Consider the following 123,087-nt stretch of genomic DNA (forward strand, 5'->3'; position numbering starts at 1 on the left):
TGGGCATGTTACTTTACAAAAGAGAGATTAAAAAAACTTGAATACCTAGAAACATATTAGAGGCTCACGACTTAGCCGTACTAATATGATAAAAATTATATTATCTAAATTAATTTACAGACATAGTGGCACCTATAGATAGGATACTTTATAGAGCCTGACAAAATAATAACCAAATTCCTTTGGAAGACAAACATGTAGAATCCTAAGGGGGACAAAAAATGGGACAACACCAATTATCAAGCTAGGCATTGATTTAATTTGGAGAGTCTTGCCAAGTTCTTCATGAAATATTTCTAATTTTTATAGGCCTCCAAAGCACGAAGGCGACAGTTAACTCGATGGAGATCTGATTGCTTACACCAATTAAAGCACTGCAAGGTGAGATTCACAATTGTCCCACGAAATGACTGTTCTTGTTCCCTTTTCCATGTGAGATGAAACTACCTTCTCCAAATCCAAAGCCAATCCCAAGGAGGCAGAATTGCTTTCCTTCGGGCTTAGCCAACAATTCAGCGTGGCCCACGTAGACACAGTGAGCTTTCACTCATCTGGAATATCTCCACTGAGTATGCTTTTAATGCTGCGCCTAAGTAAACCTCCTTTGGTTAACTGTGGATGCTCTATGAGTCCAATTTTAATTGAAAGCCAGGAAACCGGGAAGACTTTGGTTCAAATCTGGCTTCAGACACACGGCAAAGTGGCACTGGAATAGAATACAGAGCCTGGAGTATGGAAGACTTGAATTTGAATCCAGACTCAGACACTTACAAGTTGTGTGACCCTGGCTAGTTCACTTAACCCTTGTTCTCCTCCTTTTCCTCATCTGTAAAGGGGAGATAATAGCACCTGCCTCCCAGGGTCGTTGTGAGAATGAAATGAAATGAAATGATAATTAAAAAGGGTTTAGCCCAGTGTCTGGCACATAGTAGGTGCTATGTAAATATAAGCTATTATGTTTGTTGTTGTCATTGCAAGTTGTCTGACTGAGGGCAAATCACTTAGCCCCTCAGTGCACTAGACAGATGGTGTCCAACCCAAATAGAAACAAGGACCACTAAACTATACATGAGGACCCCTGCAGGCCACAAATTGGCTTAGGAAATCACATATTAACATTGTCTATGTTCTATTATACTCTTATTTAATTTGCTAAATATTTCCCAATTACATCTTAATCTGGTTGGGGGGTACTTGGGAGTGTTGTGGAGAGCATGGCCGATTCCCTAAGACCACAGGTTGTGGAGAAGATACCTACGTTCACTGGTAGAAGACATTTCCTCACTCATACCAAAGAAATTTCTGGTCTAGTCCCAATTTCTATCCCCATCTGTACCTGAAGCACCCACCAGAGTAGCCGGAATCAAGCCAGATCTACAAGTGGCAATAGGTGGCAGTATTGGACCAAAGTGGCCTCAGTGAAGCCGAGGAAGAGGATACAACAGAGGGTGAGGCCTGGGCAGAAGCTAGGCTCGACACTGCCCATTTCCCCTGGAGAACTAGAGAGTAAACTATGGCATTCAGCACACAGAAATAGCTGTGAGTGCACTCAATGGCTTTAATAAGTGTTCCCTAAAGGATAATAAATGTTATGAACTATTATTTGTTAAGTCTGTGCAATCTCCATGTAGTGTGGGGGGTGGGGGGTGGGAAGGGTGGAGGGGACAGTGAATTAATTGTAACCTACAGGCCTACTAGCTGTGTTAGGCCTAGATCCTCCCCAAAGACTAGATAGATTTGGGAATTGTCAGCAACTGTGAGACTTTTCATATGGCATTTGGATGACCATCAAGAATTATGCCACATAGACTTTGTTGCAAGATGCAGGGGAGGCACTTAAAAAATTCATTTTTAATCATCCCTAGGAGCCCAGAGAGCTTTCTGAAATTAGGGATATAGACAAATGTGCCAAATGTACCCCAGGTGATTTACTGAGAGACAGCTCTCCCTCTCTCATCTATAAACAGAAACTCTCTTTCTCTCTAGAACTTCTAGTGAGCATTGGGTGAAAGGCCCCCAAGGAGTGAGCCCTAACACAAATCCCAGCAGTGTTGATCCGGGCATGGGAAGCCAACACTCAGACCTCCACAGTGGCATCACTTGTTGTAGCGCTTGGACCAGCACTGGGAGACGATGCAAGGCCCTGACATGGGGGGGACACCAGCCCAGAACAGTAAGCAGCACTTCTTCCACCCCCGCTCCTGGAAGTCAGGATCCTTGTAAGACCCACTGGCAGCAGCAGCAGAATGGGCAGCATCACGGTCCTCAGCAGCAGCAGCACCCAGTGAAACAGGCCCCAGCAAAGTGGGCACTGGCACCCACAGCAGCACAAGCAAGCGTATCATAGCCCTTTGCTAGGGAATTTATAAGGCCCCTCCAAATTGTTGGCAATACCATATCTAGTAGTCAATAGGCAAATCACCAGGAGGCAGCACTAGACCTGGATTGATCAGACCCCAATTCAAATCCTACCTGTGACACCTTCTACCTGTGTGACCTTGGGCAAATCACTTAACCTCCCTTGGTCTTAGTTTCCATCTATAAAATGAAGGGGTTGGACGAGATGGCCTTGAGGGCCCTTCCAGCTCTAGGTCTATTTCACTTCTATGAAACAGCCTAGAGAACCTAGAGTGGAATTGTAGGGAGATGAAACTATCTCCCCAGTTCCCTGTGGAGGAAAGGGAGAAGGGGGAAGTCCCCCAGCAGAGGCCTCTAAAAGGAAGGAGGTTTGGTATCCCTCCCATGGGGTTCCCAAGGAGGGGGTCCTGGCTAGTGGGTTAGGGAATGCCCAGTAGGTACACGAACTGACCCTGGTACCTAGATAAGCTGCACGCAAGGAACCCTCCCTCTTGACCAAAAGACCAACATGGCCAATACTGAGGCAGGGATTTGGTGTTCAACTGAATCGATGTTGTATCTAGGCTGAGTATTTTTTCCATGCTATGGCTAAATAAACTTCCTTTTGTTAACTGTCAGATGGTCTACAGGGGCATACAGGTGTTAAGGGAGCCTCTGGTGTGCGGGCTACCAAGCTCTTTTTCAGGGTTTTTCATCCACCTTTAGTGTTCACCTGTCACCCAACTCCCACCCATGGCTCTAAGAAGCTGTAGCATGAGCAGTGGCCACACCCCCAAAACTATTTTGGCAGACAGGTTGAGGGTAGCCTACTGGCCTTCAATCCATTGGCAAGTTAGAGGATGTCTGCCCTAAGTATGTGAAGACTTCCCCAAGCAGAATGAACAGATGAGAGTAATTTGTTCCAACAGCCCCAAAGGTGACTAAAGCAGGTGCTGAAGAGGGCTGAGAGCTTGCTTGGACACGGAAGACACCAACATCATCTACTACACCCTGAGCCATCACCAGCTGTCTTGACTTTTGTCTTGCCACTGAACTTGGATGACTCTGGAAGAGAGAGTGAGGTTGACAACTTTAAGAAATTCTGCCTCACTTAAATCCAATGTATGCAGGAGTCAAAAGACATCACTCATACCATTTTGCCATTTTTAGCTACCTCAGAGTCCTGTGGAAACAGGCAAGTGACAAAGCAGCAGGTGTGGATATACTGAGAACTATGGTCACAACCCTGCACATGCGTAGTCCAGACCATCGGGTTATCTTCTCACAGGACTGAGGCAACAGTGGGATTTGGCAGCCCCCCGGGTGTCTGAGCAGCATTTTTTATAACAATTTGTATTTTTATTGAGCACCTTAACAAACTATGCCTTAACAGCCAATTTCCAAAGGGGGTATGGACGTTCTTTCCTCTACTGTTTTTTGGTCTTCAGGCTTTCCTCGCGCTTATTAAGCCTGCAGCACATGGCATGAGTCTTCTTGGGCTGGAGATACAGTTGGTAACAGTGATGCAGAAAAGGAGTGTGCAGCTTTCAGAGATTTGGTGTACAGCACTACATTTATTCATCTGGTCCAGAACACTGGCAAACTTCAAACGACAAAAATGATGGGGAAATTCAGAAGGTGCTAAATGAAAAACAAGAATGCCACAGGGTTTACCAGTAGGATAGCTCATCCATCTCTAAGAAGGCAGCATTTAACTCCATTAAAAGTAAAGTGCAAGTGAAGCTTAGAGAGATGCCAGATTCTTGTTTCAGGAAGAAGGCAGATAAAATTCAATTTTACACTGATAGTAACAATCCAAAGCAGTTTTATGAAGCCCTGAAGATTATTTCTGGACCATGGTGCATCTCCACTTCTCAGCACTAATGGAACTACATTGATTAGGGAGGACATGATCCTGGACAAATGGGCTGAATAGTTCCATAGCATTCTCAATGGATCATCATCAGCTAATGCCCAAGTCATTGAGGATATATCTCATGTTGAAGTCAATCCCTTTCTAGCCTAACTTCCAACTGAAGAAGAGGTTTTGAATGTCATTAGGCTCATCTCATGTGGCAAAGCACCTGGTGATGATTCTATTCCAGCAAAAGCTGACTAAAATCCTCCATGTTATATAGCAAGAGGAGGTTAACTCCAGGAGTTCAAAGATGCCTCCATTGTACAGCTGTATCACGGAAAGGGAAATAGATTGCCATGTGACAATTACAGGAAAGGTCTCTCTCTTAGTCATTACTGGCAAGATTCTTGCTAGAGTCCTCTTTACTAGGTTGATCCTTCAACTAGAGGATGGTCATCTACCTGAAGGCCAATGTGGCTTCAGAAAGGGCCAAGTAAAAGTCAATATAGCATTTGCTGCCTAAATGAGGGCTTGTGGAAGATCATGGCAAAATTTGGTTGTCACCAATGGAGTGGAGCAGGACTGTATGCTTGCTCTTGTGCTTTTCAGTATGGTGTTTTCAGTGATGTTTTCAGATGCCTTCAATGATGACGAAAATGGCATTAAGTCACCTAGCACACTGAGGGTAAATTGTTTAACTTGAAAAGGCTACAAGCCAAGACTGAAGTAGAGGGAGAATTAGTGGTCAACTTTTTGTTTGCAGATGATTGTGTACTTAATGCAGCTTCTGAGGCTGAGGTGCAACAGAATATGGATTGATCCTCTGCTACCTGGGCTAATTTTGACCTGACAGTTAACACCAAGAAAATAGGTTCTCCACGCATATATGTTATATATGTGTATATAATATAACATGTATTGAATGTGTGAATATAACTATATGCGTTACATATATTGTATAGCATAATTATTAAGCGAATAAACACAAACATATGCAAAGTTGTTCTATATAAGGTAGTTTGGGAGGGAGGGCACTGGGAATTGGGGGAATCAGGAAAGATCATGCAGAAAATGATGCTTGAGCTACATCTTAAAGAGAATCAGTCAATAGACATTTATTATGTTCCCACTGTTCTAAGCACTGTGCTAAGTGCTGGGGACACAAAGAGAGGTAAAAGACAGTCCCTACCCTCAAGGAGATCATAATCTAGTGGGGAAAGACAATATGCAGACAACTATGCACAAACAAGCTACGTGTACAGGATATAATAGAGATATGTCCAACTCTTTCTTCCTTAAGACCTCTGGATCCTTCCGCCAACCTCACTTACAAAAGTGTTTTCCAAGACTTGATAAGCCTCTCAGCATTCATCTCCCCTGAAAAATCCAGACTGGTCTAATATCCTCAGTGTCTCACAAACAATTCTGCTTTGGCAGTAGATTCTATCTGAAGGCACATCCATGTTTCTAGTTAATATCCTCTTGCTCTTTAAATAGCAAACCCAGAACAAATGAACAACTACTGCTGCTCCTCTGATACTTGGCAGCACAACACAATGAAAACCTCCCAACTCAGCAATCATTGACCCCAAAAAGCAACAGAGAAAAGAGGGCATAGTGTATTATACTGGTATTACCAGGATTACCCGCCACATCATATTTGTTCATTAGGCTAATTAAAAACCAATGTTCTACTATTTCGCTGACACAATGGAGGGGATTGAATCAATCCCAAGTGAATAGTCCTACTTTGTTATCCCAAAGTAGAAATGGTCTATGACAGGTGGGTCAACCCCAAACTGTCAGAAGGAGAAAAACACAGGCTAGTCTTCAGATTTCAATGGCTTTGAAAAATCAGGGCAAGACAAAGACAGAAGGAAGGAAGGCAAATAGATAGGCAGACACTTTAATAAGCCATTTTGACAAATGGTCCAGGAGAATCAAGCAATACTGCTGGCATTGAATATAATGATGGGCTGCAAGTCAGTACACTTCTTGGCAACAGGCTGGGTGACGGCTGAACCTTTCATCTGATCTTTGTTATTTACTATGACCCCTGAGAGGTAAAGGTAAGGATCGAGTGCTTTCCAGGAACGGAACATGAGAAAGTTCAATGTTGAACAGCTCGACCAACAGCATAACAGTGTAACGCTACATAAGCTTAAAGCACTGTATAAACAAATCACTATTATTGTTATCTCATTCTTCTGTTTTTCTGTAATGGGGTTTGGATGAACATGGTTCTGGGACAGGAAGCCAATTTGCTATTCTTTTATGTTTATTGTTCCTTGGAATATTACATTAGATGGGCAAAGTTCCTTCTTTTTAAAATTAAAAGTATTGAGATGTGATTGATAAATGGTTAAAGGGTATGAACAGACAGTTCTCAGAGGAAGAAATCTGTGCCATGAATAATGCAGAACATGGAAGAAAAAATGTTCTAAATCATTAATAGAGATACGCAAAATTTTTTTTGGAGGCAATTGGGGTTAAGTGGCTTGTCCAGGGTCACACAGCTAATAAGTGTCTGAGGTCATATTTGAACTCAGATTCTCCTGACTCCAGGTCTGGGGCTCTATCCACTTCAATTTAGGCTCAGAGTAATTAAAAAGGAAAGGGACCACTACTTGCAAAAAAAATTACAATAGCTCTTTTCATGGTGGTAAAGAATTGGAAACTGAGAGTATTCCCATCAATTGGGGAATGGCTGAACAAAATATAGTATATGTATGCATTAGAATGCTATTGTGCTATGAGAAATAATAAAGGGAATAGTTTTAGGAAAACCTGGAAAGACTTATGTGAACTGATGCAAAGTGAAGTGAGCAGAACCAAGAGAACAATTTATACAATAACAATATTATAAAGACAAACAGCTCTGAAAAACTTAGGAACTCTAATCAACACGACAGAACCAACCACAGCTCCAGAGAACTCATGATGGACACATGCTGCCCACCTCCAGTTAGAGAGGTGATAGACTCACAATAAAGATTGAAGCATATTATTTTGGACAGAATTAACGCAGAAATTAGTTTTGACTCTACATATTTATTATGGGTTTTGTTTTTCTTGCTTTCTCAATGGGCCATTCGTTGAACATCTAGTTTTTTGTGGCAGCACTTAGTACCAATGCCTCCATGTGGGGAGGATCAAGGTCTCATAAAGGGTTATCTGTGACAGGAAGGACTTTCAGACAACCTCAGTTACAGTTCTGACATGGCATTTGTCCTGAGAATATTCTCCATCACCCTAAAGGCATGTTTGAGAACCTAGACACAAAATTAAGGAAGACAGAGATATAATGGGGACAATTAGGGGAGTCACTTATCACCTGGAGTTTGCCAGTAAAAGCAATTAAAGTATAAAGCTTATGCCTTTTTGGAGACAAATGAGGGGTTCCTTACCCATAGACTGACAGCATGCTCACTAGCCCTGTATTGATTGGGCTTCAGAGATGGCTCCTGCTGATAGGGGAACCAAATTGATCAGTAGTTCCCCTGATTATAACCCTTACACAAAAAGATATAGCTTGGATTCCGTTGATCCCCCAGTAACAATCCTTCTTGTGATAATACTTTCTAGTCTTAGATAGTCTGGTCTTCAGATGGTAGGCCATTTGTCACCAGGCCCTTAAGTATTTCCAGTTTGGTAGAACCTACCAGAACTTGAGTTCTGTTGTCTTAACATTTGAAAACCCAGATTACTTCTCTGCCTTGATGAAGAAAACACATGACATGCCAAAATAAATGTAATGCAAAGTAAAAATAGGATAAATGCATAAGAGATACAAAGAAAGTGCTTGGAGAGGTCACAGGAGAAATAGAGCTCTTCTAGTTTGGGTTTGGGGTGGGGAAGGGAAGGGAGACTTCATAGAGGAGGTGACATTTGAGCTGGTAATTTGAGGGTGGAATTTCTTTTTTTAATTAAAATTATAAACTTGATGAACAAATGAACTTAGGTAATAGATGGATGATCAGGGAACTCCCTGATAATTTGGATGTGTCACTCGAATCACCTATAGGGCACGGATCTTTGTTGAAAGTGAACCTGTGCTAGGTCCTTGCTCGGAGGGTACAGAGAATTCCTCTGATCCATCCACAGTGACCAGAGATATGTCAAATATGTTTGTTTGACCTAGGATCAAAAGGCTGGCCAGAGGAACCACTCTTGCTGCAATCTATCTATAAGGGAGCTATTAAATAGCACACCACTTTTACTCTTTTCTTCTTGCACAGTTTCTCCTCCTTGGACTTCTACACTGGAGTGAGGCAAGTTGAAGGTTGGAGGGGAAAAGAGAACTCACCATCTCCCTTCACTCCACCAGTTGGAGCAGAAAACGGCAGTTTGCAGGGAGAGGGATTCGCACTGCACAGCTTATAATTGCCTGGGTGAGCCTGAGGCTGGTATTCCTGTACCTCTAGTTTCTGACTTCCTTCTTCTTCCTTTCTATTTCCTTTTCTGAGCACATGTTAAATGCTAGTGAGCCTGAGAATGGACATGTCTAACCTGGTGAGAAATCCTGAGTTCAAGATTTTCTGCATTAGAGAGTCCTGAATCAGGTACTAGCCAGGCAGAGGGTTTCCTTAAAAGCATACTTCTCAGACTAGAAGGATTCCAACAGCAGAGTTCTGCATCCATGCCATGCCATGAGGACCCAAGTCAACTGAACCTTGCCAACTCTCCATAATATTGGAGTGAATTTCTCAGCTGGTACATGGGAAATATTAGTCTAGCAGTCCCACAAAGATTCTTTATCCTGTGGGGGAGGAGACTGAGTCTGAGTTATTCCAGTGTTTATGTCTTCTGTATTTTTTCACAAATGCCTCCAAGTCCTTTGCATCTTAAAAATTTTCTGCGGTGGAGGGAATTATAAAGTTGTCTCATACCTGACACCCATATCGTACAATGAGGGCCTTTGTAGGATATTGTCTGTGACCCATATTTGGGGAGACCTTGAGTATGAACTTAGGTATAAGTCATACCTGAACTTAGGAGCTTTTCCTCTTATTTTAAATATATTTGTACTTATTTCATTAAATATTTCCAAATTACATTTTAATATTATTCAATTTTTTAAAATTTTGTGTTCCAAATTATCTCCCTTCCTCCTACCCATACTACACCTCTTGAGAAGGCCAGTGATAGATCAATATATATGTGAATTCATACAAAACATTTCCATATTAGTCATGTTGCAAAAGAAAACACACATACAAAAATAAGAAAAATAAAGTGAAAAAAGTATGCTTCAATCTGCACTCAGTCATCAGTTATCTCTCTGGGGATGGATAGCATTTTTCACCATGGGTCTTTTGGACCTGTCTTGGACCATTGTCTTTATCAGAGTAGCTAAGTTTTGTTTTAGTACGAGTATGAGTATGAGCCTGGAGTATGAACCTAGAGTCACATATGCAAACCAAAAGGTAAAACACTACCCCAAGTCCTTTATCTTCCAAAATACATAACCAAATGAATTAGAAAATGACAAAAAAAAAAAGCTCAAAGTAAATGTTTTTGTTCTGTATCTCTGAAGGGTAGAAGTGCAAAGTGATGGTGTAAAGAAATGCTTAGTAACGAGGCAGGAAAGTATGGATTGTATTCAGTGAATGATGAATTGTTTGGTTTGGCTGAAGTACAGAGCAAATGGAGGGAAATATTGTGAAATAGGGTGGAAAAGTAGGTTGGAGCCATACTGAATGGCTGGCTAAAGGATTTGGCCTCTATTCAATGGGTCATGAAGAGCTTATTAAACTTTTGTTGAATGTTGACTATTGAATGAGTAAATGAATGGGCTGTGGGTTAGTAAGATTAATTTGTCAGTAGTGTACAGATTGGATTGGAAAATTAAAAAAAAAAAAGATCGGCGGCAGGGAGACCTGTTAGTATACTTTTGCTGAAATTCGGATGAGAATTTATGAACTTCTGAACAAGGCTGATGACAATGGGATGGAAAGCAAGGCATGAATATTTCTGAGGTGGAATCAATATCATTTGGTAGTTGATCAGATGTAGATCAGGAAGAGAGAGGAAGCAGGAAACTAAGGAATCTTGCATTCACAGCAGGAAGATACCTGAGTGATCATTTAGTCCAAGCCTCTGACTTTACAGAAGAGGAAATTGATCCCTAGAAAGGTTAAGTGATTTGTTCAATATCATACAGGTAGTATCAGAGGCAAGATTTGAACCCATAGTGTCTGATTTCAAATACAATGTTCTTTTCACTAATCCAGGCTTAGTTAGAGGCTAAGGTTTCAAGGTGGTGACAGGAATAATAATGATGCCTGATGAGGTAGGTGGAAAGGAGTGCTTGAGGCTGATGGAGTAAGCAGGATGCAGAACATGAGATATGAGATAAGAGGCAGGACATGACCAGCTAGAAAAATGATCAAAGACTATGCATTGAGGTCCCCCACCATGGACTTAACCTGTGTGCTTTCACAAAGCACCCCCAATTACCTGACATTCCAGAACAACTCTTCCCTTCCCCTTTCCTATTCCCTTTGCTCATCTGCATGGAATACTAGACATCCTGGAGCAGTCCTTCCCTTCTCCCTTTCCTGTTCTCCTTGCTTATCTGTATGACAAAGGCAGCTCTGGACTACCTGATATTCCAGGCATTCCAGAGCTGTGCTTGCCCCTCCTCCCATTTTCTTGTTCCCTTTCCCCCTATCCTGTCAAACTATACAGACCAGACACCTAACCCCCAAAATGGCTCTGCCTCCTTTAGGGGAGTAGGGCCCACCACCTATATGCTCTGTCTCTCCCACTTGGAATCAGGGCCCATGTAGCATCAACCACACTGGCACACAGGGTGGGCTGCTAGCACAGGTTCTTGATTTGCTTTCCTAAAGGAAAGACAGCCTCAAAGGGGTTAATAATCTTACTTTAATTAAACAATGCAGAACAAGCAGAGAGACATAGAGAAATTAGCACAGAGGCTGATGAGTGATCCAATACACAAGGCTCCAACTGTCTTAGAGTAATAGACATACATTACCAGACCAGGAGAGCACCAACATCTGAGTAGCTGGTGTGGGCACTCCTTAACAATGGCTACCCAGAGTCATGTCCAGGAAATCAAAGGTCCTTCCCATGAACGAACCGCCAAGGCAAAATACCAATCTCCAAAACATATACGCTTTCAACTTACAGGCTCAGAGCCAGAAGGCACCAAAGCCTACGTGACTCAGCACCTGATTGGCAAGGCAAAATACCTAGGAATGGGAGATTGTTATGACCATGGATCCTGGGAAACTGAACTCCAGGAAATACTAACAAAAATCCACTTTGCTTGCACTTACAGCCCGCTTAGTGTGTCACCCCCCAAAATATCTTTCTTTGACATGGAGAACTGTCTGAGCAAATTTCTTTCAGGACACAAAAACTTGCATGTCTTTATCATTTCTGGGGGTACCCCAACACCAACCAGTGGCACTCAGAGAAATAAGGAAGGTAGGACAAAGAGTTAATTTGGATTGAAAGACTCATGTCCATTTTACAGGTGAAGAAACTGAGATTCAGAGAAGTGAGGGAACTTGCTAAAGGCCACATAGCTATTAAGTGGCAAAGTCAAGACTCAGACCCATGCCTTTAGTCTCCAAGAGAGTGTTTCTCATGAAAGGTTTTTGTTTTTTTCTCCCCACTTCATCCTCTCTATCCCACTGAGCAGGCTCCTGCCCATGTTTCTCTGCGTTGACCTCTACTGATAGCAATACATCTTGGGTATGTCGGTTTAAAGTACAGGTAGAATGTACAAGTGGAGATGCTCAGCAGACAGTTGAAAATTCCAACTGGAGCTTAGGAGTGGGACTAAAGATAGAGATTTTGGAATGTCCACATAGAGTTGATAGTTGAAGCTGTGGTCGTAGGGGACATCAATAAGGCAGATAGTACAAAAAGAAGAGGGCTAGAGATAGAACCTTGGAAAATACCTATGTTTATGGGGTGAGAAGAGGAAGAGAAGACAATGAAGGAAAAAGAGTGATCAGAGAGGTAGGTGGAGAAGAGGAGAGAGCTGTAGGCCGACAATCGTATTCATTTACTTTAGTGTTTTTAAGATTTACAAAGGAACGCAACATCAAGGTCAGTAATACCACATTGTACAGAGAATTTGGGAGGGATGAAAATGGGGCATGGGAAATGTCATTAAATTTGATGATCGATGAATCATCTTTGAGGAAGCAGTTTCAACAGCACAGCAAGGATCTGGTAGCGGTAGTGCCACCATCACTATCTAACATAGTGTTAGAAACAGCTATAGGACAGCAGGCACAATAAATTAATGGACCGATCGTTAGCAAAGAAGCAGGAAAGGAGGGAATAAGCATTTATACAGCAACTGCTATGTGCCAGGCACTGTGCTAAGCATTTACAAATGTTATCTCATTTGGTCTTTGAAAGAATATGGTAAAATGCCTTTACTTGCAGATGATGCAATTGTGCATTTAGAAGATTTAAAAGATTCAGAATACTTGAGAAAATGAGTCCGTTTATCAAGTTATGAAGGCATAAGATGAATTCACAAATTCATCTTTATTTTTATATATAATGCAGGACTGATTATTAAAGGAACTTTTTGTACGTATTCTTCATTCTGAATCCAATCAAAAAACCTTTCCTTACCACAAGGTAAACAGACCAGAACAGTCATTGAAATACCTGTATATAACAGGGAACTGAGCCAAATATGTAGGAATACGAGCCATTCCCCAATTGAGAAATGGTCAAAGGACATGAACAGGCAGTTTTCAGAGGAAGAAATTAAAGCTATCTATAGGCATATGAAAAAATGCTCTGGATCACTACTGATTAGAGAAATGCAAATCAAAACAACTCTTAGATACCACATCTCTTCTGTAAGATTGGCTAAAATAACAAAGCAGGAGGATGACAAATGCTGGAGAGGATGTGGGAAAATTGGAACATTGTTACATTGCTGGTGGAGTTGTGAGATGATGCAGCCATTTTGGAGAGTAATTTGGAACTACGCCCAAAGAGCCATAGGAATGTTCGTACCCTTTGACCCAGTAATACCACTTCCAGGGTTGTATCCCAAAGAAATCACACAAGCGGGAAAAGGACCCATATGTACAAGGATATTTATAGCAGCTCTTTTTATGGTAGCCAAGAATTGGAAATCAAAGGGATGCCCATCAATTGGGGAATGGCTGAACAAGCTGTGCTATATAAAGGTAATGGAATACTATTGTGCCATAAGAAATGGGGATGATACAGACTTCGTAACAACCTGGAAAGACCTACACGACATAATGCTGAGTGAGCGGAGCAGAGCCAGGAGAACATTGTACACAACCACAGATATATGGACTCCATGAGGACCAACCCTGACATACTGCGCCCTCCTCAGCAACCTAAGGTGCAAGGATAACTCCAGGGGACTCATGATGGAGAATGCTATCTTCACCCAGAGAAAGAACTGTGAAGTTTGAATGCAGATTGAGGCAAACTACATGCTCGCCTTTTTTCTTCTCTTTTGTTTTTGTTTTTGGGGTTTTTTTTTTGGTTCTGTTTCTTCTTTCTCATGATGCATTCCATTGGTCATAATTCTTCTCCACAACTTGACTAGTGCATAAATTAATTCAATGCAAAGTTAGACATGGTAGTTATATGAGCTTCCAGGCCGTCTCGGGGAGGGAGGGGGGAGGGAGGGGAGAAAATCTGGAACTCAAAATTATGTAGAACCGTGTGTGGTAAACTAAAAATAAAAAAAATTAAAAAAAAAAAAATACCTGTATATGATCTAAAGGTTATCTAGGGGATTGTATCAGCAGTGCACCCAAAGGGAATGTAAATTTTAATCTCTGAAACTTTTTTTTCTTTTTTTCTCTTAAAGATCAGTCTTAATCCCAAATTACTCATGCTCTCATAGGTTGGCCAACAATAGGTCCTAGGCCAAGCCCTACTTGGTCCTTGCTCTGGGCCTGATTGTCTCAGAATGAATGTAAATAGCAATTGTTTCTGTTTTGGCCAGATACCCTGAGGGTCTTCCTCTCTCAGATCTATTTTTTTTTTAAAGGGGCCATTCTTTGCCTCATTTCTTATTAAGCCTTAATCACTGAATGGGTGCTGCCTCAGTCAAACTGAGACCAGTTAAAGACCTTAGCTTCAAAAAGCCAAGGTTCCCCCACTGCATATCCTGTGTCATCTCTAGTTGTGTGTGTATGTGTATATATATATATATGTGTGGATGTGGATGTGGATGTGGATATGTATGTTATATATATATACATACACGGATATATTATATATATAAAGTAAAATATAATACATAATGACAAAATGTAATAAATATTAGGCATTAACATAAGACTCTATGTAACAATGATCATATAATGATCTTGACAGGCAACAGGAGTGAAAAAGATACACAGGACTTTGTGGACTGAAAGCTTATTAAGACTGGCAGTCACCATGGCTAAAATGACCTCATCACATCTCCCCCATCCTGTCCCTGCACACCTGAATTTTGAAATGTTAATACATCATCTAAAGCATTAAGAGACAGGCTCAGGAGGAAGACTCCATGGAAATGTGATGGAGTGATTGGGGCGATAGGCAATTGTCTCTAAGGTAAGGAGACAGACATGGGGAGGAACCTCAGAATGGTGGAATTATTGGCATGATTACGCCATTGAAGCCTCCATAATAGAACATGACAAGAACAACAAAAGCTTTGAGTAGATTAACAAATTAACCATCCCCTCCCCTGCAGACTAGACATAAATGGATTCAAGGAGGTGGAAGACAGAGATCAATTAATTAAGAGCATTTTCTTACTTAATTCAGCAACAACAAAAACAAAATGAATGGAGAGGGAAGATTGAAAAGACAAATTATTTGACTGTGGCTTTCATAAATATCAAACAAATAAGGCATAGAAGAGGAAAGAGTGAATGATTTTTTAAGGTGTGAATTATTTTAAAGCAACACTTTTCTTAAAGTGTAAAGGAGGGAGGGAAGAACAAATATTCATATGTCCCTCCCAAACTTATATAGATAACTGAGCCAATATAAAAATTGGGGTTAGCACTGTATAGGTCAAGATAAATCCCTTTGTCTTGTGAAAAATGATTTTTTTCTTAGTAATCAGTATCTTGGAGCTCAGAGCTATCCCCACCCGCACCCTAGCCTCCTTCTCCAAAGTTCTTCAGAAAGACATTACTCATAATGGGATTGCATTGGAAGCTGCTTAGGCAGAGATGGATTTTTCTGCCTAGATAGCCCAAGGCTGGGAGTGGTCTGGTATGGTAGAAGAATGACCTGATAGAACAGATATTTTCTCCATCAGGAGGTAAAATGATGGTGGGGCAATATCAGCCCATGTTGAAAAGGTACATGGGGGCGGAGCCAAGATGGCAGCTGGAAAACAGGGACTTGCTTAAGCTCTCCACCAGGTCCCTCCAAACACCTGTAAAAAATGTCTCTGAACAAATTCTAGAGCTGCAGAACCCACAGAGTAGCGGAGGGAAGCAGGGCTCCAATCCAGGACAGCCTGGATGGTCGCTGGGAAGGGTCTATCGCACACGGAGCTAGGAGTGGAGCGGAGCACAGTCCAGAATGGACCACACCAGGACCAACCAAACTGGGAACCAGGCAGAACAGGCCCTACTGCCCTGAATCAGTGAGCTGTGGCGGTTACCAGACTTCTCAACCCACAAACGCCAAAGACAACAGAGAAGGTTAGTGGAAAAACTGCTGGAGTGAAAGGAGTTTGTGGTCGGCCACCACCCCAGGGGCCACGGAGGTGGTGCAGCTCTGAGGCTGCTTCCAGAGCTACAGCTGCAGTTGCTTCCAGCCCCAGGCCCACCTGCTGGGAGGAATTAAGTGGCAGATCAGAGATCAGAGCTGGAATGCAGAACCTGCTTGGATCTGGGTCACAATCCTGGTTGGCAGTTCTTGGGGGAGGAGGAGCGCTGCTGTGGCAGAGCCTGCTGTGTAGAAGTAGCTCTGAAAACAGCAGCGCAGCCCCTTAAGCTTGGGACAAAGTACTCTGTACTCTACAAGCAGTTATACACTGACAAAAAGCTCAAGGGTCAAGTAGTTGGCTGGGAACATGAACAGGCAGTGAAAATGGTCTCGGATTCCGACTCAGACTTTGGAATCTTTTTTTCGGTGACAAAAAGAGTGTTTTATGAGAGTATTTAACTTCTAAACTTTAGCTCAGAGTTTTTCTTTTAAAGCGACAGGATAGGGAGACTAAACTTCTGGCATCTAACTGTGAGAGGGAGACTGAACTCTTGAACTTAAGAGCTTCTTCACTCAGAGACAAATAAAAGGCTTGGGTTTTTATATCAAATACAGAATAAGGTAATAGAAAATACAGGATCAATATGTACTTCTCACAATATATTACAATGCTATAAGAATGGATGATTATAAAAGTATAGAAAAACATTGGAAGATTTATATGAACTGATGCAGAGTGAAGCAGAGTCAGAAAAAACAATATACCCAATCATTACAATGATGTCAAGGAAAGAACAACAATTTATTTTCTAAGGTATTGAAAGCTACTTAGATCATGAACAAGCTCAGACTCAAGAGTTGAAAAAAAATGCACCTCTTTGTATTTATCCTCTTTGCAGGGGATACCCTCTTTGCACAGATGGTGCAAAAGTTAATGTACTTTTGGTTTTGCTGAACTGATTTTTTTTCTGTTTCTTTTAAAATTATTGTTACAACGATGACTACTTGGATAGGGAAATGGGGACATATATATCCAAACATGAAGGGAATATAAAAAACAACATATTAGTAAAAGTAAGATTTTTTTAAAAGGTAATGTCAAAGTTTTACTAGGCTGCTAAATCAGGTGAAATGCCATAGATATAGTTTACATGGATTTTAGCAATGCATTTGAGAAAGTCTAGCATGATATTCTCATGAAAAGGCAGGCTAGTCAACAACAGATTTGAGAAGTTTTGAATCTAGTTGAATGGCACGGACCAAAGACTAGTAACCAATTATTCTACATCAAATTGGAAGGTCACCAGTGAAGTGCCCAAGGAATTTGTGTTTATTAAGATTTTTATCAATAACTTGGATAAAGGCTGAGATGGCATATTTATAAATTTTTCAGATGACAAAGCTAAGGGGAGAGGAGGAAGATATTTTGACAAACTAGAACTTTGAACCAGATCTAGCAAGCTGAAATTTAATAGTAAAGATAGAAGCTTTATGCTTGGGCTAAAAAAAAAAAATTCATTTCACAAGTACAAGAAATGGAAGGTGTTAGTAGATGGCAGTTCATCTGAAAAAGATCTGGATTGTAAGACAAATATGAGCCAACAGTGTAATATGGCAGTCCATAAAGAAGATTTGCATTGAGGGGCAGCATTCAGGAAAGGGTCACAGTCTCATAGTGCTCTCCTTTAGCTTCCAGCTTCATTCAACTGAAACTGGCCTCTCCAAAGTTACTACTGATCTCTTGGTTGCCAAGTCCAATGGTCTTTTCTCAATTTTTATCTTTCTTCACCTCTCAGTAACTTTTTTTTTGGAGGGGGGAAGGCAGGGCAATTGGGATTAAGTGACTTGCCCAAAGTCACACAGCTAGTAAGTGTCAAGCGTCTGAGGCTGGATTTGAACTCAGGTCCTCCTGACTCCAAGACAGGTGCTCTATTCACTGAGTCACCTAGCTTCCCCTACTCTCAGTAAATTCTGACACCATCGCTTCGGCCTAGATTTTCTCTCACTTCTGTGGTTTGTGATACTAATCTCTCTCGGTTCTTTTAGATAACTCTTCTTCAGTCTTCTTTGCTGGGCCCTCATCCACACCACACCCTCTAACGTAGGTGTCTCCAATGCTCTATACTGGATCCATTATTCTTTTTGCTCCATGTTATCTTAATTGATGATCCCTTGAGCTCTCAGGGTTTAATTATTATCTCTATGTAGATGATCTCCAGATTTATATACCAAGCCTCAGTCTCTCTTATGACATCTAGTCATAAAGCTCCATATACCTCTTGGACATCTCAAACTGGATTTCCCATAGGAATCTCAAGTTCAACATATTTAAAACAGAACTCATTGTTTTTTTCCCTAAACCCTTCCCTCTTCCAACTTCTTTATTACTTTCTAGGGCACCACCACCCTCCAAGTTGGTTACCTACCCTCATAGTTTCAGTGCCAAGCTCAACTCTACATTTGCACTTGTCCTATACATCCAAATCTGTTGCTAGCTCCTGTTTCTACCTTCTTCACACATCCCTCTCCACTCCTACAGCCACAATCTTAGTCCAAGCCCTTATCACTTCACTGTGCTACTGCAATAGCCTTCTAACTAGTCTCCCCATCAAGTTTCTCCCCACTCTAAACCATTCTCTACTCAGCTGCCAAAGGTGTTCAAAGTATGGTTTTGACTCTACCATTCCCTTGCCTAATAACCTCCAGGGTCAAATATAAAACCTCTGGAATTTAAACCTCTTCATAACCTGGTCCCTTCCCACCTTTCCACTTCTTACACTCAACTCTCCTCCATGCCTTCTATGATCCAACTATATTTGCCTACTTGCAGTTCCTGGACTCTATGCTCATTGCACTGGTTGTCCCCCATGTCTAGAATGATCTGGCCCTTGTCCTCTACCTCTGATGTCCCTGACTCCTTCAAGACAGCTCAAGCCCCACCTTCTGCACACAGCTTTGTCCATTTCCCCCAACTGCTAGTACCATCTCTCTACTCTGTATACATCTCATGTAGTTGTTTCCATGCTGTATCCCACATTAATTCTAATTAATGCTCCTCTTCTAAGGGCAGGGACTATTTTTGCCTTTATTTGTATCTCCAGTGCTCAGCACAGTGCCTGACATATAATAAAGTGCTTAATAAATGCTTGTTAATTGACTAGTCTGCTCCCATCTGGCTTTTAATATTCAGTTCCAAGATCCACATTTTAGGATTATCTGGAGAACTCAGAAAGTAAAGAACCTCAAGATCACGTCCAAAGAGGACTGATGGAAAAAACTAGTGATTTTAGCATAGAGAAGGAAAAGCTCAGAGGAGAGCATGGCAGCTGTTTTCATTCTACTTGCCTGCAGAGGGCAGAGTTGGGAGCAATGGATGGAGTAGTCAGATTTAGACTAGGACAACCTTCTTAAAAATTATATGTAAGCATAGAAAAGACTGGGAGGATAGATAGGTTGCAGCTGGCTTCTGAGATCACTTTCACTCTTGCAAGCAGATAATTCAGAGGGTGTCAGGACCAACAAAACATTACCAGTTGCAGTGCTAGCACGCCTAATCCATGGAATTCTGTGCCTTTTTGATGTGTATAAGAATATGGTTTTGTACCTTGAAATTTTGTACTCGCAAAACTTTATCTTCCTTCACTCTGAGGAACATCAGTGAATCAATATGGCTTGCTATAGAGTACGTACAAATATTCACATTCATCTTATTTTAACTGGCTCACAGATTTAGAGCTTCTTAGAAGGGGCTTAAGGGAATATTTTTCTCCAATCCCATTTCACAGATGTGAAAACTGAGGTGCACTGAAACAAAGCAACATATGTGGGATTTCAACCTGTTGAGATATTTTTAAAAGTTTATTCCCTCTCCCATATGGAACTGGAGTTAGTATATATAATCCAAATGTGGGAGAAAGAAAAAACTATCACACTAAGGCATTTGATTGGTCTTCAAGGACCACAAGGTCATTCTTCTGGCACTTGCCAGATAATTAGCATGTATCCACTACCTATTGTTCTTTGCCTTTTTTTATGTCCTAAAAACTAGTCAAGAATATTTGTTTTTCATCTGGCTGGATTATCCCCTAGTGCATAGCAAGCATCATAGACAAGACCTTGCAATCTTTCTCGTTAGCTAATTTTGGGCAAACCAGAGAACCTTCCAATATCATCTCATCTCCCTCAACTGATTACTGCCCTTAAATATTTCAAATTAGAGGCTGCAGACTATAGCTTGCTCCCCACCAGTAACCATCCTGGAACCCCCAAAAAGGAAGAAGTTGGTCTAATGTGTGTCAGAAATGTTAGTTTTCCTATAAAAATAGATAAAACTTGGGAGTTTCCCTTGGATCTGTCACACCAGATATAGAGGTCCACAACATCCTATTCCTGGATTCAATGAGTTATAAATCCTATTCAACAATAAATCTCCTTTGGATACACAGTTCTTGTGTGTGCGCTTTTTGTCTTTTCCAAATTTATTTTTAACATTCATTTAAAAAAATTTTGAGTTCTGAATTGCCCCCCCCCCCATTGAAAAGCAAGAAGCGTGATATCAATTACATATGTGAAATCATTCAAAATGTATTTCCAAATTAGTCATTTTGCAAAAAAAAAAAAAAAAATCCAAATAAAGTAATCCGCACTCTGACTCCATCAGGTCTGTCTCTGGAATTGTCTTCGATCACTGTATTGATCAGAAAAGCTGTTATTCACAGCTGACCTTCATACAATATTGCTGTTATTTGTGCAGTAGTCTCCTGGTTCTGCTCATTTCATTTCTGCATCAGTTCACCTAAGTCTACCCAGCTTTTTCTGAAACTCTTGCTGGTCATTTCTTCTAACACAATAGTATTCCATCATGTGTGGGTTTTCTTTTCCCTTTTCTAATGTGTGGACATTTGAGTTACCAGTTATTTGCAGAGGCATCTATTGACAATGAAGAAATGGATAGAAATCAGTCTCACTTTCAAACTTCTTAAACATGAGGAGTCCTTATTCCAACTACTGCTGGGAGTGGTAAGGCCAAGCACATTGTATCATTCTGCTAAGAGTCCACTACCCCTGGGGTGGCTAGGTGGCACAGTGAGTAGAGCACCAGCCCTGGAGTCAGGAGGACCTGAGTTCAAATATGGCCTCAGACACTTGACACACTTACTAGCTGTGTGACCTTGGGCAAGTCATTTAACCCCAACTGCCATGCCCCGCCCCCTGCCAAAAGTTCACTACCCCACTTTTTATACACATTGAATAGAATTTAAATTACTGATTTAAAATCATTGCTAATTGTCAAATCCAAGTCTTTTCTTGTCCATCTTGCTTTAATACTTTATAAATGGCTGAAGATCACAGATGCAAGGGGTTTTTTTTAAATTCAAATACAAGTTAAACTTTGTAGTTTCCCCTTAAAATTTTTAACTTGCATTATCATGTCATCCCCCAAAATTACCTTATTCATTGCAAATGGAAAAAAACCTGCACCAATCCCTTTCTTTGCTTCATCCAGGGAGGCCAGGATACCACATTCCATAGCATCACATTCATTCGGCACTTAATGATGAAATGCTTTGGGGGCCTATTTTTTTTCAACCAGGCAATTATTTACCTTTTGTTGCTAAATTTTTTACACTCAAGAGTGACTGATAATAAATATTTGAGCTCCAGTCTGTTATCAGGAAATGCTATAGGGATAGTTTAGGGGCATCATGCAACAGGGAAGAAAGCCCTGGATTTAAGTCAGAAAAACCTGAGTTTGAGTTCCAGCTCTTCCACTTGCTAACTGTACGATCTTGGGACAATTTTTCAGTTTCAATTTCCTCCTCTGTTACAGGGGGATAACTCTTAGTAAGAATTACCTTAATCAAACGACTTGCTCAGTGACGTTTGGATTCAAAAGGCTATACTTGTGGCCTCCAGGCTCCAGGTTCCCCACCCCTGATTCTTATACTACTCTTCTCAGGGTCTTAGTGGTGAGGATCAAATGAAAAAAAAAAAAAAAACTACATGTGCAAACTTGGCAGCTGTAAGGCACCGTACAAATAGTCATCACCACAGCCTGGACAACTGAATAATACCATAAGCTGGAGAGCAGGAGGTCCACAGGCAAACTTTCTACTAAAGCATGTAACAAAAGAGTCTAAGCAAGACAGTGGACTGCATTTACATAGCACTTTTTATTTATAAGGCACGTTCTTTATGATCAGCCCATCAAGTAGGCAGAATTATTTTCATTTTGTAGATGAGGAAATTGTGGCTTGAAAAGGTTAATGAGCTTAGCAAGGGTCATACAATTATTAAGTAGGAAAAACAGGATTCAAACCCAGGTCTGGCCTGAATCTTAGTGCAGCACTTTCCCCAGCAGACAATGCTTGTGAAATGCAAAATAAGACATTTTTATGAGGTCCAATAAAACTATTCATGTCCAAAAGCAAAAATATTTCCAGCCAAATACAAGGTGTCCCAAAAGTCTTTATGCAACTTTAAGCGATTAAAGCTTGGCAACTGCACAGATTTGGGGACATCCTGTATAAGAGTGCTTGACCTGCCCTTTGTAAAATGATGACATCACAGGTACCACACAAGAACTTCTTCAACAATTAAGGGTTCCTGATGTTGAATGGACCCCTATTTACCACAAGGTTCTGCTAATTCAACAATGGATGTTAAAAAAAGTATTAACAGATGCTTCATAAAACATCGCAGCATTTGGAATTATGCAAAAAAGATGTAATAAATCCTTAATACTTTAAAATCTAGTGGTCCCACTACTAGGTTTATACCCAAGTTGCTTAATGATTGGGGGGAGGGAGAAGTGGGGGAAGAGAACTCATCTGGGTGGAGGGGGGTAAGGGGAGGTACACTGGATCTGACTTCAAAATGCCTCCTACTAATATGCTGGATTTGCAATCATTCGGGTTTGAATCCCAGCACTGCTACTTTGATGACTGGACAAGGGGCTTGACCTTGCAGTTTGTTTCCTTATTTAATTTCTAAGTGAGAGAAAATTTTCCTTTCTATCTCCCCTAAACTGACCTTTCCACTTTCTACCAGTCAGTTGCTTGCTCCTAATCCTGCCCCAGAGATCAAGGGGAACCAATTTTTCTTCCACATAACAATCCTTCCAAAGGAGGGATTCTTTATCATTCCTCACCTCTGAGGTCCTGTTTTCCTGTCATGGTTATGGTGGGTGGCTGAGAGATTTAAGTTGTTACATGATTTGAGGCTAGTTGGGGACTGAGTTAAATGGCATTTGTAACTGGATAACATGTGTCTCTCCTCCTCCCTATGATGACAGCATTTTGGGGGACAATATAGAGAACTTCTCATGGTGTAACTCCCTCCGCTGATTTATCTCTTAAGGGATAACTCAGGAACTGAGAGGATAGTGACTTATGTTAACAGGTGAGAATTATACCCAGGTCTTCCTGTCTCCAAAGCCAATTGACTATTCATTACTCCACAGGGATTCTCAAACATGAGGTAACTTCATACAGACTGCAGAAAAGAGCCAGAGAAAATTATTATATGGGTTGTGCTGAAAAAGAAAGAAAGCTGATTAGGAATACTGGAATATTTGCTACAAAGAGCTAATATTTTACTTATATCATAGTTCCTTTCAAGGGGAAGACTCAGCTGGATGCTTTCACGGTAATTAGGAGGGGACAGGCAAAAGTCTTTACCTGTTGATCAATACAGTGACCCACCAGGGGCAAGTGGTAGAAAAGCCCTAGAAAGCACTGTATTCTAGTTCATATATAGAATATACTTAAATACATTCTGGACTAGAAGAGATGTTTCCGTTTAATGGAGCTCCTATTTATTTAAAAAATGGCAATTTTGCTTTAAAGCCAATTTATTTCCAAAATATATATTCCACATACAGTGTCAGAAGAAAAACAACAAAAATCATGGGGCAAAGTAGAATCTGGTCTTCAAAAAAAGTTTTATTTCTTTAAGTATTTTACTGCTGAAACAATTTTTGATGCCTGGGGCTATTCAAAGGAACAATGAAAAAATAAGAAAAATTTTATTTCAAACAGGTTTTGTTAAACGTACTACAGTGAGGGTGCCTTGACTGTTGTAAACATATCTTAATTTCAAACCTGCACTGATGTATAAATTAGATATGTGGTATGAGAATGATTAATTTCTGCTAAAATGTGGAACAAATCCACCGTTATGCCAATTTTTACATTTATTGCAGACACTGACTAGTATTTTAATACCAGAGGTTAAATTTTCATCACAAGAAATGAGAAAACTATCCAGCGTTCACAAAATGTAACGCGCTGTGAAATTAATTCTCCATTATTGCTCTGAAAATATACCCCTAGATTTAAGTGGAATCTCTTTCCTCAGCCAAAGTTAGACACTCAGTGATAGGTCTTTAGTCATCATCTACCGTTGGCTTGATTGTCACTCCTCTTCTTATCTGACCCCAGCCAATTAAACTGTAAAATGAAAATATAGCATTAAATAACTAATGATGAATCCACTTCTATAACATAATCAACATAAAGAGCAGTCCACCTAAGCATCTGCGCACATCATAACTCCTATCTATAAATGAACAACCTCTGCAAACAGTATTTGACCCCAAAGATAAATCTGGCAGACAGAAATAATCTCCTGAAGAATATCCTATGTCCACAATGAGCTACTAATGGGAAAAGTGGAGCTAGGTTGTCATAATAACAGCTGTAATTTTTACATAGCCCTTGAAAATTGGCAAAGGGCTCGATGTATCAATCAAGTATTTATCATGGACCAGACATCATGATTATCAAAAAGAACAAAGCAAGCAAAAACATAAAAAACCCGAGTTTATGCCCTCAAGAAGCTTACATCTTAACGAGGCAGGCATTTTAGTTAATTTTATAAATAGGTATACACAAGATACAAAATAGACTAAAGACGGTCTTAGGAAAAGGAAGGCTTTAGTGCTGCGGGTACCAGAGAAAGGCCTCCTGCAGAAGGCGTCACATATTAGAAAACACAGAAACCCGATGTACAGATGAACACCACAGATCATGGTCTCTGTAATCTCTGGCTAGGCCTATGTGATGACGAGTGAAAATCACTGGTGCTGGAATCAAAAGACCTTCTATTTAAGCCTCAACTTTTACATCTATAAAATAGGGATAATAATTCTTACATTATCTACCACATAGGGTTGTTGTGATGAAAGCATTTACGTTACATAAATGTAAACTATTACTGATATCAAGAGACGGGATAGCATACAGTGAGAAAAATGTACTGTACTTTTAAATTTTATTTTTTGTTATTAAGAACTTGTTAAGACACAAATAAACAAGATCATTTCTACATACAAAGAGGATCATATGTGGAACCACAAAATTATTAGAGGCATTTAAAAAAAATTTAACTTTGACACATTAGTTTCAAAGTTATCCTGATTGTCTGCAGTTCCCTTTAAATTTCCTTCTGTTCTCTTCTGTGCGTAACTCTTTAAAATGCTGCATTGATTCTCTTGTCTCTCTTGGGAGGGGTGGGGGAGAGGAAGGGAGAATCACTACCATTAATTCCCTCCCCAATTAAAAAAAAAAGGCCATCCCCTGTAACAAATGAGTAAGACAATGACTCCATATATTGGTCATGTCATAAGGTATTATGCAATCTAGCTGGTGGGAAAACACCCATAACAGAGGTACATCAAATTTTACTTTATCATAAAAAGAGAATTATATATTCTCTCATAAGCTAGGTATAATCAAACAAAAGGATAAAATTATAGTGATTTCAGGCCACACCCAAAAAAAGAGGATTATTTTCTTCAATAAAAAATCAAGAATTCTGGCTCACTTTTGAGGTTAAATTCTACTTCACATTTGAGTTCCTACTATACCTGGGAAGGTACTGTAATATAAAATATAGCTCTTGCTTTGGAGAAAATACTTACAACAGAGTCAAAACAAAAGCTGGAAGATGGAGAGACACTGATGGGGACTAGTGACGGAAATCAAAATGTAAATAAAGGGCCTTACTTAGAAGCTTTAATGATCCCTTTCATAAAGATGATTCCCCATTCTGTTTCTCTAGTCCTGCCTGACCTTTCTTCCCAAAGTATAGACTGGAGATCTAAGTGAAGCAGTGGATAGAGAGCACTGGGCCTAGAGTCAGGAAAACTCATCTTCCTGACTTCAAATCTGGCCTCATTTACTAACTTAATACCTGCGTGACCTGGACAAGTCCCCTCACCCTTAGTTCCCTACTTGTCAAATGAGCTAGAGAAAGAAATGTCCAACCACTCCAGTATCTTTGCCAAGAAAACTCCAAATGGAACCATGAAGAGTTGGACACACCTGAACAACTGAACACAACACATACAGTCTGGGGACCTTGAACTACCCACAGGACACCTTGCTTGAGGTTCTGACGTCCAAAACCTAGCTTATCTTTCCCCCAAAACCTACTTTTCCTGATTTTTATTAATTATTTCTGTTGATAAAGGAATTAAAAAACCCCATTTCATGACTACTTCCCACATTTAAAAACTTAGTGTTTGACTTGTTCTTATTGCCCCAGGTTGCCAAGTCTTACTAATTCTGCCTAAAATGTTGCTAGCACTCATCTCTACCTTTCTGTTTTACTGCCACCACTGGACACTTTTATTACCACCTACACTAAACAATGAAATAAGTCTTCTGAGCGGCGTTTCTGCCTCCAAACCATTCTTGACACTGCTCCCAGATTTACCTTTTTTATGCATTGATGTGGTTAGCATTCCCAGGCTCAAAACCTTCAGTGTTTCTTACTGCATAAGGCAAGTTCAAACTCCTGTTTAACATTCAAAGCCATCTGTGATCCAGGGCTGCCCTATCTTCCTAATCCTGCTTCATATTATTCTGTTCCATGTGCTCTGTACTCTGGTCAAAATTGGGCCAGAGTCACTGCCCACATACGTTCCTAGACTAAATGCTCTTTGTTTAGAGGCCTCTTCAAACTCTAAATCTCTATCACTATATGTACGCCCTGTACTTTCTTGACTTTTGTGTTTTCACTCAGGCTGTTCCTATGCCTAAAACACTAGTCCCCAGCTGGTCATTTCCATTTGCTGAACTTCAGCTCATCCTTTATAACAAGTAAAATATTACGTCCTTCTGGAAACTTTCTTTGATCCATTCCTGAACAAATCATTTACTCTCTCTTTGCCTCTGTTAATTTCATCTGTAAAACGAGGGGGTTGGTCTTGAAGGTCCCTTCTGACTCTAAATCTAAATGAGCTTCTCTTTTCATATATTATTTGTTTATATGCAATATCTTCCCAATAGATTATAAAGTATCGTGAGGGTAAGGACTGTGTTAGCTAAGCCTTGTATCTCACCCACAACCTAAAAGTGCTATGCAAACCAAAGACACTTGCTATTGAAATGAATTAGGCTTTAGAAGGATGATCACTTCATATAAGATAGCATGACAAAATGAGTCACAATTCAGGGGAATGTAGAAGACTGGCAATGATGACCTAGGCCAGAGTAGGGACAAGGCTTGGAAACTACTACATAAAGGAAGTGGAAATAAAGATGACTCTAAGGGTAAGGGGTGGGGGGGCAAAGGAAACAGTGGTAGGACCCCCGCTCCACCCCACCCCACACCCCAAGGTCACTGAGACATCTCTCTCTTTTTTTTTAATGGGGAGAAAAGAACAGAAGGAAGGGCAGAGAAACAGGGCAGCTCCAGAAGTTACAGGCTGGTCTTACATGCTTAAAAAGAAAAGCAATCCTCTACATAATAGATATCCGTAAGTTTCATGTACCATCCTTTTTTTCTGACCTACTATATAAGTGCAAATATCCATTCTATTCGTTGTTTGTTAAATTCAGAATAAAAATGAAACCAGAAATTAAAAAAAACAGACAACTTGAGATCTTGAAGATGCACGGCCAAAAAATTATGGTGGTCTAGACAAAAAGTTAGGCAACTAGTTTGGGAAAGATTTGGCTTTGGATATGAGTTTAAGGTAACGATACTCTACCCAACAGGAGGTAGGCTACAAAGGTTAAAGTCTGAATAAGTTCAAATGTAGAGATGATAGAGGTGACAGGAAAGAAAGGACAAGCTTTACCAAGAATGACCCCGTACACCTATCCGCAGAGAGACTTACCGCCAATGTTTTTCAACTCTTCGACTAAGGGCAATTTTTTCTCCTATTTCTGTGCACACAGGATTAGTAAGAACAATCTTGCCTAAATCAGCCTTTACTGCACTGACTCTTCCTCCAGTAGACAAGGAGCCTATATTCACCATGAGCACTTCATTCTTGGACAGTTTTTGCACCTAGAGTAAGAGAGAATCAAAGAGCAGCAGGGAACTAAGAAAACACTTCTTGAAGTAGGTTAGTAGTTATTATTATAGACCAAATTCAGTTACAATCCATTTTGAGAAATCACCTAATTCTTTTATTGTCCTGGAGCTTTCAAAGTGATTGTTTGAAATAAATGGTAATCAAAGCTTGGAAAGTTTGGTGGCCCATTTTTCATTATATTTGGATATAACCTGTAAACATTCAAAACTACCAAATGAGTCGGCCAATATAACCTGACCTTTCCATTAAAAGATGAAATTTGGTCTTAAGACCTATTTCTTCAAAGCCAGACGAGGTTTCATGGAAGGTAAAAGGCAACAAGTCTGGCACCAGAAAGAAGACGACACTTAATAAATCACTGTTAAACAATTTGTTTTATTAATGGTCTCTAGTTTTATAACTTACTAAAAGAATGCCAAAATACATAACAAAATCGATAATACAGGTTTCCCACAAATTCACTTTTCTGTACTGATATAGGCAAACAGAACAGTTTATAGACATATGTAACTTTAAGTACAATGTGTAGCAGGTAGAAGGGGACGCTGTAAATTGTATGGTTAGTTTTGCCTCTAAAAATATAACCATATGCCTCAAATCTTTGCATATAAACAGTTTTGCAACATTTACCTTTGCTGCTTTTTTGTCTCCTTCAGTACGCACACCTAAAAGTCGTCTAAGCAGGAAATAGGAAATTTCCAACTCGGTGAAGATTTCAGGCAGTGCTCCAACTGCACCAAGAACCTGCCCCACCATTCTGTCAGCTCGGCACAAAGTTGGATCAATTTTTGTTCCAACACCTAAGGTGAAAAGAATTATTTTCAATGTTTACCTCTTAAGTCTAAAAATAATGGCAAAATATTATAGATTGTAACAAATTGCAAAATTCAGTGCATCACAATCTGTATTTCTATAATGGCTTTCTTTAAAAAGTGTTTTTAGATAGGAAATTGGCACATATCCCAATTCTACAGAAAAAAATTAAAATAATATGCAAAAACTTTATAAATTAAATCAAAGAAAGAGTTGGGAACAAGATCCAAATTTGACGAGAGTTTTAAACAGGAAAAAATTATAACATTAAACTAAATTACTTGGAAATTCACATCTGTCTGATAAGCATTACTTAGCAGAGTTTGATATCAGTTACAATGTCTTATACAATACTTCAGGAGAGACCTCATTCCTGTCCATTAAAAAAAAGGCAACAACAAGATAGTTTACAATGTGTCCTTGTATGTATCAAACATGATGTAGCTGGAGAAAAACAGTAATCTATACATTATCGGTGATTATAAGGAAAATGGAGGTGAAATCTACAGCTAAAAATCCCACATTAGCCAAAAGAACCTCTTTCTCCCTCACTAAATGAAAGAACTTCCACCGCAAATAACAATTAAAAAACAAAACACTCCCAAACAATGTTTGGAATTACTAAATTTGGTAGGTTCAAATTGACGGACCTTGCTTCCCCTGTAAAGACAGAGCAGCTGAACTTACTGACTTCTAAGGACTCGTCCAGGTCTAAATCTAGGCTCGGCACGACTTTTGCCTTCTTTCACGAGTATCAGTGGTACCATAGCAGTCAAATGGTAAAAGCCCAGATAAACCAGAAATGCTATTATCAATCCTTAAACAATCAGACAATGTCGTATCTTCTCTTCTACTAATCCTCACATCTGCCATACTACTCCAAATACAATATGACGTGACACATTTAGGCACTTGGCATATATAATCTATAGATGCAGATTTTTTTTTAAAAAAGGAAAAATGAATGTGGTTAACTGTCATAACACACTGCTAAACTATTCCAAATACAAAATCTACTACCTAAAGACTAATAAGAAAACGTATACTAAGAGTTCTCATTTTTTTGTTTCCAAAAAAAAAAAAAAATAGTAAGTGAATTAACTTCTTATAACCCCTGAAGAGCCAAAAAGTACTAATATAACTTGAAAAATCAAGATTTTACAATTTAAAGGTTCCTTCTTCCACAAAGGATATTCTATTCTCCTTTATCAGGCATCTAATAATTTTCAAATAGAAAATAAGATCCTTACCAATAAGGCCTCCAGGAGCAGCATACTGAAGATCATTATTTTCTGCAAAAAGTGATACGATTTTGGAAAAGATTGGCTTACACATGAGTTTGCCTTCACTATCTTTAGAGACAATGCCAGGCCTGACTTCCAACTCCTGACCCACCTAGAAATAAGTAAATAAGTTCATGAGAAGCATATTTTTCACCATTTTTCAAAGTGTGCTATAACTTGGGATTTTTAAAAGACTGATGAGTTGGAAATAAAAATTATGTTCAAAATCACAACCAATTAACAAAGTATTAAAAGCACCAAACTGAATTAAATATCATGGGATCACAAAGGCATACTATAGAGTCCCTATCCAAACTGAGCTTACAATTCAGACAGAGAAGATAAGGCAATTAACAAATACAGAACACATAAGTAACAGCTTATGATATTAAGATACTAAGTTCATTTTTCATATTTATAGCTTTTTCTGCTCTTTTAGGGAGATCAGTGGAAAAGAGGACAGTTTTAACGAATTGGATTTTTTCTTAAAGATTACCTTTAACACTCCTTTGAGAATACTACCACCGGCCACACCACCCTTAAGGTCATCAACTTCACAACCAGGTTTATTGACGTCAAAAGACCGAATAACTAAAAAGGGACACAAAGTCACTAAGAACCAATTTTGTTATTTCAAGACTTTCCACAAGAGTCAGATTAAGTTTCCAAAATTATAGAGACCTGGCATTTTGTTACACAGCATTACATGTATGTTTCATAGTTGTTAATTAATAGAATCAAAGAAAAACAGGTGTTCTGGATTTCAGATTACATATTGGCACTAAAAAATTTAAAACCATGGCTAAAGAGATATGACAGCCTTTCTTAATGGGTCGTTTAGAAGTTCTAAAACATTACTCCTGTGTTAGATACACCCCCATAATATTGTTCAGACATTTTTCTGGATATGGTCATATAGTGATACTTGATAATAAATTCTAAATGCTGTCTCCTTTTTTATACCATTCCATCCTATTTTGAGGAATTCAACTCTAGCAGTCTTAAAATTGGATTTTCTAACTCCTTTATTAAAAATTCAAATTGCCTTGTATATACTAACTTATTTATCTTCACAAGATTCACTCAAAACAGCTACATTTTTATGTTTATCTGAAAGGAGCTATCACCACTGAAATCCTATTTGGATGCCTGATCACAGTGTGGTGACATGGGTTTCCAAAGGTAAAAAATTAGCAAGGGACAATTAGTCTTATTCAAAGGGAAATACTTCAAAAGTACGATCCTGAAGATAGGGACTATATTTCCAGCACCTGAGGATTAGCCTCAATAAATCTGGCTTCACCTCACTTCTAAAATATGTAGAGAACCAAGAAAAATTTATAAGAATACAAGTCATTCCCCAATTAATAAATGGCCAAAAGATACAGACAATTTTTTGAGGAAGAAATTAAAGCTACCTATAGTCATATGAAAAAATCCTCGAAAGCACTATTGATTAGAGAAATGCACATCAAAACAACTCTGAGGTACCACATTGCGCCTATCAGACTGGCTAACATGACAAAACAGGAAAATTATAAATGTTGGAGATGTAGGAAAACTGAATATGCATTGGTGGTGGAGTTGTGAACCAATCCAACCATTCTAGAGAGCAATTTGGAACTATGCCCAAAGGGCTATAAAACTCTGCATACCCTTTGACCCAGCAATACCACTTCTAGGTCTGTAACCCAAAGAGATCATAAAAAAGGGAAAAGTACCTATATGTACAAAAAATATTTACAGTGGCTCTTTTTGTGGTGGCCAAGAATTGGAAATTGAGGGGATGCCCATCAACTGGAGAATGGCTGAACAAAGTGTGATATATGAATGTAATGAAATAGTATTGTCCTATAAAAAATGATAGTACACTTCAGAAAAACCTGGAAAGACTATGAACTGATATGAACTGATGCTGACTGACATGAGCAGAACCAGGAGAACATTGTACATAGTAACAGCCAGTGTGGGATGACTGACTTTCATAGACTTGGCTCTTCTCAGCAATGCAAGAACCTAAGACAATTCCAAAAAACAATTTCCAAAATGGAAAATGCTGTCTACATCCAGAGAAAGAACTGTGGAATCTGAATGCAGATTGAAGCAGATTATTTTCTGTTGTTGTTTTATTTCTTCTTTCTCGTGGTTCCTCCCATTGGTTCTAATTCTTCTTTACAACATGTCTAATGTGAAAATGTTTAATAGGAATGTATCTATAGAGCCTATATCAGATCGCACAGCATCTTGGGGAGGGAGGTGGAGGAAGAGTGAAGGAGAGAAAATTTAAAACTCAAAAGCTTATGAAGTGAATGTTGAAAACCAAAAGCAAAATAAACAAATAAATCTGGCCTCATTAGAGAACTGGCTCAAGTGATAAATCTGAGGGGACCACGGCAACTATCATATAGAAAGGGCTGCAATTTTATTAATGGAGCATATTCACATAGATGACAGCATAGATCCCTGGAACTGAAATATGGTGAGAGAAAGGTAGAAAAGAGGTATCAAATGAAATGCACAATATCAACTTATAAACTTACCAATAAGTCTGGGTTCTGAAGTAAAGTCTCGTGGGGGTACTGGAATTTTCTTCACTATGTATTCACAAACAACTTCAATATTATACTTCAGCTGAGCAGAAATTGGAATAATAGGAGCTCCCTCTGCAACTGTACCTGTTCAACCAAAAATTGAGAGTTTCAAGATTTAGTTTTACAGAAACCACACTATTAGATACTTGTTTCACATGATATCCAAGAAGCCTAAAAAGATAATTCATCAGGCTTATACAAATTTGGGCTGAGCATGGGTATAATTTTGCTTAGAAAAGTTAGAAATTTCTTCCACAGGAAATTACAAAAATATTTAATATTTCTACAAAGTAGAAAAAATGCATTCTAGGGAAACTATGCCATGACTGGTTGAGTTCCGATCCATGTAATTAACTCTGTAATAAATGTTAAAACAAAATTACAGACTCTTTACTAACCAAAAGATTGCCTCCGCATCTGACCTGTAATATATGTATGTCAAACAAGTCTTTCAGGTACTATGCCTGGATGAAAGAAGGTAATTTCATAGAAATGCTGCATTTTCTTATGACCCAACTGGGCTTATACCAAGTAATTCATTCCAGTGTTTTCTGAAGATAAAAAACTAGGGGAAAACTAAAATGTTTAAGATCATCTGTATTAGAAGTTTTTCCCCATCTATGAAAAGAATTAAAGATTAGAATCACAGGACCATAGATTTAAATTTAGAAGGGAATTGAGTAAACTTGAGCTTGGGGCAGCTAGGTGGCACAGTAGACAGAGCGCTGGGCTTCGAGTCAGGACAACTCATCTTCCTGAGCCCAAATCTGGCCTCAGACACTTACTGCATTAACCTTGTTTGCCTCAGTTTAGCCTCATCTATAAAATGAGCTGGAGAAGGAAATGGCAAATCACTTCAGTACCTTTGCCAATAAAAGCCCAAATGGGGTTGTGAAGAGTCAGACATTACTAAAAAACGACTGAGAAGAAACTTAAGCCCAGTGATCTAAGGTGACCTGAAGAAAGTCACACAGGTCTAAGATTCAAACCCATGTTTTCAAACTCCAAATTCAGTTTTTTCTAATGCACCACGCTCTCTGCCACATTAGTCTGACCCTCTTTCCATGAGCAAAAATATACTTGCGCCGCTTAAGCCAGATGACAAAAGCGTTAGATACAAAAATGAGGGTTGGGACTTATGATTTTGTTCAGGTTTAGCTTCCTTTATAAAAAATGTAATATTCTGTAGGGTATATATGCATGTTACTATGGGGACTTTTAGCATGCGGTATTTGATAGTGACTTACTACTTATTCTAGCTACTTACCTTGTACAAATGCAAGGATCTGTTCATACTGTTCCTTGGCCTGACTTTCTTTCACCAAATCAATCTTATTCTGTAGAATCAGAATGTGTTTCAATTTCATGATTTCTATGGCAGCTAAGTGCTCAGAAGTCTGAGGCTGAGGACAAGACTCATTACCAGCTACATAAAGAAGGAAAATAAAAAGATTGGTAGTAATATACATGTTGGTGAGCATTTACACTATAGAAACTCAAGATCCAATTTAAAGATCCATACTCATTTTTCTATTTTGCTGTCAGTGGGGTAAAACAAAACAAAAACCACTTCACTCAGAATATCCTAGGTACTTCTCAATAGAGAAGATTATTCTAAAGCATGAGTACTCCTCTGAGCTTTCCCAGAAAGTCTTAAATACTTTCATTCCTTTTATATACAAATGACAAGGCACCCCCCCTCCCCATTTATTTAACATTCTCACTCAATTGCTTAAGCACAGTCATGATTTTTCCTTTTGAGTAAAAATTCTCTAAACTCCAGAATGGTCAGTGCTAGGTGAAGGCAATATTTCTGATCTGTCATGTGGTTTATAGCCTCCTTACCACTCCAATCTTTCTGGGCTGTGATGATCAGCTGCCTTGAATTATCCACAATCTTTGCTCAGTTTCCTTCATGACCAAAGGCCACAGAATTTCTCTGTGACTAGGTGATAGGGCACACAAAGATACCCCAACACTGGCTTCTTTGGCATGGTCATAGCAAACTTGCATTTTTAGCACTATATACAGACAACTTGCAATTGAAGCAAAAGTAGCCAGTGTTTATATTTCGAATAACTTTCAAATAATGTTTCAAAGTGACTTTTTCTAGAAAGAGTACTTCTGTAAACTTAAAAGTCAACCCAGATGTTTAAACTAAATTCTTTTCTCAACAAGCTATCCTTCCTGTCCTATTGTTTTAATGACATAACTCAGGTGCCACCTCTTATACGCCTCCCAGATATTGGTATTCTCCTACTCTATGCTCCTGCCTTTATTCTGTACACTTATTTGTGTCCATACTGTTTCCCAGCAGTAGAAAATAATGTTCTTGAGGATTCTGCTTTTTCTTTGTATTCCCAGCATCTAGTGCAGTGACTGGCACCTATTAGAAACTCAATAATTCTTGAATTCAATTGCTACAGTATATTAGAACTCAAGAGAACTGTCACTGTCCATAACAGGAGATGCAGAGTTAAATGACTTTATCGGCAAGAGGTTGGAGAAAATATCCCTAATGGTCTACGTTTATCTGATATTCTATAATGGATGTCATATGCTTAATTTTTTTATGCTCTATTTACCTATTAACAGCAGAGCTGCATCCATGACCGCTGCACCGTTCAGCATGGTAGCCATCAGAATATCGTGGCCAGGACAATCCACAAAAGAGACATGTCTAGTAATTGGGGGTAAAGGTGAATATCGAAGACAATGAGTTTAGACTTAAAACATGCAACATGTAATAAGTCACAATTTTACCAAGTTAAATCACAAAACGGATTAAAGACTCCCAAACACAAGCAGAACAAAAGCAGAGATTACTTTCTATAAAGCACAGGATAGGTGTTGTTCTGTTAAGCTTTGCATCTCTACTGAAAAACTGTTTTAAACAGAAATTTGTCTTTAAGTGTCACATAGTCAACGTTTGAATAACAATAATGAATAACACTGATAATTATTACAGTTTTGTCAAACAAAAGAAGGCACTGCAAGTATTATTCTGATCTTACAAATGAGGAAACTGAAGGTTAGGCAAATTATATAATTTGCCCAAATCCTCACAACTAGTAACCAGCGGGGTGAAGGAGGCACTCAGGTTACTCCAAGACCAGGATTCTTCCTTCCCAATGTGCCATATCCTTTAGATATGACACACTGAAAACCAAATAGTGTAACAAAACAGGTTTCCTGATCTGCAAAACGAGGAGAGCTAACACAGATGATCTGATCTCTAATCTTCTTTTCCAGCTGATCTTTTCTGCCCCTTAATTTTACTGTCCATGTTTCTGCAAGTATAATTCTCTATAAACAATTGAAAACAAACACAAAATCCCACCAAACCTCATCAAGTTGGCTCTCACAAAACAAATCTCTACAGAACACCTTTTATGCTACTAAATAGCAAGCTATGGTGAACAATCACCTAGAAAGCTTTTAATGCCTAATAGAAACAAGGTGAAACATTGTAAAGGAGGTTACTGACTAATTTCCTTTTGAGACACTCAAAAATTAAGTTGGCCCAAGACTACTTTTAAGCTCCACCAGTACTTCTTACAGAAAAATTGAAAAAATATAAAAACTTTCAGAAGATAGGGGCAAGAAAAAGTTTGTGAAAAGAGGGTATTAAAAACCCCTTTTAAACTTTTCTTGATGCTAACTTTTAACAGCAATTTTACAAATAATGGGGCATGGGATAGGGAATCAGTAAGACATTAAGCCAACACTTTTAAAATTACCTCTAACACCCACGTATTAGATAACTACTCTGAACTGCTATTGTCCAGAGCAAGTTTTACAACTTCCATGCTCCTAATATTTTCAGGAACACAGTTTTATTTCCATCAATATATGATTTCATGTGGCTGTTACATATCACTGTCAAACATTTCAGGTTTTTAAAATGACATAAAAGACAACAAAGTATGATATGTAAAGGAAAAAAAAACTAGATTGATCACCTGACTAATTTGAAGTTTCCTTTAGTTCCTGGAATGTCTGTAGGAAATTCATCAGGTGTGCTACTTCCACAAGACCTATAACACTCTGGTCGAGAACAACTTGGGTCATCAAGTTTGTAAATCTAAAATTTCAATGAAAAAAGTCTCCAAAGTTAGACATTAACTCATCTTGCAAATTTAAGGTAAATTTTTTCTTTTCCCAACATTAATCAACTAACCTTAGCATTAGCATAACCCAACTTAATGGTAATATTTCTTTCCAGTTCATTTTTGAATCGGACAGTGTGAACTCCAGAAATAGCTTTTACTACTGTTGACTTTCCATGTGCCACATGGCCAATTGTACCTATCATCAAAAACAAAAGATCGAATATGAACCAGTTAAACAGTTATTTTGTTTTAATAAAATGTTATGAGAGATTGGTCAAATCTGAAGGGTAACTATTTGTCCTACTGGTACTACAATCAAAATTTTACTCCAGAAGTTTTTAGTATAATAACAAACACAATACATGAATAAATTGTGGTCCCAATGAACTTCAACTACTAAAAATTGTCTGCCTCCCCCCAATAAAGAGCAGTATGTAAAAGACACATCTTTCATGAGATTTTCCACAGAAATGACTAAGTACATTTAAAATTATGCTGCCCTTAAGCACATCTAGAACATTTTTTAGACCTCTTTGTAAATTAGCATTCATAGTACTTGTAGAGTTTGGACAAGTTACTTATTATCTCTCAGTCTTAATTTTCCTCATCCATAAAATAAGGAGATTGGACTAGATGTGTAAGATTTATTTCAGCACCAAACCTGTTATTGTGAACCATGTTCCTTTCAAACAACACTGGTGAATACCACTTAAACAACCCTAACTACATACAACATGCTTTTAAAAAGTAACAACAGAAATGAATGCTTGTAAATAAATTGTACTCTACAAGGTGACTCTTTCCTTTGGTTAATGGTGACATTTCAAAAGAATTACTAGCTGGGCATATTAGCTATTACTTTTTAAAAGAACTTATATTTAAGACCTACTACCATGTAACTTCTCCTATTCAACCTAATTCAAAATTGTCACAGACAATTTTACAAGTGAGAAAACTGTGCTCCAGAGACAAGTAAATTGCTCCAAGTCACAAAGTTAGTCAATTACATATCTGACATGAGAACCTAGGTTTCTCAACTCCAAGATGAAGTGCTCTTTACAATATGCTGTCTCTCCTGTTACTTTGGAATAGAAAGGGCTTGTTAGGAGGGAAGGGAAGAAGAAAGGTGGTTCTATAGACTAAAAATAGAATGCTCAGTTGAAGACAAACTTCAGAACAAAAAAGCCATTGTTAGAGAATCTTTTTTCAGTCTCCCAAACAATGAGATATCAAAGTTTGTATTTCATCTCTGCTAACATGCTAACTACATATATTTGAATTAAGCTTTTACTAAACTTACTTGAATAAAAAAGCTAGTGTAGTTTTAAGAGCACTGTTTTTCTCAAATGCTAAAGTTCATATATCCCATGTGAAAAAGATTGTTAACTACGATCCTTAGAACAGAGAAGACTCTAAGGAATTACAAGATAACATGCCTGTCTTGATGCAAATCCTGTAGTCTATTTTTTTTAATAAAGTAATACCATCTATAGTACTGCCTCTCAAGGGGTTGTCATGCAGATGAAATGAGACATATGAAGCACCTTACAAACTTCAAAGCAGCACAAAAACATCAACTATTTATTATTCTCCATATATACTGATATTAGAAGCATCAAATTTTCACTCAGTAAATATACTATTTAGTACTGGATAATAAGATAACCATCCAATTTAGTAGGTTTCACAGCTCATGCTTATTCACTTCTTGCTTATGCTTACCTTATTTCACTTGTTCAATTTTCCACCATCATTAATTCCACGGTCTAACTAAACTGTTCTTCCTCTATATCTCTATCTCCCACCTTTGCCTGGTATGTACTCTCTTCTTACCCTGAGTCTTATCCCTGGTTTCCTTCAAAGCTCAACTCTACCAATACCCATGGTCTTTTCTGATTCTCCCATGCTAGTTTATTTCCCTCAAAATTGCCTTTTATTTTATTTATACTTAGGTGTGTACATGTTGCTTCTCTGATATGAGCTTCTTGAGAGCAGGGAAAATTTCAATTTTGTCTTTCTACCTCTGGTGCCTAGCACAGTGCCTTGCACGTAAAAGACATTTAATAAATGCTTACTGGTTGCCTGATTAATACCCACAATAATACTGTGGTGAAATGGTAAGGCAACTGTTAAAGCTTCTTTCTCTAAATTCCATCTGGAGTCAGCACAGCACTAATGTAAAATACAACAAAGTATTGTTAACTTTTGTTGGGTTAGCCTTGGCTTTTCAACTACAAGCTCCCTGTGTCCAGAAATTCCTTTCAACATTCACTAACAGTCCAATGTGTGCAAGCTCTGTTAGAAGTATTGGGAGAAAGTTTAGACAGGATATGGTCCCTGGAGAATTTATAGTATAGTAGGAAGATAGACAATTGCACATACAGTACAATACAAAAGAAATATTACAAAGATTTTTTTAAGTTATGTTGTTAAATATTTCTCTACATCCCTAACAGGCACAGGATTAGTGCTCCATAAGTATCTGTCAAGTAAGTGTTCCATTTGACTGATGAGCAAGCATCAGCTTAAGAGCACTTAAGTGACTTGTTAGCAAACATCTTAGTCAGGGATAGAATCTAGATCTCCTGACTCCACTTGGACTCTTTTAGCAATTACTTAATCTTACCTATATTGATTGTGGCTTGTCTGCTGATAACTTCATGTGAAAGCGGAGTCAACTTGGTAACATCCTGTGAGGAAGCACTTTACAATTTAATCAATTTGTAAAATGCCGCTTAACAAAAGTGAACTGTCCATCCCCACCCAACTCCTTCGGACTTCGTTCAAACCTCATCTAAAATCTCACCTTCTACAGGAAGCTTTTCCTGACCCCCCTCAATTCTGGACACTTATCTCTCCGGATTATTTCCGATCTGTCTCGTTTATAGTTTGCACACAGCTGTTTGCACGTTGTCCCGAACCCCACTTAAGACTCTGAGCTCCCTGAGCTGAAGGCCTCTTTTACCTTTCTTTGTCTCCCCGGCGCTTAGCACGGGCCTGGCACACAGAAGGGGCTTAATAAATGTTTCTCGGCTGCCACTTCCCCTCACTCCCAAATGCTCCTGACTTGCGCTCCAGACACATATCCCCAGACTAAAACTGCTTGCTGCCAAGTTCCCAGAGCCCCTCAACTCAGCTTGTGGCCCTGGGGGTGCTGGGAGCCCCCGGGCCCTCCACGCCCCCCATCCTGCCCCGCCAGCAGCAGCTGCCCCAAGGGAAGCTGCACGTTCCCGGCCCTCAGCTCCAGGAGCCGCTCCAGCGCAGCCTCGGCAGCCCGCCGGCTCTCGGGGGCGCGCGCACACCCCGGGGTTCCCCAGCCTCGCCGGCCCTCCGTCCCCTCCCCGACTCTCCGCCGACCTGGCGCAAGCGCAGGCCGGACACCCGGCTCCCGGGCAGCCCCTGCCCGAGCGGGCGCCGCCTTGCCCCCAACTCCGCCGCCCTGCACCGCGGCCCCGCCCGCCTCCACGCGCACACACACTCTGTGGGTCTCCCCCAAATCCAGAGCTGCGCGAGCGCTCGGGTGGGAAAGCAGACTCACCAAGGTGGTCAGGTCCTGGCGAGACAGATGAGGCTGCCCCAGAGTCACTCCCGGCTCGTCGCCCGCCATCTTGCTCAAAAAGGAAGTAGGTTGCCCCAGGAGCCGCCTGATCCCGAGCAAGCCCCTTTATATCGAGAGCCGGCAAGCCCTCAAGACTGGACGAAAAGAAAGCCAGCGCCATTCAAGGTTTCTCTTGCTTCGAGTCCAGCACTTGCGGGCTGCTTACTAAGGAGAGAATGGTGAATATCAAACTCTGGCTGCCCGGGCCCTCAGAGACATTTGAGCAGGCAAATCCTTGGGCAGCCTTAGCAAAAGCCCCAGAGAGGCGGAAGGTGATGCAACGAGGCGCGCGTGTCTGCAAGGGGCGAAAGCAACTTCCGCTTCCGTCGTAAATTGCCGGATCCGGTTCTCGGAGCCGTGGAATCTTAGTAGAGAAGGGCGGGGACGAGGTATGAAGGAAGACGCTGGCCGCCAATTTGCACCGCGTGGGTCGCACTTTTCACTTCCCTTGTTTCCATGCTTTTCTAAGCGGGTCGGACCGAGGAGCAGCCTTTTTTCTCGAGAAGTCTTTCGTACAGTCTCCCGCCCACTCACTCTCAGCCCCGAGGACCCCGGGAGAGTTGGGACGAGCCCCGGCTCGCTGGCTCCCGCACGCGTGGCCTGCCGCGCCCACCTCTCGCTGCTGGGCTATGGAGAACTCTGGAAAAGGAAAAGCTCCCCACCCCCCGTTAATGAGAAAAACAAAGCCCAGACGACCCTAGGTCAAAACTAGTACAGATAAAGGTCCTCACGTCCTCCTAAGGAAAGATAGGGAAATGGCTATACCGAAAATGTATTTGTTTTTAAGTCAGTTTGGTCGGTTTTTATGAGGTCCGTTTGCTGCTAGAATAGTGGATATCACCGCGTAAGTAAAATGTTAGTGCAGTCTAAAATAAGACTGGGGAGCGGGGCGTGCAGGGACACAGCCACCATACGCTAAAGTATGTATTTTACTTAACAATATTACTATACTCTTCAAGTTCGTTCAGTAAATACCGAGTATTTAAGTTGAAGGCACAGTGATAAGATGGCATTAAAAGTTGTAGCCCCTTCTTTACGGACCCAATAGAATATTCAACATATTATCCTTAGGTTCACCTTGCATATACTGGGTTACTAACTTTTCTTTGTACAGAGTACTGATAAAAGTACTGAGAGAAGTGCAAATCTTTAGACACAGATCCCTGCCCTCATGCAGTTTATGGTACATTAAAAGAAATCCGTACAGGAAAATAACAGAAAATAGAACCTAATCCAATTGGTGGTGTGGGGAAGGACCCCACGAAGAAGCTGATTTTTGAGCTGGGTTTCGAAGACTAAGTAGGATTCCTTTAGGCATAGACTGGTTGAAAAATAAGAGAAAAGTTATTGCAGGCCAATGGGATGGTGTGAAGAAAAGCATGTGAGGAAGCATATAAAACCGGGAAGCAGTCGATCAATTATGTGGCAAGGCTAGTAGGCCAGTTTGGCTGAATGTAAAGAAAGATGGGGGGAAGAGTGAGAGATCTTTTCTTAAATCATGTTTTACTTCATGTGTAGTATCCCAGTGTTTATTTTCCTGGTTCACTGAAGATTTTAACAATTATTAAAAAGCAAATGTAATAAAACTCACTTGTCTGATCAGAAATTTCAACAGTAGAATACTGTCTTTAAGACTATCTCTTTTTACTTTAATTTTGGTACTCCAGAGTCATAAGAATCACTTTTCTCTCTATCAACCTTGTGACCCATCCCCTTCCCCTTGATGGTCTATTCTTTCCTTGGCTATTCTCTAACACTTCTCTTCTCTTTCTCCTGTGTAACCATTTCTCAATCTCCTTTGTGGATGAGCCTTCATGACCTCCTGGCTAGGCCTGATTCCTCCCTAGGACTTTGTTGTGGCTCTCTTTTTCTCCCTACACTCCTTTTATAGTGATGTCATTAACCCCAGTGGGATAATTTGTAATCCCTATGCAACTCAAATCTATATATCTAGCCCTCATTTTTCAGCTGACTCCTATAGTTGCATAACCAACTGCTTGCTTATTGGACATCTCTCACTGAATATCCCATAGGCACATTAAACAGATTATGTCCAAAACAGACCTGATTGCCTTTTGCCCTAAATTTACCCTAGCTCCTAACTTCTTTATTTCTGTTAAAGGCTCCACCATTCTTCCAGTCACTCAAATTCATGACCTTTGGAGTCATAATTTGACTTTTTTCTTTCTCCTTCATACCCCATATGCAATCAATTGCCAAATCTTATTGGAGTCTGTCACCACAACATCTTACCTTTGTTCCCTTTTTGCCACTTACATTTCTTAGCCCTGTATCACCTCTCACCAGGACTATAAATGAATAAAAGCATTTATTAATCGCTTACAATGGGCACCTAGGCGGCTCAGTGGATAGAGTACAGGGCCTGGAGTCAAGAAGACTTATCTTCCTGACTTCAAATCCAGCCTCAGACACTTACTAGCTGTGTGACCCTGGGTAAGTCACTTAACCCTGTTTGCCCCCATTTCCTCATCTATAAAATGAGCTACAGAAGGAAATGGTAGACTACTGTACCTTTGCCAAGAAAATCCCGAATGGGGTCTCAAAGAGTCAGACATGACTGAAAATGACTGAACAATAACAAAATTCAGTAAACTTCCATGACTCCCTATCACCTGTAGGATCAAATATGAAATTCTTTGTTTCACATTCAAAGCCTTTACTTTTCCAGTCTTCTTACACCTTATACCCCACCATGTATTTTGTGATCCAGTGACACCAGCATCCTTGCTGTTGCTTAAACAAGACAGTTCATCACCTGATTCATGCATTTTCACTGGCTATCTCCATGCTTGGAATATTCTTTTTCATCTGTAGCCTGGTCTCCCTGGCTCCCTTTATGTTCCTATTACTGTGTCATCTATCACCTTTTGTATCTTTTCTTCTTCTTGAATAAAATTACTTTCTACTTGAGTAGTGTCTGAGTTTAATTTTGGGTTTAGTTTTTTGTCCCACACGATAAGCAGGCCAAATTCCACCTAAGGTAGATGGAACCTGAGCACCTTCATGGAGGCAAGGTGAAACATATACACAAAGATCTTGGGAGGGATCTATGGTAGTCCTGGGGTGATGGGAGGAGGGGTTTAGGGTTAGACTGCAGGAACTAAGAGAATGGAATTAAGGGTGGGAAGGAGCTGAAGGCTACCTGGAGGTAATAGACAATGTAGGGCTAGGCTAGTTTAAGGGTAACAGATTTGGGCATAGACACTTTGACAAGATCTAGGGTAGAAACTAGCCAGACAATGGAGGGGTAGGCTAGGTTAGAGTAACCTAGCCTAGAGATTTGGGCCTAGCAATAATGAAAGGCTTATGGCCTCAGACAAACACCTCATCTAGTAGGGAGATTCAAGGGGGCTCCCACAATCTAAACCTCATCATTAGGACCTTGTTATTAGTCAACAAGAATTTATTAATTGCCTCCCATGGGTCAGGTACTTTGCTAAACTCTGTGGATACAAAAAAGGCAAAAAACATGAAAAAAAAATGTTCCCTGCTTTCAAGGAATTCACAGTCTAATGGGGAAGACAACATGCAGACAACTGTGCAAACAATATACACAGGATTAACCGAAGATAATAAAGAGAAGGCACTGGTGTTAAGAAGGATAAGAAAAGATACAGAAAGTGATAGAAGGTGAGATAGCAATTGGAACGAAGGGAGCCCGGGAGACCAGGTGACAGATGAAAAAGAATATTCCAAGCATGTGAAAATGCATGAATCAGGAGGTGAAGTGTCTTGTTTGAGCAACAGCAAGGATGCTGGTGTCACTGGATCACAGAGTACATGGTGGGGAGTAAGGTGTAAGAAGACTGGAAAAGTAAAGGCTTTGAATGTGAAAAGACAACCCAATATGGCAAATCCTTAACAAACTTTGTTATTTCCTTGGCTGAGAAGGCTTAGGTCGAATTCATTTGGCAAAACCCGGCCTATCTGGTATTTTGGGGTCTCGAGCACCCCTCAACCTCAAAACCTCATCACTATCAGTATATGAGATTAACTGAGTGTCAGTAAAGAGCCCTCCCCCACCCAAGTGATAATGCCAGAAAGAACTTTTTCTGAGGGGTCGGAAAAGTCCTAAAGTACAAAGAACCATAAAAGCTCAAGAACTCTAGAAAGGGCTTGAGAACAAAGAAGGGCAGGGCAGCTCCTGCTGACAGGGAAAAAACCATTGAGCTAAGTTATATCTAGATTAGAGAGAGATATTAAGAGAAGATAAGTGATCAATTAATAAGCATTTATTAAGTGCTTGCTATGTGCCAGCCATTGCTGGTGCTGAAGTTATAAAGACAAAAATTGAAGTAAACCCCAATCCCAAAGAACATACATTCTTATTGGATAAAGAAACAATGTGGGAGTATTTTTTTGGGGGAGGTCCTCTAGTAGAACCAGACCAGCAACATTGAAATCGTCAGGCTTGGAGTCCTTAGTTTGAGAATCATATGGATTAAAGGGTCATAGTAAGCCATCTGTGGATTTTTCCTTAGTCTCCTTTCTGTGCTATTTGTGTTAAGAAGCTGCTTCAAGTAGATTGTAGCCAGATTGCTTGGAAGTATAGAGTTGGACAGTCTAGTACAGAGGTTTTCCAGGATTCTGGTTAAGGGCTCTGAGCCATTTAATAAGTAACCTGGACCTTTCAAGTTACAGGGCATCCTCTCAAAACAGTTATGCAACTGTTAACGAAGAGGATGCATTCCAATGACACTTTATTTTCAGAAAAATCATTACCACAGACTGAAATAACATAGAAATTATAGAGATATGGTCTGGAATATTCAAGCAAAAAACCCATTTAAAATGTATTCATATATTTTATGTTTACATCACTGCGTCTAAATATAGTTCCTTCTTCCCCCATCCCAGAGTCATCCGTTATTTATAGCAAAGGGATAAAAAAGAAAGAAAAAAAGTTCAGGAAGCTAATCAAGCTTATTTAGTACTCCAAGTCCATAGTCCTCCCTCCTCACCACCCCTTGTAAAGAGATAGCAGCACCTGCATTATCATACCTTTTATTCTAAGTCAAGTGGGATTATTGTAATTCAGTTTTCAGCTTTGATTTCTTGCTGTCCTTTCCATTTGCACTGTTGTAGTCACCGGTGAACCTTGTTTTCCCTGTTCTGCTTATTTTAATTTGCAACCATTCATAGAAGTCTTCCCCTGCCTTCCCAGAATGATCATCATTTCAATTTGTTTAATCATTTCCTAATTGATGATTATTAATTTTGTTTCCACTTCTTTGCTATAAATGAAAATGCTGCTGTAAATATTGTGTTACCTATTGGACTTTCTGTGTTGATCTCCTTGGGAGTGTAGGTCTTTGGGGTCAAAGGCAGTCAACAAGTACATTGATTATTTTCACTGCATTTCCAAAAGGTGGGTCCTTTTCACTTTTCTTCCCTTCTAGATAAAATAGACTGCATCCTCTGGCTCTTTTACTACTGCTGTCCCATTGTCCTTTTAATACACAAGATATTACTGCCTCTAAGGAAAGTCACTTGTCTATAGATCAGACTAGTAGTGTAGCCATCCCCTGAGCTGAAACCTAGCCCATCACCAGGTACCCTTTAATGGAGATATTGCAAATGCCTGCTCAGAAGGCTGCTACTTTTAACTCCCTTTATGCTCAAGAAGACATTTCTTTTAAAAAAAAAATTATTGTTTTGAGAAGATTTACTAATTAAAGTATTACTGAATTTTACTTTGTTTCCAACCTTGCTACTGTTTGTGGATTGAGCTCTGGACTATTCTTTATCCCAATCCCAAAACTTAAACACAACACTCAAGTCTGCATCCCTTTATCTAGAGAGTCTGGGCAGTTTCTAGTTGTCTTCATGTCTTTAAATAAACATGGAGCCCCTTGGAGCTGCCATTTCCCCTTTACCACCCACCACTTTTACTTTATCCCCATGTCTGTTCTATACATTTTACACTTAAAATTGTTATTATTGTTGTCCTTTATTTTTTTCCAGAAATATCTGTTGGGGTGGTGGATTGGTTTTTTTTTTTTAATTCTGTTTGTTTTTAAGAGATTGTACCTTTATTGAAACTGTAAATAGTATACTAAGGTTCTAATATCTCACTATTACTTTCCAGTGGTTCTTTGGAAACATAAGGAACAATTATCTCATGTTACAATTTTTAGGTGTGAGGAACACACTTGTGAAGATCACAGGGTTTCCTGGGCAGGGCCAAACCCTGAGGAAGAACCAGGTAGTGGTCCCTTAGTCTTTGGGGATCACAGGACCTCACAGGACCTCTCTAGGCAGGGTCAGACCCTGAGGAAGAACCACTTGATGGCCCCTTAGTACAGTTATGGGGATCACAGGACTCCCTGGGATTGGACCCTGAGGAGGACCCAAGTGATAACCCCTAAGGAAGGCTATGCAAACCACAAGACTCTCTGAGTTAGACCAAGTGATTACCGCCCCCCCCCCTTAATTTTGGGGGAATCACAGGACTCTCCAAGGCAGTGTCAAGAAGTAAGCCCAAGATGTGCTTCCACAGCTCATTGCTTTCCTCTAGCATAACCTTAGGAAGATCTGTGTGATTTTTCCGTTCTTACCCAACTCAGGATCAGAGTAGGCAGAAGAAGGAATTTACTTTGCTCCTTGCCAGACAGTGGGTGTAGTGCTCACTAGATACCTATGCTGACATAGGGGCAGGAGGGAGGGTGACCAGTGCCTCCACCCTTGTTTGACTTAGGGTTAGTTTCCATTCTTTACTTTCCTGCGTACTTTTCTTAACTTAGACGGTTTACATAGGTAGCATAGTAAGGATACAGTAGCAAAAGGGAAGTTAGTTAGTTCCATCTTCCTTGTCTGAGTTAGGATTAATCCACATTATTTATTTCCCTACCTTCCCTCTTTAACATATGTAAATTATGCAAATCAGTAGGCCTGGACACTTGACCAAGACCAGACCCTTGAACTGACATGATAAGCTTGAACTGGTTCAATCGGTTCAGCCTCTCTAGCTTCCCTGACACCAGGGTGGCCATTGTCTTGGCAGGTAAACTTTAACTCAACTATGTGGATAGCTTCTGTGGGAGCAAAACCAGATACCATACTATCTTTTCTTGTGTAGGTAATTTGTATCAAGATACATGTAAAACTAAAAGCGATAAATTTACTTTATTTCAATATGTTTTCTTTTACCCCTTTGTACTATAGTTTGCAGCTTCCTTCATGTACCTTGTCCAAAGGAAAAATAAATGTCTAATTCTTTGTTTATATTCTTAACATTAGAGTGTTTATTTTTTTTTAATTAGTCTACTAGAAGTTATCTAAGAAAAGCAAAACCTGTGCTGGACAAAATTAGAAATATTGATTCCTTTTGTTTTCTTACATATGCTGGTGGCGTGCCAAATTATTTTTTGGGCAGTTTCATTTTTTGTACTCTTTCATTATCACTTTATTCCAATTCAAAGGTACTTCAAAGGCTTCCTAGAGCCTTTGATTTTTTACAATGTAACAAGAATGATGTATAATAATATTAAGACTTCAATTTTAAAAGTGAGAGCTAGCTCAGTACCTACATTCATTGTTTAAGAGTTATACGTGAATGACTATATTTTATTCCTTAACACCGGGGGATATTTGAGGACCTCTTATACTTTAGTGGGAAAAAAAAATGGAGGCTATTTGACATGAGCTCTCTTTTTTCCCACTCCTTGACATCATCTGACCTTCTCTCTTCTTTTATTCTAGTCTCTGATGAAGAAGTGACCCTACCCCTCAACAAGGTCAACACCTTTATGATATACTCTTGATCCTATATCCCCTTCCATCTTCTCCAGCTGATTGTCTCTATGATCATCCTCACTCTCTCTAATCTTCAGTCTCTCTGTGCCTACTCATTCCTTCCCTGTTGCCTCAAATGAGTCTGTTTCCCCCATTCTAATAGAAAGCTCTTACTTGATCCCATCACCCCCTCAAGTCTCTCCTCTATTTTTCAACCAAACTCCTAGGAAGCATTGTCTATATTTGCTGCCTCCCTTTTCTCTCTTCTCATCAATTTCTTGGTCATTTGCAATCTGACTTCTGATCTTACCTAAAACTGCTCTCTTCATAGTTACTAATGGTCTCTTAACTGCCAAATCCAATGGCCTTTTCTCAAGCCTAATCCTTCAGCTCTCTGCAACATTTGATCCTGTTGACCACCCTTTTTGCTTGATACTCCCCTCACCCTTTCTTTAGAGACACTTTAATCTTGGTTCTCTTACCTGTCTGTCAGACTACTCCTTTACAATTTCATTTGCTGGCTTATCCATATCATGCCCCTATCTTGGACATACTGAGGGCTCTAACTTAGACTTTCTTCTCTTGTCTTTGTATGTTATCTCACTTGGTTACCTCGTCATCTCTGTGCCAATAACTAAACAGTTCTATATATTCACCTCTACTCTGTCTTCTAAGCTCCAATCTGGTATCACCCACTGTCTATTAGACATTCATTTCAAATATTAATCAGTAAGGAATGTTTTGTAGGCATCTCAAACTCAGCATGTCCAAGACAGATATCATTATCTTTTGCCCCAAACACATTCCTCTTCTAAGCTTAACCATTTCTGTCAAGGGTCTTTCCATTCTTCCAGTCCCTTAGGTTCACAACTTTGGTATCATCTGTGACCCTTCCCTTGACTCATCCACAAGTTGTCAAATATACCTTCACAACAGCTCTTGTATAGTCCCTTTCTCTCCTCAAACAGCCATAACCCTAGTTTAGGCCTTTGTTACATCTCATCTGTACTACTACAAGAGCCTTCTAATTGGTCTTCCTGTTTCAAGTCTCTCCCTTCTTCAATCTACCCTCCACATAGTTGTGGTTATACTCCTAAAGCATAGCTCTCATCATATCACTCCCTTACTCAGTGAAGTCCAGTGTCTCTCGGTCACTTCTGAGATCAATATAAATTCCTCTGTTTGTTGTTTCAAGCTCTTACAATCTGGCCTAACCCTACCTTTCCAGCCTTATTACACATTACTTTCTGTTGTGTTCTTCTTGGTCTTCACTGTTCCCTTGCATACAACCCTGCATCTTCTGTACCTGTGCTTGTGCTCTAGTTGAACCCCATGCCTAGAATGTACTACTTCATCACCTCTATTTCTTGGAACTTCCCACCCAATTGCCCTCAAGGCAGAGCTCTAGTGGCACCTTATACATAAGTCCTTTCCTGATCTTTCTCCCTAACTACTAATACCTTCTCACCCCCAAAATTGTTGTCTATTTTATATATGCAAACATGTGTATATGTTGTCTTCCTGAATAGAATGTAAGCTCTTTGAGACCAGAGACTTTCACTTGCATCTTTGTATTCCCAACACCTAGCCTAGGGCTTGGCACATGATGGGTATTTTATAAATTCTTGTGGATTGATATTTTGTATCTTTTTTATCATATATATTTAGTGTATTGAGGATTATATAGGAGACTCCTAATCAAATGAATCTTATTTGCTTCTTGAAATTATAGGATATAAGGGGCAGGTAACAAAGACAATGAGATGAAAGGGTATGAAATCTTGAGTAGTCCATTTGTACATGAAGGAAATGCATCTGAGGATTGGCTGGGTGCTTTTTCTATGTCCCTTCAATGATGCGGGAAAATAGAATAGGCCGAAAGTACAAAATGGGGAAACCAGGAGCTTTAGAAGCAATGGGGATAAGAACTAACTACAGAGGAATAATTTAGCTCTTGAGGACTTGATTATGCCTCTTGCAGAGTATAATAAGGGGAAGAGGGATTTCTTGGGAATGGTGCCTTACTATGGAAGCCTAAAGCTATAAGAGACATGCTTCTACATAGTCTAGGAGAGGAATTCAAAGATTTCTGAATTCTAAATTCCAACCCCTTTTTCAAGAGGAGAGATAACCTTGTACCTGGGCTGGGATATTGCTGTCTGGAAGATGAGAGGCCTTAATGCTGATATCCCAAACAACTAGAAGTAAGGAGACTTTCTGCTAGTCCTTTAGCAGCACCTGTATCTTTCTGAAGAGCCCAAGCAAAGGATCATAGTTGATCCAGAAGCTGGAAGCAGCTGAGATTGTAGCCAATAGGCAAAGCAATGTACCCTGTAGGGAACAGACCCAGTGAGCCCAGAAAAGAAACTATATAAGCCAAGAAGAACAGTTTGGGACATTTTAAGGGGACATCAGGGGCTCTGCAGCATTGGAGGTGAAAGTTGTCCCTCCCCTCACATATATATGCCTTGACCACAGGTGTTCCCTGAGGGTGTACCCCTCTCTGCATTCAACCTGGCCACATGATCCTTATGTATGTACCCCACTTACTTGTCAATTCTATTTGTGTCCATTTTCCCCATTGATGCTCAATGAATTTGTGGTAGAGTGTGCCCAAGGTTTCTGTGGAAAAGACAGCCCTGAAATATGCACTGTATTTGTACCACCCCATCATACCATGATGTTGTATACTTGTATGTTCTCTTAAATAATGGCATCCTTGGGTAGTGAGATTAGGTTAGGAATGAGATCCTTTTATAACCATGTTTATTTTAAATTAATAATCAACTTTGGGGTTTTTTTTTTAACCAAAAAAGGAGCAAGAAGTTATCTAGAAGACCTCTTGAATTGTAAATCATATCTGTGTGACTACTTGAGAGATGAACCTGAAGCTCTATTTCATTACTTACACAGATGTTATATTTCTTACTATTCCCTTTGCTTTAAACTAATTGTGCCCTCTGCTTATTGAAAGGCAAGTACATTGGCTGGGCCTCATGATCCAAAGTTTCAGGAATGTGGACCTACAGAGTTCTTTGAGCCTGATGCAGTCATCCTCTGAGGAGGATGAACAGGTTATCCCTTCACTGTTTATGACCTGAGCAGGTCTGGGGGACCTGTTCCATGACTGCAGATTGATGGAGCGTGGTAGCAAGCTCTGGGCTGCTACATTTAGTATTGCTTTTGGCAGTGTAGATCTGGCTGCTCACTCTTCACATTTCAGTGTTGGCTATACCTTCTCACATACTCCCAACACACTGGATCATGTTGGAATGGTCATACTTCTTGATCCTCATGGCCACTGCCAGACCTGTCTCCCATTTCTACTCAATGTGACCTCTCCTCCTTTGAGGCTTACTCTATCCCATATTTCAGGTCCTAGTAGCAATTATCTATTGGCCTGTGGGTCATTTCCCCTGCTTTTCAAGGAGTTCTGTACCTGATTCAGTCTTTTTCTCTACTCCAAGTCACCTTGAAGACTTTAACTTAAATGCTAATGTTCCCTCAAATTCCCTTGCTTCCCAGTTTATCAGTGTCCTTAATTCCTGTGATTTGTACCTTCATTCTACCCCAGCTACCCATTAAGACCAATCATCAACAAACATTTGTTGTGTCTACTATGTTCCAAGCACTGTTCTAGCCAGGGATACAAGAACAAAGAATGAAACGTTCCCTACTTGCAGATTATCATACACTTGATCTTATAAGTCACCAACAAGAATTTTACTTCCATAATCTGTAATTCTGAAGTTCCTATATATGACCATAATCTCCTTCCAGCTCAACCTGTGTTTTGATCCTACTTAAATCCTAAACTTAGTTTGTCGTTGGCTCCCAGTGTAGACATTGTTATCTGCCACTACTATTCCAAAGACTAATTACTAAGATGCCATTGGGAAGTCCAAAATCTTTAAAGTTCCCAAGGTTTTCTTTTAGCAAGATTCTCTACTTTCTCCCCTCCCTAAACAGTTTCTTTCCAGGTTCATGGCTGGAACTGCTCCTGCCACTTGTCAGTCCTACCACTGGACTTCTGGGTGCTGTACTGGCTTGCTGTTTTGCCCAATCCCTACGTGGCATGATTGAGTCTCTTCATCCAATTCCATGACACTTCCTTTCATTCCATCTAATGGCTTTCAGTCATTCCGAATTGATAAAAGCTCTTTGGGCACTTAGTTTAAGGCCTTTGATTGATTCAGTACAAGTGTTCTCAAAGGATAAAAGGAGCAGAATTTAGAGTATCTTGTTAATTCCTTTACTAGGGTGGAGTGCAGATCCACACACATACATATATATACACATAGTAGACACTTATTCATGTATATATTGGCTCTCCCAAAGGCTCATTGTTTGGGTTTTGATGGCTCTGAAGGAGTGTTAATAGCAATTGTTTCTGTTCTGGCAAGAAATTTTGAGGGTCTTCCCTTCCCAGATTGATTCTCTTATGAAGGCAAACTAGGCCATTTTTTGCCTCAATTCTTACCTAGCCTTTAAGTACTGAATGGGCATTGCCTCAGACAAACTGAGACTTGGGAAAGACCTTAGCTAAAAAAGGCCAAAGTATCCCACTCTATCGGGGCCATCACCAGTTCTCTTGACTTATGTCTTGCCACTGGACTGGAGGAGAGAGTGAGGCTGATGACTTTGCACAGCTCTGCCTTGCTTACCATATTTCCCCATGTATAAGATGCACCTTAATTTTGGAGCCCAAAATTTGAAAAAAATGTATTATATAAAGTTATTGAACTCAAGTTCTATTCATCTGCTTTCAGGCATCTTTTGGGCAAGTCTGGTGCATGTGTGCATGCTTAGTCCATTCCATTTCATGAACCTGAAACACCAATTGTGTCCTCCTTTGAAATCAGTAACTTCTTTTTCATCAGCAATTCTTCTTGCCTCATGCTGAACCATCTTTGTGTACACAGGAATTCCAATTTCCCTTTGCTCTTCAATCCATGTCTTCAATTCCCTCTCTAAATGAGGTCATTTTGCTGACTTGCCTCTCATGGCCTTCTTCTGCTTCGGTGTTTTCAGTAGGGTGTCTTCTTCCTGTAGCTGGTCTCAGATTGTTTTCTCAGTTGGAGGAGGACCAAACATACGTTCAGCCACACGATTTCCATTCACTTTTGCAAACTGGATCACTTTTAACTTGAATTCAGCACTGTACGAAAATCTTTCCTGAGCCATTTCTGGGCAGAACGTGGGAAAATGTAACCTAATATACCGCAAAGACAACAAGCGTGAAAAAGCGGGAAATGCAAGTAACAAAATCTACCACCATTGTATAAAACCCACCCAGTTTTTAGACCCCAAATTTTTTGAAAAAGGATGCATCTTACACATGGGGAAATACGGTAAATCCACTTCACTTGCAAGTCAAGACATCAACTTCCTGATGTCATTGGTTTTCTTCAAGAATGAAGGATTAGCAACAGTTTCTCCGGATAGAATATAAGCACCTTCAAGGCAGGGAAGATTTTACTCTTCCTTTTGTATACCCAGTGCCTGATACATAGTTGCTGAGTTGTTTCAGTTGTATCTGATTCTTTGTGACTCCATTTGGAGTTTTCTTGGCAAACCTACTAAAGTGGTTTGCCATTTCCTTCTCTAGTTCATTTCACAGATGAGGAACTGAAGCAAACAGGGTTAAATGACTTGCCCAGGGTCACACAGCCACTAAGTATCAGAGGCCACATTTGAACTCAGGAAGCTGAGTCTTCCTGGTTGCAGGTTCCAAGCACAATGCTCTGTCCATTATGCCACCTAGCTGCCCTTACGTAAGTACATAGTAGGTGTTTAATAAATGTTTGTTGATTGATTCATCGAAGTTTGAATTATTGAGGTTTTCTTGAGAGGCAGGATGGTATTTTGAAAACATTAGATTTGGAGGAAACGAGGATCTAGGTTCACATCATAGCACTAGCACTTACTAGCTGTGTGACCCTGACTAAGTCACTTTGCCTCTTCAGTTGCCTTACTTGCACAATGGGGCTGGTTAATAATATTTTCAGTTTTTACTTGCAGGGCTGTGAGGAAAAAGAAGTTATAAATACTAAAGCACTATGTAAATGTGAACCCTTATTATTACTGCTGTTCATTGATAGCACCTGGGTTAACAGAGTAAAGAATGTCAGTTACTTTATAAACGTTAGCTATTGTTATCATCATATTAAATAATATAATTTGAAAACGAACCCATACTACTGCTTACATTTTTAACTTTAACCACCAGGGGGTGGTGTTGTTCATCTTTTGTACTGGGTGAGGCCAATGACATCATGATGTTGGTTGGAGTCAAGGTACATCTCTTCCCAGTGGTGTTGTTCATCCTTCATTCTAGCTCTGGAAGAGGACTGATGACATCATAAGGATGACGTCCTGACTTTCATGTGAGTTGCATTTGACTGAGGCAGAGTTTCACAAAGGTGTGTCAGCCTTGCTCTTTCTTCCAGAGTCATTGAAATTCAGTGGCGAGTCAAAAATCAAGATGACCAGCAATGGCTCAGGATGCAGTGGATGACCTTGGTGTCTTTGATGTCTGGCCAAGCTCTAAGAACTACATAGCACCAGCTTCTGCCAACTTCATGGCCCATTAGAACAAATTGTTCTCATCTGCCCATTCTGATGGAAGAAGTTTTCACATGCTTGCAGCAGACATCCCCTAATGTATTTGAGGCCCCTCCTTACCCTCAGCCTGGTTTAGTCTATCTGCCAAGATGGTTTTGCCAGGGTGTGGCCACTGTTTATGCTTCTTGTAGCCACAAGTGAGAGGTGGGTAACAGGTGGACATCAAAGGTGGATGAGCAGCCCTGGAAAGGGCTCAGCAAGCCCTCACACCAGAGGTGCTAGTTCTCTCTGAACACCCCATATACTCCTACCAGGGATAGTTTCCAACTTCCTGGCCTTATTTGTTGATGAGTCAAATGCTGGCAGTCCCATACTCACTTCAACAGTTAAGTACTCTCAGCAATGCTAGAGGGTGGTGTGGGGGTAATGTCAAGTTCTCTACAGTTCTCAGAGCATTAGTTACCTCTATACCTTAGCTCAGGAATGTGCTGGAGCCAGCTCAAACAGGCTAGGGAGAACTGATCATTAAATTTTCATTGTGAGCATTGTGCCTTGGAAATAAGCAAATGTTACAAATCAGCACTTGAGTTATAATTTTGTTGATTGTCTAGAGTCTCTAGACTTAAGAAAGTGATGGAGAAAATGTGAAAAAAGCAGATTGAACTTTAAAATGTCATCTGTACATTTCCTCCCAGAGATCCAGTTGTTGAACATTTCTGAGCAAAATCCTGCCCTATACCTTTTTTTGATCATAGACATGTACAGGTGGTATGGATTTTTTAGATTCATCCAATTAGACTTTTATGACTCATCAGAAAACTCTGGGCTTGTCCTTTCAGGGATATTTTTATGGACTTCTAACACACGCACACAAAGATACACACACACACACACATACACAGAGCATAATAGAGCCAGTCACACAGGGAAGTATATCATTCTTTTCATATATGGAAAAAAAGAAACACCAAATATATAAAAAACAACCACTGTGAGGGCCGAAAGCTCATAGCTCACCTCAGATCTAGTCAACCCAAATCAGTGCTGTAGGTAGGCCCTCAAATTCAGGAATTCAAGGAACACAGTTCAGATGCTTAAATTTAGAGAGCACCCAAAGAAAACTCAGACATTTAAGAGACTTAGTTGAGGGATTTAGATTTAGACCTCCTCAATTCTACTGTTGGGTTATGTGTTGGGGGGGAGGTATGGGGGCATATTTGGAATCAGCCACTCAAGAAGTCCCCAGCAGCACCTTTCTCGCTCATTATGATGCTAGCTAGAGCAGGACTATATATGGTTTTTACTCTACTTGACACTAGCAGGTTCCAGGGAAAGGCTTGGAACAGGAAATGGTTGGCCCAAGTTACATAGTCCACTTCCAAGCAGTCTGGTAAAAACACAAACCAAATGCCTCTCCCTCAGCTCCATCTTCTAAAGCCCCCTCTCTATTCTCGCTTCTCAAATCTGCACAGTCTGTGACCTAAATCACTTCCATCTCCTGTCTATTCCCCTATTGTCTCAGAAGCCCAGAGGAAGGTCTGTGGGGATACTCACCTTCAAGGGGTGAGAGCTCATCAGTTACAACACCTAATGTAGCTGTTCACCTGTTTTACAGGAGGTGGAGTGTCTTGTTTGAGCAACAGCAAGGATACTGGTGTCACTGGCTCATAGAGTACGTGGTGGGGGAGTAAGGTGTAAGAAGTCTGGGAAAGGAAAGGCTATGAATATGATACAAAGGATTTTATATTTGATCCTGGAGGTGATAGGAAGCCATGGGAGTTTACTGAATTTTGTTATTATTTAGTCTTTTTCAATCATGTCTGACTCTTTGTGACCCCATTTGGAGTTTTCTTGTTAAAGATACCGGAGTGGTTTGCCATTTCCTTCTGCAGCTCATTTTACAGATGAGGAAATTGAGGCAACAGGGTTAAGTGACTTGCCCAGGGTCACACAGCTAGTAAGGGTCTGAAGCAAGATCTGAACCCACTTTTTCCTGATTTCAGGCCCAGTGTCCTGTGTACAACACCTAATACAGAAGTGTTAACCAGAAAACTTCCAGTAACAAATGAAAGCACTGAGTAGGGCTATTTCCTTATTGCTAAAATGAAGGCATTAGACTAAATACTAAGGCTTTAAAATTTGGATTCTATCCTCTTCACAACCTCAGAGGTAGTTTCTTCCTCATACTTTTAAAACTCTGTTGCTTTTTTTCAGTGTGGTATGGTTATCCCTTTATCATTCATTCATTCATTCATTTATTTTTATATGGTCTGCTTCTGCAAAATGCATCTGGGCCATCTCCAGTCTTCCTGGTGAATATCAGGCCACTGGACCCAGATGGCTACAGAGGAGAAAGTGAGGCTGATGACCTTGCAGAGCCCTCCCTCACTCAAATCAAAGTCAACTGCAAGTCATGTTATCATTTCCCTGATGTCACGGTCCTCTTAGAAAACGCAGGACAAACACAACAAGGTTAGGTGTATATTCTTTTGGTCTGCTGAAAATTAATTGTTTGCAATTTTCCTAGAGAAAAGTAATATGAGGGTCTTTTAAAATTGTTCATACGATTTCATTTTACCTGGATGTTTGTTTATTCTCTAAGCTTATCTGAGAAGTGAAAAACCAAAAACTATGATGGTATTTATCCTTTCTATTTAATAATAACGAACCTCTTAATTTAATGTAATTTTGTGGTAGGAACACTGACCTCCAAATATTTTCTTCCTGTCCTTTCCTTCACTTTTTCTAGGAGAAAACTAACATTAGTAGATTTATAAAACAGCTGTATATTGCAGTTTTATATTTCAGAACAAAAAACAGAGGCTAAGAAAAATCGACATTAACAGCTTTAATTAGAATCTGGGTGTTGCTACGTAAATAAATATTGAATGTGACTTGCCTACTCAATCTATTCTGAAATTTTCTGCCATTTTCTTTTGGCGCAGACAGAAATGAATAGAACAGTGTTTTTGGATTGCTCAAATCATTTCTCTCAATGGTGCATATGTGCCATTTTCTATAAATTACCCACCACTGGGAGATGTACAATGCTGAACGTGTAATTGCCGTGCACTAAGCCGAGTGGAAAGGTGATGCAATATTTCGGGGCAAGTTGCCTTATAAAAATGATGTCATTTCATGCGGGTGTAATCACTTTTAAAACACTGGACTGCGGCCATCCTCCCGCCACCTCCCCCTTTCTCCTTCTGCCTTCCCCTTACACTCCCGTCCAGTTGCCAAAACGATTTTATAAGCGTTGCTATAACCTGAACAGCCGCTTGTCTCTTCGGTACCCCCAGTGTGGAATGACAAACATCTCTGCCCCTGGCCTATGGACCTTTGCCCATCTGCACGGGAGCCAAGGGTCTGGTGCGTACACGCACAGCGTGGCAGCGTCCCAAAGAAAACAAACGCGTGCCAGTTTTAAAGATAACGTAGAGGCCCAGCCCGGGCTCATCAAGCGCCGAAGCCAACGGTGCCCCTTGCAGAGGGTCGCGGGCTACAGCCCGTCATCCCGGGGTTCCGCAGGGATCCAAGCTGGGGCTGGGGGGTGGGGGGGCGACCTTATTTATTTGGCAACGGGTCATTAATTACGACAGCCTTTTTCGTAGGCCCAGAAGGATAGGAGGGGAGAAGAGAAGGGGCAATCGCAGGCGGGGACTTGATGACGGTATGATACGTTGGCCGGCGCCACCCAGTCCCTTCGGCTCGGTGTCCGGTTACTCCAGAGCCTGGTCAGGTTAGCGCTTCTGGCCCGCAGGTGGCGGCGGCGGCGGCGGAAGTGACGCACGCGCGGTGCCCGGCGTTAGAAAGAAAGATGGCGGCGCTGGCGCTGGACCAGGGGGAAGGTAAACACCGGTCAAAGCTGCTGTTGTTGCTCTGGGGAAACTAATCTATCTTCCTTCCGACCTCTTTCACAGCCTCACGGCCTTTCCGGGAATGGAGGAGGGAAGGGGGACCCGGGCCGCCTCCCCTCCTTCCTCCTGCCGTTCCCCACCCCCTTCCCTTCCTCCCTCCACCCGTCGCGGGTTTCACCCTGGGAGTCTCCGTCTCCGCCGCGGAGACGGACGGACCCGGCTGACGGGCGGGCGGGCGGACTGAGCAGCCGCGGCCCGGGGGAGGCCCCGGGCAGGGCCCCGCGGCGGCTGCGGGCTTCGGTTCCGGCCTGCGGTCACAGGGGGTAAGCGGCGGCGCGGGGAGGAGCTCGGCCTCCCGGCGTGGCTGAGCACCGGACCCCCGAGGGAGGCGCGGGGCCCGGGGGCCCCTCCTCCCGCGTCCCCCCCCCTTCCCCCCTCGCCCTCCTCTTCCCCCCTCCCCCCAGCCCCGGCTCCTCCGCCCGCCCCCGGCTGCCTATCAACCTCCCCACCCCCCAGCCGAGGTACTCCTGCAGGTATTGCCGTTATGATCGTTACTCGTCCCTCGGAAGCGATGCTGGGGCCCCCGGGGCGAGGACGTGGGGGGGACACCCCGGGAGACTGAATGGTGTGTTTATCCTCAGGGCAGGGACGGCGGGGGCCGCAGCCACCCCAGCAGCCGGCGAGCAGGCTCCCCCCACGCTGGCCTCCTCGAGCTGCCCCGGCCCCGGCCTGGAGGGAGGAGCTCCTCTAGAGGTGAGCAGCGGCGGCGGCGGCGGCGGGGGAGGAGGAGGGCGCAGTCTTCATGGCCTGGACAGCCCCGGGTCTTCCCTCTTCGGCCGAATCCCGGGACGCCAGCTGATACCCATGGCCGAGGTGCTTTTTCTGCTGCAGACGCCAGTCCACTCGTAACTGGACCGAGACCACCAAGGTGTGTATCCTGCCCCACCTGGCTGGCCTTTGGCAGATGAGTTTGTAGGAAGCAGGAGCTCGGGAAAGCCCCGGGCTCTGCCCTTTGGAAACGTTTCTGTAGGAGTCTGATTAGAGCCGTGTGTGTTCAGATCCTAAATCAGCTTTGTGTCCGTTAAAATTGCTCAGAAATTCTTTGGGGCTTATGTTTCCTGTTATGAAAGCACTCTTAAAAAAAAAAAAACAACCCAAAGGCCCCTCGATATCCATAAAGAGTCGCTTTTTCTAGAAACCATGCAAAATTGCCACATGTATCAGAATGATGGTTAGTAAGAAGCTTTTTAATTGTATTTAAATTCTGAAGGATATGTCTTTTTCCGCCTTTATTTTGATATTTTAATAGGTAGGAGAGCAAAGTAATGTTGTATAGATATGTAGTGACTTTTTGCTTGACTTTTACCTCATATTCATGGTCCACCGTAATTGCAGACGTTTTATATTCCTTTCCTCTCTGTTACAGCCAAGCTGACTTTTTTGGTATTCTCTGAATTTAATATGTCATCTCTCACCTCTGTGCCTTTCCACAGGCTCTCTTCAGTGACTCGAATTCATCCTTTCCTAACCTTCGGCTTCTTAGAATTCTTAGCTCAGCCCTTATTGATTTACCCCTTCATATGTCCCAACTGTTAGTGCCCTTGTAGTCTTAGCACAGTGCTTTGTATGTAGGAGGTACTAAGCAAAATTTGCTGACAAAATCGAAGAAGCCATTTAGTTGTGATATTTTTAAAAAATTTAATTTCATTTTGAAAAAAGTCAAATTTTCTCTCCCAACACATTTTATCCTTCCCATTGGAAATAAAAAAACACCAAAGCAAAATGAAACTTTTGTAACAAATATGCATAGTAAAGTAAAAAAAAAAAACAACCCTGCTTTCACCCTGTCCAAAAATTGCATGACCCATTTGTCACCTTGAGTCTATCACCTCTTTGACAGGAGGTAAATATTAGTATGCTTCCTTCTTGGTCTTCTGGAATTGTGGTAGGTCACTTCCTCGATCAGAATCCTTAAGTCTCTCCTAGTGGTTTGTCTTTATAATGTTGTTATTGTATAATTGTTTTCCTGGTTCTGCTCACTTCACTCTGCATCAGTTCATACAAGTGTTCCAAGTTTCTCTGAGACTATCTTTTTCATCGTTTCTTATGGCATGATAGTAGTCCATCATATCCATATTCCACAATTTGTTCGGCCACTAACCAATTGCTGCATACCTCCTTGGTTTTCAGTTCTTTGCCACTACAAAGAGAGCTATTACAAGACATTTTAATGTATTTTTGCCCTCTTCAAAGTTTCGTTGATCTCTTTGGGGTACAGGTTTAATAATGGTATTATTGGGCCAAAGAGTACATACAATTTAGTAACTTTGTGCATTTTCTGAATGGCTGGACCAGTTCCCAGATTCAGTACTTGTCATTTTGCTCTTTTGTCAACTTTGCCAATTTGATGTGTATAAGATGGAACCTCCGAATTGCTCTAATTTGCATTTCTCCATTGGCAATTTGGAGTATTTTTTATGTGGCTATTGCTGGCCCTGATTTCTTTCTTTGAAATGCCTATTTGTATGCTGTGACTCTTTATATGCTGGGGAATGGCTCTTACATGTATAAATTTGAATCAGTTACTTATGTATCTTGATAATGAGATCTTTTTCAGAGAAAGTTGCTGCAAAAAAAAATTCTCCTAGTTGATTGTTTTTCTTCTAATCTCCGCATTGGCCTTGTTTCTGCAAAAACTTAAGTTTTATGTAATCAAACTTGTCTACATGGCACTTTATAATGTAAACTATTATAATGTTAAGCTGTTTTGATGATGTGAACTATAATTAATCTTTATAACACATTACCTTTAAAGAACTTTCACATTTATAAGTAAAGTATAAATTTCAGAAAATAACTGTGTTAGTAAACTAATCTCCACAAAGCTTCTCATTTTATGTGGTTTAAGCAGACTGTTGTTGAGTCAATTTTCAGTTTTCTGACTCTTTGTGACCCTGTTAGGGGTTTTCTTGGCAGAGATACTGGGACGGTTTGCCATTTTCTTCCCCAGCTCAGTTAAGGGATGAGGAAACTGAGATAAGCTAGGTTAAGTGACTTGCCCAGGGTCATACAGCCAGTAAGTGTCTGAGACCTGATTTGAACTCCTGTCTTACTGACTCTAGGCCCAGTACTCTAGCTACAACACCTAAAGACTGATGGTCTGTAGAAAGGGCATAATTACACAATCTGAAGATAGTCTTGAGTTGTTATATATTATAGGTAGTAAATATCCCTAATATAGAGATACAAACTAATAGTAACTCACATTTTTTTTATAATGCTTTACAATTTACAAAGCATGTTGGGGGAAATTGATAGCCACATGCCTAATTAGTTTTGGAACTGGGCCTTAACTAGTCCTGTTCTAAATAAGTACATAGATAAAGAAAAACCCAACTCAACAGAATGTAATGGGTTGGGGGTGAGTATTAATTTGGCTTGTTTCTTTTATGTACTTCAAAACAGATTCACATAGGGAAGATGTGTAAAAATTAGTAAGTTTTTGTAGGTCAAGTTTATTGAGCTTAATTACAAGATACTTATTACATATATTTGTATCCCACCAACCAATATTTGTATTTGTATCCCACCAACATTTTATACTTAACCAAAATAGTATGTATAGTTTGGAGTGTTCAAAAGACACATTGATTCATAAGGTTTGTTAAAGTGATGGGTAGGGTGGGTGCATTGTCATTTTTTTTAAGATAAAATACATTTTTTTATTATTTAAATCTTTTGTCAAATTCATAACTTTTCTATTGTCTAATCCCATTTGGTCTAAAAACATGTTTTGGTGTTTTGTAAGAGGCAGTAAAAATATTTTAAAGTTTGTAGTATTAGAACAACAAAACACAGGGCCTACTATTTGAACGTAGCCTTAAAAGACATAAGATGTGTTAGTTTAACACCATTGCCTGAATTTAAAATTCCCACAAAAGTGTTCAGAGATAATTTTGGTGTTGGAGACCCTCTCTGCCTTTCTTTTTTGTGAAGCCAAAACCTGGGAATTATTATTAGAACTACTCTAATTGATTATTACAGGATTTCATAAAATTTAATGAAAGACAGTGTTGCATAGTAGAAAGAACATTACATTTGGTCAGGTGACCTAGGTGCATGTATTAAATAGAAATTTTGAGTATATTACTGCTTATTTTTTTTTTTTTTGAGCCTCAAGTTTGCTTATCTGTTGACGGTCAAGTTAGTGAATGTAAACATTTTGTGTTCATAAAATGCTGTTTAAATGTGAGCAATATAAGCAGTTAATAGAAGTGGTCATTGCTGCTTCTTAAAGTTTTGTTTGCTGCAGAATACTTGCTCTTTGTTGTTAGTGCTTGCATTTCTTAAATGAGAGGAAATGGAAGACAAGGGTGTCATGGATGCCAGAATTAAGAATAATTGAGGTACTGTGACATTTTAGTGGCGTGTGTGTGTATGTGTGTGTGTGTTGTACTGCTTGCTTTTGCAAAATCTTAAGAGAATTGATAATTATGTTTCAGTAATGAAACTGTTGACTTGCTTTTTCGGTTTCATTAGGAAATAGAGCTTTATGTTAAAGGAACAAGAAAGGTCAAAAGCAGTATTTTCAGAATTGAAAACTTAGTAGCTCTTTAATTTCATCTGGTTTAACTGCTCTGAAATTCGCATTGAAACAAAGAAAACAATAAGAAGTCTACACTTTACTTGTAACTTTATCCTGGACTTTAAGTGATTAGCCCAAGACAAGGACTTTTAAGTCTGTTTATTGGTAATAGATTTTCTTTTAAAAAAAATTAATATGTAACATTCACTTAATTTTTTTTTTTGATTTCCAAATTCTCTCTCTCCCTCCAGACCTTCCTCCATTCATTGAGAGGGCAACCAACATGATTAAGTAATAGACTTTCAAAGTAGACCTATGTCAGATCTTATTTTCAGAGATATGCATTTTAATTATTGTACCTTTTGTGAAAATAAGATTTTAACTATATAATATTTTTGTTTTTGTTGGCATGTAATTTATAAGATTTTGGTATCTGTTTCCTAATAGAAGTCTTTGCTGGTATTCTCACTGGATCTGGTCTCTTTAGATTATAAATGCTAGTGTTGTTGTTGGGGTTTTTTTTTAATAACATCACTGTTGGAGCACTTCTAAATCCAACAATGAGCAATCCTATGTTAGATAAGAGACTTTTGGTGCAGAACAACATCCTAAAAGTATTTACCAAAAAAAATTTAGTAACCATCAAAAATATTCAAATATCCAAACAAGAATTTTAATAAACATTATTCAGGAAAACATAAACCAACATTATTTATAGTTTTCATTTAGAAAGTTTGAAATTATATGTACATGTATACTTACACTTTATGCAGGCACACATACATATACATGCTTTAAGAAAATCATCCTAATTTTATTGCCATGACTTTGCATCAGTTTTTCTTAGATTTTGTGGTCGCTATTATTATTTAGGTAGCTGTAATTATTATGTATATTTTTTAGGAGAAAAATCCCAAAACATTAAATCCTTCTCACCTGTTGTAGTTGTTTCCGTTTTGATACTGGCTTTTAGGTTTGTTTTTAAAAATGGAGAAAATTATTTGAATGCTCAAGAGCAGAAAAAAATTGAGTTCTGGATTGTAGTATATTGTAGTGGAAAGAAAATTGGACTTGGAGTCCAAAGACCTGGGTTTGCATTCTGTTTCTGTCCTTTTATGTGTGATGGGAAACAATTGAAATTTCTCTTAGCTTTAGTTTACTCCTCTGTGCAATGGGAATAGTAATGCTTGTATTACCAACCTCGCAGTGTTACTATGAGAACTATAACATAAGATCTCCACCAAACCCATGATCTCATTCATGTGGCTCTTCTCCCTGACTGTACAGATTCCAGCTCATTCATACCTAATTATCCTATTGGTGGCAGTGTAGCACAGTGGAACGAATACAGGCTCTGGATTCAGAAGAGCTGGGTTCAAATCTTGCCTTGGCAGACTGTGACCTAACAGACCTTAGACTGGTCACATCCCTCCTGGGGCCCAATTTCCTCATGTGTAGAAAGGGAGGGGATTGAATGAACTAGGTGACTTCTGAAGTTCATTCCCCTTCTAGATCCTAATACAGTAAATTTTTTCTGGGAAAATGAAAATTTTGTGCCATTGTCTGAGCAACCAGCTGTTACACTTGAATAGTATAGGTTTTATATACATCTAAAAGTGATTATAGAAAGAATATGTGAATGCTTCTATAACTGCTGCACCTGGGGGTTTTTTGGTTAGTTTTAAAATTTCCTACATTGTTATAATTTGGGGGTTTAGGGGCCTTGGAATCAGAGTATCAGCTTCATAACATACATCGTAACATTTGAATCCTCTAATTGTCCTCATCCGTTCTCCCTCATCAGACTTCTTACCTTATTGGCCCCTTGTGAGTTCTTGCTGTTAGGAATTTCTGGGATATAAATAGCAATAATACTTTTCAAGGGTAGTGAAAGAGAGTAAGGTTTGATGGTTTTGTCATCCATTCCTAAGAATATAGTTATTCTCTTTGCTTTTTATTAGATAATTATTCCTGTTTAGTGAAAGTAGGAGACTTTCCCTTAGTCAGTGACATGCTTATTAAAGCAGGAGATAATAATAGTTTCCTCTCAGCTTAAGGTTAAAGGAATTCACCTCACATTTTGTAATTTAACTGCATTTTTTTTTTTTTTTTACTCTTGGGGAACCATACAATTGGGAATTCCAAAGACGGAGTGTAGTATTTTTCCACAGAAAATTACATGTATAGATTATAAATCACATGGTTTCTCTTAGCCAGTGAAGTTTTTCCAAAAGTGAATATTTGCGATATCCATCCAGTTACTGAAGCCACTTTCTAATTATGTTCTTGAGATTCTGTTGAAGATTTTTCCTTTTCTTCCATTCCTCTCCTTAGCTTTTTTCGAAATGACTTAAGTTTGTAATTCCCTGACAATTCTTTAGAAATTTCCTTTGTTTCATTAGAAATTTTACTAGCAAGAATTTGATAGGTAGTTCTTTCTCTTTTAATGTATTTTTTGAGCTTGGTTATTTTTCCTGCTCTTGAGGATTTTGTTCATTATTTCTCTACCTCTCCCTCCCTATGTGTTCACACACACACACAGTTATTATTCCCTTTACTACTTCTTTCTACTGAGTTTTTGTTCATTTTTCTAATTTAGAGAATGATAGCATTTCAGAATGGGGAGGGCCTGTGGAGATTGCCTAGTATTAGTATGTCATATGACAGATGAAAACTGTGGCCTACAATGTTACATGATTTTTTCCAAGACTGTACTAACTTTGCTAGTTAGTAGCAAAGGCAGTACTAGAACCTAGGTCTTCCGATTCCCATACCAGGATTTTTTCCCACTGTATCATGCTTTTAATGAGCACAGTCCTTGGCTTAATAACTGTTTTTCCTTGATTCATCATTGTTACAACCTGATGTCTTTATTTTTAAAAAATAACATTCAGAGTAACAGTCTCCAATCTAAATCATTTGGTCGATTGTTTCAACGCAGCAAACATTTTCTTTTAGAAACAATGTTATTAGTAGTGGTTAGTGTCTCAGGTTAAGCCAGTAAAACTCATTTAACCCATGTAGCTGAAATCTATTTACTTGTAAAGTTTAACTGCTTCAGTGGTACACTGGGAAGAAAACTGTCTTTGGAGTCAGAGGACCTGGATTTAATTCTGTCCTCTGACCCTGTGACCTTGGGCAAGGCACTTAAACTCCCTCATCTGTAAAATGAATTGGACTAGATATCCTCTGAGATCTCTTTCAAACCCTAGATTTACCAGTCAATCAACAAATATTTATTATCTATCTACTATATACCTGGCACTGTGCTAGGCACCAGAACTACAGTTATTAATAATGGCCTTTTAGGGGTGAGGTTTCTGTTTCTCCTATCACTATAGTCATCCCAATTAGCCCTCTCCTTCCCCTTACCTCTCCTATAGAGCCATCCCATATGACCAAGAGTATCAGGGTTTTTTAGGGGGGGGAAAAAGTCAGCACAACTGATACATTGAAAAAACCTGCAAACATGTTCAATGTGTAATACCTGGGGATCACCTCAAAGGGTAGTTGGAAGGGTCTTCTCATGTCTCTTCATTTGAGTTCTGCCTCATCTTTATAATTTTGTTACATTTACTTTTTTATTTTGGGCCTGTTATTGTTCTTTCCACTTAGGTTATTGTAGTTACTGTGTGTACGGGGTTTTTTTTTGACTCTGTTTATTTCACTCTACATACAGTTTATAGTTTATAAAGATCTTTTCATATTTCTTGGTCTTGTGCGCTCTCTCTGTCTCCCTCCCTCTCTCTCCCAACTCTCTCTCTCTCGCACGCGTGCGCACACACACAAAATTTCTTATAGCACAATATTCTATTACACTCATGTACCACAGTTTGTTTAGCCATTCTCCAGTTGATGAGCATCTGCTTTGTTTCCAGTTCCTTTGGAATCACAAAAGTGCTATCACAAGTGTTTGCTGTAATTATTTTGGAGTATGTGAGGATTTTTTCCTTAACAATGGCTTCCTTGCATTATAAGTCCGGTAATGGTATCTCTGTTTCAAAGGGTATAGACATTTTAGTCACTTTATTTGCATAATTCCAAATTGTATTCCAAAATGGTGATACCATTTCACAGCTCCAGCAACAGTGTATTAATGTGCCTATCTTTCCACAACCCTTCCAGCATTGAGTGTTGCCATTTTGTTGTTGTTTTTTCTAGTTTACAAGATGTGAAATAACTTATCAGGGTTGTTTTGATTTACATTTCTCTTATTACTGGTTATTTGGAGCTGAGGCTACAATTACACAGAATGAATCCCTTCTGTGTTCAAGGAGCTTTGATTCTATGATATTAGGTTATAGTTACATATATTGATTTATGTGACTCTGCATATACAACTATATATATTCCTTTGGGCTTTGGATCTTCTGAGAATAGGCCACTAGCAGTCCCACTCAGATGACTTGGACACTCATACTAGGTTATAAATTCCTTGACACCAGGAATTAGCTCACATATCTTTGTATCTTTAGAAATGTGAAATGTGTGGGGATGCCTTCGATACAGTTTTTCGTCATTCTCAAAGAGGATCATGATGCTGTGACTTGCAGGTGAACTGAATTTGGGTGAGGGAAAGCTGTGCAAAGTCACCAGCCTCACTTTCTCCTCCAGAGCCATCTGGATCCAGTGGCAAGATATATAGATAGGGTGACTGGAGCTGGCCCCCACCTTGTATACAGTGGGTACTCATTAGTGGTTGAATAGAATTCACATAAGTATTTTGTTGTTGTTCAGTCATTTTTCAGTTGTGTCCAACTCTTTGACTCCATTTGGGGTTTTCTTGGCAAAGATACTGGAGTGGTTTGCCATTTCTTCTCCAGCTCATTTTACAGATGAGGAAACCTGAGTCAAATGGGGTTAAGTGACTTGCCCAGGGTCATGCAGCCAGTAAGTGTCAGGCCAAATTTGAAGTCAGGAAAATAGCCTGACTCTGGACGGGCACTCTATCCACTGTGCCATCCAGCTACCCCCACATAAATATCACCAACATCAAATCAGTCTTTGGTGTCATAAAGAATATGAGTGAGATGAGGAAGCAATTTACCAATATGCTTGTATTATGACTACCTCTCTCTCCCACCCCCAAATAATTTGGGTGTTTAAAAACATCACTTGTGTAGTTTTATAGTCCCCTCATTGCTGGAGGATAGGTCAGTAGAGCACAATAGAGAAGGGAAAAGATTCTCCAGGTTTTTCTACATCCATGGTGTTTGGGATAAATTAAATTTTGTCTCCTAGACTGGAATATGATGTGGGGATGACAGCCATACCACAGAGTTTCCTTAGTAACCTAAAATGGCTTCTTTGGGAAGAGGAAATAAGGGAACCATAGAAGAGGTAAGAGAACACATAAAGGTCAACAGTGCCAGTTTTTGCCAACTCCATAATTTTGTCTAGGGCCAGCCCTGTGTACCTACAACTTTGTGCAACAAAAAAACCTTATTAAGGTGTTTCAGATGCCAGGTCACACAAGTATTGAGACTGTTGGCAAAATCACCATCATTAAAATTGTAATGAAAAACATATAAAAATAAGTGTTCTCTATCTTTGGGCTTGAAAATTGATCTTAGGTGCAATTAATTTCAAATCCACAAAGTTTGAAAGAAAGTTTTATTTTTAATTATGGAATAAATCAAGCATTCAATAAAAATGATGATTGTACACAAAACTGCAAATCTTCTGTGCACACTTTTATTCTTTTCAAATACATAACAATTATCATGTACATTTCTTTTTTTTTTTTTCATTTTTTTCTTCCCTTCCCTCCACCTCACAGCCCTAGAGATGGCTGCCATTAGACACAGATTGGTGTGTGTGTGCGCGTGCGTGTGTGTATATATGTGTGTACACACATACGTATATGTAAAATTATTCTATACGTTCTTCTATTTATCATTTCTTTCTCTGGATACAGATAGCATCTTTCTTCATATGCCCTTTATAGTTAATTCGGGTATTTATAATAGACAGAATAACTTAATAGCTCAAAGTTGTTCTTAAAACAGTATTGCTGTTATTGTATCCAGTTTTCCTTTGGTCCTTCTCATTTCGCTCTTCATTATTTCATGCAATTCTTTCCACTTTTTTCTAAAATCATTGAGCTCATCACTTTTTAGAGCATAGTAGTATTCCATCACAGTCATATGTCACAACTTGTTTAGCCCTTCCCCAATTGATGGGCATCCCTGTAATTTCCAGTTCTTTGCCACCACAAAGAGAGCTGCTATAAATATTTTAGAGCACAGAAGTTCTTTTCCTTTTTCCCTAATCATCTTTGGAAACAGACCAAGTAGTGGTATTACTGGGTAAAAGGGTATAGGTAGTTTAATAACTCTTTGGGCATAATTCCAGGTTGCTCTCCAAAATAGTTGGATCATTTTACAGTTCCACCAACATGAATTAGTGTCCCAGTTTTTCCACATCCTCTCCAACATTTGTCACTTTCCCCTTCTGTCATTTTAGCCAATTTGGTAGGTGTAAAATGATATCTCAAGGTTTTTTAAATCTCCATTTTTCTAATCAGTAATGATTTAGAGCATTTTTTAATATGATTACAAATGGTTTTGATTTCTTCATTGGAAAACTGCCTGTTTATATCCTTTTATTGTATTCCCCATTTGTCAGTTGGGGAGTGACTTCTTATAGATTTGTCAAAATTTATCAATTTTTGATGTGAAACCTTTATCTGATAAATTGTCTATAAATTCCCCCTCCCCGCCCCCCCCCAATTTTCTGCTTCCTTTCTACAGACTTTTTAAAAGCACTTACTCTGTGCAAGGAAGCATGCTGGGAGTGGGGTTGCTGTGCAAAGATGAAATAAGGCACAGATCTTGTCATCATAGAGATGGTAATTTAATAGTAGGATTAAGGCTTGTATACAAACAACTATGATACTAAGCAGAATGTGATGGATACAAAGGAGAGATGAAGTGTTCTGAGAAATTAGGGGGTTGTATGAGGTCTCTCACATGAGGAGAACAGGGAGAGCTCCAGGAGAGAAATGGCACCTGAGTTAGACCTCGAAGGAAGGAATTTGGAGATGGAGCGATAATGCTATTCTAGGTAGAAATCTGGAGTAACTCCATTCTAGGCATGGGAATGGGGGCAACAAAGATGGGAGAATTTAAGATGAGAATGATGGGAGAGTGAGGATGGTAAGAAGCCGAGTTTGTGTTTAATAGTGTAGGAAAGTGAGTAGAATTTTGGAGCCAAATTATAGAGTGCTTTTTTGAATGCCGGGATAAGAAATGCATATTTTACTTGGTAGGCAGTGAGAAGGCACTTAACATTTTTTAGTAATAGAATGAGGCAATAGAGCATTACGTTGTGAAATTTAAATTGGTAGTATTGTGATGGATGGATATTATAGAATCACAGGTTTTGAGAGTTGGAAGAAACCTCCATCTAGTCCAACCTATACATGAAGAAATCCCCACTGTATAGTATTTGATGAGTGGTTGTCCAGCCTCTTCCTGAAGACCCTAAAACATCTCGAGGCGAGCCATTGCACTTTGGTACAGTTTTACTTGTCAAGTTTTTCCTGACATCAAACCTAATTTGCCTCCTTGCAACTTTTAAAATTAAGATAGGAAAATTTTGTTATCTCTGGTAAGAGTCTGATATCCAAGACCATATTGATACAATGTTGGTAGAGCTGTGAATTGGTCTAATAATTCTGTCCAAGCAATTTGGAATTCTGCTAAGAGAATGACTAAAATATCCATACCTTTTAATACAGAGATCCCCACTGTAAGATCCCCCTTCCTTTTGGCAGAGCACCAACAGGTAAAGGTATGATACTTCATGTGGACAGGGGGAAAGGAGAGGAGGGGAAGGAGCTGAGTTGCCCAACTAGAGCTGGCCGGTTGGGTCCCCAGTGGGGCAGCTGGTACTACTCACAGATAGTTGTTTGTCTTTCTTTCTCAAAGAGGACCGTGACATCAGGAAAATGATGCCATGATTTGCAAGTGAATTGGATTTGAGTGAGGGAGGGCTGTGCAAAGTCACCATCCTCACTTTCTCCTCCTGAGCTATATGGATCCAGGGGCAGGATATAGGACTACTGGAGATGGCCCTCATTCCCAGTAGTAGGTGCTAGATCATGGAAGACCTAGGTCAAAATCCTACATTAGATCTGTCTGCCTCTCTGTGCCTTACATTCCTCATCTATAAAATGAAGGGTTTGGACTCGGTGGCTGTGAGATCTCTTCTGGCTTCATATCTACAATCCTGTCATTGGAAAATGGCTAACAGGTTGCAAAATGAGTGTAATATAATATGCATATACATTATCTCCATTGTTAGAAGGCCAAGACCGCTTCACTTTTTGTTTTGTATCCCAGCACTTGGCACATAGCAAAAGATTAATAAAGTCTTACGGAATGATGTGAAGAACAGTGACTGTGAAGAATACAAAGAAGCATAAGAAGACTTGTTTACATGAACAAAGTGAAGTGAGCAGACCCAGGAAAGTTATATATACAGTGACTACAATGAAAGTGGAGAGACCAGTAACCAAATATTGAAGCTGAGTGTATTTAAACTGAGTGCTTAGTGCTGATTGTTGTTGTGTGTCCTTCGTTCTCGAATAGGACCATGACATCAGGGAGGTGATGCTGTGACATTCAAGTGAATTGGATTTAAGGGAGAGAGGGCTGTGTAAAGTCACCAGCCTCACTTTCTCCTCTTGAGCCAGATATATATCTGGATGACTAGAGATGGCCCTGGATGCAGTGGGAGACCTTGGCCTTTTTTTTTTTTTTTGGAGGTGGGGAAGGCAGGGCAATTGGGGTTAAGTGACTTGCCCAAGGTCACACAGCTAATAAGTATGTCAAGTGCCTGAGGCCAGATTTGAACGCAGGTCCCCCCGATTCCAGGGCCGCCATCAGTATGTGCCACCTAGCTGCCCCTACCTTGGGCTTTTTAAACTGAGGTCTTTAACAGGTCTCAGTTTGACTGAGGCAGTTCAAATCAGTGATTAAGATTGGGTAAGAAATGAGTCAGAGAGTGGCCTCTTTACCTGGGAGGGAAAGACCATATTGGTTTCTGGCCAAAATAGAAAGGATCGCTATTTACATTCACTCTGAGCCAGTCAGGCCCCAAACAATAACCAAGTGGGTCTCTGCCTTGGACCTGTTGTTGGCCAGTCAAAGAGAGCCAGAGCCATCTGGGTTTAAGGCTAGGTCATTAAGGGGGAAAAAAAAGGTTTTAGATAAAGGAGCTAGCCCTTGATTGCAAGGATCTCACATTCTTGAGGGCGACATCACATATAAGAAGATTCATTTGTAGGGTGGAAAGACCTAAAGGTACTGCAGAAGGGCAGATGGCAAGGCCCAAGAGTCCTAAGGAGGCTTTGCAGTGTTATGGTATAATAATATTCAATATTCTGATACATCCATGTAACAAAGTTTATTTAACCATTCCCTAATCAATGGGCACTTACTTCTTTGCCACTACTAAAAGTTTGACCTTTACATTATAAGATTTTTAAGAAGGAATTGTAATTAGTATCCTTAGTAAAATGAATGGTGAGACCGTGTTCCACAAATGAAATTAATAATGACCAAGCTTAATCCCCAAAGAAGATATATGAGAATGTACCTCTCTTCTTTCTTCGAAGAGTAAAGAAACTATAGCTGTGGAACACTTTATAGAATCATGGACTTGCTCGATGGATTAGTTTTGTTCATCTCTTTTTTTTCTCTTTAATTTTTTGTTATGAGAGGAGTTGTTTTTGGGGTGGGCAAGGGAGTAGAAATATATTGGGAAATGTAGGTTATATAAAAACAAAAGATCTCAATATAAATTTAAGTAGTTCATGAACAGTGTCAGAGGAAGTGGCTGTGGAAAGAGGAAATAGAATTAAGAGACGTTGTAGATGTAGAATTCACATGATTTGGCAACTGGATATGGGAGCTAATAGAGGAATCAGTGGTGACTGGGAAAGTGACAGTTCCATTAATAGAAACATGCTCTGATGTTTCAGTAGAGAATAGGAAGTGGAACACAGGATTGTCCGTAGGTTCTTAGAAGGCCAGAGCTTGTGCTCTATTGGAATAGTAAAGCCCTATCTAGCAGGAACAGCTTCAAATATAAGGCCAGCAATAGACTGTGTGTCTGTCTCCCAAGGGCCAGTTTACCTAAATTCTCTAGTCTCATTATTGCAAAATTAGTTACAAAATGATTCTTTTTCTGTTGGCCTCAGTAGTTCAAAGGATCTGAGTCAAAATACTGGCTCTGATTAACTTTATTTTTCTGAGCTTCCGTTTTCTCATCTGTAATGAGGGGGATAAACTAGATAAGCTTTAAGGTTCTTTTCAATCCTAAATCTTTTATTCTCTGAGGACCTCTACCAAGGCTTGGAGGCCTTATTATCTCTGTCAGTAGAGGGAAAATCCACATTGATAAAATGCTGTAGGTTTAGAGTATTAAGATTTGGAAAGGATAAATACAGTTTTGGACACACTGGTTTTGAGGTGCTAGTGGCACACCCATGTGAAGATAGACAGCAGATAGTTGGGAATATTGGACTAGAGTCCCCGGGAGGAGTTAAGTGAATGTAAAGATTTTGAGTCATCTGCATAGAAATAATTGCTGAGGGAGTAGAAATGATCACGAGAGAGAGTTGAATGGGAAGAGATCTAAGGACAGAACCTTAGAAAACATTAGTGTTTTTGTGGAAGGGAGAATAATGAGGTAGTAAAGGAAAAGTGAGTAGTGTGTAGGAGAGATAAGATCACATTGTAAGACTGCCATTTCTTGAGAGCTAAGGGAGAAAAACTGGAGAAGGAGCACTAGTCAACAGTGTCATACTGTGGAGAAATCAAGGGATGATGAAGACTTTAAAAAGGCAAGTGATGAGTTCGTTACTGGTGGAGAAAGCAGCTTCAGTTGAATGTGAAGGTGGAAACCACTTGTAAGGGGGCAAAGAGTAGGTGAGTAAGTGGAAGCAGCAAATGTAAGTTACTTTTCTAGACATTTATCTGTAAAGAGAAAAATAGCTTGAAGAGAGTAAGCAGGGTCAAGGGAAAGTTTGATTTTTAGGACGAGAGGAAGGATTCAAAAATAAATTGAGGGGGAAAGGAGCCAATAGAGGGAGAGACTGAAGATGTAGAAGAGGGAAGAGGAATAATTGATCCATGATTCCAGAGGAGATGGAAACAGATAGATAGGACCAAGGGTTGAGAAGATTAGTTTTGGCAATATGGATTACCTCATTTTTTAAAAGCGAAGGAAACAGAAGAGAATGGAGAGGGACTTAGAGAGGTGTGAAAGAGGGTAATTGAGGATTGTAATAACATTTTTCTATTCTTGTGTCATGACATGTCCTTGTTATTGACTGATAAATATCAGTATATGAGTACTTAAAGAATCTGTAATTTTGTTGGTATTTCATCAAACACAGTAGATCACAACTTCTCTACGACTTATAGAATTATTGAGTTCCTGTGGCTAAAAAGATTCATCACTTAGTAGATAGTCTTCTCCAGGCCCAAACTTGGAAACTTCACCTTCAGGCCTGAAGATAAAACTGTATCACCCTGTTACATTTTCAGAGCTTATGGTCCACTAGCATAGCTATATTTTTTAAGTAGAATTTTTATTGATAGTTTTTGGTTTTTATATCACTAGAATTTCTCCCAATACCCTTCCTACTCTCAGACACACATCTAGTAAATGATATTTTTAGAAGAAGAGAAAAAAAATTAGGAAAGCTGATTAATACATCCATAAAGCCTGAAAATATATGTTTCGTAACTGTGGATCTCTCACCTTAGCAAAGGAGTTGGATAGGATTGTCTTCTCATGTCTCTTTTTGAGGCCATGCTTGTCCTTTGTGATATTGCTACGTTTACTTTGAATTTTATATGGTTCTTTCTATTTACATTGTTGTAGTCATTGTATATATTGTTTTCTTGACTACTTACTTCACTCTGCATCGGATCAAGTAAGTCTTTACATACTTCTGTATTTATCATATTTGTCATTTCTAACAGCACAGTAAAATATTCCATTACATTCATGTCCACAACCCTTTTTAGCCATTTCCCAGTTAATGGGTATCTACTTTGTTTTTAGTTCTTGCTACCACAAAAAATGTGATAAATATTTTAATGTATATAGGAACTTTCAGCAATAATCTCTTTTGCATATATGTAGTATAGTAGTGGAATCTCTAGGTGAAAGGGTGTGGACATTTTATCTTAGTCATTCTATTTGCATAATTCCAAATTGCTTTCCAGAAGTTATACTGACTCACAGTGAATTCTCCACCAACAGTGCACTAGTGTGCCTCTCTTTCCTTAACTCCTCCAATACTATTTCTATATTATGTCATTTTTATCAATTTGCAGAGTGTGAGGTGAAACCTCAGGATTGTTTTGATTTGTATATTCTCTTCTTTAGTGATTTGGAGCATTCTTTCATATGGTTACTAGTAGTTTGCAGTTCTTTTGAGTACTGTTTGTTTATATCCTTTGACCACTTATCTTGGCATTACTTTCAAGAACCTTAAGATCATCACATAATGATATACATCAGAACAGGCCTTTAGTGAAGAGAATCCATATTGAAAACTGTACTGGGGTTAACAATTCTTTTATCTCCTTTTAGGAGTTGTTAGCCTATCAAAACAAGTAAAATTATTAGGTTGAGAATAGCAGATCTGTAGATTTATGTCTTGTTAGTTCAGCATGTCCAAGATATACTTTAAGTTGAATTTTGAGCCTTTCTTGCCCTAACAGTGGTAGTGATGAACTTCTGCTTGGCCAAACTGGCACCTTAATGCAGTCCCATATGTCCAATGTCACACAATGTCACACAGAACAACTTACTGAGTTTTGGTATGTTGTTTGTAGCTAGGGAAAACATCTTTTGAGCTTGTGAATTCACCTGATCTTCAAGAATAATTTTCCCATTAGCACTTTATAATAGCCAGGCTAAATGGCTATTGTAAATGGTGCTGCAGTCATCATTGTGTGGATTTGGAAATCTGTATCGTTCAGCTCCAGGACAGCTAGGTGGCACCGTGGATATAGTGCTAGGCCTGAAGTCAGGAAGACTCATTTTCTTGAGTTCAAATCTGACTTCAGATACTTAGTAGCTGTACAATCCTGGACAAGTCACTTAACCCTGTTTGCCTCAGTTCCTCATCCATGAAATGAACCACACCAGTATCTTTGTCAAGAACACCCCAAATAGGGTCACAAAGAGTCGGTAATGACTGAAGCGACTGAACAGCAATTATGCAGAGATGCTCATGTCCATTTGTGAGGCTGAATTCGTGTTCTCAGTGTTTTACTGTTTGAAAAACACTAATTGCAATACACTCAGATATATGTCATTGCAGAGAAAATGTACTTGAACCATCTGAGGGTATTCACCGAATAATTCAAGCTTGCTATGTACATAATACTGTAATACAAATGAAGTAGTATGAGGCAAAGAAGGGCCCTTTTTTCCTAAGATCTGATCTTGCTGATTCAACTACTTTGCATTTTCATTTAGAAAGAGTGATTGTTGGACACATGCTGTAATTTAGGAATTAAAATTTCACAATATAGACATAGATCAGGTAAGCTTCACTACTTATTGGTTCATTAGGCATTCTATAATGATTTAAGAATCAAAATTATTTAAATTTGCAGTAATGTTAAAAGGTATCTTAATTTGTACCATGTATCTATATGCATTTATAGACAGTACACTGTTTTGCTGCAATGCGTTCCTGGAGCCTGGGTTGCAAAGTAGAATGAATAAAAGCAATTCAGCATTTTTCTCCTCTCGCTGTTTTGTGGAGAAAACATTCAGGGATTTTTAACCTCATGTGTAGGTAAGGCAGACTTTTGATTAAGTGTACAATAAGTTGCTTGGAACATGTCCCAAATATGGCAGAAACTGCCAGAGAGGAGGTTAAAGACGAGAGGAGAGATATAGCTCTAAGTAGTGGTGAATTTTAGCCGTGTAGTGAAAAAGTGGAAACTGCCTAAAAAGTGCATTTACAAACTGTTATGTCTCTTTCTATTAGCTTTTAATTTAAGCTCTGCGAAGTAGTACTTTCACTTACTCATATTGATATTTCAGTAACCTTTCCTGTTTGTAATAATTACCCTCAGGCTGAGGACCATTTTCAGTAGAATTTGCAAGTATAGTTTGTTTCTTACGAAAATTCGTAAATAATGTATAGACTGTTTATATATCTATATGTATATATGTGTGGTGTATCCCCTGTGATGAACTACATCATCATATTCTCTGATACCTTATTTGTGCATATAATCTTTGTATTATTTCTAAAGTTCTTATTTCATGCATTTTACTTTTAAAGTTTTTCAAATAACCAAGATAAAGCTGCTAGACTAGTTTAAATTTGATTAAGTCATTAAGCCTGTTTTGACAAATATAATATCTGAAATAGACTTATTATTTGATCCTAATGTCTCATGACATTGAAAGTATATTACTTTTGATTACTAAAGAATTAGGAGAGACTGTTGGTTTTTTATTTAATTATTCAATAGCAAAAAAAGAAAATGCTCTCGGACAAAGTGAAATTTAAAAATAGTGTTCATAATGAATTTACAAATTTCGAAGCTATCTCAGAATTAAGATTGTGTGTACAAATGTGTGTTGTGTATACATGTATACATGTGAATATATACACACATGGTGTCCCAAAAGTTTAAGGATTTTGCACTAAGGACTTTGATATACCCTGCATATGCATATGTGTATAAACATCTATATACATGTAATGTGTGCACAATACTGTGTATTTGTAAGCATGTGTGTGTGTGTGTGTATATATATATATATATACACACACACACACACATACATGCATATTTAGACCTCTCATGCCCATTTATGCAGTATAGCAAAATAAAGGGAAAATGTGAATACACATATATGTTAACAATTTGGATTTCCTTGGGGGTTTTTTATTTTTCTTTTAATATTTTGGTGTTCTATAATTCTTCCCAGTGTATGAGAAAATGGAAATTATTTTGTTTCAAATTATAAGAAGATTGAATTACAGAATCACATAGCTGGAAGGAACCTCAGAGGCCATCTAGTACAGGCAATGTTTGACCAAGAATCTCTTCTACAATTTCTCCAACAACTATTGATCCAATCTCTACTTAAAGATCTACAGTGAAGGGGAACCCAGTAAACTCTCTAGGCTACTCAGTGTTACTTTTGGGCAGCTCTAAATATTAGGAAGAGTTTCCTTCCATTGAGCATTTCTGCTACTTTAGGATCATAGATTTAGAGTGGTAAGGGACTTTAGAGGCTGTCTAGTCCAATGACCTTGTTTTATAGATGAGGAAACTGTGACCCAAAGAGGTTAAATGACTTGTCCAAGGAAACACAGTGTCAGAAGCTGAACTTGAACTCAGACCCACAGACTCTAGAGCCAATACTTTCTACACTCTACCATACTATTTTTCTTCTCCCCAACTCTGGAGCCAAGCAGAGTAAGTCTCAGTCTATTTCCATGTGGTAGATTCTTGAAGACCATGATCATCACCCCACAAAAGGGTTCTCTTCTCCAGGCCAAAAATCCATTTGGTCCTTTCACCATTATGATTTCCTCTTTTTGAATGAGCTCTACTTTGCCTTTGTGGTATCCAGAACTGAACACCCCAGGTATTAGAACTAAATATGGCAGAACTATGATCACTTTTATTCTGGACCCTTTAAAAATGTGTTTAAAACTATACCTGTGATTTCATTAGTTAGGGAGTTTGAAAGAAGGAACTTCTTCTGCTAATCTCATCAACTTACAGAATTCTTAGAGAATTACTTTGAGTACTCAAAGGTTATGTGACTTGCCCAGGGTCATGCAATGTGAATATATCAGAGGAGAGACTTGAACTCAGGTCTTTCTTAGTCCAAGGCCAACTCTTTGCTATGCCATGTTGCCTTTCTTAATGCAGTTAGGATAACATGAACTTTTTGGGCTATCATGTTAATATTGTTTACTAATATTGAATAGCTTGTGGTCCACTAAATACCTAACACTTTTTTGTTTTAAAGAATCATTGTCTAAACATGAAATCGACATTTTGAACCCATGTATGGAACTTATCTCTATTGATTTTCATATTACTTGATTCAGCCCTTCCAGATTTAGTATTAGTTATCCTTCCCAGAGTTAGCTGTCTGCAAATTTGACACAAATGCTATCTATGATTTCATCCAAATTGCTGATTAAAAATTTTGGGCATCAGAGTACCAAGTAAAGGGTAGCAGTCCACTAGATACCTCCTTCCAAAATGATGATTCATCAATGAACAAGTTTTGAGACTGGTCACTAAATTGGTTCTCAGTTTACTTAATCATACTATCATCTAGTCTATGTCTTTCCATATTGTCCATTAGGATTTCATTAGTTTTTATTACTTTGCTTCAAAAAAATATACAAAGGTTTTATTTTCTTTTACCTTTTCTAAAAACCGAGGGCTACTAGTTTTCTCTTGTTAATTCAGTAGACATTTAGCAGGGCATTGTGTATTGAGCCTGAGAAATTACCAAATTTGGATAGATATCGTATTCTAACAAAGCTTGCTGTCAAGTATTTATTTCAATTTGACAAATATTTATTTTTGCAAGAATAGTCTAGGCATCAGGCAAGACAGAGACAAAAACGCAACAATCTCTGCCTTCAAGGCCCTTACATTCTACTGGATGGTGCAAAACCCCATAGTGAAGGGTTAGACACTCATCATAATATTCATTATTACGTGAGAGGTGGCAAAAATTCTATGTGAGGTCTTATAGGGAAAAAGTCTTTATTGGTAGAGAATCATGGAAAGCTTCAGGGAGAAGGTGGTATTGAATTGGACTTTAAAAGATAAAGTAGTAGTCAGAAATAGGAGTTGGGGAGGGCATTCCGTGTATGGGGGATGTTTTGGGTATAGAGAATTGTTCTTGTTGGACTGTAACATTGAATAAATGGAAGAGCATAGTATGATATGAGGTAGAGTGAGTCTCAGATTTTGGAGGGTAAATGGCACGTAAAGGAGTTTGAGTTTTACTCAGGAAATAGGGAATAACTGAAAAGTTTTGAGCAGAAGAGTGACCGGAGCACATTTTTGTATGAGGAAGTTTATTTTGGTAGTGGATATGAAGGATGGATTAGAAAAGTAGAAAAGTCGAGGTAGGAAGATCTGTTAGGAGGTTGTAGCCATAGTCCAGGAGGATGATGCCTATGAAATCTGTGTCTCACCAATTTAAAAAATAAACCTTTTTAATACCTAATGTTTGTAAGTCCTCACAAATAGTTGACCCTGAATGATGTGAAATCAGTAGACTATATGCATAACATTAGTATCGGGTGGATCTCCTTTTAACATTACAGTTTTTAAACCTGTTTCTTACTGTTAACAATTTATATATTGTTTGCTATTGATGCATTATTATTTTTTTTTAAAGCTTTGAGGTTGGTAAAACCAAAACAGCGTAACTTGCAAGCAGTATTCTATATTACCTATAAGAGCTTGCATATTAGAAATAAGATGACAGAATTCAGATAATTGTTTAAGTATGTTTAATCTAGAAGAGTTCAGATATCTTCAAAATATTGGAATGATTAATGTTGTTTGTTTTGATTACTTTTTTTCAGGTGATTCATGGCAGGGGACGTGGAAGGGTTTAGTTCCTCCATCCATGACACCAGTGTCTCTGCTGGGTTCAGAGCACTGTATGAGGAGGGATTGCTTCTTGATGTCACACTTGTCATTGAAGATCACCAATTCCAGGCCCATAAAGCACTCCTTGCCACCCAGAGTGACTACTTCAGGATAATGTTCACAGCTGACATGAGGGAGCGAGATCAGGACAAAATTCATTTGAAAGGTCTGACTGCTACAGGCTTCAGCCATGTCCTACAATTCATGTACTATGGAACTATAGAACTGAGTATGAATACTGTTCATGAAATCCTGCAGGCTGCCATGTATGTTCAACTTATAGAAGTGGTGAAGTTCTGCTGCTCTTTTCTGTTAGCCAAAATCTGCTTAGAAAATTGTGCAGAAATTATGAGACTCTTAGATGATTTTGGTGTAAACATCGAGGGAGTCAGGGAGAAGTTGGACTCCTTTCTGCTAGAGAACTTTGTGCCACTAATGTCAAGACCTGACTTCCTGTCCTATCTGAGCTTTGAAAAGCTTATGTCTTATTTGGATAATGACCGCCTGAGCAGGTTCCCAGAGATAGAACTGTACGAGGCTGTTCAGTCTTGGCTGCGGCATGATAGAAGACGCTGGAGACATACCGATACCATCATTCAGAACATCAGGTTTTGTTTGATGACCCCATCCAGTGTTTTTGAGAAGGTTGGTGCATTTGAAAGCAATAGACAGGATTCCTCATTTAGCTAGGGCAGCATGCCTTCCATAGGTGAGAGAGCTGTACCTATCAGAAAGAGGAGAAATTAATTTGGCTAATAATGTGTGAAGGAGATTAATTTTTGAGGTATCTAGTTTTTTGAAGATTTTTTTGGGTGAAAGATAAGCCAGATAGCTTTTATAGCATCTTATTAGGATCTAAGGTTCTTTTTTTTTTTTTCAAAACTTAATTTTAAATAGACTTAATCTAAGTAAGATATAAGGTGTTTTCATATAGAATGCTTCGTATTTTCTTCAGCTTTTCTTTTCACAAAGTGATTTTGAAGTGAACAAAGCTGTGTTTAGTTTTTTATTGTGACACATTGAAATAGTGATTGTTCAGTTGTGTAGAAATTGAAAGCAGACAAACATTTTAGAGTTTTATGTCACAAAGCACAATATTTCATTGATCATTAAGGAAATATGTTAATGACACACACAGTTGTAAGACCATTATTGCTACAGCTAAAAACTAATAAGTATTAGTAGTAATTTTTTATTCATTTTGCCTAGTCATATTGCTTTGTGTTTGTAGTGTGATCAAATTTGACTATTTAATGTATCCTTGTAAATAGAGTAGAGGTTCCTAGTCTCTATTTTGATCAAAATACCCTTTTGCACTTTCAGCCATTTCTATTAACTTAAAAAATAGTCTCTTTTCCTAGATTTTTTTTTTAACTTCTATGTCCTGTGTCTCACCTGTGATTAGTTTTTGCCCACAGGATAGAAAATAATTTTTGAAATTGCCTAATTTAATTGGCTTCTAGTGACATTGTTATCTCTAGGGCTCAGTTTATCTCATCTGTGCTTTCTTTTCTAGATTTATACATACTCAGTCCCTAAATTAAACCTTTCCCCAGCATTTATTCTCAGATATGAAGCTTCTCAAAAGAAATTTATATTACTTGTAAAATCAGGAAAACTATGACTCTGATACATCATGGTATCTGATATTATTCGGGGGGGAAATGAGGTAGTGGGGAGAATGCTGAAGTATAATTAACTAATATAGTCACTTAGAAGAGTTTAAATTGAAGGGGGTCTAATACTTATATGAGATTTGTAAATAGAAGCATCTAAAACTGAAGACTAGACTACATTTCTTAAATAGAATTGCCGATAATCTCAAATAGCCAACCCTTTCTAAAGACCTTTGTCCTTTGCTCTGATTTACTTTTGATTGATATCTTTTAACCTGCTTCTGTGTCTTGACCAAAGTTTTAGGTGTGGGGGTTGGAGATGCTTTTGTTGTCCATGTTAAATGCTAATTCTTTGTGCACCACTAAAACGTATAAAGAAAAAATCACAGCTTCAAACGTGATAGGAAACATTAATAGAGCCAGTCTGGTACATTCCTATCACAAAAACAGTCTTTGCATTTTGACCAGTTGAGAGGCACTGCCAAAAAATATATTGCTAAGGATGGTCTTCTCCTTAAACAAATTTCTTAGCAAGGGCATTGAGACATATTGAAGAACTCATTTAGTGAAGTTGTAGGAAAATTTGCCTAGATGTATTTTTCTGTACATGAGTGAACTAAGATTCTGTAATTTGGAATTGCAAACATTACAATTTTTTTCCTATAGATCATCTCTAGAAACAAAACTTCTAAATAAAACAATAATTTTCATTGAGAGGTAAAAGAATTTGCCCTTAGACTCTTCTTAGATAACTAATTTTTTAGCTCCTTGAAGATAGGGGCCATGTCTTCTTACTTTAAGCCTGAAGTAAACACACCTGAATGCCCATTGTTTCCAAAGCACTGACTAAAACAAATAGACACTCAGGTTCAAATACTGGCTCTCCCATTTCTGATCTGCATGACCTTGGTCATTTGATTTTACCTCCTGGGCTTAAGTTTCCACGTCTTTAAAATGAGGGTATTAGACTAGATGATTTCCAGGGTCCCCTTTTGTTTTGAAATCCTAGTTCCACCACTAGTAGACCTTTCCTTTTAGTTTGCAGTCCAAATTATACTACAAATGAGAACAAGGGGAGTGTTGATTGGTTTGGGGGTTTTGCATTCTTAAAGATTTTGAAAAATGCTGCAGTGATGTAAATTACTTTGGAGCATTTAATCTTGTTATTGTCATGGGAGGACCAAGGGGTTTTATCATGTAGGGTAGATAATGTAAATTTTTAGTAATTTCTGCTAGAGACTCTTGTGCCACCTATTTTAGAGAAGAGAGATTTGGGATAACAATTTTTCTTTCTCTGGTAAAACCTTTTAAAAAATTTAAGTACATTAATAAGTTTTATAACTAGTCTCTGTTTTTTTTTTTTTTTTCGTTCAAAATGGTCTCTCCCCTCTGATCTTGAATCCTGCCATTCAACTTTAAATGAGAATAAAACTGGAATAAAGAGTAAAAGGGTAAAAAAAAGTATTCTCATAGAGAAGTCCAGTATATTGAGACTCTGGAAATTCAGAAAAAAGCTTTTTTCATTGCCTGGAAACATTGAAACCATATGCGTATACATGCAGAGTCAAATTTTCTCTTGTACATTCCTGAGGAATATGAGGGATGTTATATGTGACAGAAAATTATAAAATGAGAGGAATTATTTGCATAATTGCCAGAGCTTCTGCAGAAGTTAACATTTTCCAGAGCAACATCTCTTCTTCAAGATCCTTTTTCTTTCCCAGGAAGATGTGAAATATTTAACTTAATCTCAAAATTTATGGCAGTGTTGGTCATAATGGGAACAGTATCAGTATTAAAGGGGTGTGTCTTCAGCCAAGTTGAGTCCTCACTCACACTGTTAAATTGAATCACACTGCTTATGTGTGTACTTAAAAAAGAGCCCAGTACTCTGCAGTTTATTCTCTCACCATCAGTTTCCATTAGTCCTTTTTAGTTCAGCTAAAAACAGACATCACTGGTTTTTATATTGGGTGTCTGGGATTATCACTACCCCTCGTTGGAAAAAGAAAAGGGCCCTGAGGAAGTGGTCCTAAGCAGGAAACACTGAAAGTGGCATCAAAGACTTTAGTGTAGGGGACTGTGCAAATTAGTAAAAATTCTGATGTTTTTTCAGGAACCTAAGAAATTTGATGGGACTGAAGAGAGGTGGAAAATTTTAAATTGTGAAAATGTAACTGAGGTTTCACTGTAAAATAGAAGAATATTGAAAATAAAGTAAACTTTTAAGTATTCTGGCCCTTTGACATAACTTTTTTTAAAGTACTCTGATTTGAGTTATCTACAACGCATAACATAATTTGGAAGCATTTAATCATGCAAATGATTTTGGATGTGTTTTGCAAGTCAAGTGAATAACTTCTGTAACTGTCACCACATATTGATAAGGCCTGACATTTGTCAATTTGAATTTGGTGATGTGATTATTTAAATAGTCTAACCTTTGCTCTCTATTTAATCTTATACAACTTAGGAACTGAATATGTGCCCATTATGCTTGTTATTTTTGTATGGAATATATCTTTTTAGTAAAATTGTGAAATCCATTAATTAACATGACACAGTAGAGCTTCAGTGCAATGAAATCTTATTAATTTTCACACCTAACATAACTACATCATCAATATAAGGTAAGGGTAAGACATACCAACTAACCTCTTAGAAATTATTAGTATTTACTCAAAATAATAATTTGAAATCTTGTTTACAAGATAAAGGGAAATTTTAATTTTAAATTATTTAAAGATTCTCTTAATGTAAGAAAAAAGCATACCAAAATAACTTTAAATTTAAACCTTTTTTTCACTAATTTGCTAAAATTAGATTACATTTGAACCAGTAAGTTATGTAGTTATGTCCTCGTGTGGGTAAACCTAATGTGTGAAAATTTGAATTTGCAAAAGTTAAATTCAAGAACAATATTTTACGTTAATAATGTATTACAGAATTCCTTTAAATGTCATGCTTGTGAATTGCATTTAAAATATGATGCAATTTGCAGGTCTTAAAGGAATATCTTTAATACACATAGCACCTGTTTCTCTAAGCTTATAAAATAAAGCAAAGCAGAATTTTAAGTTATGTACATGGATTTTGTGTATAACATTTTTTTGGTAGAATTTTAATTTGTTTTTCAGTTTAGGATTTTCATAGGCATAAAAATCCTTTCATTAGTCTTCTAGGACATGTAACTTCATTGATGCTGAAAATAATCTGAATCAGAGTAAACATAGAGTTACTTTAGCAAAGCTTACTAAAATGGAATTTTTAAAAAGTGACTTAAGAAGCAGAAGTTATGATTTTAAGGGAGAAGCTACTTTTTTAGATATTAGAAAATGTTTGGAAGTCATCTTGAAACTAAAAGTATGTAAAGGTCAGAAAGAGTACCAGGAATGTATATCAGCAAGATTTACCAAGAGAGCAAACCTTAAAAAAGTGAAATGTCATTTTCCAAACATTTTCTTCCTTGGAATACTTACTATGTAGCATTAATATAAATTCTTTTGATTGCTGGATTTTGAGTTTGGTTAAACTTAGTTTTTTAATATAGTAAAAACTTCTGGTTGGGTGCCTTGGTTAACTGTGGGATAACCCATTTATCTGTTGACTTAAGTAGAAGAAACCTAGAGGGGAAAATAACAATTTTCCCCAATAACAATAGTTGCTATTAAGTTAGTGCCTTGTAATTCTCAAAGTATTTCCTTCACAGTTTAAGGTAGGTAGTGCAAATACTATTTTCATATTTCAGATGAGGAAACAGACGCAAAAAGGTTAAATGATTTGCTCATGATCACAGCAAACCACACAGATAAAAGGCCCTGAAAATTTCATGTATTGCAAAAAAAAAAAGTTTGATTTTAATTGTACTAGACTGGAGATGTTTCTCTAGTACTAAGGCACTTGGAAAATATTTGTTAAAGCAATTAGATATAAAGACTGTATAAGAAATGCAAGTTTGAAGTTAACCTTTGGTTACTCTAAAATAAACCTAGACTGGAAGCTAAATCAAATTTTTTGCCTTATATCAAAACTTTAGTTCCTGTAGATTCAAAGCACAAAAAGTAGAAAGCTTCAGGAGTTCTTGGGAGATGACAGGTAATTGGGTTAAGTGTACTCTTAATAGGTGAGCCTCTCATGCCCAGTATGAGAAAGATGGCTCTGTACTTTCTCTAAGACCACCTTTCCTCCCCTCTTCCCCTTTCTCCTTTCTCTCCCTCCTTTCTCCTTTTTTACCTCCACCTCTTCCCTGCGTGGCTTCATGTAAAGTCTTTGATAGTGACATCAAGTATTTTTTCTCTTCTCCGGAGCTTTCAAACAGAAATCGAAGGTACCTCTTCAGTTCTACTAGACTCCACCTGTAGACTTTTCATTGTTCACTATGATGCTAGTTGCTTAAGGGCATCAGTTAACTAGGCTGTTATTGTTTTAAGGTCTTCTTAGAGGGTTCACTAAGTTGATGGTATGAACCTGTTCATAAATTCAATCTTATCTGCTCTCTCCACTTGCCTTCCTTCCATTTAGGTCTTCAAAGCAGCTGTGTTCTGAAGAGTTAGGAGAATGAGAGACCTGAAAACAAAGGCAGGGGAAAATTGGTAATTAACTATGAAGCCAGGGGAGAGAAAAACTATCCAAAAAAGGGATTGCTACTCTGACCTGTAAAAGGGGAATAAAGCTTTTTTCAATGAAAGCGGAAAAGAAAGTAAACAGAGAGATAAAGGAAAAATAGCCAAAGGGAAGAGAATGAGACCTAGAAATGAAAAAAAAAAAAAAAGTAAGAAAATACAAAGTTAGGTGAATAACTAAATTGTGGGTTTGTTTTGTTTTATAGTTTTTTAATTGTAAAGAAAATTCCATAAATATCACAGGTAACCATTGCTCAAGAACATCCTGGAGTTGTTTTTTTTTTAAGAGAGACAATTTTACGCTTTTTTAAAATTTTGACTATTTTCTCTCTGCTCTAACATTTGTATATAAATAAAAATTAATTTGCAGTCAAACCTTTATTTAAAGAGCTTTTCAGAGTCAAGTAATTAATTTTTTTTCCACTTGGGGTACAGCAGTAGAAACAGAATTTTAAAAACTACTTCATTAGAAATTAGTTTCTACCATCTAAGCAGTAATGTAATTAAACGGCGAAACAACTTTATTTTTCAGAGTTTCTGTTTTTCAATAGCAATTTTCATGTGTCCCTGCTTCTAGTGTATTTTTGTTTCTAGTAGGACTTACACTTTCCCCGTTGGATTAAAATTAGAATTTTTTAGTATTTGTCTTTACATTATTTTCCCACCTACTTTATTTTTGTAATAGGCAAACGGAATAGAAGATTCACAAAGTTTTCCTGAAGAGTTAACATGGAGAGGTTGTGCCTTACAAAGATGAAAAGATGAAACATAGCTCGTTGTCTAAATTCAGGCCTTCCTGGAGCTTGGAAGGATAAATACTATTTACTCTTTGTTATTTCAGTTCAATCAAAATAGATTGTTGATTAATTTTTTGCTTAGCATGGATTTATGTTTAGTTTTAAACAATTAAGCTGATCACTTGCCCTTGCAATATTCTTTTTACCCTTATTTTCCCTACGAAAATATTTTTGTGTGACAGCAAAATTTTTAAAGCCCCGTTTCTGCTTTTTATGGAGTTTAACCATTAAATGTTATAACCTTCATTTTTGTATTTTTGATATGAGACAAGTTGCTAGGCTTGAAGTAAGAAAGACCTGGATTCAGATGCCACCTTTGACTTTATCCATGTGATCCTGGGCAAGTTATTTAACTTTTACATCCCTTAGGCAATTTCCTAGGACTCTTCTACCAACTCACACACCCAAGAACTCCCAAAGATGAAATCACAGATCTCTTGTGCTTTGCATTCTTTGGATAAATGTAAGCATGGTTTCCATATGAGCAGCAGTCACTGGGCTCCCCAACAAAAGCATTTGGGAGTTTTTCTCTAATTTAGGTTTCATTTAGTTTTAAGTATTTTTATCTGTAGACTCTACTAGTTTTCAAGAAATAATGAGAATTAGCATTACTAATATTCAGGACAGGAAGGAATGCTCATCTTGGAACTATTTTTTAGCCTTGAAAACAGGGAAAACAAAAAAAATTTGATGAATTTAATTTTATAAAATATTTAATTTAATTTATAAAAATGAATGGAAAAACACCAAAGCTTTACTGTCATAGAAGAGTATCTTATACCCGTGTGTGTGTGTGTGTGTGTGTGTGTGTGTGTGTGTGTATAGTAGTAGTAGTAATACTAGTAATAATAGAAGCTAATATTTCTATCTGTGAGGCATTGTGCTGAGCAATTTACAGATATTATCTCATTTGATTCTCTCCACAACCCTGGAAGGTAGGTGCTGTTATTATGCCATTTAACAAATGAGGAAACTAAGGCAAACAAAGGTCAAGTAACTTGCCCAGGGTCAGATGGCTAGTAGTTGTCTGCAGCTGGATTTCATTCAGTTCTTCCTGACTCTAGCCCTGTGCTCTATCTATTGTACCATCTCTATATTTGTACATATACGCACACATTTTCTATGCATGCGTGTGTGTGTATACATTTTTCTATACATAAACATATATAACAAATCATGGACCTGAAAAGTGAACTGAAAGTGGTTGTCTAAAATATTTATTGACTGACAGCTTAACTTAGCACACTGTTGTGTATGATACAGCTGTGCCTGTCTAAGAGAACTTTATAATAATTTATTCAAAAACTATTTGTATACTTTGGGTAAAGAAACCTGGTAGATGAAGTGTTGGATACAAAATGAATGACATTGTCACTATCCATAAAGAATGAAGTGAACAAAAAACTATCTACTGCATTGTAATGTGGTTATATTGGTACTTCAATGGAGGTATAAAGGAAGTAATAGGAGTTCATAAAAGGAAAGCAGTAACTTGTGCCAGAAGATTCCAGAAGGTTTTGTAAGAAAAATAGCATTTATGCTTGACCTCCAAGAACGAGCAAGATTTCAGCAAGTATTGATCGGCATTTTGGACAAGAAGAACAGTAATAGCAAAGTCTTTTCAGGGGTAGGAAACGGCAGAGCATATTTAGGGACTGGAATAGTAGGGAAAGGTGGGGAACAAGGACCAAGAAGTTTAGGGCTTTGAATGTTCTCCGTGGTCAAGAATTTGGACAGTATTTGGTAGGTAATGGTGAGCTGTTGAAGGTTTTTGGAGAGGAGTCATGTGATAAGAATTATATTCTAAAATCAAATTTTCTGGTCTTAGGACCTCTTCATCCTCTTAAAAATTATTGAGTACCTTGAAGAGTTTTTGTTTGTGGGTCATATTTATCAATATTTACTGTATTATAAATTTAAACTGTTGAAAAAAATTTTTATGTATTCACTTGAAAACATAAATCCATTGCATGTTAACACAGATAATTTTTTTAATGACAAAAGAAACCTGTTTTCCAAAACAAACAAAAAAATTAATGAAGAGTGGCATTGTTTTTACAATTCTTGCAAATCTCTTTAATGTCTGGCTTTATAGAAGAGAGCTGGACTCCCTTATCTGCTTCTTCATTCTGTTGCTATATGTTGGTCTAATTGAAATATGTATTAAGAAAATCTGGCCTCATACAGATATGTAATTGGAAAAGGGAGGAATACTTTAGTAGACAAATGATGGCAAATCAGTCAAAATTGTTTTGACCTTTATGGCTCCCTGAAAGGGTCTCAGTCTACCCAAGGGGGCTAAGGATCACACTTAGAGAATAGCTGCCCTGCACTGTCTTGTGACAGTATATAGAATATATTTAGGAAGAAAAATGGAAATCAGGGAAAATTAAGAGGTCTGTATATGGAGTCTAAGGGAAGGAGGTAGTGACAGTTTCAGCTAGAGTAGTGTAATGGTGAGAACCAAAAAGAAGAATTAGATTCCACAGATATTGTGAAGGTATGATTGATAGGTCTTAGGCATTAATTTAGTTTGAACTTTTAAGATTGCCATAAATTTTGGGTGACATTCTTAGTTTTACCATAAATATTTACTACAGATTTTCCTTAAATCAGTTTTCATATTATGACAATAGTATTTTCTGTTAAAAATAAAAGCTTAAAATGTACAAAATATTTTAATACTTCATTTGAACCCTACAATAACCCTGTGAACTAGGAAGGGCATATCTGCTTATTCCCATTTACATAAGGAGGAAACTGAGGCTTAGCATTTTAATGGTAGAGCTGGAATTGTATTAAAGTCTTCTGATTTAATTTACATATCTTTTATTTAAAGGAAAATACACTTGCTATTCTTTTTGTGCAGCTGGGCAGTTAAGCCTTTTCTGTGTGCTGGGCCCTGTGCTAAGCTTTGGGGTTACAAAGGTAAAAACCATCCCTCAGGATTCCCTCAGGAGCATACATTGGAATGAGAGAGACAACCTGTAAATTATTGTACATAATATATAGAGTAGATAGAAGATAATTTTAGAGGGGAAGGTATTAGCAGCTGGAGGGACCAGGAAAGGCCTGCAGAACATAGGACTTGAGCAGAATCTTGAGAGGAATGTGAGCCTCTCAGTCCTGGGATATAGCCAATAGAAGCTGATTGTCAGGAGATGGGGTGTCTTGTTCAGGGACCATTAAAGAAGCTAGTGTCACTGGGCTGTAGAGTACATGGAGGCAAGGAGAGGATAAGAAGTCTGGGGAAGTAGGTGAAGGAAAGCCAAAGAGTTTGATGTTTTATCCTAAAGGAGAAACAGGCAATTGGGTGGCATAGTGGATACAGTACTGGACTTGGAGGTAAGAAGACCTCAGATTGAATCCTGCTTCAGATGCTTAACTGGCTTGGGGACCCGAGGCGAGTAACTTAACCTTTCCTAGCCTCAGTTTTGGTATCTGTAAAATGGCGATCAAGTAAGATAATATGTGTAGAGGGCTTTGCAAACCTTCAAATAAACTTGAGGGAGGGGAGAACAACCAGAAGTTTATTGCAGTAGTCCAGGAGGGAGGTGATAGGACCTGCACCAGAGATGCCTCTAGGTGAGTGGAGCTGAGCAGAAATATACACACAGGACTTGGCAACAAATTATGTGTATGGGATGTGTTGGAGTCAAGTGTCCAGTTCTGACATTGAGATTGCAGAGGATGGGGGTACCCTGAACTGTAATTGGGAAGTTGCTAAGGTTTGGACATGTGAAATTTGAGATGTCTACAGGAAATTTAATATATCTTGTATAATACATTCTAGTTTAGAGAGTTTGATTCTTAGAACAATAATTTCATGAAGTAGATAGGATCATCATCCTCTTTTTATACATATAGAAGCTGAGAGTCACTGAAGTTAAATGACTTACCTACAGTCACATGGTATGTAACAGAGCAATTTAAAACTCCGTTTTTCTCAGACCTATATTCTTCATGTAGCTTTGACTTGAATTTAAGAGAGATTTTTGTTTCTATTTCTTTTTTTTAATAAGATTTTTTTATTTTTAGTTTACAACACTCAGTTCCTCATGACTTTGAGTTCCAGATTTTCTCTCCCCCATCCCCAGCCCCCCAACGGCATGGAATCCTAGATACCTTCTTTTTTTTTTCTTTTCTTTTAATTAAGATTTTATTCTTAGTTTACGACACTCAGTTCCACATGATTTTGAGTTCCAGATTTTCTTGCGCCTCCCACCCCCCCCAAGACAGCATGGAATCCGATATATCTTCTACATATAACTTCGCATTGAACTTATTTACACAATAGTCAAGTTATAAAGAAGAATTATGACCAGTGCAATGAATCATGAAAAAGAAGAATTTGTTTCTATTTCTAAAGAGACACTATAAACTGTGGGAACCCAGATTAGAATTAATACATTCAATAAAACAACCAAAATAGCACTGATTGTATATTTAAAATTTAAAGTGGTTCTCAAGAAGCTGGGGGAAATCGTCATGGTCTTCCATAGCCAGGAAAGTGAGGACTCTTTAAAAGCTAATTGCTGGGATGAGGGCTTTATGACTTTTCAGATTATGTTCTGGGGCCCTTCTCCACTTCTTTCCAAGAGAATGCAAGCTTATATTTGCATTTTGAGTTTTAAAGGGAAGGGAGAAGGACAAAGACTAAGCTAATGATGTGATTTACTACAATTTACTACAATTATCATTGAGAAAGGTGAGGGAGGTTGATAACTGGGATCAACTAGAGTTTGTACGATTTCTACAGGAAGTGGCCATTTATTTAGCTTTATCTCCCATGTAAACCCCCTGTTCTAGTCCTAGTCTAGTCTCATCACAGTCCTCCAACTCCTTGTTGTTTTTTAGCATTTATATCTTTGCTCATGCTATGTCATACCTAGAGTTTTTGTATCCCTTAGAATAATCTATTTCTCCTCTTAATCTCCCCACCCCCTTTTAACTAGGCCATATTCTACCTCCTCAGTGAAATCCTTCCTAGTGACCCTAAGCTACAAGGATCTCTCATTTCTCTGAACTCCAGTAGTATTTCATTTCTGTACCACTCATTTGACAGTTGTTATTTATTTATGTTCATTCAGAAATCTTTGAGCACTGGATTTGAAGTAAAAGGACCCGGAACTCTTGACTTTCTTAGCACCAGTTTGACTTTATGCAACACAGTTAATCTTTTTAAATCTGTTTCCTCATTTACAAAATGAGGGGATTGGTATAGATGACCTCTAACAACCCTTCTAGTACTAAGTCAGGAATCTTAGATGCTTTTCTTAAGACCAAACCTGTCTGTTTAGAGCCATTTAATTTAAAGAGATGTTGCTACAGAACTTTTCGCATTAATGGTGATGTGGGTTACCGTCACACATTAACCAAACAGTAGTTATTAAGTAGATATAATGTTAGACCCGTAACCATATCTCTTAGCACTTAAGTTACAATTTTTCCTACTCTCAATACAAATAACCACGACAAAAACTTCTGTGTGTCCTAAAAAAGTATAATTCTTTCATCTTCTACAGAGATTTAGTGAGTGGAACATTAGAAGCAGTGATAATTGAGAATCTCAGGCATTTTCTATATAGAGAGGGCACATTTAGGTTTCTAGTTGTCTTTTCCAAAGGATTCTTCTTTCCTTTTTAAAAAAAGTGTAGAGCCATGATAATGATGATGTACATGTTATTCTGGACGTATAAAATGGACCTTCAAACTGTAAACACATCAAGAAGCGTCAATTGCCAGAAGCCTTTGTTGACTGGCATTGAGGAATTGTAAGACAGTTTTACAGCTGTACTATTTTCATAATTAGATGAATATAAGAATGGTAATGAATAGTAAATTAAGATGATTTAATGGTATTCATAACACATTTGCATTGTCCTGTTTTAGATTTGTACTTCCTAGTAGACAAATACTATTCATGATAATCTGATAGTCCCATGGTAATTTAAGATTTACAGAGTACTTTGCATAATCTCATTTGATAGAACCTCAGTGAGGTCCCTGTTTTACAGGTGAGGAAGTGAAGATCCAGGCAGGGCAAGTGGCTTGTCTGAGGCCACACTTAAAGGCCTGCTTTAGTCAAACCATCCTGAGTGGGCATACTTTAAATTTTGAATAGCACCTAGTGAAGTATCTTGTACACAGTAACTGTTCAAACATTTAACACGAAGATTAGGATTTCTGCTATTATCCAGGGTATGGACAATTCACCTGCTTTTTACTTTTATATATTGTGGTGTCTATTTGCTTTCATTCTCATCACAGTTGAATTTTGAACTAAACTAAATTAAATAAATGTGCCATATGTCATGCGCTTTCCTGGTCATTGTGACCATTTTCATTGATTTTTTAAAAATATATATCATCTGGAGAGACTTGACGTTAGTCTTTTTGAAAAATTGTCAACTGTTTTGATCATTAGGATTTAAAGAATTGACTGGCATTCAATATATTTGAATCCTATTGAACTGAAAGAATATAGAGATTATTACCTTTTTTCCATAACCAATTCCTCATGACAAAGGTTATAGTCATATAAATATAATGATTTTCAAAAGTATTTTCAAATTCACAATATGACCATACATGAACTAGGATTTGACCTTATTAATTTCAGTAAAGATGAAACTTTATTCAGCAAATGCTTATTGAGCACCTACTAAATAAAAAGTAATACTCGAAGTCCTATAAAAGATACAGAAAGGCAGTCTCTACCCTTAAAGTTCTTGCAACTTAGTAGGGTAAATAACACATGTGCACAAATATAATAGCATAAAATGAGCAACATTTGTGTGCGACAGTGTTTTATGTGAGTTCAGAGGAAATACTAATGTTTCATAGAGAAGATGATATTTTAGCTGGGCCTTAAAGGATAGATTGGATTTCAGTAGTTTGGGGGTGGGTAGCGGAGTAGAAGCATTTTTAAGTAGAAAGCATGCATAAAAGCATCAAGTGGAATAGACTGCCTTGGAGGATTGTGGGTTTTCCTTCACTTAGAGGACTTCAAGCAGAAACTAGATAATTGTTAGGTATGTTTTAGTGATGATTCCTTTTGGTTATAGCTTGGACTTGGATGGCTGCTGAGGATCCTTCCAATTTTAAAAATTCTCTGATTCCGTGAATAGAAAAAAAAGAATGGACAGGACTTGGTAAATGATTGGACATGAATGAAGGAGAAGTCAGTCAAAAATGGCCACAAAGGTTTGAACAAGGTTGACTGGGAAAAAATGCTGGTTATGTTAAGTTAGGAGGAAGAGGCCTGAGAAAAGGAGTATTACATTTGTTGATTGAGAAGTTTTTAATAGGTGACCTTCTTTCTTTTTCCTTTTTTTTTTTTTGAGGGAGGGTCACACAGCTAGTAAGGGTCTGAGACTGGATTTGAACTCAGGTTCTCCTAACTCCAGAGCTGGTTGCTCTTTATCTACTGGGCCACCTAGCAGCCCAATAGGTGATTTTCAGGAAAGTTGTTTCACTAGTTTGGTAGAGATACAAGCCAGATCGTACACTTTTAAAGAGTTAGGAGATCCTAAATGTGGTTAAAACCAAGTAATATTCCCCAAAATGAAATTTATTATAGGCTATCAGGAAACAGCTAGTTACTGGTAGGGGACTCATTTCTGAATGAACTCTTTGATCACAACACCATTGATTTAAGAGGGCAGAGATCAGTATCATATTAGAAGAAAAATGAGAAGATGTAGGGTGTAACTCCAACTCGACTTGTTGACACTGAAAAATGGAAACTTGATCAAGAACATCTCCATAGATTATCAGTATTTCCTTTAAAAGTTTAACCAATGTAAATTAGTTGCCATGATGAAGAGACCATGAGAGCCTTTAAATCACCTTCACTGTTATTCGTTTCAGTCGATGTCTGACTCTTCATGCCCCATTTGGGGTTTTCTTAGCAAAGATACTGAGAATAGTTTGCCATTTCCTTCTCTAGCTCAATTTATAGATGAGGCAAACAGGGTTAAGTGACTTGCTCAGGGCTGCACAGTATCTGAGGCTAGATTTGAACTGAGGAAGATGAATCTTTTTGATTCCATACCCGGCACTCTATCCACTGTGCTGGATTTAAAGGCAGCACCTACCTGCCTTTAAACCACCTTAACTAACAAAATGTGCCCTCCTTGTCAAGCAAAGAGACATGGTAGCCAAGGGCAGTACCATTTTAGAATGTATATGTTTGTAAAATCTTAATGAAGGAGGAGAGTGCAAGACTATGTATGAGTCATATTGCCTCAAACTAGTGAGAAATGCTAGAAGAAAAAAAAACAAGTTTATAGAAAGTTTAGCATGAGACTCAATTGAGCCATAATATCTTAAAACATTTAAGGATGAAATGAGGATAACAGAACAAAGTTAGGAAATACATGACATTTCTATAAACTTTTTTCTTCATCGGTGACAGTGGAGCCACCACATTTGGATTTTAACATGCAGTTTCCAGTGTGCAACATTAGGAAGTAGAAATAAGAAAACACATAGGAGTAGCAGTAGACCAATTACACACCGAGAGTTGTGCTGAAAGTAAAACAATTTTGAGAGTGTTGAGGGATCATTTTATAAGATATCTGAGAAATAAGAGCTTACCAAAGTCTTAGAAAAAATCATGTACCTTATTACTAAGGATGGGTAACCTAGAAAATATCAATAACTACCACTCCATGTTCCTGCTTTCCTCATTTTGCAAAGCCTTTGAGAATAATCTTTATACATATGGAGGGTGTCCTTGATGAAAGTTTGAGCACGGAACAGTCACACTTTTGCTAATTATATTTAGTAGACTACTTTAATAGACAAAAAATGCAGAAAAAATTACACTGTTCATCTTCTTTGACGACTTTAAAAATACATTTAATTTAGAAAAGCAGAATGCTTCCTTATATTCTCTTCCAGCAGCATTTTCCATGCATATGTAAAAATCATCTAAGATTTCCTAACATGTAATAAGAAAGAAAATTTTGTTCAGCTTTCTGATTATTAATATTAAAGTACAAAATGAACAGGCTTAGAGGAAATTGGAAAGACCTCAAGCGGAGCTAGGTGAACAACTTACACAATGATAACAGAGAAAGACAACTTTTAAAACTGCAGTCATAAATCACAAGTCCAGAGGACTAAAGATGAATCATTCCACTTACCTCCTGCTAGACAGATGATGGTCTTATTAAATCCAGAATGAGACATGTATATTTCTTGTGAAGGTTTTCTTTTCTTCTAATTGTTCCATGGCAGTGGGAGGCAGAGATAATAAAAGCTTGTAAAAATAAAAAAAAAAGTTTCAAAAATAAAGTACAAACACTTTGCCAAACAGCTTTGCTACTCTTATAGGAGATGCCTAATGCAGAGTGAAAATTGAAGAATGTGGTTTCCTGCAGATGGAGAGGCCCTTTAAATCAGAGGTGCCAAACATAGGAATGAGATTAAAATGTAATTGGGAAATATTTCGAGATAGGAGAAATTAGAATCTTGGGCAGTATCAGAAGTAGTTGAAGTTGGAGGCTACAGCTGAGTGACTAGTAAACTGGGACTCCCAGTAAAGTTAGTATACTGGATATGAGACAGATAAAGGGAAAAGATGGTGTTTTTTTCAGAGAAGCGTTACTAAATTGAGATGTGTCCTAAAATGTATGCTAATAATTTTCCTTTTTTTTTATGCCTTGTGGGAATATAGTCATATAATACATTGTAGTTCAAGTGGACTTTTCAGGCTCTTCTCTTTCTAAGACCACAGAGGTCACCTTGCCTTCATTGCTAGCCCTTGATTTGACCCCAGCACTTTACACACTCTCTGTCCCCTTGCTCATCTCCCATTCTTTCAGGTATGCCTCTGTGTTGTAATATAGTTGCACAAAAACACATCGATTCACTTACAGGCAAGGTGTTGCCAGGTTCTACCTGCAATATCCCCGTCTACCTTTTCAACTCTTACTGCTACCAGAATTCCACCTTCACTTCTGTCTCTTTTTGTACATTTCGAAAGAAGTCTCTTACTGGTCTCTTTGCTGTTACTCTAGTGCTGTTGGTATCCCTACCTGCTGCATTTATTCATTTTTGCATTTATGTTCTGGGTTGTTGAAGAAACGAATAATCTCTTCAATTATGGTTCTTTCTAAAAATGTTTCAAACATCTCTTCATTATTTAACATCTGCCTTTTTCATGTATAGTTAAGCTCAGATTTGCAGGGTATAGTTACCCTGGACTGAATCCTGAGCTTCGTTGCCCTTCAAAACATGTCATTCCTTTCCCTGCTATTTTCCTGGTGAGTACAGAATAGTTTTGCATTATTTGAATTTTCCTTTGTATTTGAAAGTATTTCTCCTGATTGCTTATAGGACTTGTTTCTAAATTGAATTGTTAAATTAAACCACTATGTATCTTGAAGTTTGCAACTTTGGGTTCTTTTTTTCTGGAGGTGATCTGTGAATTCTTTCAAATGGAATTTTATTTTCTACATGGTGGCCATCTCCAGGCATCCTGATCTATGTCTTGCCACTGGACCCAGTTGGCTGTGGAGGAGAAAGTGAGGCTGGTGACTTTGCACAGCCCTCCCTCACTTAAATCCAATTCACTTGCAAGTCATTCTGATGTCATCGTGGATGGATCTATACTTAATAAACATTAGAGTCAGTACTTGAACCCAGGTTTCCTGACTTTAAATCCAGCACTCTGCACAGCTAAGGTATCTTCATTCTTCTTTCCACCTACTTGTCCTACAGAGGAAGCATTAATGTGTAGTGACTATCCAAGGAAAAACGGAAATGGCCCTAAATATCCACACACTACCTAATCCACCTTTAACTAAATATTAGCTATATGTTTCTTTTTTAAAATTAAATTTTTTTCAATTTACAAAAATCTTATTTTCTCTCCCTCCTACCTTTTCTCCTTCCCTCACCCTTGAAAGAATAAAGACTAGAAAAAGCAGAATCATTGTAACAAATATGCATAGTCAAGCAAAACAAATTCCTGAATAACCAGGTCCAAAACCACTTATTTAAGTCTCGTTTGTCAGTATGAGTCCATGTTACCTTTTTGTTAGAAATTAGGTATGGTACTTTATCACCAGTTCTCTGTAGTCATGGTTAATCATTGCATTGATCAAAGTTCCTTTGTCCTTCAAGGAGGTTTGTCTTTGTAATGCCATATTGTATGAAATTTTCTTCTGGTTCTGCTCACTTTACTCTTTACCCATTCATATAAATATTTTCAGATTTCTCTGAGATAATTCCTTTCATCTTTTCTTAGGGCATAATAGTATTTAATTGCATTCATATACCATTGTTCAACCATTCACCAATTAATGGACGCCCCCTTGCATTCTAGTTCTTTGTCACCACAGAAAGAACTGCTGGAAATATTTGGTACATATGCGTATTTTTCTTCTTTGATTTTTCTGGGCATATATAACATAACACAGTATAGTACAGTATAGGTTGTGTTCATCTTTCGTTTTCGAAGAGGACCATGACATCAAGAAAGTGATGACATAACTTGCAGTTGACTTTGATTTGAGTGAGGGAGCGCTGTGCAAGGTCACCAGCCTCACTTTCTCCTCCAGAACCACCTAGGTCCAGTGGCCTGACATTCATCAGGATGACTGGAGATGGCCCAGAATGCTATCTGTCTTTCTGTCTGTCTGTCTATTATAATAGAGTGTAGTAGAGGTATTGCCGGGTCAAAGTGTATGCATGGTTAAATAATTTTTTGTACATAGTTCTGGATTGCTTTGCAGAATGGCCATAGAGCTACCAGCACAGCATGAATCTGTCTTTTCCCATGATTCTTCCAACATTTGTCATTTTTTTTTTGTCACTGCCAGTCTGATGGGTGTGAACTGGAACCACAAACACTTTAATTTTCATTTGCTAATAGGTGGCTTGGGTTTCTGCCTCTTCACATCTTTCCACTATTAATTCAAAATGGCTCTTATTCCTAAAAATTTGTTTCAGTTCTATATATATTTGGAAATGAGACTTTTATCAGAGAAACTCACTGCATAATTTTCCCCCACCCCCATCTAACTGTTTTCCTTCTAATCTTATTTATATTGGAATTGTCTGTGCAAAAACTTTTTCCTATTATATTTGCCTCCCTCTTATTCTCTTACACCTTTTCTTGTGATCACCACCAATACTCTATTCTTTTTTTTTTTTTGGAGGGGGGAAGGCAGGGCAATTGGGGTTAAGTGACTTGCCCAAGGTCACACAGCTAGTAAGTGTGTCAAGTGTCTGAGGCTGGATTTGAACTCAGGCCCTCCTGACTCCAGGGCCAGTGCTCTACTCACTCTGCCACCTAGCTGCCCACCAATACTCTATTCTTGATGCATTAACTTTCAGTTTCTTGCCTCTCTTCTCTTCCCCTCACCCAGACCCCAAAGACAGATCCTTGTCCTTTCTTCCTTTTTAAACCCGTCTTCAAAATCTTACCTCTGAGCGTTAGGTTTGTTTTGCTTATGACTAATGCCCTTTTATTCTCCTTTTCCCTCACTATCTTCCCTCTTGTTTCTTTCAGCACATAACACAATGCCTGGCACATAGTAGTTGCTTAATAAATGCTTGTTGACTGATTTCATCCCTGTTAAGTTGAATGTGTTTCTACACCAAACTCTGTGTGTGTGCCTGTGTGTGTGCGTGTGTGTGTGTGTGTGTTTGTGTGTGTGTGTGTGTGTGTGTGTGTATTCTGCTTTGACTATTTCAGATGAGTGTGAGGTTCAAATGATTATTGGCCTCCCTACCACCCCTTCCTTGTTTGTTTTAGATTTCTGTTAGTCAATAAAGATTTATTAGGTACCTATTTTGTGTTACTGTGCTAAGTACTACAGGTACAAAGAAAGGTAAAGGACAGTCCCTGCTCTCAAGAACTCACAAGCTAATGGAACAAGGAGAAAGGCTGCTTTCTGAGACAGTGGTGAAGGAGGAGATAGTGGTAGAAGGCATCTGGGTAACAAAATAAGGGGGAAGGTAGAAGAGGGAGCTCTCAGCAAATGGCCTTAACTTTTTCAGTAAAATATGAGTAGGATAGTGAGTTAACTAGGGAGATATAGAAGAATTGCCTTGCAGTAGCAAGGGACCAATTGAGGTTGTATAACACTGGACTCAATTAGACCAGTTTTATGATTTTTTTTTCTAGTTTCAATCAGCAACCTTTGTGTAGGAGCAAAAGCACTGGATGGTGGGTGTGATCCAAGGATGAGGCTTAACATGATAAGATGAGCAGGACAATAAAGGGGGCAAGAGGACAGTGTGGAGTTGACCTGGTTCACCAAATGGTCAAGATGGGGAAATAGTAATAGTATTTATATAAATGCTATCGCGCTTTAACGTTTGCAAAGCATTGTGTCTGTGTGTATGTATATGTATATATCTGTATATGTATATATATCTATATCTGTATATCTCTTATCTACATAGCAACCCTAGGAGGTAGATACTTTTATTACCCCCATTTTGCAGATGAGAAAATTGAGGCTGAAAAAAGATGAAGGGACTTACCCAGAGTCCCACAACTAATTAATGTATGAGGCTGTATTTGAACTCGGGTCTTCCTGACTCCAAGTCTTCCTGCATTCAATCCACTAGTGCAGGAGTCATGTCCTGGGAGATAATTGAGGGTTTGAAGGTTGTGGTATGGATAAAGAACAGGATTTAGGGTTGTAAGGGGGAGAGAGAAAGGTGGAATGACAATAGATTGATATCAATTAAGGGAATTTCAGAATTTGTGAACTTGAAAGGGAAACATTTGTAGGTGATCTCAAGATCTAGGGTATGACCATCTAGGTGTGTGGCTGAGGTGGGGTGGCGGAATTGGTCACGTGAAATGAGTAAATTGAAGAATTTTGAGGTTATGATGTTTGAGCGAGTATCAGTAGAGTTGCTGAAGTCCTCTAGTTATGAAGGCAGAGCTTGGGAAGAAAGACTTGAGCCAGGCACTGAATTCATTGAGAAAAGAAGGAGAGTGTCAGACAACAGCTACTAGAATTTTGATTGGGTGGTTGATATGGATTAAGTGAGTTGTAAAAGGTGGAGAGGTTAGGGAGGCAGAGGGAGAAACTGCAAGTGTTAATGGGGAGCAAGGACTATTCCAACTCTCCTTCCTGGACAAGTGAGTTGAGGGGAATGAATAAAAGTGCTGGAAGGGGCAGCCAAGGAATCTGTGTTATGATCAGGAGGTAGCCAGAAGATGGATGGAGTGGCAAAGGAAGAGATTTTAGAGGAAAGCAAGTTTTTTACCTATGAAACAACCATTCCAGAGAGCAGAGTGGAAGACAAGGGGTAGTTTCAGAATGAGATTGGGGTGGGGGGTGGGTGCAGCGGAAGGGTGCTTCCTAAAAATGGGAATAAGGAAATAATTTTTGTGTCCCCTAATTATGGGAGATAAATCCCCCCATCCTAACTTTTATTTTTCCCTTCCTTTCTTTTGAATATATGTATATTTTTTCTCAACAATAGTGTGCCTTCTCTCCCTCTTACCTGACTGCCTGCCCCCAATTGAGAAATAAATGAAACAAACAGAAACTCTGTTACAAACATGTATAATTAACCAAATAAAATTTCCTCGTCGGTTGTGTCCAAAAAAATAAATATGTCATTCTGCACTTTGAGTCCTTAACCTCTCTTATTTTTCTGTCTTGAGTGATGTGTACGTGTGTATTCTTTTTTGATGAGTTCAGATGAGAATGAAGTTCAAGCGTCAGCCACTCACCCCACCTATTCCTCCTTGTTTTTATGACCTGCTCTGGTTATGTGAAATAATTTTCCTTAACTTTCCCTTATTTACTCCCTGCCTCACTCCTATTGTATTCTTTTTCTTTTCTGTTTCCATTCTTCTAAGGTCTAGAGTCTAGACATAATAGAACCACTCTTCTCATTACCGCCTTCTGTCTAATTAGACTCACTCTCTGACTCTTGATCCATGATAAGGTTCAATGAGAACAAATGTGTCTCTCCATACTGGAATGTAAGCCATTTATCTTTATTTTTAACTGTTCATTCACATTTACCTTTTAGATTTCTCTTTACCTCCTGTGCTTGAACTTCAGAGTTTCACACAGCTCTGGTCTTTTCGTCAGGAATGTTCAAAAGGGCTGTTTTATTAAAGGTCCTTTTTTCCTCTCTAGGATTATATTCAGTTTTGCTGGGTAGGTGATTCTTGGCTGTAAACTTATCTTTTGCCTTACACCTTACTCCCTACCACATACTCTTTGATCCAGTAACACTGGTCTCCTAACTGTTAAACAAACAACACACTTATTTCTCAGCTCCAGACCTCTCTCTCTTCATCTTTGCCTACTGGATTCCCTGACTTCCTTTAAGTCCCACCTAAAACTATTCTACAGGCAGGCTTTCCCAGCCCCTCCTAATACTGGTGCCTTTCCTCTCTTAATTATTTCCTATTTATTCTGTATATAGCTTGTTTATATTTATTTGTTTGTTGTCTCCTCCATTAGACTACGAGTTCCTTGAGATTAGGGATTGTCTTTTGCCTCTTTTTGTGTCCTCACTGCTTCGCATAGTGCCTTGCACATAGGGAGGCAGCTAGGTGGTTGTCTCAGTGGGTAGATCAGGAAAACTTGAGTTTAATCCAGCCTGAGACACTTAACTGACTTTGTGAACCTGGGCAAATCACTTAACTTCTCTTTGCCTTAATATACTGGCGTAGGGTTAATGGAATATAAGATCTTCCCGGTCCATTCATAGGCCTGTGTGACCCCGTGTGTCCCCTTTTTTCCTTGGGACAGGTGTTGTTAAGCCTCCCCCTCCCCTTGATGTTCCCTGGTCTGGTGATTGTGTATCTGTTACTTTGTTTAGACAGTTGGAGGCCTGTCTATTGAATTCTTTCTTGGATACTCACTTCTTTCCATGATTGTTGAGCCCTTTGAAGCTGACTTTACTTTAGAAAAGCAGATCAAAGAACCTGTGCTACCAGGCCAACCTGGGTGTGCTAGGATGCTTGTAATACAACTGGAGAAGAAAATGGCAAACTAGGGCAGCTAGTGGGGCAGCAGCTGGAGTGCCGGTTCTAGTCAAGAATACCCGAGTTCAAGTCTGGCCTCAAATACTTCGTAGCTGTGCAACCCTGGGGAGGTCACTTAGCCCTGTTTACCTCAGCTCCTCTTCTGTAAAATGAGCTGGAGAAGGAAACGGCAGACCACTCCAGTATCTTTGCCCGGAAAACCCCAAATGGGGGTGTGAAGAGTTGGGCATGGCTGAAATGACTGAGTAACAGCAATGGCAGTTAATAAATGTGGATTCATTGATTCTTTGACCTGGAAGTTGTGATTTTGGCAATGATGTTCCATACTTGCAATTTGTAGAATTATTTCAAGTGGTAACTAGTGGATTCATTCTATTTCTACTTTATTCCTCTCTAGACAATAAAAAGATTTCTTGAAATATGATGTCTAGCTCTTGTTTTGGGTCAGGAAGTCCAGTGATTCTTAAAGTTTTTCTCCTCAGTCTGCTTTCCAGGTCAGTTGTTTTTGCTGTGAGATGTCTTCCATTTTCTTCCATTTTTTCATTCTTTTTACTTCATTTTAGCATTTCTTGTTGTTTCATGGAGACATTGGCTTCTCTTTGATTTATTATAATTTTCAAGAATCTTATTTATTGCTTGGGTAAGGGTTTATACCTCTTGTGTCAAGCTGTCAGTTCTCTTTCCATTTCTTTCTAACCTGGCTTTTATTTCTTTTCCAATTTTTTCCTCTAGCTATTTCATTTCATTGACAAAAAACATTTCAAACTCTTTTTCAAAAACTCTTGTTTTATCTCTTCCAGGAATTACAGCTGAATTTGTGTCCAAGATGTATTTTTTCTTTGAGGCTTTGTATGTTAAGTGTTTTGTAGTCATTCTCTTCTTCTGGGTTTGTGTCTTGAGCTTCCCTCTTACCATTAATAGCTTTTTATGATGGGATTCTTTTTGTGTTTGCTCATTCTTCCAGACTACTTCTTGGATTGAACTTTATGTTAGGGCTGTGCTCTCTGCACTTGCAGAAGGAGGGTCTGGTGGGACCAGTACTCAGTAGCGTTTTGTATTATTCCAGGATCTCATGTTCAGGTCAGGCTAGGAAACCTCCAGACTTTCAGTGATCCCAAAGTTGTCTGATCACTGTCCTCCTTGTCTGAGCTCTACAACTTACTGACCTGTCTAGCAACAGTAGACTGCTGCTGGACTCAGTCACTATCAGCCTTTTAGGAAGGTAGTTCAGAGTCGCAGAACTGCAGCTTCATTTTTTTATGGAATTATTGCCCTGGTTATTCCTCTGCGTGCTTCACACTGGGCTATAAGTTGGATTTGTGGCCTTGCTGTGCCCTTAGGATCTGAGCCATACAGCTACTGCTTGCTTTTGAACTTGCTTCTCTTGGTACACGGTCCAAGGCCTGTACTAAGGTGTGGGAAGTAGGTCAGAGGGAAGCAAAGTTTCCCTCCTTAGTCTGACCAGGATCTGTGGCCCTGAACTGGTAGTGGTTTGATAGTACTGTCTGTGGCCGTCTGTTCCTATTGAAGTGTTCTTCTAATGAGTCTGGGAGTGCCCTGATATGAGTCTAGAATCTCCTCTTGTCCTGTGCTAGAAGGTTCTTCACATGGTTCTCCTGACCAGACTCCATCCCCAGTGTCTGTAGACCTCTCTATTTCTTTATGCCAACCTGGGCTAGAAAAATGACTTAGTGTGACTTTTTCTCAGATTTCTCTGTCAGGATTCAGACTGGCACATTTTTTAGTTCTGTTTGGAGGACTTTTTTAGGTGGAGAGCTTTTTGCTACTCTGCCATCTTTACTTCCCCCTTTTTAAAAAAAATTAAAAACATTTTAAAAATTCATTTGGAACTTAAATACCAAAAGACATCAAAAAAGCACATTTCCATGTACACACAGCACAGCATATAAAGAGGATTCAGTATAAAGCCAGGAATTTCCTTTCCATGCTGTTTACTTTCTTTCAAAAACAGTGTAATAAATACTAGTTTTCTTTTGTTCTCTGTTGTGTACTTTTATTTTCTCCTTCCTTCCCCACCCTACCCTAGAGAAGGCTATCACTAGATACAAATATGTCTGTATATCTGTGTGTGTGTGTGTACATGTAAAACCATAATATACATATTTCTGTTTATCAGTTCTTTCTTTAGATGTGGATAACATCTTCCTTTATAGGTCCTTTGTAGTTGATTTGAGTGTTTATAATACTCAGAATGACAGCAATTCAAAGTTGTTCTTAGAACAGTCTTGCTATTACTTTGTATAATGTTCTTTTGGTTCTGTTCATTTCACTCTTCATTATTTCATGCAAGTCTTTCCATGTTTTTCTAAGATCAGCTAGCCTGTCATTTAATGTTCTAGTAATATTCTATCACAATCTTATACTACAGCTCATTTAGTCATTCCCCAGTTGATAGGCATCCCCTCAGTTTCCAGCTCTTTGTCACCACAGAGAGAGCTGCTATAAATGTTTTAGGACATAGAAGTTCTTTTCCTTTTTCCCTAGTCGACGTGGGAAAGAGACCTAATAGTGGTTTGTTGGTTGTTGTCCCCCATTCTCAGAGGATCAAAATGACATCACTGTGTTGGAGCCGTGTATCCTACTGTGGCTGATCAGACCGATATGAGCTCAGAAGGCTCTACTGTGGGTCAGTCACAAATAGTCCATATAAAACACGGTTTTATAACTCTTTGGGCATAATTCCACATTGTTGGATCAGTTCACAGTTCCACCAACAGTGAATTAACATCCCAACTCTTCCACATCCCTTCCAGCATTTGTCACTTTCTCCTACTGTCATTTTAGCCAATCTGATATCTCAAATGTGTTTTAAAATGCATTTCTCTAATCAATAGTGACTTAGAGCATTTTTTCATATGACTTGATATAGTTTTGATTTTTTTCATCCAAAAGATACCTGTTCATATCATTTGATTATTTACCTTTTGGGGAATGACTCATATTCTTATAAAATAGACAAAATTCTTTATATATTTGAGAAATAAGACCTTTATCTGAGAAACCATCTATAAAAATTTTCTCCCAGTTTTCTGTTTTCCTTCTAATTTTGGCTACATTGATTTTATTTGTACAAACCATTTTAATTTAATGTAACTGAAATTATCCATTTTTCACCTCACAATGTTCTCTGTCTCTTGCTTCTTTATAAATTATTCTCCTGTCAATAAGTCTGATAGGTAATATGTTCCATCTTCTAATTTTCTTATGCTATCTCCCTTTATATCTAGGTCATGTATCCATTTTGACCATATCTTGATAAATGGTATGTTGGTCTATACCCAGTTTCTGCCATACTGCTTTACAGCTTTCCTAGCAATTTTTACCAAGTAGTGAATTCTTAACTTAAATCTTTACATTTGTCAAGCACAACGTTACTATAATCATTTGCTGATGTGTTTTGTATGTCTATTCTGTTCCACTGATCTACCTTTCTATTTCTTAGTTAATACAACATAGTTCTAATAATTACTGCCTTATAGTGTAGTTTAAAATCTGGTATTGCTAAACCTCCTTTCTTTGCATTTTTTTTTCATTAATTCTTTTGATATTCTTGACTTTTTTGGTCTTCCAAATGAATTTTATCATTTTTTCTAGCTCAGCAAAAAATTTCTTTGGTGATTTAATTGGGATGGCATTGAATAAACAGATTAGGTAAAATTATCATTTGTATTTTATTGGCTCTGCCTACCCATGAACAGTTGATATTTCTCCACTTATTTAAATCTGACTTTATATAAAAAGTATTTTATAACATAAATAATTAAATTAATTAAAATTATTAATTCTATACCATTTACTATATAATTGGGTTCATTTTAGTAGGGATACTCCCAGGCATTTTATACAGTCTACAGTTATTTTAAATGAGGTATCTCTTACTATCTCTTCTTGCAGAGTTTTGGTAGTGATATATAGAAATGCTGATGATTTATGTGGGTTTATTTTATATCCTGCTACTTTGCTGTTTGAAATTATTATTTCTTTCCACTAACTTTTTATTTGATTCTTTAGGATTTTCCAAGTGTATCATATCATCTGCAAAGAGAGATAGTTTTATTACCTCATTGGCCATCTGATTCCTTTGATTTCTTTTTCTTCTCTTGTTGCTATTGCTAGCATTTTTGATACAGTATTGAATAATATTGTTGATATTTAGCATCCTTGTTTCACTTCTGATCTTACTGGGAAGGCTTCAAGCTTATCGCCATTACAAATAATGCTTGCTGATGGTTTTAGGTAGGTGCTTCTTGTCATTTTAAGGAAAATATTCCTTTATTCCTATGCTTTTCAGGTATTTTTAATAGGAATGAGTGTTGTTTTCCTTATGTTAGACTATCTCTACATTCCTGATATAAATCTCACTTGGTTACAAGGTATAATCTTTGTAGTATATTGTTGTAATCTCCTAGTTAGTATTTTATTTGGGATTTTTGCATCCATATTCATTAGTGAAATTGGTCTATAATTTCCTTTTTCTATTTTTGATCTTCCCAGTTTAGTTATCAGTACCAAATTTGTTGCAGAAAAGGAGTTTGGTAGGATTTCCTTCTTTGCTTGTTATTCCAAATAATTTATTTAACATTGGAATTAGTTCATCTTAAAATATTCAGTAAAATTTATTTGCAAATCCATCTAGTCTTGATGCTTTTTTCTTAGGAACCTCATTTTTGGCCTGTTCAATTTCTTTTTCTAAAATAGGTTTATTTAGATATTCTATTTCCTCTTCTGTTAACATAGGCAGTTTATATTTTTGTTAAGCATTCTATTATTTCACTTAAATTGTTAAACTTACTGGCATATAATTGGGCAAAATAACTCCTTATAATTGCTTTGCTTTCATCTTCATTTGTGGTAAGTTTGCCCCTTTCATTTTAATACTAGTGATTAAGTAAGTTTTAAAAAATTGCATACCTATTTCATTGGTCTGTTCTTTCTCTGTTTTGTTGATATCAGCATTCAGAGATACAGATTTTCCTCTGATTACTTCTTTTGCTTCATCCTATAAGTTTTGGTATTTGTTTCATTACTTTCATTTTCTTTAATAAAATTATTGTTTCTATGATTTGTTCTTTAACCCACTCATTTTTTAAGGTTAGGTTCTTTAGTCTCTAGTTAGTGTTTAATCTCTGTTTCCATGGTACCTTAATGAATATAATTTTTATTGTGTTGTGATCTAACAATGATGGACTTAATATTTCAACTTTACTGCATTTGACTGTAAGATTTTTATGCCTAATATGTGATCAATTTTTGTACAGGTGACATGTACCACTGAGAAAAAGGTATATTCCTTTCTATTCCTATTCAGTTCTCTCCAGACAGCTATCATATCTAGCTTATTTAAAATTCTATTTACCTCCTTAACTTCTTTCTTCTTTATTTTTTGGTTAGAGTTATCTAATTCTGAGAGGGGAAGGTTAAGGTCCCCCACTATTATAGTATTACTATTTTTTTTCCACCTGTGTAATTCATTTAACTTTTTCTTTAAAAATTTAGATGCTATAGGTATGATACTGCTTCATTTTCTGTGGTACTTTTTATCATAATGTAGTTTCCTGTTTGTTTCTTTTAATTACATCAATTTTAGCTTTAACTTTGTCTGAGATTATGATTGCTACCCTTGCTTTTTTTTTCTTACCTCAGCTGAAGCATAATAGGTTCTATTCCAGCCTTTTATTTTAACTCTGTATGTGTCTCTCATTTTAAATGTGTTTCTTGTAAACAACATAATATTGGATTCTGGTTTTTACTCCATTCTGCTGTTTGTTTCCATTTTATGGAGAGTTCATCCCATTCACATTCAAAATTATAATTACTAGTTGTGTATTTCCCTCCATCCTATTTTTCCTCTATATTATCCATCTCACCATCTTTTTACCCTGTTCTCCCTGACAGTCTGATTTGCTTCTAGCCACTGCCTCCCTTATACTCCCTCCTTACCTTCCAATTCCTTAGTTTACCCACTCCTGTAAGAATTCTTCCCTTACTCTCCCCCATCCTCCTATTTCTTGATCTACACACCTTTTTAAAAGTCCCTCCCTTATCTTGTTTCCTTGCCCTCCTATTTCTTTATAAATTTAGAAGACTTTTATACCCTTCTGGATGTATATGTTATTCCCTCTTTGATCCAGTTCCAGTGAGAATAAGATTCCAGCACTATCAGCCTTCCATCCCCACCTGCTTCCACTGTAAGTTATTCCCTTCACATCTTGTTTGCACGAGGTTATTACCCCCATTTTACCTCTCCCAACCCAGTTTTACTTTTCAGAATCATCCCATCGTGCTCACTTCAGCCCCAAGCCTTCTTTGTATGCTTTTTTCAAACTAGTAATGATAACATTCTTAAGAATACAGATATGCATTTTCCCCATATAAGAAGTAAACAGTATGACCTTATTGAGTCCCTTATAATTGGTCTTTTATGTTTACCTTAGGTTTCTTCTAGCTCTTATATGTCAAATTTTCCATTGATTTCTCATCTTTTTGTCACAAATATATGAAAATCTTTCATTAAATGTACTTTTTTTTTCTTCCCATTCAGGATTATACTCAGCTTTGCTGAGTAAGTTATTCTTGGTTGCAAACTCAGCTCCTTTGCTCTTCAAAATATAATGTTCCATGCCCTTAGGTCTTTTAATGCAGAAGCTGCTAAATCACGTGTTATCCTGATTGTAGCTCCAAAGAATTTAAATCATTTTGTTTTTCTTTTTTAATTATTGCTTATAGTATTTTCTCCTTAACCTGAGAGCTTTGAAACTTGGATATGATGTTCCTGTGAGTTTTCATCTTGGGATCTCTTTCAGGTGGTGGTCAGCGGATTTTTTTCTGTTCTATTTTACCCTCTCATTCTAATAAGTTTAGGGTAATTGTCCTTAATGATTTCTTGTAATATTGTATCTAGGCTCTTTTTTGATCATAACTTTCAGGTAGTCCGACAATTCTTATATTGTCTCCCCTCAATCTGTTTCCAGATCAGTTGTTTTTCTAATGAGATGTTTCACATTCTCTTCTTTTTTTTATTCTTTTGATTATGTATTATTATTTCTTGGTACCTTCCAATGCCCTTTGTTTCCCTTTGCTCAGTTCTAGTTTTTAAGGAGTTATTTCCTTCCTTAAATTTTTGGATCTCTTTTCCCAATTGATTGATTTTCTTTTCACAATTCTCTTAATTTTCTTGAATTGCTTATCTTTTTTTTTTTTTTCCTAATTTTCTTCAACCTCTCTTACTTGATTTTTAAAGTCCTTTTTAAGTTCTTCCAACAGTTCTTTTTGGGCTTGTGACCTTTTGACATTTTTCTTTGAAGTAGGAGTAGGTTTTTTAAACTTCATTATCTTCTGAGTATGAACCCAGATTTTCTTTATTCCCATAGTAGCTATCTATGGTTGGGTTCTTTCTCTAGTGCTTTATTATAATTATTATTATTATTATTATTTTTTAGCAGGTTATTTTCATATTCAAGTTCTAGTCCAAAGTTGTGGAGTGTGATGCTTCAGGCTTTAAGTTTTTCTCTAAGCACTGTCTGGGGGCTCCTCCTTGGGCACTCCTCTCTCTGCCCCTAAGCCATGGCTAGGGCCCCCAGCCATGCTGTCACTGCAAATGCTCTTGCTTCCCTGCAGTTGCTCCCATGGCTGCAAACTTTAGCTCACCCCTGTGCCCTGGTACTGAAACCAGGGTCCCCGCCCTTCTGCTATTGCACTCACAGTGCAGGAGATTGTCCCTCCTGCCTCACAGCTGCAGCACAGGTCCGATTGTGGTCAGCACAACTGGGCCTGGCATCCTGCAACAGAGGAGGGGTCCTTCATCTTCCCCTACTCTGCTCTTCCTCTGCCACATTATCCTTGAGGTGAAAGTTCCTGATGCTAGGGCCTGACCCAGCTGCCCCCAGGGCTTTTTGTTTGTTGATTCTGAGGAGTCTCCCAGAGGTGTTCGCACTTCAAATAAGCCAACTCTCTGCCCCTGGAAGTGGGTCGTTCCTGAGGTCCTCCCACGGTGTCTTAGGACAACTGCTTTACTCCAACTTTTAACTATCTCTGCTGCTCAGAAGTTCACTTTAAGGTGATATTTTATCTTGTTTGTAGGAGAAATTTGGAGAGTCCAGTATTTCCTGTTTTATTCAACCGTCTCCCCCCCCCTTTCTTCTTTTAAATCATCAAACATAATAAAATTCAGTCGCAGCCCTTCCATCTTATTTGATGTTTAAGATGGGTGTTATGATGATATGGTTCTTAGAGGAGGCTTTTATCACCCCCTGCACTCTATGAAAATGCACACACTTCTTCCATATAAAGTGTTTCCCCAGTTTGTCACTTGTATTTCCTTTTTTCTCTTTGATCCTTTTTCTCTTTACTCCTGTGTTTGTATTTCGTAATTTCTACTCATCCCTAGTCTTTTAATCTGGAATACTTGGAAATCCTCCATTTCATGATCTTTTTCCCCTTTCAAGGTTGATATTTAGTTTTGTTGGGTGAGTTACTATTGATTGATTGTTAGTCTGTATCTTTTGCCTCTTAGAATATGATACTTTGTTTCCCTTTCTTTATAGTGTTAGATTTTGTGATCCTGACTGATTTCTTGGTGGTGGTTCAGTCTTTGCAGCCTCTTGGTGGCCCCCATTTCAGGTTTTCTTGGCAGACATACTGGTATGGTGTGCCATGTTGTTCTTTAGCTCATTTTGCAGGTGAGGAAACTGAGGCAGACTGGGTTAAGTGACTTGCTCAGGGTCATGCAGCTAGTATGTGTCTGAGGCCAGATTGGAACTCAGATTTTCCTGAGCCCCGGTGCTCTATCTGACATACCAGCTAGCTGCCCTACCTCCTTTCTGGCTGCTTGCAGTATTTCTTCTTTGACCTTTGAATTTTTACTTTGGCATTGCTGAGAGTTTTTATTTTGGAGTTTCAAGAGGGGGTCGGTGGATTTTTTTTCTCTTTTAACTTTGTTGTGATTCTAATCTGTCTGAGTAGTTTTCTGTCATGATTTCTTGAAATGTGACATCCAGGCTCTTTTTGGTCAGGGTTTTTAGAGAGGGCGGTGAAATTGATCCTCTTTTGCATCTGCTTTCCAGGTCGTTTGTTTAATATAAGACATCTTAGTTTTTCTTTCATTTTTTTGCAGCCTTTGCCCTTTATTAACCTTTACTTGGTCCATTCAAGTTTTCAGGGCTTTGTTCCTTGGGGAAGGAAGGTTTTGTACCTCTTGTGCCGAGCTGTTAATCTTTTCAAGTCTTGTCACTTCTTTAGGATTTCTTTGCTCTAATACCATTTAAAACTCATTTTTGTAAACTCTTGCATCATTTCTTCTCTGAATTCTGATTTGTTGGACAAGCTGAATTTTCTTTGGAGATTTTAGTTGTAGCTGTTGTATTCTCTTCTGCATGTTTGTATGGTGATGAGCATCTGACATTATAATGATTGCTTTATCTTTTTGTTTTTGTTCATTTCCCAACAATCTTCTCTGAGTAAGCCAGCGTCACCAGCCTGGCTTGTCATGGAGTTCTTGGGGCTACGTTTGTGATCTCATTCTGCCTGAGGGATCGCCGTGCTACTGTCCTGGATGGGGAACTGAGTACAAGAGGTGTTTAGAGGACTGGGTGCTGAGCTCACACCGTTGGCCTGGGCCCAGAGCTGAATCTGTGGTTGACTCTTGGCACTATGAACATCTCAGCCAGCACGGCGTATCCCTAAGTGCAACAGGAGCAAGTGATGTCAGAATGAGTAGAGGGCTAGCTTTAGATTCAGAAAGACTTGGGTTCGATTCCTGTCTCTGACATCAAGTCGCTTACGCACTCAGTGCCCCAGGCAGCTTTCTAAGATTACAAGCTATCAGTCTCGATCCATGCAAGGAGTTTCCACAGTAGGACTTCCTGCGCAGATGAAATAGCAGGTCCCCTACCCCCATGACAAGGTAAGAAAACCATAGAAAAGCAAATCGAACCTTCTTTGTTACCTTAAAGACATTTACTTAGTTTAAAGATTTTTAAGTTTACATTTTCTCCTAAGTTTCTAAGCTGTTTATTTTACATTGTTAAGGAGTGTGCTAGGTGAGGTACCGGACAGAGTGCTGCACGGCAAGTAAGAAAAACCCAAGTTCAAATCTTGCCCCAAACACTTACCCAGCTCTGTGTGAATGGGCAAGTCACTTAACCTCCTCCAACTTCAGTTTCCTCACCTACCAAATGGGGGTAACGCCCCCGTTTCACAGGGTTATTGTGACGATTAGGTGAGATGCTGTATGTAAATCTCTTTGTGAACCTTGAAACAATGCAGATGTTAGCTTTTGTTATTGTCATCTTCAGAGCCAGAGAGGATGTGATTCTGTTCTGTCTGATAGCATCTCTTGGGAGGTAAGAAGCTGATCCCTTTTTGTGTCGTTAGGATAGCCATAAAAAAGTGTGGCAACATGAAGTTCGCAGTTAGACCATGCCTAAAGTATGAGTGTTTACACGATTTATAAGCCGTCAAAATACCTAGCCTTAGATGCTTTGTAAAAATAAAACCCCAAAGGATCTAGAAATGGTTTTAGTGGCCTTTGAGCATTTTGGTCATCATCAGTGCTTTTTCTTTTGGTTAAAATTAATTTTTAATGTGTCCTTAGGTTAAGACATCAGAATTTTATAGATACTCTCGGCAGCTACGACATGAAGTTGACCAAGCATTGAATTACTTTCATAGTGTTCACCAGCAGCCTTTGATGGAAATGAAATCCAGCCGCATCCGTTCTGCCAAACCCCAGACTGCAGTATTCAGAGGAATGATAGGACATAGCATGGTAAATAGTAAAATTCTTCTTTTACACAAACCACGGGTCTGGTGGGAGCTGGAAGGTCCACAAGTACCTCTACGACCAGACTGCCTTGCCATCGTGAATAACTTTGTGTTCTTGTTAGGCGGGGAAGAACTGGGGCCGGATGGTGAATTCCATGCTTCCTCCAAAGTGTTCAGGTATGACCCAAGACAGAATACTTGGTTGAGAATGGCAGATATGTCTGTGCCACGTTCAGAATTTGCAGTTGGCGTTATCGGTAGGTACATCTATGCTGTGGCTGGAAGAACAAGAGATGAGACATTTTATTCAACGGAGCGTTATGACATCACTGAGGACAAATGGGAATTTGTGGATCCTTATCCAGTCAATAAATATGGACACGAGGGGACAGTGCTTAGTAACAAGTTGTTCATCACTGGTGGAATTACCTCATCTTCTACTTCCAAACAAGTGTGTGTATTTGATCCTAGTAAAGAAGGGACAGTGGAACACCGAACAAGAAGAACTCAAGTAGTTACTAATTGTTGGGAGAATAAGTGCAAAATGAATTATGCGAGATGCTTTCACAAAATGATCTCTTACAACGGTAAGCTTTATGTGTTTGGTGGTGTCTGCGTGATCTTAAGGGCCTCTTTTGAGTCACAAGGATGCCCTTCCACAGAAGTTTATGACCCGGACGCTGATCAGTGGACTATCTTGGCATCAATGCCGATTGGTAGAAGTGGTCATGGTGTAGCCGTACTGGACAAACAAATAATGGTTCTTGGAGGCCTTTGCTATAATGGTCATTACAGTGATTCTATTCTCACGTTTGATCCAGAAGAAAATAAATGGAAAGAAGATGAGTACCCACGGATGCCCTGTAAACTCGATGGCTTACAAGTATGCAGCCTGCATTTTCCTGAATATGTATTAGAGCATGTTAGACGTTGCAGCTAAAAATGTACATCTCCCTTAAAAGAAAGAAAGCAAAGCGTAGTATTTAAGGCTCTTAAGTACTTGTTGGTGTTGTAGTAGTTACTAAATGCATAAAGAGAAACAGGGAATGCACCTCACCAGTTTTACTAGCAATGCCATTGTTATGGTACTGTAAAATTTTCTTTTCTCCTTGCATTTTCCCCCCTTTCAGTGGCCTCATGAGCTCATGCAGTTAATTCATTCTAGAAAATAGCAGTTACACTTATAACCTCTGGAAGCAGTTGAATAGAGTGATCCATTTGTCAGGAAAGTTGATTTTATACCTTAAAAAAACATTTTAAAGTGTCAAGGTAGGATTTGGTAGTCTTCTGGAAGAAGACCTACCTTCAAGTGTCATTTAAAGTGATTTCAGTCATTTCTTCTATCTAAAGTCTTTTGGATTGCTCATTATGTCAATGTTTCACTTTTGGTTTTGTCATACAAACAGCTTAAAACTTAACTTTTTGCATGGCTTTTGTATAGTAGTCTGCTGAAAATGCAAAAATATAAATTTTCTACTAAATTAACAACTTTTTATACTCAAAACACTATTTCTATGCTGCCTTCTATTGTCTGCATTGTGTTTGTAAGTGAAGAAAATATATGCACATGTGAATACATAATAAAATATATACAGTGCATCTTTTTGTGTGGTTAGGATCTTACATTTTTAATTAGTGCACAAATTGTCAGTCATACTTGTTGAGTTTTAGATGTAGTAACATCTTTTCATGTATTAATATTTAAAAAAAATTAAAGTAACTGGAGGCCTCATTTGGTATCAAAGTACCCTCTCTTTGATACATACTGATTGATTCAGTAACATTTCAACTCTTTATATTCATGATACATATATAAACTCACGAAGATAAAGATTTTATATTTATTTAAAAAGTAAATATTAAGGTAAACCACATCAATGTTTGTCTTTCACTTTTGAATATGTTTCTCTTTTCAATACATTTGAATGTCATTCTACTTGTAGTGAGAACTGGATATGTGTAAGCCCTAATTCTGCAGTGTGCAAGCACTTTTTACCACTCCAGAGGTGGTTATACTCTACTGTATGTAATGAGATTCAGTAGTGGTATTACTTATAGTTTGTATTTGAATCTAATAATAATTTTCAGGTATCATCCAAGGGTGTTGGATTATGAAAATGAGAAACATAAATTTTAAAACAGGCCATATTTACCATTTCTTTATTGAGAGAAATAATAAAATGTCAGCAGCTATTATCTTTATCTTCATGCCCTTTCTTCCTTTAGAAGGTTTTTGGTGATATCACATACATAATTAAAACACCTTAAAGATAAGTTTGACTTCCATTTCCTTCCCTCTCCTCCCTCCATCCCCACTCCTGCCAAAGTGGGGCTGAGTACTTCTGTTAGAGATCCCTTAGAGATTTAGAACTTAATCCTAATTGCAGACATTATGAACAAACTATTATCGGACTAACAGTTATTTCCTCAAGCTTTTCTTATGAATTTTACCAGCTTATTTTTTTCTTCCATACTATCTGGTGGTATTGGTGATGGACCCTCATCTTCTGTCTCTTGTACTAAAGTACCGCGGTCATGAAGAATCATGACCCTAAAGTTAGAGAATGAGCAAGAACAGTTTTTAAAAATACATTTATTAAGAAGGGTGCTTTAGGACTAAATGTACCTTTTAATTATTTAAGCTCAAATAGAATTATTTAGTTGAGTGTGACCTGGGAAATTTGCTTCCTGTAGCATGCCGTGGCCAAATTGATGTCATCTTTTTCATCCTCTCATTGGCCTTCAGTAGGCCGTGCCCGCCCCGGCAAGTGTAAGATGTAAGACATTTGTGCAATATTACAGTGCTGTTATGTAAATTTTCTAGTTTTATACAAGTTTTGATTGCTGCCATCGTTGAAAGTAATGTGGCGAGGTGAAAGAACTTCCAAAGAAGAAACTTCCTGGTAACTCCTCCCCTGCCCCCCAATCCAACATAGATTATACTGTGAAGTAAAATCTGGCTTAGAAATACCAAAATTGTTCATTTTTTGTGAGTAACAAGCAGTAAGGTAAACTAACCTTTAATTTGAGAAAAGTCATTATTAATCTTTTATAATTCAAACAACGACAAAGTCTATGACTCAGCAAGACATAATCTGAAACTGTTCATCTGAGAGCACAGCTTGCAAAGAAGTTTTAGCTTTAGGATGTGATTCTTTATTTCTTTTCAGTTTCTAGGAAATAAATTGATCATTGCTTTTCCAGGGTTATGTACACAAGAGCCTTCTTCATCTTTTTAAAAAATAGACAAGTTCCTGACATCTTAATATTTACTAAAGTTTTACCTTTTCCTTTTAGTAAGATTTTGTAAGCAGACTGTCTTGGTAAGGTGGTGGGTTTTTTTTTTTTCCCCTCTAAAACTGCTAAAAGTTTTTCTTCCTAGCTAAATGCAAACTGAGAAGAGTTTCTTCTTTTTATACTCTTGATATCTTTCCTTCATCTTTGTGACTTTACAAGTGCTCCATCTTGTTATAGATGAAGAAAACAAGGAAAGATAAACACATTTGATTCTGGTGCCTACATCCAGGGTTTTTCTAACTGTAAGTGTATTTTTGTTCTGCTTTTGCTGTTTTCCTGCTTAGCTATGACTTGATAGCCATTGTTAGGGAGAGATCAGAGAAAATAGTCAAGTCCATATGCTTGATATTTTATATTAAAGGAAATAAGGCCAAGATTATAAAACAAATGTCTGTGAAATCCTAGCTTGAACGATGGAGTTCAGTCTCATGAAAGTCTTTTCTAAGCTGATGTTAGTGGTAATCAGTTTTGAGCATTAAGAATAATTGATGTTTGCTTGGGTTCTGAATGTATAATGTCTGAGAGAGAACTTTAGCTATGTATATTTATATTTCTAATGGAGATTATTTTAAGTCCATAACTAATTTACATTCCCTTATAAAATTGTGATTTAACTGTAGAGATTTATTTTTGTTAAACTATAGGAATGGTTTTCATAAGGATTTTTTCAAGTTTATTTTATTTTATGGTTTTTTTGTCCCCCAGAACCATTTGTGTATTTTTATCAGTATATGTTATGCCTATGCTCAAAACAGTGTTTTTTAAAAGTACAGATAAGAGATTCGAAACTATACAGTGTCACTATTATGATTGTTCCACGTAATGTAAGTAATTACATTGATGTCAGTAAACTTTTAAAAATTTGACAAATAGGTCATTTTTATTTGCCCTTCTTTATCAGACAATTTGTTTCCTTGCACTTCTTCAGTCTTCCTTTTCATGGTAATATAAGTTCTGATGTTAATTTGCTTAAAGAAAAAAATCTTGTAGTACAGCCTTTTCATAAATACAAAGCTTTCCCACTGAAGCTTTCTTCTTTTTAAAGATGTGATTAGGAGAAATACTACTGGTTTTTAAAAACAGTTTAATTAATAATTATTTTTTCCTGAAACAATTTTCTATTCCTTCGTCATACCCTGCACCTTGCTAGAGTTAAGGTAGTAAATTGTGAAATATTGACCGAGCCCTTCTCTAACCCTCTTTAAACTTGTACCTTCTGATGCCTCATTCTAGAAAGCATGCTGTCCTGATGTTAAAAGGCACACTTATCTAGTGTGTGAAGTAATAAAGTAAGAAACGGATGGAAAAGTTTTTCTTAAGTGAAATTAAACTTTAGAACATTTTATAATGAATTATTTGAGATAAGTACTCTCCTAGAAATGTTAAATATTCAGTGGGCTCTTCATTTTTATATCTGTATATGTGGTGTTAGGTCATAACATTTCAGTTTAATAAGCTATCAGAAATTTTTGGAGAATCTATGATTTGAAAGTCTCAACAAAAAATAAAAACATTAATATAGGCCAAGATGTAAATTAGACATCATTGAGAAATATTTAGCAGTCCGCGATGAAAATGTATTGTTAATGGCGGCTTTCTTAGGTCACTCGGCCTAACCATCCATTTTCAGTCTTGTTTGCACATATAGCCACTTTTAGGAATCATGAGCTCAATTGTATCTTTAGATTAACTTGGTTTGAAGGAGGGGACCCCAAAAATTAAAGAACTTCCCCTTAAACAAGAAAGTACTGAAATTTAGTCAAACAACCGATAGAATTCAATGTTAAAGTAAGAGTAGAGTGAAGTCATAGATAAACTCCTAACAGTGCTTTAATATAACTTAAATACTAATAATATAAGCTATAATAATACTGAGAAAATTCCATTTTCTACTTTTTGGTTTTGTTTCCTATTGATACTTTTGAATTATTTTATACACCTTTGAAAATAATGATCATAGATTGAAGAATTCTATTAATCTCGTGTTACCAGTATGCCAGTGAGGGACGGGTATTTGCTTTCTAAAAGAATGTTTCCAATAAGGTAATTGGAGAAGTTATTTTCTACCTAGCCTGTATGCACCATGGCTCTTGGGCATACATTGTCTATAGAAATATTTTGAGCTTTTATGTACGTTTTGGGCTAGTAGTCTTAACAGCAACCCCAGGGTTGTTATAAAATTCTTAGAATAATTTAAGGTTTGCCTTTTATAACTGTTTTGAAAAGCCTTTACATTTTTGTCAGGTAATTTTCCCAAACTGTGGATACAATCTGTTCAGACATATATGTATATGTTATCCATTCTGTTTTTAAATTGAAAAAAAAAATGTAAAAAGTGTGTATAAAGAAATTGTAAATAAAATATTTTTAATCTTTAAAACTTACTCTTTGTCTTTTTTATTTACTATACTTATATGTATGTATATGTACTCTTACTTTCCAATTCCCCATGTGAAATCACTATAATTTCTTAATATCACAAACTGGTTTATGTTCAACACAGTGGAAATAAGATTTGTGAATATGTCTTCAATCTTAGAGTCTGTGTGGGAAATTATTTAACATGATTTTCAATAATTATAATCAAGAAGTTTCATCAAACAGCTTTTGAAGGTTTGAAACATCAACTGTCACTTTTTTGGGCCTTCATTTTGTTGATGAATTTTAGTTTATGGTAACTAGAAGTCTGTACCCAAATTGGACAGCCTTTTTTGACTCCTAACTCTTAAAAGCATTCCTGAGATTTTGAGTGTAGGCAGAAACAGATCTGCCTCCACATGAGTGCTCATGGCACCTTTCCTCTGAAACTCCATCTTGAAACTGATTAATTAATCTACCACCTAGAAGTTTCACTTCATTACCAATATGGCAAAATACTGCCTTGCTGACTACCAGCCATAATATTACCTTGTTTTGAGGTGATCAGTCCAATATTTGGGTGGGTAGATTTTTTTTGTTTTTAAATTACCCGTATAATTGTGTATTTTGTGACTTTTGTCAAGTAACTTTTAACTTTCCAAGCCTCATTTTCATATAATAAAATGTGAGGTTTTTATAAGATGGCTTACAGCTCTTAACATTCTATGGAACTTCCAATTTTACTGAGGAGACGGGATAAATTTCCCTAGCTCAATGTGACTGTCTTTATCTAAGAAGTGCCTTTCTTCTAATAAAAAAAAATCGTAACTATAACAGTAGTTGACATTTTAAAAACAATCTCATTTGATCCTCAGACGCCCCTGTGAGAGAAGTAGGACAAGTCCCCTTATGCCCATTTTCCACTGAGGATCCTGAAGCTCAAAGAGATTGTGACTCGTCCAAAGTCACAGCAGTAGTGTCAGAGTCAAGGTTTGAGCTCAGGTCTCTCCTGACTACTCCAAGACTAGTGTATTTTCCACTACACCAAACTGGAATTTTACAGCCACATAATTTATAATATAAATGCCTTTCCCTGAATTTACATCAGGTACTTTATGACAAAAGTCCCAAAGATCATTCAGTACTACCCAAATTAGTAGCTACATTGGTACCTCTGAGGTAACTTTTTTTTCAAAATACTGTGCACCATAATCCTTATGTAAAATGGGAAGACAATAGGAAACAGATTGATCACATAGGCCTATTGCCTCAACAAGGAACAAGAAATGGACACCTGTAAAAGGTATTAATTTATAGGCTATTCCAAACTTCCTTCCTGAAGCCTGCCACACTACTCCTAAATCTTTATATCCACACCAATCTCTCTCTTGCCTTTTGGACATCATAAACTGGGTGCCTTTTGTAGACATTTAAAACTCAACATGCCAACAACAGCTCTTACTGCCACACCCCAAAATCTTACTGAACTTTCCTGTCACTGTCACCAGTCACCCAGGCTTTAACCTTGGCTTCGTCCTTGACTTTTCACTATCCCTTACCACACTTAGGAGCAGCACGGCGGCACTGTGGATAGAGTGCTGAGCCTGGAATCCTGAGGTCAAGTCTGGCTTCAGAAAGTTCTTAGCGGTGTGACCCTGAGTAGATCACTTAGCCTTGTCGCCTCAGTCCCCTCATTTGTACAATAAGCTGGAGAAGGAAATGGCAAGCCGCAGCAGTATCTTTGCCAAGAAGACCCCACATGGGGACCTGGACAACACACCCCACTTATCCAGTCAGTTGTTAGATGTTCCTGCCTCCACATTGGCTGTCATTTCTACCCTTTTTTCCCTGCTCATACAACCCCAGCCTTAGTTCAGGTAGTTGTTGCCTTTCATTTGGATTTTCCCATGTCTAGAATGCACTCTCTCCCTACGCCTCATAGAATTCTTATGTGGATTCAGTATTTAGCTCATGTGCCACCTTCTACATGAAGCCTTTCCTGATTTTCTCTCACCAACTCCAACTGTTAATACATTCCTAAACAAAATTAGCTTGTATGAAATATTTGTAAAGTACTTAGCACTGTGCCTGACACCTAGTAGGTGCTATATAAAAATGTATATTCCCTTTTCCTTCCCCCCTTGTATCCTTTTTGTATCTTTTTTGTATATATATGTGTGTATATATTGTCTCCTTTGACAGAATGTAAGCTCCTTGAGGGAAGGGGCTTTCACTTTTGTCTGTGTATCCCTACCAGCCAGCATAATGCCGGGCACATAGTAGGCACTTAATAAATGCGAACTTGAGAACTAGAAGGAATGTCAGAAGCTAATTCAACACATATATGAAAGGAATTACTGTCATAATAAGCCTGATGAGGTCATCTCTTTATCATAGCTAAGTGGTATAGTGCATAGAACAGAACAGGAAGATCTAAATTCAAATTCTTAGTTACTAGCTATCCGATTTAGGCAAGTCACTGAACTCTGTGTCTCCATTTCCTCATCTATAAAATGAGGGGATTGGATTCAGCCACCTCTT

General features: G+C 38.4%; 2 protein-coding genes across 3 annotated transcripts; one reads left to right on the forward strand and one right to left on the reverse strand.

Moving 5' to 3' along the window:
• Positions 1-23,827: 23,827 nt before the first annotated feature.
• EIF2S3 (eukaryotic translation initiation factor 2 subunit gamma) lies at positions 23,828-40,766 on the reverse strand. Of its 2 annotated transcripts, XM_036744969.1 has the most exons (12): positions 40,570-40,676; positions 39,658-39,721; positions 37,100-37,227; positions 36,882-37,003; positions 35,505-35,599; positions 34,187-34,345; positions 32,869-33,003; positions 30,825-30,919; positions 30,296-30,440; positions 28,863-29,032; positions 28,032-28,204; positions 23,828-24,354 (listed from the first exon to the last, which is right to left on the reverse strand). In XM_036744969.1, the coding sequence occupies exons 1-12, from the start codon at positions 40,636-40,638 to the stop codon at positions 24,291-24,293; spliced, it is 1,419 nt and encodes a 472-aa protein (XP_036600864.1). In that variant the 5' UTR covers positions 40,639-40,676; the 3' UTR covers positions 23,828-24,290. The 2 variants fall into 2 exon arrangements, with proteins under 2 accessions (XP_036600864.1, XP_036600863.1); XM_036744968.1 differs by lacking the exon at positions 39,658-39,721 and having other exon boundaries at positions 40,570-40,766.
• A 17,883-nt stretch (positions 40,767-58,649) lies between these two features.
• Positions 58,650-120,558, forward strand: KLHL15 (kelch like family member 15). The gene is made up of 4 exons (XM_036744658.1): positions 58,650-58,796; positions 59,447-59,733; positions 81,020-81,731; positions 114,722-120,558. The coding sequence occupies exons 3-4, from the start codon at positions 81,027-81,029 to the stop codon at positions 115,829-115,831; spliced, it is 1,815 nt and encodes a 604-aa protein (XP_036600553.1). The 5' UTR covers positions 58,650-58,796; positions 59,447-59,733; positions 81,020-81,026; the 3' UTR covers positions 115,832-120,558.
• Positions 120,559-123,087: the final 2,529 nt, after the last annotated feature.

The sequence above is a fragment of the Trichosurus vulpecula genome, chromosome 2 (assembly GCF_011100635.1).
Source record: "Trichosurus vulpecula isolate mTriVul1 chromosome 2, mTriVul1.pri, whole genome shotgun sequence".
In the NCBI taxonomy this organism is placed as follows: domain Eukaryota; kingdom Metazoa; phylum Chordata; class Mammalia; order Diprotodontia; family Phalangeridae; genus Trichosurus; species Trichosurus vulpecula.

Excerpts from the sequence above, each read along its gene's own strand:
- EIF2S3 (XM_036744968.1), bottom strand. The coding sequence starts at position 40,750 with ATGGCGCTGGCTTTCTTTTCGTCCAGTCTTGAGGGCTTGCCGGCTCTC. Across the intron at positions 34,346-35,504 it reads TGCAGCTCTGCTGTTAATAG|CTGGTAATGAGTCTTGTCCT; the intron begins GTAAATAGAGCA and ends TTCTTTATGTAG. Across the intron at positions 29,033-30,295 it reads TGCTCCTGGAGGCCTTATTG|GTGTTGGAACAAAAATTGAT; the intron begins GTAAGGATCTTA and ends TTTTCACCTTAG.
- KLHL15 (XM_036744658.1), top strand. The coding sequence starts at position 81,027 with ATGGCAGGGGACGTGGAAGGGTTTAGTTCCTCCATCCATGACACCAGT. Across the intron at positions 81,732-114,721 it reads CATCCAGTGTTTTTGAGAAG|GTTAAGACATCAGAATTTTA; the intron begins GTTGGTGCATTT and ends ATGTGTCCTTAG.